The following is a 137,500-nucleotide window of genomic DNA, read 5'->3' as shown; positions in this document are numbered from 1 at the left end:
AATGTGTTGTTACCCTGGAGTCGACCTCTCCCTGTCTACTGCCCCCAGACATAATGTGTTGTTTCCCTGGAGTCGACCTCTCCCTGTCTACTGCCCCCCCAGACATAATGTGTTGTTTCCCTGGAGTCATCCTCTCCCTGTCTACTGCCCCCCCCCCCCAGACATAATGTGTTGTTCCCCTGGAGTCATCCTCTCCCTGTCTACTGCCCCCCCCCCCCAGACATAATGTGTTGTTCCCCTGGAGTCATCCTCTCCCTGTCTACTGCCCCCCCCAGACATAATGTGTTGTTTCCCTGGAGTCATCCTATCCCTGTCTACTGCCCCCCCCAGACATAATGTGTTGTTACCCTGGAGTCATCCTCTCCATGTCTACTGCCCCCCCCAGACATAATGTGTTGTTACCCTGGAGTCATCCTCTCCATGTCTACTGCCCCCCCCCCCAGACATAATGTGTTGTTTCCCTGGAGTCATCCTCTCCCTGTCTACTGCCCCCCCCCAGACATAATGTGTTGTTTCCCTGGAGTCATCCTCTCCCTGTCTACTGCCCCCCCCAGACATAATGTGTTGTTACCCTGGAGTCATCCTCTCCCTGTCTACTGCCCCCCCCCCCCCCCCCCCCCACCCAGACATAATGTGTTGTTACCCTGGAGTCATCCTCTCCCTGTCTACTGCCCCCCCCCAGACATAATGTGTTGTTTCCCTGGAGTCATCCTCTCCCTGTCTACTGCCCCCCCCCAGACATAATGTGTTGTTACCCTGGAGTCATCCTCTCCCTGTCTACTGCCCCCCCCCCCAGACATAATGTGTTGTTACCCTGGAGTCGTGCTCTCCCTGTCTACTGCCCCCCCCCCCCCCCCCAGACATAATGTGTTGTTACCCTGGAGTCATCCTCTCCCTGTCTACTGCCCCTCCCCCCCAGACATAATGTGTTGTTACCCTGGAGTCATCCTCTCCCTGTCTACTGCCCCCCCCCAGACATAATGTGTTGTTTCCCTGGAGTCATCCTCTCCCTGTCTACTGCCCCTCCCCCCCAGACATAATGTGTTGTTCCCCTGGAGTCGACCTCTCCCTGTCTACTGCCCCCCCCCCCCCCCCCCAGACATAATGTGTTGTTCCCCTGGAGTCATCCTCTCCCTGTCTACTGCCCCCCCCTCCCAGACATAATGTGTTGTTCCCCTGGAGTCATCCTCTCCCTGTCTACTGCCCCCCCCCCCCCCCAGACATAATGTGTTGTTTCCCTGGAGTCATCCTCTCCCTGTCTACTGCCCCCCCCCCCCCCCCAGACATAATGTGTTGTTTCCCTGGAGTCATCCTCTCCCTGTCTACTGTCCCCCCCCCCCCAGACATAATGTGTTGTTCCCCTGGAGTCATCCTCTCCCTGTCTACTGCCCCCCCCCCCCCCCCCCAGACATAATGTGTTGTTCCCCTGGAGTCATCCTCTCCCTGTCTACTGCCCCCCCCCCCCCCCCCCCCCAGACATAATGTGTTGTTCCCCTGGAGTCATCCTCTCCCTGTCTACTGCCCCCCCCCCCCCCCCAGACATAATGTGTTGTTCCCCCTGGAGTCATCCTCTCCCTGTCTGTCACCCTATTCCCGAGTGGCGCAGCGGTCTAAGGCTCTGCATCATAGTGCACGAGGTGTCACTACAGTCCCTGGTTCAAATCCAGCCTGTATCACATCCGGCTGTGATTGGGAGTCCCATAGGGCGGTGCACAATACGTCCGTCCGGTTTGGCCGGAGTAATAAAAATCTATATATTATATAGGGCAGCACGACCCTCAGGGCTCTGGTCAAAAGTAGTGCACTACCCTCAGGGCTCTGGTCAAAAGTAGTGCACTACCCTCAGGGCTCTGGTCAAAAGTAGTGCACTACCCTCAGGGCTCTGGTCAAAAGTAGTGCACGACCCTCAGGGCTCTGGTCAAAAGTAGTGCACGACCCTCAGGGCTCTGGTCAAAAGTAGTGCACTACCCTCAGGGCTCTGGTCAAAAGTAGTGCAATACAAATACCTGTTAGCATCCATCTCTCTCTCTGTCTCTCTTTATCAGCAGCCAGCACAGAGAGTCAGTCCCACCAAGAATACCTGTTAGCATCCATCTCTCTCTCTGTCTCTCCATCAGCACCAGAGTGAGAGGGGGGAGAGAGTAGGAGAGAGGAGAGAGAGGGAGCGAGATAGAGAGGGGACATGTGAAGGAGAGAGAATGAGAGAGAGGACATGTGAGGGAGAGAGAAGGAGAGAGGGGACATGAGAGATAGAGAGGGGACATGAGAAGGAGAGAGAGGGGACATGTGAAGGAGAAAGAGAGAGTGAGACGAAGACTGAATGTCACACAACGTTAGGTGTAGACTGATGATGTCATCACAATCATTTTGGTTATTAAACGGTTTCTTGTCAATCTCTGCCTCTGTGTCTTTCCTCTGTGTGTGTGTGTGTGTGTGTGTGTGTGTGTGTGTGTGTGTGTGTGTGTGTGTGTGTGTGTGTGTGTGTGTGTGTGTGTGTGTGTGTGTGTGTGTGTGTGTGTGTGTGTGTGTGTGTGTGCTCACACTATATAAAATCCAGTGCTATTTGCATGTGATGCCAGTGTTGGTAAACCACTTTTTTATATTATGTAGCAATAGTAATAATTTGGAATACAGAGTGTGACTTTGGGAGAATAACACATTACCTGTTTTTATGACAGTATTGAATAAGCATGTACATATTCATATTACGCTTTTACATCTGTATATTGAAAAGTATTATTTGTAAGAGAAAACATCAGGTTATTTATAAATGAATATGACATTATTTTGCAGTGTAGTGAATATTTTATTTTGTTGAACAGCCTTGTTCAACTCCCGCTACAGTCAGCAGATGGCGACGTGAGTCTTTCAGATGACGCTTCTTGCGTGACGTATAATCTAGCGGACGAGGTGGGACTCTTTTTTTCCAACAACAACTACAACAACAACGATGACTACTTCTTCCACCACCTGGGTAGCTTGCTAGCAAACATTAAACCGAAACGTTGAAGCTCTTTACACCAACGTTGTGCTTATTAAGTGTTTTCAATTCACTGTTGTCATCGTTACTAATTACTCCATTTACCTATTTACGTTGTCTACTACCTGGCTTGTTATGTTAGTTTAACTCTAGGCTAGTCGTTAATGCTAACTAGCTAGGTAACATCCCCGACCATGAGCTCGCTAAGCTGCTCGCTAAGCTCCTCCCCTCCTGCTAAAGAAGATGAGGTCTGCTGGACGGAGATAGAAACTCTGGGGCTGAATGTTGTCGTAAAAGAAGAAGAGGAGGATGATGAAGAGGATGCAGTTTTTGGAGTGAAAGAGGGGAAGGAGGAAGAGGCTTTCAGAATAATAAAGGAGGAAGAGGAGGCTATCACATTGAAAGAAGAAGAGAAGGATGTAATAGTGAAAGGATAGGAGGCCATCTCAATAAATGAGAAGGAAGCCGTTTTGGGAGTGAAAGGGGAGGAGGAGGGAGAGGAGCAGGAGACTGATGATCTGATTAACACCAGTGAGTATCTTAAAAACAAGGGCACAAACTCCCTGCAGTTGTTGAACCACAGTGTGGTTTTTAAGGGGCATTCTGAAGTTCTACACTTGTTCTGTGGGAATTGGGTCGGTCCATATGATTTCAATCACTTGCACCCATTTTGGTGACTTCAATGCCACAACATTCAGTAGAGGGTTAGTTCCGATTGTGGCGATGCCTTCCATTGTGCAGGTATGTATATCGCCTCGTTATTCTTATTGTGGTACTTTTTATTATTACTTTTTATTTGAGTCTACTTCGTAAATATTTTCTACTTCTTGAAGTGCACTGTTGGTTAAGGGCTTGTAAGTAAAGCATTCCACGGTAAGTTCTACACCTGTTGTATTCGGGCGCATGTGACAAATAGAGTTTGAGTTGATTTGTATAACACATTGTTTAAAATGTTGACCCACTGAAGAACCAACCACACAAACAACCGGTAGAGTAAGTTCCAACATAATCTTATTCAATTTTGTAATATGTTGTTGTCCCCCCCCCCGCAGACTGTATACCAAGAATTGGTCAGGCTGATTCATTAGACAAGAGATAGGAGGTCAAAGTTCACCCACTTTGCATACCCCACTCTGGGACATCCATGTCTTCATCACTGGAAAAGACCAACGGTTGAGTTTGATCTCTTGTGAAAGCAAACAGGGTTGTCCAACTATTTCACTATTTTTAAGACAAACAAATGTTTTTTTTTACCTTTAACATAAATGATCTAAAACACGTAAACTATTGATATTAAACTCAACTGTTTATCTATTTCAGTGAAGAAGACATGGATGTCTCGTGGTAGGGAGGGGTATGCAGAATGGGTGAGAACTGCTATCTCCTGAATGTTTTGGCATTCAAGTCGAAAAAGTCACTTACTGGACTCTTCTACCATGGACATGTTGGGAAGGTTTCTGGAATCTTCTACCATGGACATGTTGGGAAGGTTTCTGGAATCTTCTACCATGGACATGTTGGGAAGGTTTCTGGACTCTTCTACCATGGGCATGTTGGGAAGGTTTCTGGAATCTTCTACCATGGGCATGTTGGGAAGGTTTCTGGACTCTTCTACCATGGACATGTTGGGAAGGTTTCTGGACTCTTCTACCATGGACATGTTGGGAAGGTTTCTGGACTCTTCTACCATGGGGATGTTGGGAAGGTTTCTGGACTCTTCTACCATGGACATGTTGGGAAGGTTTCTGGACTCTTCTACCATGGGCATGTTGGGAAGGTTTCTGGACTCTTCTACCATGGACATGTTGGGAAGGTTTCTGGACTCTTTTACCATGGGCATATTGGGAAGGTTTCTTGACTCTTCTACCATGGGGATGTTGGGAAGGTTTCTGGACTCTTCTACCATGGACATGTTGGGAAGGTTTCTGGACTCTTCTACCATGGGCATGTTGGGAAGGTTTCTGGACTCTTCTACCATGGACATGTTTGGAAGGTTTCTGGACTCTTCTACCATGGACATGTTGGGAAGGTTTCTGGACTCTTCTACCATGGGCATGTTGGGAAGGTTTCTGGACTCTTCTACCATGGACATGTTGGGAAGGTTTCATTTAAATATAAAGTTGTGCAGTTAGAAAGTGATTGAATTCATATGGAACAACAATTGTTTACTCTCGTAGGCAAATCCTCCATCCTACCAAATAACACACATGTATACTTGAAATGTATCTATTTATCCATTAGATCTAATATATGTATCCTATACTGACTAGTCTATTTATCCATTAGGTCTAATACATGTATCCTATACTGACTAGTCTATTTACCCATTAGGTCTAATACATGTATCCTATACTGACTAGTCTATTTATCCATTAGGTCTAATACATGTATCCTATACTGACTAGTCTATTTATCCATTAGGTCTAATACATGTATCCTATACTGACTAGTGTATTTATCCATTAGGTCTAATACATGTATCCTATACTGACTAGTCTATTTACCCATTAGGTCTAATATACACTGCTCAAAAAAATAAAGGGAACACTTAAACAAGACTCCTTGTGAGACCATATGCTGACACATGCACATTTGTGGCCTGCTGGAGGTCATTTTGCAGGGCGCTGGCAGTGCACCTCCTTGCACAAAGGCGGAGGTAGCGGTCCTGCTGCTGGGTTGTTTCACTCCTACGGCCTCCTCCACGTCTCCTGATGTACTGGCCTGTCTCCTGGTAGCGCCTCCATGCTCTGGACACTACCCTGACAGACACAGCAAACCTTTTTGCCACAGCTCGCATTGATGTGCCATCCTGGATGAACTGCACTACCTGAGACACTTGTGTGGGTTGTAGACTCCGTCTCATGCTACCACTAGAGTGAAAGCACCGCCAGCATTCAAAAGTGACCAAAACATCAGCCAGGAAGCATAGGAACTGATAAGTGGTCTGTGATCACCACCTGCAGAATCACTCCTTTTTTGGGGTGTCTTGCTAATTGCCTATAATTTCCACCTTTTGTCTATTCCATTTGCACAACAGCATGTGAAATTTATTGTCAATCGGTGTTGCTTCCTAAGTGGACAGTTTGATTTCACAGAAGTGTGATTGACTTGGAGTTACATTGTGTTGTTTAAGTGTTCCCTTTATTTTTTTGAGCAGTGTATTTATCCTATACTGACTAGTTTATTTATCCATTAGGTCTAATACATGTATCCTATACTGACTAGTATATTTATCCATTAGGTCTAATACATGTATCCTATACTGACTAGTATATTTATCCATTAGGTCTAATACATGTATCCTATGGTGACTAGTCTATTTATCCATTAGGTCTAATACATGTATCCTATACTGACCAGTCTATTTATCCATTAGGTCTAATACATGTATCCTATACTGACTAGTCTATTTATCCATTAGGTCTAATACATGTATCCTATACTGACTAGTCTATTTACCCATTAGGGCAATGCATAACACCACTAAGTTAACCGTGTTAATATTAGCCTACAAAGCACCACAGCCACTCTGTGATGATGCGCTCTGCTCTTTTATTGGGGGATCTAGTCTAGATTAAACCTCATTGGAAGACAGTTTTGTCATTTGGAGGTTTCATTCAGGTCTCTCTGTTTAACCAAATACTATCTTTAGCAGGAGAGAGACCAGATTCTAACTCTGACAGCGGGAGGAGTCCCTCAGTGGAACCAGACTCAGAGATGCCCAAACCAGCAAGACGACACCCCTGCTCCCACTGTGGAAAGAGTTTTACTACATTAGAATACCTGAAAGTACACAGAAGAATAATACGCTTTGGAGAAAAGCCATACCACTGTTCAGACTGTGGTAAGGAATTTAGCCGGTTAGATGGCCTGAAACAACATGAGAGAATACACTCTGGAGAGAGGCCTCACCACTGCTCTCAGTGTGGAAATAGTTTTTGCTGGTTAGGGAGCCTGAAAATACATGAGAAAACACATACAGGGGAGAAGCCTTACCACTGCGCTCAGTGTGGAAAGAGATTTTCCCAGTTAGGGCATCTAAAAGGGCATAAGAGAACGCACACTGGAGAGAGGCCTTACCACTGCTCCCAGTGTGGGAAGAGATTTACCCAGTTAGGCAACCTAAAAAATCATGAGCTAATACACTCTGTATATAAGCCTTATCACTGCTCCCAGTGTGAAAATAAATTTTTCTCATCAGATTCTCTGAGAAAACACGAGATAACACACTCTGATGAGAAACCTTTCCATTGTTCCCAGTGTGGCAATAATTATTTTACATTAGGGTCCCTGAAGGAACATGAGCGAACACACACAGCAGAGAAACCCTACCATTGCTCTAAGTGTGTAAAGACTTTTTCCTCATCAAAATACCTTAAAGAACATAAAAGAATACACTCTGGAGTGAAACCTTACCACTGCCCCCAGTGTGAAAAAAGTTTTGCCCGACCGAGGGACCTGAAATATCATGAGAGGACACACACAGGAGAGAAGCCTTACCACTGCTCTCAGTGTGGAAAGACATTTTTTTTATCGGGACACCTGAAAAGACATGAGCTAACACACTCTGTTGAGAAGCCTTTCCACTGCTTCCAGTGTGGGAAGGATTTCACCCAGTCAAGATACCTGAAAAAACATGAGCTAATACACTCTGTGCAGAAGCCTTTCCACTGCTCTCAATGTGAAAAGAGTTTTAAGAATTTATGGAACATGAAAGTGCACGAGCAAAGACACACAAAGGAGAAGCCTTCTACTGTTCCCACTGTGGAATGAAATGTTCATGGTTTCATCAACTGAAAGAGCATGAATGAATCCTCACTCCGGAGATAAACGTCCGAAGCCATTATTTATACTGTGTAATTTAATCCTTTTTACATTTGTGTACCTTTTACCATCCATATCAATTCTTACCTGTCTATGCATACAGGAAACCATTATTTCCCCACTCATCAAAAAGGAACTGTGTGACAGAACCTGGATGTTCTTTAAAAGAAGTGGTCATTTTTATAATGTTGGGACATTGTTTGAAGCCATATCACATGGACTTAACGTTTATCAAGTGCTCCCTGTTGGCTGATATCTTTGACTGAGAACACACACAATGCTCCCATTGGCTGATATCTTTGACTGAGAACACACACAATGCTCCCATTGGCTGATATCTTTGACTGAGAACACACCCAATGCTCCCATTGGCTGATATCTTTGACTGAGAACACACCCAATGCTCCCATTGGCTGATATCTTTGACTGAGAACACACCCAATGCTCCCATTGGCTGATATCTTTGACTGAGAACACACCCAATGCTCCCATTGGCTGATATCTTTGACTGAGAACGGGTTTATGTTTATGCCACATTAATAAAATAAAGATCTTTATAAAAGCTTCTGAATTTGCAAGAATATCACTTTTCTTTTCATTTTGATTTCGGCACAAGTTAAAATGTGTCTCTGACTCCCCCCATGGATTGATGTTTCAGCATTGTCTCCATGAAGAGTTCTGTGTTCAACTAGCCACGTGCCACATAAACGCGCAGTTACAAGCCTAGCTCAAGCATGCTTGAGTAAGCAGTGGGTGCCAGATCAATATCCATCTTCATAATACGGATCGCATGTAGCCTGAGTTAGAATGTGAAGCTAACTCTAGTTGGCTAGCTTTATACAGTATAAGCCTGAGTAGATCTAGCTAGCTTTATACAGTATAAGAGAGTAGATCTAGCTAGCTTTATACAGTATGAGAGAGTAGATCTAGCTAGCTTTATACAGAATAAGAGAGTAGATCTAGCTAGCTTTATACAGTATGAGAGTAGATCTAGCTATCTTTATACAGTATAAGAGAGTATATCTAGCTAGCTTTATACAGTATAAGATAGTAGAACTAACTAGCTTTATACAGTATACGCCTGAGTAGATCTAGCTAGCTTTATACAGTATAAGATAGTAGATCTAGCTAGCTATATACAGTATGTGAGAGTAGATCTAGCTAGCTTTATACAGTATAAGCCTGAGTAGATCTAGCTAGCTATATACAGTATGAGAGAGTAGATCTAGCTAGCTTTATACAGTATAAGCCTGAGTAGATCTAGCTAGCTTTATACAGTATACGCCTGAGTAGATCTAGCTAGCTTTCTACAGTATAAGAGAATAGATCTAGCTAGCTTTATACAGTATACGCCTGAGTAGATCTAGCTAGCTTTATACAGTATAAGAGAGTAGATCTAGCTAGCTTTATACAGTACAAGAGAGTAGATCTAGCTAGCTTTATACAGTATAAGAGAGTAGATCTAGCTAGCTTTATACAGTATAAGAGAGTAGAACTAACTAGATTTATACAGTATAAGTGAGTAGATCTAGCTAGCTTAATACAGTATGAGAGTAGATCTAGCTAGCTTTATACAGTATGAGAGAGTAGATCTAGCTAGCTTTATACAGTATAAGAGTAGATCTAGCTAGCTTTATACAGTACAAGAGAGTAGATATAGCTAGCTTTATACAGTATAAGAGAGTAGAACTAACTAGCTTTATACAGTATAAGTGAGTAGATCTAGCTAGCTTTATACAGTACAAGAGAGTAGATATAGCTAGCGTTATACAGTATAAGAGAGTAGATCTAGCTAGCTTTATACAGTATAAGAGAGTAGATCTAGCTAGCTTTATACAGTATAAGAGAGTAGAACTAGCTAGCTTTATACAGTATGAGAGTAGATCTAGCTAGCTTTATACAGTATAAGAGTAGATCTAGCTAGCTTTATACAGTATAAGAGTAGATCTAGCTAGCGTTATACAGTATGAGAGTAGATCTAGCTAGCGTTATACAGTATGAGAGTAGATCTAGCTAGCGTTATACAGTATAAGCCTGAGTAGATCTAGCTAGCGTTATACAGTATGAGAGTAGATCTGGCTAGCTTTATACAGTACAAGTGAGTAGATCTAGCTAGCTTTATACAGTACAAGAGAGTAGATATAGCTAGCGTTATACAGTATAAGAGAGTAGATCTAGCTAGCTTTATACAGTATAAGAGAGTAGATCTAGCTAGCTTTATACAGTACAAGAGAGTAGATCTAGCTAGCTTTATACAGTACAAGAGAGTAGATATAGCTAGCTTTATACAGTACAAGAGAGTAGACCTAGCTAGCTTTATACAGTACAAGAGGGTAGATATAGCTAGCTTTATACAGTATAAGAGAGTAGATCTAGCTAGATTTATACAGTATAAGAGAGTAGATCTAGCTAGCTTTATATAGTACAAGAGAGTAGATCTAGCTATCTTTATGCAGTACAAGAGAGTAGATCTAGCTAGCTTTATACAGTACAAGAGAGTAGATATAGCGAGCTTTATACAGTATAAGACAGTAGATCTAGCTAGATTTATAGGGTATAAGAGAGTAGATCTAGCTAGCTTTATATAGTACAAGAGAGTAGATCTAGCTAGCTTAATACAGAATAAGAGAGTAGATCTAGCTAGCTTTATACAGTATAAGAGAGTAGATCTAGCTAGCTTTATACAGTATGAGAGTAGATCTAGCTAGCTTTATACAGTATAAGAGAGTAGATCTAGCTAGCTTTATACAGTACAAGAGAGTAGATCTAGCTAGCTTTATACAGTACAAGAGAGTAGATCTAGCTAGCTTTATATAGTACAAGAGAGTAGATCTAGCTAGCTTTATACAGTACAAGAGAGTAGATCTAGCTAGCTTTATATAGTGCAAGAGAGTAGATCTAGCTAGCTTAATACAGAATAAGAGAGTAGATCTAGCTAGCTTAATACAGTATAAGAGAGTAGATCTAGCTAGCTTTATACAGTATAAGAGAGTAGAACTAGCTAGCTTTGTACAGTATAAGAGAGTAGATCTAGCTAGCTTTATACAGTATAAGAGAGTAGATCTAGCTAGCTTTATACAGTACAAGAGAGTAGATATAGCTAGCTTTATACAGTACAAGAGAGTAGACCTAGCTAGCTTTATACAGTACAAGAGAGTAGATATAGCTAGCTTTATACAGTATAAGAGAGTAGATCTAGCTAGCTTAATACAGAATAAGAGAGTAGATCTAGCTAGCTTAATACAGTATAAGAGAGTAGATCTAGCTAGCTTTATACAGTATAAGAGAGTAGAACTAGCTAGCTTTGTACAGTATAAGAGAGTAGATCTAGCTAGCTTTATACAGTATAAGAGAGTAGATCTAGCTAGCTTTATACAGTACAAGAGAGTAGATATAGCTAGCTTTATACAGTACAAGAGAGTAGACCTAGCTAGCTTTATACAGTACAAGAGAGTAGATATAGCTAGCTTTATACAGTATAAGAGAGTAGATCTAGCTAGATTTATACAGTATAAGAGAGTAGATCTAGCTAGCTTTATATAGTACAAGAGAGTAGATCTAGCTATCTTTATACAGTACAAGAGAGTAGATATAGCTAGCTTTATACAGTATAAGAGAGTAGATCTAGCTAGATTTATAGGGTATAAGAGAGTAGATCTAGCTAGCTTTATATAGTACAAGAGAGTAGATCTAGCTATCTTTATACAGTACAAGAGAGTAGATATAGCTAGCTTTATACAGTACAAGAGAGTAGATATAGCTAGCTTTATACAGTATAAGAGAGTAGATCTAGCTAGATTTATAGGGTATAAGAGAGTAGATCTAGCTAGCTTTATATAGTACAAGAGAGTAGATCTAGCTAGCTTAATACAGAATAAGAGAGTAGATCTAGCTAGCTTTATACAGTATAAGAGAGTAGATCTAGCTAGCTTTATACAGTATAAGAGAGTAGATCTAGCTAGCTTTATACAGTATAAGTCTGAGTAGATCTAGCTCTCTAGGAGAGGCCCTGATATATAGGACACAACCCCTCTGATGGTTCTGGTCATGGTTGGGGTCAAACAGGGTTCAAACTGACCTTCAGACCCTCAAAAACCACCCCTAGAATATTGCTGTGATGTTTAAACTTTATTTGTCGATGTAGAACTTGAAATAGAATTGACTTTTGATTTTTTAAAGAATGATCTCAGACTAAAATGTAGTTTAAAAACGAAGCCTTTTGTGATTCACAGGGCTCTTGGTCTCTAACCCCTCACCTGCTGCTTTTAGTTGCTCCTCCCCAAGTCTTTGTTCCCCTGCCCCGACCACTTCCCACCCTTCCCCCGTTTTCTGCAACATGGCCTGGCCAAAGATACGTATAACTAACTCCCCAATTAGTAGAGGGAGAGAGAGAGAGTCTGAGTCTGACTTTGATGTCTGTTTAAATGTTGTGACATTCAAGTTTGTTATGTTTAATACAGCTGGACTAAAATTTAAACCCTGTCTCTCTCTCCAATTCATTTGTATATATTGAATAAAGTTGGACTCAGAGTGCAACCTTGTCTCACTCGCCAATTCATTTCTAAACTTTGAATAAAGTTGAACTCAGCCTGCAACCGTGCCTAACTCCCCAATTCATTTTCAAAATGTTGAATAAAGTTGGTCTCAGACTGCAACCTTGTCTCACTCCCCAATTCAAAATAAGGAACGCTTCATTCTACTGTAGACCGAGCTTCTCTCAGCCAGCAATTCCCCTCCTCCTTAGACTGAGAAGAATGGGATGGGCAATTTATTCCTCCGGTCAATCTTCTCTGTTTGGTTCCAGTTTCTCGACGTGTGAGGAAAATGAGGAGCGCTTCACGGATTTGCGTGTCATCCTTCGCAGGGGCCATGCTAATCTTCTCTGTATCGATCCAATTTTAGTATATGTGCTGCCAAAGCGAGCACAATACAAACCTAGGAGAGGCCCTCATATATAGGACACAACCCCTCTGATGGTTCTGGTCATGGTTGGGGTCAAACAGGGTTCAAACTGACCTTCAGACCCTCAAAAACCACCCCTAGAATATTGCTGTGATGTTTAAACTTTATTTGTCGATGTAGAACTTGAAATAGAATTGACTTTTGATTTTTTAAAGAATGATCTCAGACTAAAATGTAGTTTAACCTGTCTAGGATGAGGGTCCCGCTAGCGGCACACCCCCCCCACATTCCACTGAAAAGGCAGAGCGCGAAATTCAAAAAGATTTTTTTTTTTAAATATTTAACTTTCACACATTAAAGTCCAATACAGCTAATGAAAGACACAGATCTTGTGAATCCAGCCAACATGTCCTATTTTTAAAATGTTTTACAGGGAAGACACAATATGTAAAGATGTAAATCTATTACCTAAAAACACATTAGCATAATCCACCATCTTTTATTTGTCCACCAACACCAGTAGCTATCACCAATTCGGCTAAACTAAGATATTTATAGCCCCTAACCAAGAAAAAAACTCATCAGATGACAGTCTGATAACATATTTATGGTATGGGATAGGTTTTGTTAGAAAAATGTGCATATTTCAGGTAGCTGGCATAGTTTACAATTGCACCCACCGTCACAAATTGACTAGAATAATTACAATGAGCAACGTGTTTACCTAACTACTAATCATCAAACATTTCGTAAAAATACACAGCATACACTAATCGAAAGACACAGATCCTGTGAATACAGACAATATTTCAGATTTTCTAAGTGTCTTACAGCGAAAACACAATAAATCGTTATATTAGCATAGCACATGTGCAAACATTACCCCAGCATTGATTCTAGCCAAAGAGAGCGATAACGTAAACATCGCCAAAATATATTATTTTTTTCACTAACCTTCTCAGAATTCTTCAGATGACACCCCTGTAACATCACATTACAACATACATATACAGTTTGTTCGAAAATGTGCATATTTAGCCACCAAAATCATGGTTAGACAATGAGAAATGTAGCCCAGCTGGTGAGAAAATGTCCGTGCGCCAGATTAGACAGTGATCTACTCGTATACATAAATACTCATAAACGTGACTAAAAAATATAGGGTGGACAGCGATTGATAGACAATTTAATTCTTAATACAATCGCGGAATTACATTTTTTAAATTATCCTTACTTTTCAATACAGTTTGCGCCAAGCGAAGCTACGTCAAAAAACATGGCGTCCTAAGCCACTAACATTTTTCGACAGAAACACGATTTATCATAATAAAAATGTCCTACTTTGAGCTGTTCTTCCATCAGTATCTTGGGCAAAAGATCCTTTCTTGGGTCTAATCGTCTTTTGGTGGAAAGCTGTCCTCTTGCCATGTGGAAATGCCAACTGCGTTCGGGATGAACTGGAAGCGTGCCCAGAGATTCACAGCGTCTCAGAAATAAATGTCCCAAAATCGCACTAAACGGATATAAATTGCTATAAAACGCTTTAAATTAACTACCTTATGATGTTTTTAACTCCTATAATGAGTCTTAACATGACCGGAGAAAGATTACTCCCAACACTAATGCTTGGAACAGGTGCGGGTCGGTGTCCTCCACGCGCATGACGCAGCTGCAAAAGAGTTACTAGCTACAGGGTTTTTTAATTTATAGTGCCTGTGATTGCGCAATCGACCCCATTCAAATCGTCATCACGTAAAGGCATCCAGGGGAAGACGTAAGCAGTGTCCGTATACTCATAGGAATAACATTGGCTTTAAAACTGACTCCAGAACAGTGGCCAAAATTTCTGAAATCTGACTCCATGTCAGGGAAATTGCTGTAGAATGGGTTCTGTTCCACTTAGAGACAAAATTTCAACTCCTATAGAAACTATAGACTGTTTCCTATCCAATAATAATAATAATATGCATATTGTACGATCAAGAATTTTGTAGGAAGCCGTTTCAAAAATTACACGATTACCATAAATAGTGACAACAGCGCCCCCAGCTTTAACAGGTTAAAAACTACGCCTTTTATGATTCACAGGGCTCTTGGTCTCTAACCCCTCACCTGCTGCTTTTAGTTGCTCCTCCCCAAGTCTTTGTTCCCCTGCCCCGACCACTTCCCACCCTTCCCCCGTTTTCTGCAACATGGCCTGGCCAAAGATACGTATAACTAACTCCCCAATTAGTAGAGGGAGAGAGAGAGAGTCTGAGTCTGACTTTGATGTCTGTTTAAATGTTGTGACATTCAATTTTGTTATGTTTAATACAGCTGGACTCAAATTTAAACCCTGTCTCTCTCTCCAATTCATTTGTATATTTTGAATAAAGTTTGCCTCCGACTGCAACCTTGTCTCGTTCCCCAATTAATTTGTTATATATTGAATAAAGTTTGCCTCAGACTGCAACCTTGTCTCTTGTCTTGAGAAGACATACCACTGCTCTTCTTGTGGAAAGACATGGACCTGAAATCACATGAGAGAAAAGAGAGGCTGTGTTCTGACTTATGGTTTTAACTGAAAATGTGTGTTTTTATCATGAAATATAATTGTATATATAAAATCATACTCACAATTAGGCTTGCATTTGTTTTTCTTTTTTCATCTTGAGGCTTGGTCATGTGATAGAGGCAGTATATAGTAGTACTGTATTAATCCTCAAGGGTACAGTCATGTGATAGAGGCAGTGTATAGTAGTACTGTATTAATCCTCAAGGGTACAGTCATGTGATAGAGGCAGTGTATAGTAGTACTGTATTAATCCTCAAGGGTACAGTCATGTGATAGCGGCAGTATATAGTAGTACTGTATTAATCCTCAAGGGTACAGTCATGTGATAGAGGCAGTGTATAGTAGTACTGTATTAATCCTCAAGGGTACAGTCATGTGATAGAGGCAGTGTATAGTAGTACTGTATTAATCCTCAAGGGTACAGTCATGTGATAGAGGCAGTGTATAGTAGTACTGTATTTACCAGACTGAGCCTGGTCCCTTAGCTCAGTGGTTCTCTCCCTTTTTTGTTTAATGTACCCGTTGCCCCACTGAGCTAAGGGACCAGGCTCGGTCTGTCATGCGATCAGTTCTGTTGTTGGTCCGGGCTCTTTGTTGTCCAAAGGGTGTTGGTGGAGCTGGGTGATGAAGGGTGTTGGTGGAGCTAGGTGACGAAGAGTGTTGGTGGAGTTGGGTGATGAAGGGTGTTGGTGGAGCTGGGTGATGAAGGGTGTTGGTGGAGCTGGGTGATGAAGGGTGTTGGTGGAGCTGGGTGATGAAGGGTGTTGGTGGAGCTGGGTGATGAAGAGTGTTGGTGGAGCTGGGTGATGAAGGGTGTTGGTGGAGCTAGGTGATGAAGAGTGTTGGTGGAGTTGGGTGATGAAGGGTGTTGGTGGAGCTGGGTGATCATTGGTGTTGGTGGAGCTGGGTGATGAAGAGTGTTGGTGGAGTTGGGTGATGAAGGGTGTTGGTGGAGCTGGGTGATGAAGGGTGTTGGTGGAGCTGGGTGATGAAGGGTGTTGATGGAGCTGGGTGATGAAGAGTGTTGGTGGAGTTGGGTGATGAAGGGTGTTGGTGGAGCTGGGTGATGAAGAGTGTTGGTGGATCTGGAATATGAAGGGTGTTGGTGGAGCTGGGTGATCAAGGGTGTTGGTGGAGCTGGGTGATGAAGAGTGTTGGTGGATCTGAAATATGAAGAGTGTTGGTGGATCTGGAATATGAAGGGTGTTGGTGGAGCTGGGTGATGAAAAGTTGGTGGAGTTGGGTGATGAATGGTGTTGGTGGAGCTGGCTGATCAAGAGTATTGGTGGAGCTGGGTGATCAAGGGTGTTGGTGGAGCTGGGTGATGAAGGGTGTTGGTGGAGCTGGGTGATCAAGGGTGTTGGTGGAGCTGGGTGATCAAGGGTGTTGGTGGAGCTGGGTGATGAAGGGTGTTGGTGGAGCTGGGTGATGAAGAGTGTTGGTGGAGCTGGGTGATCAAGGGTGTTGGTGGAGCTGGGTGATGAAGAGTGTTGGTGGATCTGAAATATGAAGAGTGTTGGTGGATCTGGAATATGAAGGGTGTTGGTGGAGCTGGGTGATGAAAAGTTGGTGGAGTTGGGTGATGAATGGTGTTGGTGGAGCTGGCTGATCAAGAGTATTGGTGGAGCTGGGTGATCAAGGGTGTTGGTGGAGCTGGGTGATGAAGAGTGTTGGTGGAGCTGGGTGATCAACGGTGTTGGTGGAGCTGGGTGATCAATGGTTTTGGTGGAGTTGGGTGATCATGGGTGTTGGTAGAGCTGGGTGATCAATGGTTTTGGTGGAGCTGGGTGATCAATGGTTTTGGTGGAGTTGGGTGATGAAGGGTATTGGTAGAGCTGGGTGATCAATGGTTTTGGTGCAGCTGGGTGATGAAGGGTGTTGGTGGAGCTGGGTGATCAAGGGTGTTGGTAGAGCTGGGTGATCAATGGTTTTGGTGGAGTTGGGTGATGAAGGGTGTTGGTAGAGCTGGGTGATCAATGGTTTTGGTGCAGCTGGGTGATGAAGGGTGTTGGTAGAGCTGGGTGATCAATGGTTTTGGTGGAGCTGGGTGATCAATGGTTTTGGTGGAGTTGGGTGATGAAGGGTGTTGGTAGAGCTGGGTGATCAATGGTTTCTGTGGAGCTGGGTGATGAAGGGTGTTGGTGGAGCTGGGTGATGAAGGGTGTTGGTGGAGCTGGGTGGTGAAGGGTGTTGGTGAAGCTGGGTGGTGAAGGGTGTTGGTGGAGCTGGGTGATGAAGGGTGTTGGTGGAGCTGGGTGGTGAAGGGTGTTGGTGAAGCTGGGTGGTGAAGGGTGTTGGTGGAGCTGGGTGATGAAGGGTGTTGGTGGAGCTGGGTGATGAAGGGTGTTGGTGGAGCTGGGTGATGAAGGGTGTTGGGGATGCTGGGTGATGAAGGGTGTTGGGGATGCTGGGTGATTAAGGGTGTTGGGGATGCTGGGTGTCTGAGAAAGAAGAAAGAGAATATCTGATATTAAACATTGTTTTTTTTGTCTTTGTCATTTCTGACTTAATCAGATGATAATGTAAACACCCTTGGGTGTTCCCCTGCGGCTCTGCAACATGTGTTAGATATGAAACACCAATTGCAGATTGTTACAATAGGTTCATGATATTGTAATATTCTTTAGGGAAATAGTCCTTTGTCTGCCGTTCCAACCTTTGCACCCCCCCCCCCCCCCCCCACTCAGAGTTCCTGGGAGAAATTACAGGACATCCTGAGAGCATTTACAATGACCATCAAGATGGTGTTACTCACCAGATCAGACTGTCTGGACCCGGGTGATCAGTAGGATGGTGTTACTCACCAGATCAGACTGTCTGGACCCGGGTGATCAATAGGATGGTGTTACTCACCAGGTCAGACTGTCTGGACCCGGGTGATCAATAGGATGGTGTTACTCACCAGGTCAGACTGTCTGGACCCGGGTGATCAATAGGATGGTGTTACTCACCAGATCAGACTGGCTGGACCCGGGTGATCAATAGGATGGTGTTACTCACCAGATCAGACCGTCTGGACCCGGGTGATCAATAGGATGGTGTTACTCACCAGATCAGACCGTCTGGACCCGGGTGATCAATAGGATGGTGTTACTCACCAGATCAGACCGTCTGGACCCAGGTGATCAATAGGATGGTGTTACTCACCAGATCAGATCGTCTGGACCCGGGTGATCATTAGGATGTGAGTTGGCTACTCCAGTCAATGGGAGATTCATCATGTCACCAGAGACTCGGTAGAGATAACATAATGGATTTGGTTCATTACTTCTGGTCGGAAGTGTTTCTCATTACAATGTTCAGATAAATGACTCTCGCAGTATTGAATGAGGACAGCTAAATGACTCGTGCAGTATTGAATGAGGAAAGCTAAATGACTCTCACAGTATTGAATAAAGACAGCTAAATGACTCTCTCAGTATTGAATGAGGAAAGCTAAATGACTCTTGCAGTATTGAATGAGGAAAGCTAAATGACTCTTGCAGTATTGAATGAGGAAAGCTAAATGACTCTCACAGTATTGAATGAGGAAAGCTAAATGATTCTTGCAGTATTGAATGAGGAAAGCTAAATGACTCTCACAGTATTGAATGAGGAAAGCTAAATGACTCTCACAGTATTGAATAAAGACAGCTAAATGACTCGTGCAGTATTGAATAAGGAAAGCTAAATGATTCTTGCAGTATTGAAGGAGGACAGCTAAATGATTCAAAAAAGTATTGAATGAGGGCAGATAAATGACTCTTGCAGTATTGAATGAGGACAGCTAAATATTACACTTGCAATAAGGTAAAGTCTGCAATATGACTGGCGGTATGGTCGTGTGTGATTTAACGTCAGGCCTAGGTATGAATGTATCAGTGAAGGCTTTTCAGAGGAGAAAGGGGAGGACGATCCTCAGTGAAATTCATTTAAAAAAAAAGTTTAACATTAAAGTTATCCTTTTTAGATAAAAATACACTAAATATATATTCACGTCACCAAATAATTGATTAAAGTACACTATTTTGCAATGAAGGTCTACAGTAGCCTCAACAGCACTCTGTAGGGTAGCACCAGGGTGTAGCCGCAGGACAGCTAGTTTACGTCCTCCTCTGGCTTCAATACAAAACCTAGGAGGCTCGTGGTTCTCAAGCCCTTCCATAGACTTGCACAGTAATTATGACAACTTCCGGAGGACATCCTCCAACCTATCAGAGCTCTTGCAGCATGAACTGACATGTTGTCCACCCAATCAAAGGATCAGAGAATGAATCTAGTACTGAAAGCATTAGCTACAGCTAGCTAGCACTGCAGTGCATCAAATGTGGTGAGTCGTTGACTCAAAGAGAGAGAGGACAATAGTTTAGCAGTTTTGAACAAATACATTTCTTTAAAAATGAAAGAGAAGCGAGAGAGAGAGCTAGCTATATTTTGTTGTATTTTTTTTTCATTTTCACTTAGCCTCTACAACTACGCCTAAAAAATGTATACAACTTATACCACCACCCAAAAGGGCACGTTGGAGACTGGTAGGACCAAGAGGCATGTGCTCTACACAGAACCCCATCTGTCACTGCTTCATGTGGCTGCTCACTTCAATAGTCCATATGCCACCGGGTGAGAGAAGTTTTCATTGTTTTAGGGCAGAATTATATGAGGTGTTATTATGTGTTGTTAGCCATGCGTCTTGGCTGATTTAGCTCGGGAATATGCCACCATCGTCAATCTGTCTCCTAATCTTGCTTAATGTGCAGGTCAGCCCCGGAGGGAAGAATTGTCTGTAAGTAAGAAAGAACATAGCATCTGATTGTTTGCCAGAATAAACTATGTAATGGAGATTTTTCCAATCTGCGTTAACCACTCCAGTCACCAGATGGCGACGTACGTCTTTCAGGTCAGCCCTGGAGTAAATTATTGGCTGTAAGAAGTAAGAGAAAACATAACATCTGTTTTTTTATTTCTTATTACCTCTCATGACATTGCTTGCAAGAATAAACATTGTAATTCATATTTTTCCAATCTGCGTTACCCACTCCAGTCAGCAGATGGCGATATGAGTCTTTCAGGTGATGCTTCCTGCGTGACGTATAATCTAGTGGACGGGACAGGCAGCTTCTTCAACAGCGACAAAAGGCTTCTGGTTTAACCGATGCGGTGGTTTGCTAGCGAACTTAAAACCTGAACTCTTTAGAACATTCTTGTGTATATTAATGTCAGTATTTGCTTGTTAAATTAAATGCGCCAATTTGTTAAATTGATCAAGTTAACTAGGCTAATCGCTAATGCTGCACTAGGCTAATCGCTAAGGCTAAATAGCTATAGGCTAATCGCTAATGCTAAATAGCTAGCTAGCTAACATCCCGACCATGAGCTCACTAAGATATATGGAGAAAGAAGCTCTAGGGCTGAACATAATCTTAAAAGAAGAAGAGGAAGACGCTTTAAGAGTAAAAAAGGAAGAAGAGGAGACTGTCACATTAGAAAAAGAGGTGGATTTTACAGTGAAAGAAGAGAAAGGACCTTTTGGAGAGGAAGAGGAGACTGGAGATCTGATTAACACTAGTTTCAGAATCAAAAAGGAGGAAGATGCCATAGCATTGAAAGAGGAAGAACCTTTTGGAGTAAAAGAGGAAGAGGAGGCTATCACAATAAAAGAGGAGGAAGACGTTTTGGGAGTGAAAAAGGAGGAGGCTGAAGATCTGATTGCCACCAGTGAGTACTGTCTTAAAAACAGTCACAAACTATGCAGTTGTTGAACTAATGTGTTTTTTAAAGGGGCATTGTACTGTAGTTCTACACTTGAATATGTTGTTCTGTACTGTAGGAATTGTTTAAGGGGCAATCTGCCATTGGTACACAGATTTTTGGGACTTTTAAATGTATACATTTATTGAATTCTCCATGTGGTCTACATTAAGCTGCACTTCATCCATTAACACACTTTTTAAATGCAATATTGATGCATAATTTCTACTTAAAATTTCAAAGGGATGCAAAAGGCATTCATTTTGTGGAACGACCCTTTTACAATTACATCATAAACAATATTTTATAAAATGATGATGAAAGTGGACATATTAATGCCTCTTGTAAGACTCTGTGATTGTAATAGAAGATCAGAAGTTTACAATCTGTTTGATGTTCTCATTCACACAGGAGAGAGACATGACTATCGTGGATCCTCTGGGGAGCCTCAACAACATCCTGCTGACGAGGAAGAGAAGAGTCTCTCCAGATCAGAACACCAGATGGTACAGCTTGGTTTGTTCTAGCATTCAGCTTGCTCTATCTGGGTCTGGGCTGAGTTTCTGTAAATAACTTCATGTCAACAGTGACATCAGCATCCATAATGATATGTGTCTGTGTCCCCTCTTTATGGTTACCAGGACAACGCTAGTCCTTTCACCCTCACGGAGTCCCCGTGTCGTGCCTCTCCCGGTAGCACCTTACTGCTGGTTATGAAGAGGTTGTCTGTGCTGCTGGTGGACTGCAGGAAAACAACGGGGTTGAGTGGAACTGTGAGAGGAAGAGAAGAGAAGAAAGGATCAGATTTGACACATCAAAGTAAGTGCTGTAGTTTAGTTTGAACAAATAAATAGATCTGCCCACTGGTATCTGTTACCAGGACAACCAGCAGAGTTCTGTTAGTTGACAGGAAGATAGACTGGTATCTGTTACCAGGACAACCAGCAGAGTTCTGTTAGTTGACAGGAAGATAGACTGGTATCTGTTACCAGGACAACCAGCAGAGTTCTGTTAGTTCTGGGATCGAACCCGGGTCTGGAGTGACACCTCAAGTGCCTTAGACCGCTGTGCCACTCGGGTAGCAGCTCCTTTGTTTGGCTGACGTTGAGGGACCGGTTGTGTACCTTGCGCCACGCTCGTTGTCCTCAGGGATTCTCGTCTTTATGCTCGAAGTGGGAGAACATGTATTTTAGCGGCAGGGTGGCGTTGGTGTCTGCGACATGACTAGTTTTTTTTTGTGTTTTTTTTAAATTCTGTGACCGTTAGAAACACATTATGCCTCGTGACTAAATAAGTCTTTATCATTTCTATGACTACTACCACATGGACAGACTGACTACTACCACATGGACAGACTGACTACTACCACATGGACAGACTGACTAGTACCACGTGGACAGACTGACTAGTACCACATGGACAGACTGACTAGTACCACATGGACAGACTGACTAGTACCACATGGACAGACTGACTAGTACCACATGGACAGACTGACTAGTATCACGTGGACAGACTGACTAGTACCACGTGGACAGACTGACTAGTACCACGTGGACAGACTGACTAGTACCACATGGACAGACTGACTAGTAGCACATGGACAGACTGACTACTACCACGTGGACAGACTGACTAGTACCACGTGGACAGACTGACTACTACCACATGGACAGACTGACTACTACCACATGGACAAACTGACTAGTACCACATGGACAGACTGACTAGTACCACATGGACAGACTGACTACTACCACATGGACAGACTGACTAGTACCACATGGACAGACTGACTACTACCACATGGACAGACTGACTAGTACCACATGGACAGACTGACTACTACCACATGGACAGACTGACTACTACCACATGGACAGACTGACTAGTACCACATGGACAGACTGACTAGTACCACATGGACAGACTGACTAGTACCACATGGACAGACTGACTACTACCACGTGGACAGACTGACTACTACCACGTGGACAGACTGACTACTACCACGTGGACAGACTGACTACTACCACGTGGACAGACTGACTAGTACCACGTGGACAGACTGACTAGTACCACATGGACAGACTGACTAGTACCACATGGACAGACTGACTAGTACCACGTGGACAGACTGACTAGTACCACGTGGACAGACTGACTACTACCACGTGGACAGACTGACTACTACCACGTGGACAGACTGACTAGTACCACGTGGACAGACTGACTAGTACCACGTGGACAGACTGACTACTACCACGTGGACAGACTGGCTACTACCACGTGGACAGACTGGCTACTACCACGTGGACAGACTGACTACTACCACGTGGACAGACTGACTAGTACCACGTGGACAGACTGACTACTACCACGTGGACAGACTGACTAGTACCACGTGGACAGACTGACTAGTACCACGTGGACAGACTGACTAGTACCACGTGGACAGACTGACTAGTACCACGTGGACAGACTGACTAGTACCACGTGGACAGACTGACTAGTACCACGTGGACAGACTGACTAGTACCACGTGGACAGACTGACTAGTACCACGTGGACAGACTGACTAGTACCACGTGGACAGACTGAGTAGTACCACGTGGACAGACTGAGTAGTACCACGTGGACAGACTGAGTAGTACCACGTGGACAGACTGAGTAGTACCACGTGGACAGACTGACTAGTACCACGTGGACAGACTGACTAGTACCACGTGGACAGACTGACTAGTACCACGTGGACAGACTGACTAGTACCACGTGGACAGACTGACTAGTACCACGTGGACAGACTGACTAGTACCACGTGGACAGACTGACTAGTACCACGTGGACAGACTGACTAGTACCACGTGGACAGACTGACTAGTACCACGTGGACAGACTGACTAGTACCACGTGGACAGACTGACTAGTACCACGTGGACAGACTGACTAGTACCACGTGGACAGACTGACTAGTACCACGTGGACAGACTGACTACTACCACGTGGACAGACTGACTACTACCACGTGGACAGACTGACTAATACCACGTGGACAGACTGACTAATACCACGTGGACAGACTGACTAGTACCACGTGGACAGACTGACTAGTACCACGTGGACAGACTGAGTACTACCACGTGGACAGACTGACTAGTACCACATGGACAGACTGACTAGTACCACATGGACAGACTGACTAGTACCACATGGACAGACTGACTAGTACCACATGGACAGACTGACTAGTACCACATGGACAGACTGACTAGTACCACATGGACAGACTGACTAGTACCACATGGACAGACTGACTAGTACCACATGGACAGACTGACTAGTACCACATGGACAGACTGACTAGTACCACATGGACAGACTGAGTACTACCACATGGACAGACTGAGTAGTACCACATGGACAGACTGACTAGTACCACATGGACAGACTGACTAGTACCACATGGACAGACTGACTAGTACCACGTGGACAGACTGACTAGTACCACGTGGACAGACTGACTAGTACCACGTGGACAGACTGACTAGTACCACGTGGACAGACTGACTAGTACCACGTGGACAGACTGATTAGTACCACGTGGACAGACTGACTAGTACCACATGGACAGACTTCATTAGTGTGTTTGTGGGGAGCATGCTGTTTATTTAGTCAGGCGATGCCCACATTATTCTGACATATTTTAGAATGTTAATTATGTGAATGTCAATGCATAATGCCATTGGGTAGGCTTATAAAAAAATATAATTTTTTAGGTTACTGGGGGGAGTTTTTATCTTCTATGCTGTTACAACAATTACACTTAAAATGTTTGAAATGAAGTGCTTGAAAAAGTCCCTTAAAGTCCTTGAATTTGACTTGCCGATGTCTGTCAGAACCCTGTATAGGCCACTTGCTCAGCCAGCAAATGAAAGATGAAAATCACCTGCTATTGAAATTATGCATCATTCACTTTCCTGTCAGATCGCCACCCCGGACAGTTTTTTTTTGCTTTTTTTTTTTCAGGCCAGTACATTTTTGTTGCCACTTGCAAATATATCTGAATGTTGAACACTGTGTGTGTGGTGTAGGGTCTATATGTCTACCACTCCGTGTAGCCGTTAGCGATGCTAATGTCTTCAGGTAGACTGAAAGACAATTTAAAGATAACAATAAAGTAGCCGTTCGACCTGCCAGAATCGTGATTATTTGCATCAATCCGGTGGCCATTTTGTTTGAAAAACTCCCATTGCAACTGCATTACAGACAGACTTGTGTCTGGTGGCACTTCAATTAAAGGGTAACTACACAAAAAAAAATCAAATTTCTCAGATTTTTCCTAGATCTCAAAAATGGCACTGTTGTGGTTGTCTCACCTAGCTACCTTAACTTCTCTGCTACAGATCCCTTTTATGGGATCACTTTCCTAAACAACCGCTAGAATTGCAGGGTGCCAAATGCATAAATATTACAAAAAATATTTATAATCATGCAATCACAAGTGAAATATACCAAAACACAGCTTAGCTTGTTGTTAATCCACCTATCATGTCAGATTTTGAAAATATATTTTACAGCGAAAGAAATCCAAGCTTTTGTGAGTGTAGCTTTCAATGCTACAACAGCTAGCCCCAAATTAGCATGGTCATGAAAGTCAGAAAAGCAATCAAATTAATCGCTTACCTTAGATAATCTTCGGATGTTTGCACTCACGAGACTCCCAGTTACACAATAAATGTCATTTTTGTTCGATAAATATGACTTTTATCACAAAAAAACACCATTTGGGTTGCGTGTTATGCTGAGAACTACAGCCTCGTTCTGGTCCTGAAAGGAAGATGAAAATTTCCAAACGTATCAGATTAAAAAATATTACTAAAAATATTTATAATCATGCAATCACAAGTGAAATATACCAAAACACAGCTTAGCTTGTTGTTAATCCACCTATCATGTCAGATTTTGAAAATATATTTTACAGCGAAAGAAATCCAAGCTTTTGTGAGTGTAGCTTTCAATGCTACAACAGCTAGCCCCAAATTAGCATGGTCATGAAAGTCAGAAAAGCAATCAAATTAATCGCTTACCTTAGATAATCTTCGGATGTTTGCACTCACGAGACTCCCAGTTACACAATAAATGTCATTTTTGTTCGATAAATATGACTTTTATCACAAAAAAACACCATTTGGGTTGCGTGTTATGCTGAGAACTACAGCCTCGTTCTGGTCCTGAAAGGAAGATGAAAATTTCCAAACGTATCAGATTAAAAAATATTACTAAAAATATTTATAATCATGCAATCACAAGTGAAATATACCAAAACACAGCTTAGCTTGTTGTTAATCCACCTATTGTGTCAGATTTTGAAAATATATTTTACAGCGAAAGAAATCCACGCTTTTGTGAGTGTAGCTTTCAATGCTACACCAGCTAGCCTTATAGTAGCTTGGTTAGCTTGGTCACGAAAGTCAGAAAAGCAATCAAATGAATCGCTTACCTTTGATAATATTCGGATTTTTCCACTCACGAGACTCCCAGTTACACAACCAAAGTGTATTTTGTTCGATAAACATTACTTTTATCACAAAAAAACGTGATTTGGGTTGCGCTTTATGTTGAGAAAACCAAAGCCGTGTTCCGTTCGACAAATTCCCAAAAATATCCGTTATGGTCGTAGAAACATATCCAATGTTTTTCATAATCAATCAATCAATCAATCAATTTTATTTTATATAGCCCTTCGTACATCAGATAATATCTCGAAGTGCTGTACAGAAACCCAGCCTAAAACCCCAAACAGCTAGAATGCAGGTGTAGAAGCACGGTGGCTAGGAAAAACTCCCTAGAAAGGCCAAAACCTAGGAAGAAACCTAGAGAGGAACCAGGCTATGAGGGGTGGCCAGTCCTCTTCTGGCTGTGCCGGGTGGAGATTATAACAGAACTATGCCAAGATGTTCAAAAATGTTCATAAGTGACAAGCATGGTCAAATAATAATCATGAATAATTTTCAGTTGGCTTTTCATAGCTGATCATTAAGAGTTGAAAAACAACAGGTCTGGGACAGGTGGGTGTTCCATAACCGCAGGCAGAACAGCTGAAACTGGAATAGCAGCAAGGCCAGGCGGACTGGGGACAGCAAGGAGTCACCACGGGCGGCAGTCCCGACGCATGGTCCTAGGGCCCAGGTCCTCCGAGAGAAAGAAAGAGAGAAGGAGAAAATTAGAGAGAGCCAAGATTTTCAAAATGTTCATAAATGACAAGCATGGTCAAATAATAATCAGGAATAAATCTCAGTTGGCTTTTCATAGCCGATCATTAAGAGTTGAAAACAGCAGGTCTGGGACAGGTAGGGATTCCATAACCGCAGGCAGAAGAGCTGAAACTGGAATAGCAGCAAGGCCAGGCGGACTGGGGGCAGCAAGGAGTCACCACGGCCGGTAGTCCCGACGTATGGTCCTAGGGCTCAGGTCCTCCGAGAGAAAGAAAGAGAGAAGGAGAAAATTAGAGAGAGCCAAGATTTTCAAAATGTTCATAAATGACAAGCATGGTCAAATAATAATCAGGAATAAATCTCAGTTGGCTTTTCATAGCCGATCATTAAGAGTTGAAAACAGCAGGTCTGGGACAGGTAGGGGTTCCATAACCGCAGGCAGAAGAGTTGAAACTGGAATAGCAGCAAGGCCAGGCGGACTGGGGGCAGCAAGGAGTCACCACGGCCGGTAGTCCCGACGTATGGTCCTAGGGCTCAGGTCCTCCGAGAGAAAGAGAGAAGGAGAAAATTAGAGAGAGCCAAGATTTTCAAAATGTTCTTAAATGACAAGCATGTTCAAATAATAATCAGGAATAAATCTCAGTTGGCTTTTCATAGCCGATCATTAAGAGTTGAAAACAGCAGGTCTGGGACAGGTAGGGGTTTCGTAACCGCAGGCAGAAACAGTTGAAACTGGAATAGCAGCAAGGCCGGGCGGACTGGGGACAGCAAGGTGTCAGCATGCCCGGTAGTCCTGACGTATGGTCCTAGGGCTCAGGTTCTCAGAGAGAAAGAGAGAACGAGAGAATTAGAGAGAGCATACTTAAATTCACACAGGACACTGGATAAGACAGGAGAAGTATTCCAGGTATAACCAACTGACCCTAGCCCCCCGACACATAAACTACTGCAGCATAAATACTGGAGGCTGAGACAGGAGCGGTCAGGAGACACTGTGGCCCCATCCGAAGAAACCCCCGGACAGGGCCAAACAGGAAGGATATAACCCCACCCACTCTGCCAAAGCACAGCCCCCACACCACTAGAGGGATATCCTCAACCACCAACTTACAATCCTGAGACAAGGCCGAGTATAGCCCACAAAGGTCTCCACCACAGCACAACCAAGGGGGGGCGCCAACCCAGACAGGAAGTTCACGTCAGTAACTCAACCCACTCAAGTGACGCACCCCTCCTAGGGACGGCATGAAAGAGCACCAGCAAGCCAGTGACTCAGCCTCTCACATGGGTAGGCAGACTGTTCCATAAAAATGGAGATCTATAGGAGAAAGCCCTGCCTCCAGCTGTTTGCTTAGAAATTTTAGGGACAATTAGGAGGCCTGCGTCTTGTGACCGTAGCGTACGTGTAGGTATGTACGGCAGGACCAACTCGGAAAGATAGGTAGGAGCAAGCCCATGTAACGCTTTAAAGGTTAACAGTAAAACCTTGAAATCAGCCCTTGCCTTAACGGGAAGCCAGTGTAGGGAAGCTAGCACTGGAGTAATATGATCAAATTTCTTGGTTCTAGTCAGGATTCTAGCAGCCGTATTTAGCACTAACTGAAGTTTATTTAGTGCTTTATCCGGGTAGCCGGAAAGTAGAGCATTGCAGTAGTCTAACCTAGAAGTAACAAATGCATGGATTAATTTTTCTGCATCATTTTTGGACAGAAAATTTCTGATTTTTGCAATGTTACGTAGATGGAAAAAAGCTGTCCTTGAAACAGTCTTGATATGTTCGTCAAAAGAGAGATCAGTGTCAAGAGTAACACCGAGGTCCTTCACAGTTTTATTTGAGACGACTTTACAACCATCAAGATGAATTGTCAGATTTAACAGAAGATCTCTTTGTTTCTTGGGACCTAGAACAAGCATCTCTGTTTTGTCCGAGTTTAAAAGTAGAAAGTTTTCAGCCATCCACTTCCTTATGTCTGAAACACAGGCTTCTAGCGAGGGCAATTTTGGGGCTTCACCATGTTTCATTGAAATGTACAGCTGTGTGTCATCCGCATAGCAGTGAAAGTTAACATTATGTTTTCGAATAACATCCCCAAGAGGTAAAATATATAGTGAAAACAATAGTGGTCCTAAAACGGAACCTTGAGGAACACCGAAATGTACAGTTGATTTGTCAGAGGACAGACCATTCACAGAGACAAACTGATATCTTTCCGACAGGTAAGATCTAAACCAGGCCAGAACTTGTCCGTGTAGACCAATTTGGGTTTCCAGTCTCTCCAAAAGAATGTGGTGATCGATGGTGTCAAAGGCAGCACTAAGGTCTAGTAGCACGAGGACAGATGCAGAGCCTCAGTCTGACGCCATTAAAAGGTCATTTACCACCTTCACAAGTGCAGTCTCAGTGCTATGATGGGGTCTAAAACCAGACTGAAGCATTTCGTATACATTGTTTGTCTTCAGAAAGGCAGTGAGTTGCTGCGCAACAGCTTTTTCTAAAATTTTTGAGAGGAATGGAAGATTTGATATAGGCCGATAGTTTTTTATATTTTCCGGGTCAAGGTTTGGCTTTTTCAAGAGAGGCTTTATCACTGCCACTTTTAGTGAGTTTGGTACACATCCGGTGGATAGAGAGCTGTTTATTATGTTCAACATAGGAGGGCCAAGCACAGGAAGCAGCTCCTTCAGCAGTTTAGTAGGAATAGGATCCAGTATGCAGCTTGAAGGTTTAGAGGCCATGATTATTTTCATCATTGTGTCAAGAGATATAGTACTAAAACACTTAAGTGTCTCTCCCGATCCCAGGCCCTCGCAGAGCTGTGCAGATCCAGGACAGCTAAGCCCTGGAGGAATACGCAGATTCAAAGAGGAGTCCGTAATTTGCTTTCTAATGGTCATGATCTTTTCCTCAAAGAAGTTCATGAATTTATTACTGCTGAAGTGAAAGCCATCCTCTCTTGGGGAATGCTGCTTTTTAGTTAGCTTTGCAACAGTATCAAAAAGAAATTTTGGATTGTTCTTATTTTCCTCGATTAAGTTGGAAAAGTAGGATGATCGAGCAGCAGTGAGGGCTCTTCGGTACTGCACGGTACTGTCTTTCCAAGCTAGTCGGAAGACTTCCAGTTTTGTGTGGCGCCATTTCCGTTCCAATTTCCTGGAAGCTTGCTTCAAAGCTCGGGTATTTTCTGTATACCAGGGAGCTAGTTTCTTATGACAAATGTTTTTCGTTTTTAGGGGTGCAACTGCATCTAGGGTATTGCGCAAGGTTAAATTGAGTTCCTCAGTTAAGTGGTTAACTGATTTTTGTCCTCTGACGTCCTTGGGTAGGCAGAAGGAGTCTGGAAGGGCATCAAGGAATTTTTGTGTTGTCTGAGAATTTATAGCACGACTTTTGATGCTCCTTGGTTGGGGTCTGAGCAGATTATTTGTTGCGATTGCAAACGTAATAAAATGGTGGTCCGATAGTCCAGGATTATGTGGAAAAACATTAAGATCTACAACATTTATTCCATGGGACAAAACTAGGTCCAGAGTATGACTGTGGCAGTGAGTAGGTCCAGAGACATGTTGGACAAAACCCACTGAGTCGATGATGGCTCCGAAAGACTTTTGGAGTGGGTCTGTGGACTTCTCCATGTGAATATTAAAATCACCAAAAATTAGAATATGATCTGCTATGACTACAAGGTCTGATAGGAATTCAGGAAACTCAGAGAGGAACGCTGTATATGGCCCAGGAGGCCTGTAAACAGTAGCTATAAAAAGTGATTGAGTAGGCTGCATAGATTTCATGACTAGAAGCTCAAAAGACGAAAACGCCATTTTTTTTTTTGTAAATTTAAATTTGCTATTGTAGATGTTAGCAACACCTCCGCCTTTGCGGGATGCACGGGGGATATGGTCACTAGTGTAACCAGGAGGTGAGGCCTCATTTAACACAGTAAATTCATCAGGCTTAAGCCATGTTTCAGTCAGGCCAATCACATCAAGATTATGATCAGTGATTAGTTCATTGACTATGACTGCCTTTGAAGTGAGGGATCTAACATTAAGTAACCCTATTTTGAGATGTGAGGTATCACGATCTCTTTCAATAATGGCAGGAATGGAGGAGGTCTTTATCCTAATAAGATTGCTAAGGCGAACACCGCCATGTTTAGTTTTGCCCAACCTAGGTCGAGGCACAGACACAGTCTCAATGGGTATGGCTGAGCTGACTACACTGACTGTGCTATTGGCAGACTCCACTAAGCTGGCAGGTTGGCTAACAGCCTGCTGCCTGGCCTGCACCCTATTTCATTGTGGGGCTAAAGGAGTTAGAGCCCTATCTATGTTGGTAGATAAGATGAGAGCACCCCTCCAGGTAGGATGGAGTCCGTCACTCCTTAGCAGGTCAGGCTTGGTCCTGTTTGTGGGTGAGTCCCAGAAAGAGGGCCAATTATCTACAAATTCTATCTTTTGGGAGGGGCAGAAAACAGTTTTCAACCAGCGATTGAGTGCTGAGACTCTGCTGTAGAGCTCGTCACTCCCCCTAACTGGGAGGGGGCCAGAGACAATTACTCGATGCCGACACATCTTTCTAGCTGATTTACACGCTGAAGCTATGTTGCACTTGGTGACCTCTGACTGTTTCATCCTAACATCGTTGGTGCCGACGTGGATAACAATATCTCTATACTCTCTACACTCGCCAGATTTAGCTTTAGCCAGCACCATCTTAAGATTAGCCTTAACGTCGGTAGCCCTGCCCCCTGGTAAACAGTGTATGATCGCTGGGTGATTCGTTTTAAGTCTAATACTGCGGGTAATGGAGTCGCCAATGACTAGGGTTTTCAATTTGTCAGAGCTAACGGTGGGAGCCTTCGGCGTCTCAGACCCCGTAACGGGAGGAGTAGAGACAAGAGAAGACTCAGACTCAGACTCCGACTCGCTACATAATGGGGAAAACCGGTTGAAAGTTTCTGTCGGCTGAATGAGCGACACCGGTTGAGCATTCCAATAGCATTTCCCTCCAGAAGCCATGAGAAAGTTGTCCGGCTGCGGGGACTGTGCGGGGGGATTTATACTAACGTTACTATCTGTACTTACTGGTGGCACAGACGCTGTTTCTTCCTTTCCTACACTGAAAATACCCTTGCCTAACGATTGCGTCTGAAGCTGGGCTTGCAGCACAGCTATTTTCGCCGTAAGGCGATCGTTCTCCTGTATATTATGAGTACAGCGACTGCAATTAGAAGACATCATGTTAATGCTACTACTTAGCTTCGGCTGTTGAAGGTGTTGACGAACCATGTCCAGATAAAGCGTCCGGAGTGAAAAGGTTGAATGAGGGAAAAAAGTTGCGATGGAAAAACTAAAAATATAAACGGTAATTAAAAACAGAAACAAAACAAAAAACGTAAAGTTGTCAGCTAGCAAAGTAAAATAAAGTTCGCAGCAAATCGCACAGCAACAAAACGCACAGCAACACGTCTGCAGAATCAATCCTCGGGTTGTTTTTAACAAACATAATCAAACATAATATTTCACCCGGACCATAACCTATTCATTAAGAGACAAAAGGAAAATGGGGTGCCCCTCTCTCGCACGCAGGAAATATTCAGAGGACACCTGACTACTTTTGAAAAAATTCGCTCATTTTTCAAAATAAAAGCCTGAAACTTTGTCTAAAGCCTGGTCACAGCCTGAGGAAGCCATTTGAAAAATTATATGGGTAATACCCCTTTAAATGGAGGTTAGACTGGCCAGGGAACACAGATTAAAAATTATATATATATATCACTTCCGGGTTACATTTTCTCAGGTTTTCGCATGCAGAATAAGTATTGTTATACTCACAGACAATATTTTGACAGTTTTGGAAACTTTGGAGTGTTTATCCTAATCTTTAAATTATATGCATATTCTACGATCTGGGCCAGAGAAAATTTCCGTTTACGTTGGGCACGTTATTTAAAAAAAAAAATAATAATAATCTGACCCCTAGCGCTAAGAGGTTAGATGGATGCACTAACTGAGGGAAACTGTGTTTACTATCACTGTTGTGGTTGTCTCACCTAGCTACCTTAAGATGGATGCACTAACAAGTTGCTCTGAATAGTGACCATACTATTCCCTTAAAACCACAGTGTAAAACACATGGGTCATGTAAACAATGGAGCACATGCATCACATGCTAAGAGCACTTCACTGTAAGTCTCTCTGGATAAGAGCGTCTGCTAAATGACTAAAATGTATGTGGAGATTTCATTCAGGTCTCCCTGTTTAACCACTCTGTTTGTCTTTGGCAGAAGACCGACCAGAATCAGAGGAACCGGAGACGTCTGAACCAGCGAGACGACACCACTGTTCCCAGTGTGGAAAGAGTTATACCCGTTTATGGAGCCTGAAAAACCACAAGAGAACACATGTAGAGAAGAAGTCTTACCACTGTTCCCAGTGTGGAAAGAGTTTTAACCATTTAGGGAATCTTAAAAACCATAAGAGAACACATGCAGAGAAAAAGTCTTACAACTGCTCTCAGTGTGCAAAGAGTTTTAACCATTTATGTAACCTAAAATCGCATGAGAGACGACACACAGGAGATAAGCCTTACCAATGCTCTCAGTGTGGTAAGAGATTTATTGAGTCAACAGAACTGAAAGTTCATAAGAGAATACACACAGGGGAAAAACCATTCCAATGCTCTCAGTGTGTAAAGACATTTTCCCGACCAGGGGACCTGAAATCACATGAGAGAATACACACAGGGGAAAAGCCTTACCACTGTTCCCATTGTGAAAAGAGTTTCAGCTGGTCAGGGACACTGAAAGAGCATGAGAGAATACACACAGGAGAAAAGCCATTCCAATGCTCGCAGTGTGGAAAGGGTTTTGGCCAGTTACGGTACCTGAAAACGCATGAGATGATTCACACAGGAGAGAAGCCTTTCCAGTGCTCTCAGTGTGGAAAGAGTTTTATCCTGTTAGTAAACCTGAAATCACATGAGAGAATACACACAGGGGAAAAGCCATACCATTGTTCCCATTGTGAAAAGAGTTTCAGCTGGTCAGGGACACTGAAAGAGCATGAGAGAATACACACAGGAGAAAAGCCATTCCAATGCTCTCAATGTGGAAAGGGTTTTACCCAGTCAGGGAGCCTGAAAATGCATGAGAGAATGCATACAGGAGAAAGGCCTTTCCATTGTTCCCAATGTGGAAAGAGTTTTACCCAATTAAGGAGCCTGAAAAGTCATATGGTGACACACAAAGGAGGGTAGCCTCACCTCTGCTCCCAGTGTGGAAAGAGTTTTACCCAATTAAGGGTCCTGAAAGAGCATAAAATAATACATACACTCTTCATGTCACTCATTTTCAGAGGATCTGAAATCACATGAGAGAAAAGAGAGGCTGTGTTCTGACTTATGGTTTTGACTGAGAATGTGTTTTTGTCATGAAATCTAATTGTATATATTAAATCATACTCACAAATAGGCCTAAATTAGTTTTTCTATTTTTCATCTTGGTCAGATGTGAACAAATGCATTTTCTATCTTATTTTGATTATAAACTTTGATTGGATACAAACTATTAGAAATGTTATAATTTGGATATTTCATAATGTAACTTAACATATAGATTAATATAATTTGTAATTTTTGATTCTAACCTTGATTCTTTGAACTTTAATCTTTAATTTTGTTTTTCATCGAGTAAATTTGTGTACCGGTACTATTCATCAAGATAAAGGAGTATGAAACTGTGATGACTTGTTCTGATAAAATGTTTACATTTTAGTCATTTAGCGGACACTCTTATCCAGGGCGACTTACAGGAGCAATTAGGGTTAAGTTCCAGCTCAAGGACACATCGACAGATTTATCAGCTAATCGGCTGGGCGATTCTAACCATCGACCTTTCAGTTACTGGCCCAACACTAAACTACCTGCCTCCCTAAAGTCTTTCCTTGATTCCTTGCGTCCTCCCCCCCTCCAAAACTCATTGGAGGAGATCTGAGATGATCTTCTCCTCCAATACGACCAGGGAGGATGCTGGGAAATCAAGGAAAGACCTGAGATCTTCACCCTAGTAGATTGCTGTTCTACTGATGGAGAATGGAACCACTAAAACAGGCACCATCTCAAGTCAATCCAGGCGACTTGATCTGTGAGGTTGCAAGATTGGATCCCCCGGGCTGACAAGGTGAAAATCTGTCGTTCTGCCCCTGAACAAGGCAGTTAACCCACTGTTTCCCGGTAGGCCGTCATTGTAAATAAGAATTTGTTCTTAACTGACTAGTTAAATAAAGGTTCAATAAAAATATGTATAAATAAATATTTCAGGCCACGCCCACTGACACCCACAGTTAAAAACATACAATGACATGAAGACATCCAGAGTTAAACAACACTGTTCTTTTGCTACAAAGGCCCCTCTTTCTCTACAATTGGTAGTTACAGTCTTGTCCCAACGCTGCCACTCCCATACGGACTCAGAAGAGGCGAAGGTCGAGAGCCAATGTGTCCTCTGACACACGACCCCGCCAAGCCGCACTGCTTCTTGACAAACTGCTCGCCAGCTGTACCAATGTGTCGGAGGAAACACGTACAGCGGGCGACAGAAGTCAGCGTGCGTTGGCCCGACCCGCCACAAGGAGTAGCTAGAGCGCGATGGGACAAGGACATCCCGGCCGGCCAAAACCCTTCCCTTACCACAAACGACACTGGGCCAATTGTGTGCCACCTCATGACGCGACTCCCTGTCGCGGCCGGGTGCAACACAGCCCGGGATCGAACACGGGTCTGTAGTGACGTCTCTAGCACTGCGATGCTGTGCCTTAGACTGCTGCACCACTCGGGAGGCCCAGGAAAACACTTTTAAACAGACTTTAAAGTCAACAATAATACACTACATGACCAAAAGTATGTGGACACCTGCTCATCGAACATCTCATTCCAAAATCATTGGCATTAATATGGAATTGGTCCACCCTTTGGTGCTCTTACAGCCTCCCTCCACTCCTCTGGGAAGGCCACTAGATGCTGTAACATTGCTGCTCTTACAGCCTCCCTCCACTCCTCTGGGAAGGCTTTCCACTAGATGCTGGAACATTGCTGCTCTTACAGCCTCCCTCCACTCCTCTGGGAAGGCTTTCCACTAGATGCTGGAACATTGCTGCGGGGACTTGATTCCATTCAGATTCAGCCATTAGCATTACTGAGGTCCGGCATTGATGTTGGGCGATTAGGCCTGGCTCGCAGTGGGTTCAGAAAAACTATACACATTATACTACCAACCAAAAGGGCACTTTAGAGACTAGAAGGGCAAAGAGGCATGTGCTCTACACAGGTAGAGTCATATCTGTCCATGTTTCCTTTTGCAAAGTGGGCACTGCTTCATGTGGCAACACCAACACTCATATGCCACTGGGTGAGAGAAGTTTCCATTGTTTTTGGGCAGGATTATGCGAGGTATTATTTTACCTTTATTTAACTTGGCAAGTCAGTTAAGAACAAATTCTTATTTTCAATGACGGCCTAGGAACAGTGGGTTAAACTGCCTTGTTCAGGGACAGAACGACAGATTTTTACCTTGTCAGCTCGGGGATTCAATCGTGCAACCTTTCGGTTACTAGTCCAATGCTCTAACCACTAGGCTACCTGCCGCCCCAATTATGTGTTGTTTGCCATGTGTTTTGGCTATTGGGCAGGTCAGCCCTGGAGGAAAGTATTAGCTATATGAAGTAAAAGAGAACATAGCATCTGATTGTTTTTAAATGACTTCTTATGACATTGTTTGCCAGAATAAACGATGTAATGGAGATTTTAACCAATCAGCGTTACCCACTCCAGTTAGCAGATGGCGATGGGAGGCTTTCCGGTTATGTTTCTTGCGTGACGTATAATCTAGTGGACGGAAAGCTTCAACGGCGGTAAAAGACTACTGATGGAACCATTTCGGTAGCTTGTAGCGTACATTAAACCAGTCTTGTTTATATTAATGTCAGTGTTTTTAAACATAATTCTGTTTACGTATTGACTAGTTTAAAAAAAGTTATTTGCTTGTTAAATGAAATTGGCTAATTTGTTCCATTTTTAACGTTACTGTACTAGGTGAATCGCTAATGCTAACTATCTAGCTAGCTAACATCCCCACCATGAGCTCACTAAGATATTCGGAGAAAGAAGCTCTGGATCTGAACATGATCGTAAAAGAAGAGGAAGAAGCTTTCAGAATAAAAAATGAATTAGAGACTATCACATTGAAAGAAAAAGAGGTGGATATTACAGTGAAAGAAGAGAAAGAACCTTTTGGAGTGGCAGAGGAGGCTATCTCAATAAAAGAGGAGGAGGAGGAAGGAATGGAGGAGGAGACAGAATATCAGATTAACACCAGTGAGTACTGTCTTAAAAACAGAGTCACACACTATGCCGTTGTTGAACTAATGTGGGGTTTTAAAGGGACATTCTACTGAAGTTCTACACTTGAATATGTTGTTCAGTACTGTAGGAATTGTTTAAGGGGTAATCTGCCATTGGTACATATATCGGGGTGGCGGGTAGCCTAGTGGTTAGAGCGTTGGGCCAGTAACTGAAAGGTTGCTGGATCAAATCCTTGAGCTGACAAGGTAAAATCCTGTCGTTCTGCCCCTGAACAAGGCAGTTAACCCACTGTTCCTAGGTCGTCTGAACAAGGCAGTAAACCCACTGTTCCTAGACCGTCTGAACAAGGCAGTTAACCCACTGTTCCTAGACCGTCTGAACAAGGCAGTAAACCCACTGTTCCTAGACCGTCTGAACAAGGCAGTTAACCCACTGTTCCTAGACCGTCTGAACAAGGCAGTTAACCCACTGTTCCTAGACCGTCTGAACAAGGCAGTTAACCCACTGTTCCTAGACCGTCTGAACAAGGCAGTTAACCCACTGTTCCTAGACCGTCTGAACAAGGCAGTAAACCCACTGTTCCTAGACCGTCTGAACAAGGCAGTTAACCCACTGTTCCTAGACCGTCTGAACAAGGCAGTTAACCCACTGTTCCTAGACCGTCTGAACAAGGCAGTTAACCCACTGTTCCTAGACCGTCTGAACAAGGCAGTTAACCCACTGTTCCTAGACCGTCTGAACAAGGCAGTTAACCCACTGTTCCTAGACCGTCTGAACAAGGCAGTTAACCCACTGTTCCTAGACCGTCTGAACAAGGCAGTTAACCCACTGTTCCTAGACCGTCTGAACAAGGCAGTTAACCCACTGTTCCTAGACCGTCTGAACAAGGCAGTTAACCCACTGTTCCTAGACCGTCTGAACAAGGCAGTTAACCCACTGTTCCTAGACCGTCTGAACAAGGCAGTTAACCCACTGTTCCTAGACCGTCTGAACAAGGCAGTTAACCCACTGTTCCTAGACCGTCTGAACAAGGCAGTTAACCCACTGTTCCTAGACCGTCTGAACAAGGCAGTTAACCCACTGTTCCTAGACCGTCTGAACAAGGCAGTTAACCCACTGTTCCTAGACCGTCTGAACAAGGCAGTTAACCCACTGTTCCTAGACCGTCTGAACAAGGCAGTTAACCCACTGTTCCTAGACCGTCTGAACAAGGCACCCAGGCTGTCGTTGTAATTGAGAAGTTGTTCTTAGTTAAATAAAAAAAATATATATTTTTGGGACTTCATCCCCAATTTCAGGGTTTTAAAGGGTGATTCTACTAAAGTTCTACACTTGAATATGTTGTTCAATACTGTATAAATTGTTAGTTTCAATCTGCCATTGGTACATGTATTTTTTGGACTTTTAAATTTGATTTATTTAATTCTCCATGTGGTCTATATTAACGTGCACTTCATATAATATAACAGGCTTTTAAAATTCAAAACTGGTGTGTAATTTCTACTTAAAATATCAAAGGGACGAAAAATGCACCCATTTTGTGGAACGACCCTCATACAGTTGCATCATAAACAATGTTTTATAAAATCATGATGAAAGTGGCCATTTTAGGCCATTTTTAGACATATTCAAGTCTCTTGTAAGACTATGTAATTGCAATAGTAGATCATCGGTTTGATGTTCTCATTCACACAGGAGAGAGACATGACTATTGGGGATCCTCTGGGGAGCATCAACAACATCCTGATGCTGACGAGTCAGAGAAGAGTCTCTCCAGATCAGAACACCAGATGGTACAGCTTGGTTTGTTCTAGCATACAGCTTGCTCTATCTGGGTCTGGGCTGGGTTTCTGTAAAGCACTTAATGACAACAGTGACATCAGCATCCATAATGATATGTGTCTGTGTCCCCTCTTTACGGTTACCAGGACAACGCTAGCCCTTCCTCCCTCCCGGAGTCCCCATGTCGTGCCTCTCCCGGTAGCGCCTTACTGCTGGGCATGAAGAGGTTTTCTGTGCAGCTGGTGGACTGCAGGAAAACAACGGGGCTGAGTGGAACTGTGAGAGGAGGAGAAGAGAAGAAAGGATCAGATTTGACTCATCAAAGTAAGTGCTGTAGTTTAGTTTGAACAAATACAATAGATCTGCCCACTGGTATCTGTTACCAGGACAACCAGCAGAGTTCTGTTAGTTGACAGGAAGATAGACTGGTATCTGTTACCAGGACAACCAGCAGAGTTCTGTTTGTTGACATGAATATAGACTGGTATCTGTTACCAGGACAACCAGCAGAGTTCTGTTAGTTGACAGGAAGATGGACTGGTATCTGTTACCAGGACAACCAGCAGAGTTCTGTTAGCTAACAGGAAGATAGACTGGTATCTGTTACCAGGACAACCAGCAGAGTTCTGTTAGTTGACAGGAAGATAGACTGGTATCTGTTACCAGGACAACCAGCAGAGTTCTGTTAGTTGACAGGAAGATAGACTGGTATCTGTTACCAGGACAACCAGCAGAGTTATGTTAGTTGACAGGAAGATGGACTGGTGGATATGGATGTTATGAATATCATATCACTGAAAAAGGATTCTGCCAATAAAAAGAGAGAAACCAATAGGGTAGGCCAGTCATTGTAAATAAGAATTGGTTCTTAACTGACGTGCCTCGTTAAATAAAGGTTACATCGTTTAATAAAGGACGTGGCCACAAGATGTTTAAGGCCCATGCCACTGTAGTCAACCTCACTGGACGTGGCCACAAGATGTTTAAGGTCTATGCCACTGTAGTCAACCTCACTGGACGTGGCCACAGGATGTTTAAGGCCCATGCCACTGTAGTCAACCTCACTGGACGATGTTTAAGGCCCATGCCACTGTAGTCAACCTCACTGGACGTGGCCACAAGATGTTTAAGGCCCATGCCACTGTAGTCAACCTCACTGGACGTGGCCACAAGATGTTTAAGGCCCATGCCACTGTCGTCAACCTCACTGGACGTGGCCACAGGATGTTTAAGGCCCATGCCACTGTAGTCAACCTCACTGGACGTGGACACAAGATGTTTAAGGCCCATACCACTGTAGTCAACCTCACTGGACGTGGCCACAAGATGTTTAAGGCCCATGCCACTGTAGTCAACCTCACTGGACGTGGCCACAGGATGTTTAAGGCCCGTGCCACTGTAGTCAACCTCACTGGACGTGGCCACAACAGAACACTTGATGGGAGATTGCAGTGAAGGATTGTTCCTATAGTGGAGAAAAGCACCTTGATCAACTGCCAAACAGATTCAAGCTGACCTTCAGACACGAGATACGACAGTTTCAACTCGTTCCATCCGTCGCCAACTCAGTGAAAGGGGGTTATATGGTAGGAGACCCAGGAAGGACCCCACTGCTGAGAGGGCAGGCCCGTGGTGAAGGGGTGTTACATGTCAAAACCCCTCCATTACAAATCTAGATGATTCTATTGTCAACAAGACATGGTATCAGGCCCGTAGTGAAGGGGTGTTACGGAGGGGTGGCAGGGTGTTACGGAGGGGGGGGGGGGGGGGGGGGTGAAGGGGTGTTACATGTCAACATGTACGTTTATATTCATAATATATATATATATTATACTGTATATAATGTACCTTACTGCTAGGACTAACTGGTGGTGTTAAATAGCTGTATGTAATGTACCCTTACTGCTAGGACTAACTGGTGGTGTTAAATAGCTGTATATAATGTACCCTTACTGCTAGGACTAACTGGTGGTGTTAAATAGCTGTATATAATGTACCCTTACTGCTAGGACTAACTGGTGGTGTTACATAGCTGTATATAATGTACCCTTACTGCTGGACTAACTGGTGATGTTAAATAGCTGTATATAATGTACCTGTATTTTTTTTGTCAAGTTTATGAATAGTTTTCGATAAGAAAAGGTGCCTTTACAAGATGGCGCCGGACAGATTGCTTGACGTTATGGACACTATTCTCATTGTATAAGCACGATTTGTGCCGCTAAATATGCACATTTTCGAACAAACTCTATATGCATTGTGTAATATGATGTTACAGGACTGTCATCTGAAGAATTCTGAGAAGGTTAGTGAAACAATTAATATATTTTGGTGGTTTATACGTTATAGCTATTTTTGCCTTGAATCAATGCTGTTGTTATGTTTGCTATTGTGCTAAGCTAATATAACGCTATATTGTGTTTTCGCTGTAAAACACTTGATAAATCGGAAATATTGTCTGGAATCACAAGATGCCTGTCTTTCAATTGCTGTACACTATGTATTTTTCAGAAATGTTTTATGATGAGTATTTAGTTATTTGGCGTTGGTGTCTGTAGTTTTTCTGTCTGCTTTCGGTGCAATTTCTGACTGTAGCTGCAATGTAAACTATGATTTATACCTGAAATATGCACATTTTTCTAACAAAACATATGCTATACAATAAATATGTTATCAGACTGTCATCTGATGAAGTTGTTTCTTGGTTAGTGGCTATTTATATCTTTATTTGGTCGAATTTGTGATAGCTACTGATGTAGTAAAAAACTGATGCAGTAAAAATAGTGGTGTCTTTTGCTAACGTGGTTAGCTAATAGATTTACATATTGTGTCTTCCCTGTAAAACATTTTAAAAATCGGACATGTTGGCTTGATTCACAAGATGTGTACCTTTCATCTGGTGTCTTGGACTTGTTAATGTGTGAAAGTTAAGTTAAATATTAAAAAATATATATCTTTTGAATTTCGCGCCCTGCACTTTGAGCTGGCTGTTGTCATAAGTGTACCGACGTCGGGCTTGCACGCCAAACAGGTTAATGCAACCGCTGTTTCAAAAAAAAATTACTGAAAAAGCATATTCTGAGTACGGCGCTCAGGGCCCAATCCAGCCAAAGAAATATTCGCCATGTTGGAGTCAACAGAAGTTAGAAATAACATTATAAATATTCACTTACCTTTGATGATCTTCATCTGAATGCACTCCCAGGAATCCCAGTTCAACAATAAATTACTGATTTGTTCCATAAAGTTCCATAAAGTCCATCATTTATGTCCAAATAGCCACTGTTGTTAACGTGTTCAGCCCAGTAATCCATCTAAACTAGGTCCAGACAAAAACTCAAAGTACCGTTACATGTCGTAGAAACAAACCTCAGATTTCCCACTTCCTGGTTGGATTTTTTCTCAGGTTTTCGCCTGCCATATGAGTTCTGTTATACTCACCGACATCATTCAAACAGTTTTAGAAACTTCATGGTGTTTTCTATCCAAATCTACTAATTATATGCATATTCTAGCTTTTATGGCTGAGTAGAAGGCAGGTTAATTTGGGCATGCTTTTCATCCAAAATTCCGGATGCTGCCCCCGTACCCTAGTGGAGTTGAATGATATTTGCCCTATATCTTGATGTACTTTTTTTTTGTTAAAGGCTCCATTGTTAGGGCAAATAGGAGACTGGACGCTGGACAGCCTTGACAAGTACCACTCTTCATATGTTATGGGTATGCTTGTCACCTGCAAGGACTAGGAAGTTTAAAATAAAATAAAAACTAACCAAATAGCCCCAAGCACAGGCAAAACCCTAGAGTATAACTGGGTGACAAATTCACCTTTCAGCAGGACAATAACCCAATACACAAGGCCAGATATACAGTGCATTCGTAAAGTTTTCAGACCCCTTGACTTTTTTATAAATTTTGTTACGTTACTGCCTTATTCTAAAATTGGTTAAATCGTTTTTTAATTGCTCTTAACTGCTAGGCTACCTACAGCCCATTAAACCACATGATAAGATAGTTTTATCACATGGAGGTTTCATTCAAGTCTCTGTTTAATATTTAACTTGAAACTGTTTGTCTTTAGCAGGAGAGCGACCAGACTCTCACTCTGACAGCGGGGAGAGTCATTCAGGGGAACCAGACCCAGCGACGTCCAAACCAGCAAGACGACACCACTGCTCCCAGTGTGGAAAAACTTTTAACCGATCACAACACCTGAAATTACATGAGAGAACACACACAGGAGAAAGGCCTTACCACTGTTCCCAGTGTGGAAAGAGTTTTATCCAATCACAACACCTGAAATTACACATTAGAACACACACAGGAGAAAAGCCTTACCACTGTTCCCAGTGTGGAAAGAGTTTTAGTCAGTTATGGAGCCTAAAAATTCATAAGCGAATACACTCTGGAGAGAAGCCTTACCACTGTTCCCAGTGTGGAAAAAGTTTTGCCCGAGTACAACAGCTGAAACTACACAAGAGAACACACACAGGAGAAAAGCCTTACCACTGTACCCAGTGTGGAAAGAGTTATAGCCAATCACAAGAACTGAAATTACACAAGAGAACACACATAGGAGAAAAGCCTTACCACTGTTCCCAGTGTGGAAAGAGTTTTAGTCAGTTATCGAGCCTAAAAATTCATAAGCGAATACACTCTGGAGAGAAGCCTTACCACTGTTCCCAGTGTGGAAAAAGTTTTGTCCAAGCAGAACATCTGAAATTACACAAGAGAACACACACAGGAGAAAAGCCTTACCACTGTACCCAGTGTGGAAAGAGTTATAGCCGATCACAAGATCTGACAGTACACAAGAGAACACACACAGGAGAAAAGCCTTACCACTGCTCCCAGTGTGGAAAAAGGTTTATCCATTCACAACAACTGAAAGTACACAAGAGAATACACACAGGAGAAAAGCCTTACCACTGTTCCCAGTGTGGAATGAGTTTTCGGGTGTTATCGAGCCTGAAAAGTCATAAGCAAATACACTCTGGAGAGAAGTCTTACACATGTTCCCATTGTGGTAAGAGTTTTAAGTTGGTAGGGAATCTGACATCGCATGTGAGCACACACAACAAGGAAAAGCTCTACCAATGTTCCTTGTGTGGAAAGCGGTTTACCCAGTTGGAAGCCCTGATTATGCATGACAGGACACACGCAGGAGGGGATAAGACCTACCACTGCTCCCAGTGTGGAAAGAGATTTAATTGGTTAAGGCACCTGAATAAGCATGAAAGAATACATACACAGGAGGAGAAGACATACCACTGCTCTCATTGTGGAAAGACATTTTCCCAGTTAGAGGACCTGAAATCACATGAGAGAATAGAGAGGCTGTGTTCTGACTTGAGTTTTTGACTGATCATTTGTGTTTTTGTTTCATCCTCATGAAATCAAATTGTATGAAACCAGAATACGGTTTTACTTTTGTTATTTCATTTCGAGACATGATCATGTCTAATATCAGATTAAATATTTAAAAATGTCTATTGGGTTTTGATTATGAGCTTTGATAGATTGATTTGATACAAGTATAAACCCTCTGATGTTGTTCATCATATGATTTTCTATTGCAAAATGTAAATTATTATATAAGTAAGTAAGTAGCCTTGCACAAGCCTTTGTGTTTGTATTTATTATGATTTGACCTTGTTTTTTTCAGAGTTCCCAGTTGTCTCGAGAGTCCCGTTATTCCACCATGTCTTGAGAGTCCCGTTATTCCACCATGTCTTGAGAGTCCCGTTATTCCACCATGTCTTGAGAGTCCCGTTATTCCACCATGTCTTGAGAGTCCCGTTATTCCACCATGTCTACAGAGTCCCGTTATTCCACCGTGTCTACAGAGTCCCGTTATTCCACCGTGTCTTGAGAGTCCCGTTATTCCACCGTGTCTTGAGAGTCCCGTTATTCCACCGTGTCTTGAGAGTCCCGTTATTCCACCGTGTCTTGAGAGTCCCGTTATTCCACCGTGTCTTGAGAGTCCCGTTATTCCACCGTGTCTTGAGAGTCCCGTTATTCCGCCGTGTCTTGAGAGTCCCGTTATTCCGCCGTGTCTTGCGAGTCTCGTTATTCCACCGTGTCTTGAGAGTCCCGTTATTCCACCGTGTCTTGAGAGTCCCGTTATTCCACCGTGTCTTGAGAGTCCCGTTATTCCACCATGTCTTGAGAGTCCCGTTATTCCACCATGTCTACAGAGTCCCGTTATTCCACCGTGTCTTGAGAGTCCCGTTATTCCACCGTGTCTTGAGAGTCCCGTTATTCCACCGTGTCTTGAGAGTCCCGTTATTCCACCGTGTCTTGAGAGTCCCGTTATTCCACCGTGTCTTGAGAGTCCCGTTATTCCACCGTGTCTTGAGAGTCCCGTTATTCCGCCGTGTCTTGAGAGTCCCGTTATTCCGCCGTGTCTTGAGAGTCCCGTTATTCCGCCGTGTCTTGCGAGTCTCGTTATTCCACCGTGTCTTGAGAGTCCCGTTATTCCACCGTGTCTTGAGAGTCCCGTTATTCCACCGTGTCTTGAGAGTCCCGTTATTCCACCGTGTCTTGAGAGTCCCATTATTCCACCGTGTCTTGAGAGTCCCGTTATTCCACCGTGTCTTGAGAGTCCCGTTATTCCACCGTGTCTTGAGAGTCCCGTTATTCCACCGTGTCTTGAGAGTCCCGTTATTCCACCGTGTCTTGAGAGTCCCGTTACTCCACCGTGTCTTGAGAGTCCCGTTATTCCACCGTGTCTTGAGAGTCCCGTTATTCCACCGTGTCTTGAGAGTCCCGTTACTCCACCGTGTCTTGAGAGTCCCGTTATTCCACCGTGTCTTGAGAGTCCCGTTATTCCACCGTGTCTTGAGAGTCCCGTTATTCCACCGTGTCTTGAGAGTCCCGTTATTCCACCGTGTCTTGAGAGTCCCGTTATTCCACCGTGTCTTGAGAGTCCCGTTATTCCACCGTGTCTTGAGAGTCCCGTTATTCCACCGTGTCTTGAGAGTCCCGTTACTCCACCCTGTCTTGAGAGTCCCGTTATTCCACCGTGTCTTGAGAGTCCCGTTATTCCACCGTGTCTTGAGAGTCCCGTTACTCCACCGTGTCTTGAGAGTCCCGTTATTCCACCGTGTCTTGAGAGTCCCGTTATTCCACCGTGTCTTGAGAGTCCCGTTATTCCACCGTGTCTTGAGAGTCCTGTTATTCCACCATGTCAGAGAAAACACTGTTGATGATTGCAAAAAAGGATTTGATGAATGCAACATATTTTTCTAGATTAAAATAATATTCATATTTTTTAACTGTTAGCTACTAGTGGACGTTCATTATATACATCTATGTATTGTTACACCACGCGGGAGGAGTAAAGACCTAGTCTGTTCATTATATACATCTATGTATTGTTACACCATGCAGGAGGAGTAAAGACCTAGTCTGTTCATTTTAATATTATCTGTTAGTCTACTTGAATTAATATGAAATTGCCTTACGCACTGTTCAGATGCCGAATTTAAGGTGAGTTGAATTGAATAGAAAAATGGCACCAGTAAACATGTTGACCCTCATGAATGATGCACCGCCCCCTTTGGGCCAATCAGTGTAATTTAGCAAATGCCGGATCTAATGCAAAAACACATAATTCACCCAAGTTTCGTCAAAATTAGCCCAGTGGGGTCTGAGATATAATTTGGGTTAGCTAGACTCATATCCCTGAGCATGTGTGCCAAATTTCACCACTCTGAGTCAAACAGATCACCACCGTGTGGTAGATACGAATGTTCTTGCATATATTGAGTCTTGACAGTCTTTGCAACATGTGTACCAAGTTTTGTTACAATACGAACATACTTGACTGATTTATGTGCCAGACCACGCCCACCTGCAGGGTTATTGGTCAAATAGCAGCCATTTTATTTTAGGTACAAGTCTGGAAAATATTGTGTTTAGAGTCTTTTGGCCATAGATGCCACATATCAAGTTTGGTGCAGATCAATCATTCGGTGCCAGAAGAGTAGAGTTTTCAGTGTTTTCCACAAAATTCCAAAGTTGGCACAAAGTCTGAAGGTCCGCCTACTTGACCAATCAGATGAGGAGTGTATTCCGATTTGCATGAAACACATTTTTTTTTAATTACATTCGGAAAGCATTCAGACCCCTTGCCTTTTCCACATTTTGTGACGTTACAGCCTTATTCTAAAATGGATTAAATATATAAAAATGCTCATCAATCTACACACAATACCCCATAATGACAAAGCGAAAACAGGTTTTTAGAAATGTTTGCAAATGTATTAAAATATGAGAAAAAAAATGAAATACCTTGTTTAAGAATTCAGACCCTCTGCTATGAGTCTCGAAAATGACCTCCGGTGCATCCTGTTTCCGTTGATCATCCTTGAGATGTTTCTCCAACTTCATTAGGAGTCCACCTGTGGTAAATTCAATTGATTGGACATGATTTTATATATAAGTTCCCACAGTTGACTTTGCATGTCAGAGCAAAAACCAAGCCATGAGGTTGAACGTAGAGCTCCGAGACAGGATTGTGTTGAGGCACAGATCTAGGGAAGGGTACCAAAACATGTCTGCAGCATTGAAGGTCCCCAGGAACACAGTGGCCTCCATCATTCTTAAACGGAAGAAGTTTGGAACCACCAAGACTCTTCCTAGAGTTGGCCGCCAGGCCAAACTGACCTATCAGGGGAGAAGGGCCTTGGTCAGGGAGGTGATCGAGGGAAAGATGAACGGAGAAAAGTACAGAGAGATTCTTGATGAAAACCTGCTCCAGAGCACCCAGGATCTCAGACTGGGGCGAAGGTTCACCTTCCAATAGAACAACGACCCTAAGCACACAGCCAAGACAACGCAGGAGTGGCTTCGGGCCAAGTCTCTGAATGTCATTGAGTGGCCCGGACTTGAATCAAGTTTATTTTTTATATAGCCCTTCGTACATCAGCTAATATCTTGAAGTGCTGTACAGAAACCCAGCCTAAAACTCCAAACAGCAAGCAATGCAGGTGTAGAAGCACGGTAGCTAGGAAAAACTCCCTAGAAAGGCCAAAACCTAAGAAGAAACCTAGAGAGGAACCGGGCTATGAGGGGTGGCCAGTCCTCTTCTGGCTGTGCCGGGTGGAGATTATAACAGAACATGGCCAAGATGTTCAAATGTTCATAAATGACCAGCATGGTCAGATAATAATCAGGAGTAAATGTCAGTTGGCTTTTCATAGCCGATCATTAAGAGTATCTCTACCGCTCCTGCGGTCTCTAGAGAGTTGAAAACAGCAGGTCTGGGACAGGTAGCACGTCTGGTGGACAGGTCAGGGTTCATAGCCGCAGGCAGAACAGTTGAAACTGGAACAGCAGCAAGGCCAGGTGGACTGGGGATAGCAAGGAGTCATCATGCCCGGTAGTCCTGACGCATGGTCCTAGGGCTCAGGTCCTCCGAGAGAGAGAAAGAAAGAGAGAAGGAGAGAATTAGAGAGAGCATACTTAAATTCACACAGGACACCGGATAAGTACTCCAGATATAACCAACTGACCCTAGCCCCCCGACACATAAACTACTGCAACATAAATACTGGAGGCTGAGACAGGAGGGGTCAGGAGACACTGTAGCCCCATCCGATGATACCCCCGGACAGGGCCAAACAGGAAGGATATAACCCCTCCCACTTTGCCAAAACACAGCCCCCGCACCACTAGAGGGATATCCTCAACCACCAACTTACAATCCTGAGACAAGGCCGAGTATAGCCCACAAAGATCTCCACCACAGCACAAACCAAGGGGGGGCGCCAACCCAGACAGGAAGATCACGTCAGTAACTCAACCCACTCAAGTGACGCACCCCTCCTAGGGACAGCATGAAAGAGCACCAGTAAGCCAGTGACTCAGCCCCTGTAATAGGGTTAGAGGCAGAGAATCCCAGTGGAGAGAGGGGAACCGGCCCGGCAGAGACAGCAAGGGCGGTTCGTTGCTCCAGAGCCTTTCTGTTCACCTTCACACTCCTGGGCCAGACTACACTCAATCATATGACCTACTGAAGAGATAAGTCTTCAGTAAAGACTTAAAGGTTGAGACCGAGTCTGCGTCTCTCACATGGGTAGGCAGACTGTTCCATAAAAATGGAGATCTATAGGAGAAAGCCCTGCCTCCAGCTGTTTGCTTAGAAATTCTAGGGACAATTAGGATGCCTGCGTCTTGTGACCGTAGAGTACGTGTAGGTATGTACGGCAGGACCAACTCGGAAAGATAGGTAGGAGCAAGCCCATGTAACGCTTTATAGGTTAACAGTAAAACCTTGAAATCAGCCCTTGCCTTAACAGGAAGCCAGTGTAAAACGGAACCTTGAGGAACACCGAAATGTACAGTTGATTTGTCAGAGGACAAACCATTCACAGAGACAAACGGATATCTTTCCGACAGATAAGATCTACACCAGGCCAGAACTTGTCCGTGTAGACCAATTTGGGTTTCCAGTCTCTCCAAAAGAATGTGGTGATCGATGGTATCAAAGGCAGCACTAAGGTCTAGTAGCACGAGGACAGATGCAGAGCCTCGGTCTGATGCCATTAAAAGGTAATTTACCACCTTCACAAGTGCAGTCTCAGTGCTATGATGGGGTCTAAAACCAGACTGAAGCATTTCGTATACATTGTTTGTCTTCAGAAAGGCAGTGACTTGCTGCGCAACAGCTTTTTCTAAACTTTTTGAGAGGAATGGAAGATTCGATATAGGCCGATAGTTTTTTATATTTTCTGGGTCAAGGTTTGGCTTTTTCAAGAGAGGCTTTATTACTGCCACTTTTAGTGAGTTTGGTACACATCCGGTGGATAGAGAGCTGTTTATTATGTTCAACATAGGAAGGCCAAGCACATTAAGCAGCTCTTTCAGTAGTTTAGTTGGAATAGGATCCAGTATGCAGCTTGAAGGTTTAGAGGCCATGATTATTTTCATCATTGTGTCAAGAGATTTAGTACTAAAACACTTGAGTGTCTCTCTTGATCCTAGGTCCTGGCAGAGTTGTGCAGACTCAGGACAACTGAGCTTTGGAGGAATACGCAGATTTAAAGAGGAGTCCGTAATTTGCTTTCTAATGATCATGATCTTTTCCTCAAAGAAGTTCATGAATTTATTGCTGCTGAAGTGAAAGCCATCCTCACTTGGGGAATGCTGCTTTTTAGTTAGCTTTAAAACAGTATCAAAAATAAATTTTGGATTTTTCTTATTTTCCTCAATTAAGTTGGAAAAGTAGGATGATCGAGCAGCAGTGAGGGCTCTTCGATACTACTGTCTTTCCAAGCTAGTCGGAAGACTTCCAGTTTTGTGTGGTGCCATTTCCATTCCAATTTTCTGGAAGCTTGCTCGAGTATTTTCTGTATACCAGTGAGCTAGTTTCTTATGACAAATGTTTTTAGGGGTGCAACTGCATCTAGGGTATTGCGCAAGGTTAAATTGAGTTCCTCAGTTAGGTGGTTAACTGATTTTTGTCCTCTGACGTCCTTGGGTAGGCAGAAGGAGTCTGGAAGGGCATCAAGGAATCTTTGTGTTGTCTGAGAATTTATAGCACGACTTTTGATGCTCCTTGGTTGGGGTCTGAGCAGATTATTTGTTGCGATTGCAAACGTAATAAAATGGTGGTCCGATAGTCCAGGATTATGAGGAAAAACATTAAGATCTACAACATTTATTCCATGGGACAAAAGTAGGTCCAGAGTATGACTGTTGCAGTGAGTAGGTCCAGAGACATGTTGGACAAAACCCACTGAGTCGATGATGGCTCCGAAAGCCTTTTGGAGTGGGTCTGTGGGCTTTACCATATGAATATTAAAATCACCAAAAATTATAATATTATCTGCTATATTATCTGCTAGGAATTCAGGGAACTCCGTGAGGAACGCTGTATATGGCCCAGGAGGCCTGTAAACAGTAGCTATAAAAAAGTGATTGAATAGGCTGCATAGATTTCATGACTAGAAGCTCAAAAGACAAAAACGTCATTTTTTTTTTTGTAAATTGAAATTTTCTATCGTAAATATTAGCAACACCTCCGCCTTTGCGGGATGCACGGGGCATATGGTCACTAGTGTAACCAGGAGGTGAGGCCTCATTTAACACAGTAAATTCATCAGGCTTAAGCCATGTTTCAATCAGGCCAATCACATCAAGATTATGATCAGTGATTAGTTTATTGACTATAACTGCCTTTGAAGTGAGGGATCTAACATTAAGTAGCCCTATTTTGAGATGTGAGGTATCACGATCTCTTTCAATAATGGCAGGAATGGAGGAGGTCTTTATCCTAGTGAGATTGCTAAGGCGAACACCGCCATGTTTAGTTTTGCCCAACCTAGGTCGAGGCACAGACACAGTCTCAATGGGGATAGCTGGGCTGACTACACTAACTATGCTAGTGGCAGACTCCACTAAGCTGACAGGTTGGCTAACAGCCTGCTGCCTGGCCTGCACCCTATTTCATTGTGGAGCTAGAGGAGTTAGAGACCTGTCTATGTTGGTAGATAAGATGAGAGCACCCCTCCAGCTAGAATGGAGTCCGTCACTCCTCAGCAGGTCTGGCTTGGTCCTGTTTGTGGGTGAGTCCCAGAAAGAGGGCCAATTATCTACAAATTCTATCTTATGGGAGGGGCAGAAAACAGTTTTCAACCAGCGATTGAGTTGTGAGACTCTGCTGTAGAGCTCATCACTCCCCCTAACTGGGAGGGGGCCAGAGACAATTACTCGATGCCGACACATCTTTCTAGCTGATTTACACGCTGAAGCTATGTTGCGCTTGGTGACCTCTGACTGTTTCATCCTAACATCGTTGATGCCGACGTGGATAACAATATCTCTATACTCTCTACACTCGCCAGTTTTAGCTTTAGCCAGCACCATCTTCAGATTAGCCTTAACGTCGGTAGCCCTGCCCCCTGGTAAACAGTGTATGATCGCTGGGTGATTCGTTTTAAGTCTTGATGAACTTGATTGAACATCTCTGGAGAGACCTGAAAATATCTGGTCCCCATCCAACCTGACAGAGCTTGAGAGGATCTGCAGAGAAGAATGGGAGAAACTCCCCAAATATAGGTTAGCCAAGCTTGTAGCGTCATACCCAAGAAGACTCAAGGCTGTAATCGCTGCCCAAGGTGCTTCAACAAAGTACTGAGTCTGGATATTTATGTAAATGTCATATGTTTTTATTTTATACATTTGATCATTTGATCATTTCAAACAACCTGTTTTTGCTTTGTCATCGGGTATTGTGTGTATATTGATGACGAGAGAAAAAAACAGCTCAATCAATTTTAGAACAAGCAGTCTGAATACTTTCTGAATGGTCCGTAACGTAACAAAATGTGGAAAAAGTTAAGCAGTCTGAGTACTTTCTGAATGCTCCGTAACGTAACAAAATGTGGAAAAAGTTAAGCAGTCTGAGTACTTTCTGAATGCTCTGTAACGTAACAAAATGTGGAAAAAGTTAAGCAGTCTGAATACTTTCTGAATGCTCTGTATCTTGAGAGTTCAAGTTTGGGAACCAAATATCTGAATACATTCGGGAACAAGAATTGGCAACGTCACTCAAACTCACAACGTTGAGAAAGGACCAATGTCCCTAACATTCATAACATTGAGGAAGGACCGATATCCCAAACATTCATAACATTGAGGAAGGACCGATATCCCAAACATTCATAACATTGAGGAAGGACCAATGTCCCTAACATTCATAACATTGAGGAAGGACCAACGTCCCTAACATTCATAACATTGAGGAAGGACCAATGTCCCTAACATTCATAACATTGAGGAAGGACCAATGTCCCAAACATTCATAACATTGAGGAAGGACCAATGTCCCTAACATTCATAACATTGAGGAAGGACCAATGTCCCTAACATTCATAACATTGAGGAAGGACCAACGTCCCTAACATTCATAACATTGAGGAAGGACCGATATCCCTAACATTCATAACATTGAGGAAGGACCGATATCCCTAACATTCACAACATTGAGGAAGGACCAATGTACCTAACATTCATAACATTGAGGAAGGACCGACATCCCAAACATTCATAACATTGAGGAAGGACCGACATCCCTAACATTCACAACATTGAGGAAGGACCGACATCCCTAACATTCACAACATTGAGGAAGGACCGATATCCCAAACATTCATAACATTGAGGAAGGACCAACGTCCCTAACATTCACAACATTGCGAAAGGACAATTTTTGGGGTCAAAAGGGTAAGTAGGATAGTCTTGTTTTAGATGCCTTGTAGCTAACTGTTAATACCCTCATCTAAAATGAGCTCGCTAGCTGGTTTGAGGGATTCCATTCCAAACACAGAGGAGTTATTCTATTGGACAGAGAAACGTTGTTAGTTTCCATACAAGCCTTTCATTCTAATAGTAATATATTATGTTGTTGACCTTCACCAGATGCCTTTAACAGGAAAACAACAGGTGGGAGAGGAACAGGCTCCTATTTAAATGGGGTTCCATTTCAAGTTGTTGGCACAAAGACGTATGAATGTCACCAAGAGGAAAGACAGACAAACAAAAGCCAAAGAGAAATATGAGGCTGAAATTAACAAGAAGACTGTAATTGCAAAGACAGATCACTGTAATTTATACCATACATATTTACAACATTAATTTCATTTGAATTGTGTTGAATTACTGACTAACAATGGAATATTCCTCAACAAAATGGAAGAAATGGGACTTTAAACAGGTGTCTCAACTCTGTGGTCACTAAAGATCCCATGACACTTATGAAGCTGGTCATCTGATTGGTTGAGGAGGCGGGCCTTCTGACTTAGTTGCTGTGGTAACTGGTGACGACCATGGGTCCCTGAGACAAATTGGTTCCTTGTGAGGAGAGGGACCTATGTACCGAATTTCATGACTTTGAGTAAAACGGGGTGAAGGGAGCATGACCTTTCAACGTGTACATTTTCAATCTCTTGTTACAGCACCATCATCTGGCCAATCAGTGTAATTTTGTAAATGCCAGATCTCTATGGCCAGACGCATCATTCACCCAAGTTTTGTCAAAATCAGGCCAGTGCTGTCTGAGATATCGCACGTGACTAAGGTACGAACTTACTAACATACTAAAGTATTAACGGAATAAGACCGTTCCACAGTCACGTCCCCAAATGTCATCAAAGGGAACAATTAAGAGCAGCTTGGAACGGTTAAGAGCTCTGCTTGATGTACTGATTGGTTTCATGTAACGCTCTCAACACTGCAGCAGACTCCTATGGGGTCAAATTCACGCCATATGTATTGAATTCAAATCGTAAAAATGAAAAATAAAGTTGTGAATGTAAACATATTTCAAAATGAAGAAAAAATAAATAATGTAAAAGGACATTAAAAGCAAAACCCCAAAACTTGTAAGCAAATAATTAAGGCGAGAGCAAAACTCAATGACAAATGAATAAAATCAATATTTAAAATCGAATGCAAAAATCGTTTTCAGTTAAACTTTCTCAGCAACCAATCCTATTGAATACATTTTGCCTACGCTCTTGCCTGCATGTACTAACGCTGCTCGTATCTTTTCTTTCACCGCCAGTCTTTCGGAATGAGAGTTTTGTCATTATTTTTCCATGAAGGGCGGGGTTTTTAGAGGGAGGCGTTAACAATGAGTCTCCAGTTGTCCGTTGGTTTGTGAGTGACGGTTCGTCTGGCGTTGCTACTCTGATTGGTTGAGGATGAGCCAATCGCTGATTACTCTGTTTTGTACAACACCCCTCATTTCGACGTCACCACAATCGACTTCAATGACGTCAGTCTCAGACTGAAGTATGTAGCGAACGACAGAACAGTGGAATAATTCAGTTTGAGTCGTCAGGCCACTCTGTCGCCAATCTTCCAAAGAGAAAGGGACGTCTTTTTTTGTTTGATGCGGCGATAGAGCGATGCATGAACTAGGGTTTAAATGCACATGCAGATGCGCTGTAAAATCAAATCCAATTGTATTGGTCACATTCACATATTTAGCAGATGTTATTGCGGGTGTAGCGATATGCTTGTGTTCCTAGATCCAACAGTGCAGTAGTATCTAACGATTCACAACAATACACACACATCTAAAAGTAAAATAATGGAATTAAGAAATATATACATATTAGGATGAGCAATGTAGCATTGACTAAAATACAGTAGAATACAGTATATGCATATGAAGTGGGTACAAAAGTATGTAAACATTATTAAAGTGACTAGTGATTCCATGTCTATGTACATACGCCGGCAGCCTCTAATGTGCAGGGTTGAGTAACCGGGTGGAAACCAGCTCGGTGATAGTTAAAAAACAGTCTGATGGCCTTGAGATAGAAGCTGTTTTTCAGTCTCTAGGTCCCAGCTTTGTAGATGTCTCGTCATTGTTGGTAATCAGGCCTACTACTGTTGTGTCTTAATAGTATTTATATTCTCTCTTTACGAAATCCGCACTAATCCAGCAATACACGCGTCTCTTTGTACGTTTACATAAAATATTACACTTCTATGAAACAAATGTTTGCACCCCAAAAATGTAATGAATACAACTGCGTTACCCACTCCAGTCAGCAGACGGCGATGGGCATATTTCAGGCAATACCGCTAGTGTGACGTCTAATGTAGTGGACGGGACACTTCATCAACAGTAACAACAGTTAGTCAGCCACCTCCGTAGCCAACATTGCTGAAAACAGTCACTGTGTTTTAAACATACTTCTGTCGTGTCTACTTGTTGGCCCATTTACTGTAACGTTAATATTTACGTTGTTTGTCAGGTAGCTGGCTTGCCAAATTAGTTTTGCACTAGGCTAATCGCTAATGCTAAGTAGCTAGCTAGTTAACATCCCCTACCATGAGTTCACTAAGGCACTCTGATAAAGAAGAGATCTGCTGGACGGAGGAAGAAGAGGCTGTTACAGTTAAACAAGAAGTAGAGAATGAGGCTGTTACTGTGAAAGAAGAGAAAGAAGCTTTCAGAGTGAAAGAGGAGGAGGAGGATGTTACTGTGAAAGAAGAAGAGAAAGAAGCTTTCAGAGTGAAAGAGGAGGATGTTACTGTGAAAGAAGAAGAGAAAGAAGTTACTGTGACAGAAGAGAAAGAAGCTTTCAGAGTGAAAGAGGAGGAGGATGTTACTGTGAAAGAAGAGGAGGAAGAAGTTTTCGGGGTGAAGATAGAGGGGGAGATTACTGTCACGTTGAAAGAGGAAGAAGAGGAGGGGCAGATTACTGTCACGTTGAAAGAGGAGGAGGAAGAGGAGACGGGAGATCTGAGTAACACCGGTAAGTAGTGTCTTAAAAACGGGGGCAAAAACTCTTCAGTCCTTGAATATTGCTAGGTCACATGTTTGAAGGCGAGGTATTGAAATTTGTGCTAAGTGCTTTATGGGTAAGGAAGTGCTTTATGGGTAAACCATAGGTTGAACAATCCTATGGGAAAACCTACCCTGTGAACGATCCTAAGTTGGTTTTAGGGTTCTCGGTCACATTGTGAATGAGCTATTGAAATTACGTGATTTGTTAAAAATCTACATTTTAATCTAAAGAGTGTTCAACATGCCTTTCCATGGCAGGAATAATGGACCGTTGGATTTAGGTTTCTAAATCATGTGGTGAAAGAGGTGATTCTCATGACAGGAATAATGGACCGTTGGATTTAGGTTTCTACATCATGTGGTGAAAGAGGTGATTCTCATGAAAAGTGTCTGTGGACATATTTCTCATTACCGTAACACTTGTTCAAGTTGCTGTAAAAACTCCAATATTTGTTTTTACAAACGTTATTCACCCAGGATGCATCATCTAGTGGAGTAGCCCTTATTTACCCAGGATGCATCATCTAGTGGAGTAGCCCTTATTTACCCAGGATGCATCATCTAGTGGAGTAGCCCTTATTTACCCAGGATGCATCATCTAGTGGTGTAGCCCTTATTTACCCAGGATGCATCATCTAGTGGTGTAGCCCTTATTTACCCAGGATGCATCATCTAGTGGAGTAGCCCTTATTCACCCAGGATGCATCATCTAGTGGAGTAGCCCTTATTTACCCAGGATGCATCATCTAGTGGAGTAGTCCTTATTTACCCAGGATGCATCATCTAGTGGAGTAGCCCTTGTTTACCCAGGATGCATCATCTAGTGGAGTAGCCCTTAATTACCCAGGATGCATCATCTAGTGGAGTAGCCCTTAATTACCCAGGATGCATCATCTAGTGGAGTAGCCCTTATTTACCCAGGATGCATCATCTAGTGGTGTAGCCCTTATTTACCCAGGATGCATCATCTAGTGGAGTAGCCCTTAATTACCCAGGATGCATCATCTAGTGGAGTAGCCCTTAATTACCCAGGATGCATCATCTAGTGGAGTAGCCCTTATTTACCCAGGATGCATCATCTAGTGGAGTAGCCCTTATTTACCCAGGATGCATCATCTAGTGGAGTAGCCCTTATTTACCCAGGATGCATCATCTAGTGGAGTAGTCCTTATTCACCCAGGATGCATCATCTAGTGGATTAGCCCTTATTCACCCAGGATGCATCATCTAGTGGAGTAGTCCTTATTCACCCAGGATGCATCATCTAGTGGAGTAGCCCTTATTCACCCAAAATGCATCATCTAGTAGAGTAGTCCTTATTTACCCAGGATGCATCATCTAGTGGAGTAGCCCTTATTCACCCATGATGCATCATCTAGTGGAGTAGCCCTTATTCACCCAGGATGCATCATCTAGTAGAGTAGTCCTTATTTACCCAGGATGCATCATCTAGTGGAGTAGTCCTTATTTACCCAGGATGCATCATCTAGTGGTGTAGCCCTTATTTACCCAGGATGCATCATCTAGTGGAGTAGCCCTTATTTACCCAGGATGCATCATCTAGTGGAGTAGCCCTTATTTACCCAGGATGCATCATCTAGTGGAGTAGCCCTTATTTACCCAGGATGCATCATCTAGTGGAGTAGCCCTTATTTACCCAGGATGCATCATCTAGTGGTGTAGCCCTTATTTACCCAGGATGCATCATCTAGTGGTGTAGCCCTTATTTACCCAGGATGCATCATCTAGTGGAGTAGCCCTTATTCACCCAGGATGCATCATCTAGTGGAGTAGCCCTTATTTACCCAGGATGCATCATCTAGTGGAGTAGTCCTTATTTACCCAGGATGCATCATCTAGTGGAGTAGCCCTTGTTTACCCAGGATGCATCATCTAGTGGAGTAGCCCTTAATTACCCAGGATGCATCATCTAGTGGAGTAGCCCTTAATTACCCAGGATGCATCATCTAGTGGAGTAGCCCTTATTTACCCAGGATGCATCATCTAGTGGTGTAGCCCTTATTTACCCAGGATGCATCATCTAGTGGAGTAGCCCTTAATTACCCAGGATGCATCATCTAGTGGAGTAGCCCTTAATTACCCAGGATGCATCATCTAGTGGAGTAGCCCTTATTTACCCAGGATGCATCATCTAGTGGAGTAGCCCTTATTTACCCAGGATGCATCATCTAGTGGTGTAGCCCTTATTCACCCAGGATGCATCATCTAGTGGAGTAGCCCTTATTTACCCAGGATGCATCATCTAGTGGAGTAGTCCTTATTCACCCAGGATGCATCATCTAGTGGATTAGCCCTTATTCACCCAGGATGCATCATCTAGTGGAGTAGTCCTTATTCACCCAGGATGCATCATCTAGTGGAGTAGCCCTTATTCACCCAAAATGCATCATCTAGTAGAGTAGTCCTTATTTACCCAGGATGCATCATCTAGTGGAGTAGCCCTTATTCACCCATGATGCATCATCTAGTGGAGTAGCCCTTATTCACCCAGGATGCATCATCTAGTAGAGTAGTCCTTATTTACCCAGGATGCATCATCTAGTGGAGTAGTCCTTATTTACCCAGGATGCATCATCTAGTGGTGTAGCCCTTATTTACCCAGGATGCATCATCTAGTGGAGTAGCCCTTATTTACCCAGGATGCATCATCTAGTGGAGTAGCCCTTATTTACCCAGGATGCATCATCTAGTGGAGTAGTCCTTATTTACCCAGGATGCATCATCTAGTGGAGTAACCCTTATTTACCCAGGATGCATCATCTAGTGGAGTAGCCCTTATTTACCCAGGATGCATCATCTAGTGGAGTAACCCTTATTCACCCAGGATGCATCATCTAGTGGAGTAACCCTTATTTACCCAGGATGCATCATCTAGTGGAGTAGTCCTTATTCACCCAGGATGCATCATCTAGTGGAGTAGCCCTTATTTACCCAGGATGCATCATCTAGTGGAGTAGCCCGTATTTACCCAGGATGCATCATCTAGTGGAGTAGTCCTTATTCACCCAGGATGCATCATCTAGTGGAGTAGCCCTTATTTACCCAGGATGCATCATCTAGTGGAGTAGCCCGTATTTACCCAGGATGCATCATCTAGTGGAGTAGCCCTTATTTACCCAGGATGCATCATCTAGTGGAGTAGCCCTTATTTACCCAGGATGCATCATCTAGTGGTGTAGCCCTTATTCACCCAGGATGCATCATCTAGTGGAGTAGCCCTTATTTACCCAGGATGCATCATCTAGTGGAGTAGTCCTTATTCACCCAGGATGCATCATCTAGTGGATTAGCCCTTATTCACCCAGGATGCATCATCTAGTGGAGTAGCCCTTATTCACCCAGAATGCATCATCTAGTAGAGTAGTCCTTATTTACCCAGGATGCATCATCTAGTGGAGTAGCCCTTATTCACCCATGATGCATCATCTAGTGGAGTAGCCCTTATTCACCCAGGATGCATCATCTAGTAGAGTAGTCCTTATTTACCCAGGATGCATCATCTAGTGGAGTAGCCCTTATTCACCCCGGATGCATCATCTAGTGGAGTAACCCTTATTTACCCAGGATGCATCATCTAGTGGAGTAGTCCTTATTTACCCAGGATGCATCATCTAGTGGTGTAGCCCTTATTTACCCAGGATGCATCATCTAGTGGAGTAGCCCTTATTTACCCAGGATGCATCATCTAGTGGAGTAGCCCTTATTTACCCAGGATGCATCATCTAGTGGAGTAGTCCTTATTTACCCAGGATGCATCATCTAGTGGAGTAGCCCTTATTTACCCAGGATGCATCATCTAGTGGAGTAACCCTTATTCACCCAGGATGCATCATCTAGTGGAGTAACCCTTATTTACCCAGGATGCATCATCTAGTGGAGTAGTCCTTATTCACCCAGGATGCATCATCTAGTGGAGTAGCCCTTATTTACCCAGGATGCATCATCTAGTGGAGTAGCCCGTATTTACCCAGGATGCATCATCTAGTGGAGTAGTCCTTATTCACCCAGGATGCATCATCTAGTGGAGTAGCCCTTATTTACCCAGGATGCATCATCTAGTGGAGTAGCCCGTATTTACCCAGGATGCATCATCTAGTGGAGTAGTCCTTATTTACCCATGATGCATCATCTAGTGGTGTAGCCCTTATTTACCCAGGATGCATCATCTAGTGGAGTAGCCCTTATTTACCCAGGATGCATCATCTAGTGGAGTAGTCCTTATTCACCCCGGATGCATCATCTAGTGGAGTAGCCCTTATTCACCCCGGATGCATCATCTAGTGGAGTAGTCCTTATTCACCCCGGATGCATCATCTAGTGGAGTAGCCCTTATTTACCCAGGATGCATCATCTAGTGGTGTAGCCCTTATTTACCCAGGATGCATCATCTAGTGGAGTAGTCCTTATTTACCCAGGATGCATCATCTAGTGGAGTAGTCCTTATTTACCCAGGATGCATCATCTAGTGGAGTAGCCCTTATTTACCCAGGATGCATCATCTAGTGGAGTAGCCCTTATTTACCCAGGATGCATCATCTAGTGGAGTAGCCCTTATTCACCCAGGATGCATCATCTAGTGGAGTAGCCCTTATTTACCCAGGATGCATCATCTAGTGGAATAGCCCGTATTTACCCAGGATGCATCATCTAGTGGAGTAGTCCTTATTTACCCATGATGCATCATCTAGTGGTGTAGCCCTTATTTACCCAGGATGCATCATCTAGTGGAGTAGTCCTTATTTACCCAGGATGCATCATCTAGTGGTGTAGCCCTTATTTACCCAGGATGCATCATCTAGTGGAGTAGCCCTTATTTACCCAGGATGCATCATCTAGTGGAGTAGTCCTTATTTACCCAGGATGCATCATCTAGTGGAGTAGCCCTTATTTACCCAGGATGCATCATCTAGTGGAGTAGCCCTTATTCACCCAGGATGCATCATCTAGTGGAGTAGCCCTTATTTACCCAGGATGCATCATCTAGTGGAGTAGTCCTTATTTACCCAGGATGCATCATCTAGTGGAGTAGCCCTTAATTACCCAGGATGCATCATCTAGTGGAGTAGCCCTTATTTACCCAGGATGCATCATCTAGTGGAGTAGCCCTTATTCACCCAGGATGCATCATCTAGTGGAGTAGCCCTTATTTACCCAGGATGCATCATTTAGTGGTGTAGTCCTTATTTACCCAGAATGCATCATCTAGTGGAGTAGCCCTTATTCACCCAGGATGCATCATCTAGTGGAGTAGCCCTTATTCACCCAGGATGCATCATCTAGTGGTGTAGCCCTTATTTACCCAGGATGCATCATCTAGTGGAGTAGCCCTTATTTACCCAGGATGCATCATCTAGTGGTGTAGCCCTTATTCACCCAGGATGCATCATCTAGTGGAGTAGCCCTTATTCACCCAGAATGCATCATCTAGTGGAGTAGCCCTTATTTACCCAGGATGCATCATCTAGTGGAGTAGCCCTTATTCACCCAGGATGCATCATCTAGTGGAGTAGCCCGTATTTACCCAGGATGCATCATCTAGTGGAGTAGTCCTTATTCACCCAGGATGCATCATCTAGTGGAGTAGCCCTTATTTACCCAGGATGCATCATCTAGTGGAGTAGCCCGTATTTACCCAGGATGCATCATCTATGTAGTAGCCCTTATTTACCCAGGATGCATCATCTAGTGGAGTAGCCCTTATTTACCCAGGATGCATCATCTAGTGGAGTAGCCCTTATTCACCCATGATGCATCATCTAGTGGAGTAGCCCTTATTCACCCAGGATGCATCATCTAGTAGAGTAGTCCTTATTTACCCAGGATGCATCATCTAGTGGAGTAGCCCTTATTCACCCCGGATGCATCATCTAGTGGAGTAACCCTTATTTACCCAGGATGCATCATCTAGTGGAGTAGTCCTTATTTACCCAGGATGCATCATCTAGTGGTGTAGCCCTTATTTACCCAGGATGCATCATCTAGTGGAGTAGCCCTTATTTACCCAGGATGCATCATCTAGTGGAGTAGCCCTTATTTACCCAGGATGCATCATCTAGTGGAGTAGTCCTTATTCACCCAGGATGCATCATCTAGTGGAGTAGCCCTTATTTACCCAGGATGCATCATCTAGTGGAGTAGCCCGTATTTACCCAGGATGCATCATCTAGTGGAGTAGCCCTTATTCACCCAGAATGCATCATCTAGTAGAGTAGTCCTTATTTACCCAGGATGCATCATCTAGTGGAGTAGCCCTTATTCACCCATGATGCATCATCTAGTGGAGTAGCCCTTATTCACCCAGGATGCATCATCTAGTAGAGTAGTCCTTATTTACCCAGGATGCATCATCTAGTGGAGTAGCCCTTATTCACCCCGGATGCATCATCTAGTGGAGTAACCCTTATTTACCCAGGATGCATCATCTAGTGGAGTAGTCCTTATTTACCCAGGATGCATCATCTAGTGGTGTAGCCCTTATTTACCCAGGATGCATCATCTAGTGGAGTAGCCCTTATTTACCCAGGATGCATCATCTAGTGGAGTAGCCCTTATTTACCCAGGATGCATCATCTAGTGGAGTAGTCCTTATTTACCCAGGATGCATCATCTAGTGGAGTAGCCCTTATTTACCCAGGATGCATCATCTAGTGGAGTAACCCTTATTCACCCAGGATGCATCATCTAGTGGAGTAACCCTTATTTACCCAGGATGCATCATCTAGTGGAGTAGTCCTTATTCACCCAGGATGCATCATCTAGTGGAGTAGCCCTTATTTACCCAGGATGCATCATCTAGTGGAGTAGCCCGTATTTACCCAGGATGCATCATCTAGTGGAGTAGTCCTTATTCACCCAGGATGCATCATCTAGTGGAGTAGCCCTTATTTACCCAGGATGCATCATCTAGTGGAGTAGCCCGTATTTACCCAGGATGCATCATCTAGTGGAGTAGTCCTTATTTACCCATGATGCATCATCTAGTGGTGTAGCCCTTATTTACCCAGGATGCATCATCTAGTGGAGTAGCCCTTATTTACCCAGGATGCATCATCTAGTGGAGTAGTCCTTATTCACCCCGGATGCATCATCTAGTGGAGTAGCCCTTATTCACCCCGGATGCATCATCTAGTGGAGTAGTCCTTATTCACCCCGGATGCATCATCTAGTGGAGTAGCCCTTATTTACCCAGGATGCATCATCTAGTGGTGTAGCCCTTATTTACCCAGGATGCATCATCTAGTGGAGTAGTCCTTATTTACCCAGGATGCATCATCTAGTGGAGTAGTCCTTATTTACCCAGGATGCATCATCTAGTGGAGTAGCCCTTATTTACCCAGGATGCATCATCTAGTGGAGTAGCCCTTATTTACCCAGGATGCATCATCTAGTGGAGTAGCCCTTATTCACCCAGGATGCATCATCTAGTGGAGTAGCCCTTATTTACCCAGGATGCATCATCTAGTGGAATAGCCCGTATTTACCCAGGATGCATCATCTAGTGGAGTAGTCCTTATTTACCCAGGATGCATCATCTAGTGGAGTAGCCCTTATTTACCCAGGATGCATCATCTAGTGGAGTAGTCCTTATTTACCCAGGATGCATCATCTAGTGGAGTAGCCCTTATTTACCCAGGATGCATCATCTAGTGGAGTAGCCCTTATTCACCCAGGATGCATCATCTAGTGGAGTAGCCCTTATTTACCCAGGATGCATCATCTAGTGGAGTAGTCCTTATTTACCCAGGATGCATCATCTAGTGGAGTAGCCCTTAATTACCCAGGATGCATCATCTAGTGGAGTAGCCCTTATTTACCCAGGATGCATCATCTAGTGGAGTAGCCCTTATTCACCCAGGATGCATCATCTAGTGGAGTAGCCCTTATTTACCCAGGATGCATCATTTAGTGGTGTAGTCCTTATTTACCCAGAATGCATCATCTAGTGGAGTAGCCCTTATTCACCCAGGATGCATCATCTAGTGGAGTAGCCCTTATTCACCCAGGATGCATCATCTAGTGGTGTAGCCCTTATTTACCCAGGATGCATCATCTAGTGGAGTAGCCCTTATTTACCCAGGATGCATCATCTAGTGGTGTAGCCCTTATTCACCCAGGATGCATCATCTAGTGGAGTAGCCCTTATTCACCCAGAATGCATCATCTAGTGGAGTAGCCCTTATTTACCCAGGATGCATCATCTAGTGGAGTAGCCCTTATTCACCCAGAATGCATCATCTAGTGGAGTAGCCCTTATTTACCCAGGATGCATCATCTAGTGGAGTAGCCCTTATTCACCCAGAATGCATCATCTAGTGGAGTAGCCCTTATTTACCCAGGATGCATCATCTAGTGGAGTAGCCCTTATTTACCCAGGATGCATCATCTAGTGGAGTAGCCCGTATTTACCCAGGATGCATCATCTAGTGGAGTAGCCCTTATTCTCCCAGGATGCATCATCTAGTGGAGTAGCCCTTATTTACCCAGGATGCATCATCTAGTGGAGTAGCCCTTATTTACCCAGGATGCATCATCTAGTGGTGTAGCCCTTATTCACCAAGGATGCATCATCTAGTGGAGTAGTCCTTATTTACCCAGGATGCATCATCTAGTGGAGTAGCCCTTATTTACCCAGGATGCATCATCTAGTGGAGTAGTCCTTATTTACCCAGGATGCATCATCTAGTGGAGTAGCCCTTATTTACCCAGGATGCATCATCTAGTGGAGTAGTCCTTATTTACCAAGGATGCATCATCTAGTGGAGTAGTCCTTATTTACCCAGGATGCATCATCTAGTGGAGTAGCCCTTATTTACCCAGGATGCATCATCTAGTGGAGTAGTCCTTATTTACCCAGGATGCATCATCTAGTGGAGTAGCCCTTATTTACCCAGGATGCATCATCTAGTGGAGTAACCCTTATTCACCCAGGATGCATCATCTAGTGGAGTAACCCTTATTTACCCAGGATGCATCATCTAGTGGAGTAGTCCTTATTCACCCAGGATGCATCATCTAGTGGAGTAGCCCTTATTTACCCAGGATGCATCATCTAGTGGAGTAGCCCGTATTTACCCAGGATGCATCATCTAGTGGAGTAGTCCTTATTCACCCAGGATGCATCATCTAGTGGAGTAGCCCTTATTTACCCAGGATGCATCATCTAGTGGAGTAGCCCGTATTTACCCAGGATGCATCATCTAGTGGAGTAGTCCTTATTTACCCATGATGCATCATCTAGTGGTGTAGCCCTTATTTACCCAGGATGCATCATCTAGTGGAGTAGCCCTTATTTACCCAGGATGCATCATCTAGTGGAGTAGTCCTTATTCACCCCGGATGCATCATCTAGTGGAGTAGCCCTTATTCACCCCGGATGCATCATCTAGTGGAGTAGTCCTTATTCACCCCGGATGCATCATCTAGTGGAGTAGCCCTTATTTACCCAGGATGCATCATCTAGTGGTGTAGCCCTTATTTACCCAGGATGCATCATCTAGTGGAGTAGTCCTTATTTACCCAGGATGCATCATCTAGTGGAGTAGTCCTTATTTACCCAGGATGCATCATCTAGTGGAGTAGCCCTTATTTACCCAGGATGCATCATCTAGTGGAGTAGCCCTTATTTACCCAGGATGCATCATCTAGTGGAGTAGCCCTTATTCACCCAGGATGCATCATCTAGTGGAGTAGCCCTTATTTACCCAGGATGCATCATCTAGTGGAATAGCCCGTATTTACCCAGGATGCATCATCTAGTGGAGTAGTCCTTATTTACCCAGGATGCATCATCTAGTGGAGTAGCCCTTATTTACCCAGGATGCATCATCTAGTGGAGTAGTCCTTATTTACCCAGGATGCATCATCTAGTGGAGTAGCCCTTATTTACCCAGGATGCATCATCTAGTGGAGTAGCCCTTATTCACCCAGGATGCATCATCTAGTGGAGTAGCCCTTATTTACCCAGGATGCATCATCTAGTGGAGTAGTCCTTATTTACCCAGGATGCATCATCTAGTGGAGTAGCCCTTAATTACCCAGGATGCATCATCTAGTGGAGTAGCCCTTATTTACCCAGGATGCATCATCTAGTGGAGTAGCCCTTATTCACCCAGGATGCATCATCTAGTGGAGTAGCCCTTATTTACCCAGGATGCATCATTTAGTGGTGTAGTCCTTATTTACCCAGAATGCATCATCTAGTGGAGTAGCCCTTATTCACCCAGGATGCATCATCTAGTGGAGTAGCCCTTATTCACCCAGGATGCATCATCTAGTGGTGTAGCCCTTATTTACCCAGGATGCATCATCTAGTGGAGTAGCCCTTATTTACCCAGGATGCATCATCTAGTGGTGTAGCCCTTATTCACCCAGGATGCATCATCTAGTGGAGTAGCCCTTATTCACCCAGAATGCATCATCTAGTGGAGTAGCCCTTATTTACCCAGGATGCATCATCTAGTGGAGTAGCCCTTATTCACCCAGAATGCATCATCTAGTGGAGTAGCCCTTATTTACCCAGGATGCATCATCTAGTGGAGTAGCCCTTATTCACCCAGAATGCATCATCTAGTGGAGTAGCCCTTATTTACCCAGGATGCATCATCTAGTGGAGTAGCCCTTATTTACCCAGGATGCATCATCTAGTGGAGTAGCCCGTATTTACCCAGGATGCATCATCTAGTGGAGTAGCCCTTATTCTCCCAGGATGCATCATCTAGTGGAGTAGCCCTTATTTACCCAGGATGCATCATCTAGTGGAGTAGCCCTTATTTACCCAGGATGCATCATCTAGTGGTGTAGCCCTTATTCACCAAGGATGCATCATCTAGTGGAGTAGTCCTTATTTACCCAGGATGCATCATCTAGTGGAGTAGCCCTTATTTACCCAGGATGCATCATCTAGTGGAGTAGCCCTTAATTACCCAGGATGCATCATCTAGTGGTGTAGCCCTTATTTACCCAGGATGCATCATCTAGTGGAGTAGTCCTTATTTACCCAGGATGCATCATCTAGTGGAGTAGCCCTTATTTACCCAGGATGCATCATCTAGTGGTGTAGCCCTTATTTACCCAGGATGCATCATCTAGTGGAGTAACCCTTATTCACCCAGGATGCATCATCTAGTGGAGTAGTCCTTATTTACCCAGGATGCATCATCTAGTGGAGTAACCCTTATTCACCCAGGATGCATCATCTAGTGGAGTAGCCCTTATTTACCCAGGATGCATCATCTAGTGGAGTAACCCTTATTCACCCAGGATGCATCATCTAGTGGTGTAGTCCTTATTTACCCAGGATGCATCATCTAGTGGAGTAGCCCTTTTTTACCCAGGATGCATCATCAATTGGAGTAGCCCTTATTTACCCAGGATGCATCATCAATTGGAGTAGCCCTTATTTACCCAGGATGAATCATCTAGTGGAGTAGCCCTTATTCACCCAGAATGCATCATCTAGTAGAGTAGTCCTTATTTACCCAGGATGCATCATCTAGTGGAGTAGTCCTTATTTACCCAGGATGCATCATCTAGTGGTGTAGCCCTTATTTACCCAGGATGCATCATCTAGTGGAGTAGCCCTTATTTACCCAGGATGCATCATCTAGTGGAGTAGCCCTTATTTACACAGGATGCATCATCTAGTGGAGTAGTCCTTATTTACCCAGGATGCATCATCTAGTGGGGTAACCCTTATTTACCCAGGATGCATCATCTAGTGGAGTAGCCCTTATTTACCCAGGATGCATCATCTAGTGGAGTAACCCTTATTCACCCAGGATGCATCATCTAGTGGAGTAACCCTTATTTACCCAGGATGCATCATCTAGTGGAGTAGTCCTTATTTACCCAGGATGCATCATCTAGTGGTGTAGCCCTTATTTACCCAGGATGCATCATCTAGTGGTGTAGCCCTTATTTACCCAGGATGCATCATCTAGTGGAGTAGTCCTTATTTACCCAGGATGCATCATCTAGTGGAGTAGCCCTTATTTACCCAGGATGCATCATCTAGTGGAGTAGCCCTTATTTACCCAGGATGCATCATCTAGTGGAGTAGCCCTTATTCACCCAGGATGCATCATCTAGTGGAGTAGCCCTTATTTACCCAGGATGCATCATCTAGTGGAGTAGTCCTTATTCACCCAGGATGCATCATCTAGTGGAGTAGCCCTTATTTACCCAGGATGCATCATCTAGTGGAGTAGCCCGTATTTACCCAGGATGCATCATCTAGTGGAGTAGCCCGTATTTACCCAGGATGCATCATCTAGTGGAGTAGCCCTTATTTACCCAGGATGCATCATCTAGTGGAGTAGCCCTTATTCACCCAGGATGCATCATCTAGTGGAGTAGCCCTTATTTACCCAGGATGCATCATCTAGTGGAGTAGCCCTTATTCACCCAGGATGCATCATCTAGTGGAGTAGCCCTTATTCACCCAGGATGCATCATCTAGTGGAGTAGCCCTTATTTACCCAGGATGCATCATCTAGTGGAGTAGCCCTTATTTACCCAGGATGCATCATCTAGTGGAGTAGCCCTTATTTACCCAGGATGCATCATCTAGTGGAGTAGCCCTTAATTACCCAGGATGCATCATCTAGTGGAGTAGCCCTTATTCACCCAGGATGCATCATCTAGTGGAGTAGCCCTTAATTACCCAGGATGCATCATCTAGTGGAGTAGCCCTTTTTCACCCAGGATGCATCATCTAGTGGAGTAGCCCTTATTCACCCAGAATGCATCATCTAGTGGAGTAGCCCTTATTCACCCCGGATGCATCATCTAGTGGATTAGCCCTTATTTACCCAGGATGCATCATCTAGTGGAGTAGCCCTTATTCACCCAGGATGCATCATCTAGTGGAGTAGCCCTTATTTACCCAGGATGCATCATCTAGTGGAGTAGTCCTTATTCACCCAGGATGCATCATCTAGTGGAGTAGCCCTTATTCACCCAGAATGCATCATCTAGTGGAGTAGCCCTTATTTACCCAGGATGCATCATCTAGTGGAGTAGCCCTTATTCACCCAGGATGCATCATCTAGTGGAGTAGCCCTTAATTACCCAGGATGCATCATCTCGTGGTGTAGCCCTTATTTACCCAGGATGCATCATCTAGTGGATTAGCCCTTATTTACCCAGAATGCATCATCTAGTGGAGTTGCCCTTATTCACCCAGCATGCATCATCTAGTGGAGTAGTCCTTATTTACCCAGGATGCATCATCTAGTGGAGTAGCCCTTATTTACCCAGGATGCATCATCTAGTGGAGTAGTCCTTATTCACCCAGGATGCATCATCTAGTGGAGTAGCCCTTATTCACCCAGAATGCATCATCTAGTGGAGTAGCCCTTATTTACCCAGGATGCATCATCTAGTGGAGTAGCCCTTATTCACCCAGGATGCATCATCTAGTGGAGTAGCCCTTATTTACCCAGGATGCATCATCTAGTGGAGTAGCCCTTAATTACCCAGGATGCATCATCTCGTGGTGTAGCCCTTATTTACCCAGGATGCATCATCTAGTGGAGTAACCCTTATTCACCCAGGATGCATCATCTAGTGGAGTAACCCTTATTTACCCAGGATGCATCATCTAGTGGAGTAGTCCTTATTTACCCAGGATGCATCATCTAGTGGTGTAGCCCTTATTTACCCAGGATGCATCATCTAGTGGTGTAGCCCTTATTTACCCAGGATGCATCATCTAGTGGAGTAGTCCTTATTTACCCAGGATGCATCATCTAGTGGAGTAGCCCTTATTTACCCAGGATGCATCATCTAGTGGAGTAGCCCTTATTTACCCAGGATGCATCATCTAGTGGAGTAGCCCTTATTCACCCAGGATGCATCATCTAGTGGAGTAGCCCTTATTTACCCAGGATGCATCATCTAGTGGAGTAGTCCTTATTCACCCAGGATGCATCATCTAGTGGAGTAGCCCTTATTCACCCCGGATGCATCATCTAGTGGATTAGCCCTTATTTACCCAGGATGCATCATCTAGTGGAGTAGCCCTTATTCACCCAGGATGCATCATCTAGTGGAGTAGCCCTTATTTACCCAGAATGCATCATCTAGTGGAGTTGCCCTTATTCACCCAGCATGCATCATCTAGTGGAGTAGCCCTTATTTACCCAGGATGCATCATCTAGTGGAGTAGTCCTTATTCACCCAGGATGCATCATCTAGTGGAGTAGCCCTTATTCACCCAGAATGCATCATCTAGTGGAGTAGCCCTTATTTACCCAGGATGCATCATCTAGTGGAGTAGCCCTTATTCACCCAGGATGCATCATCTAGTGGAGTAGCCCTTATTTACCCAGGATGCATCATCTAGTGGAGTAGCCCTTAATTACCCAGGATGCATCATCTCGTGGTGTAGCCCTTATTTACCCAGGATGCATCATCTAGTGGAGTAGCCCTTATTTATCCAGGATGCATCATCTAGTGGAGTAGCCCTTATTTTTCCCAGGATGCATCATCTAGTGGTGTAGCCCTTATTTACCCAGGATGCATCATCTAGTGGAGTAGCCCTTATTTACCCAGGATGCATCATCTAGTGGAGTAGCCCTTATTTACCCAGGATGCATCATCTAGTGGAGTAGCCCTTATTCACCCAGGATGCATCATCTAGTGGAGTAGCCCTTATTTACCCAGGATGCATCATCTAGTGGAGTAGCCCTTAATTACCCAGGATGCATCATCTCGTGGTGTAGCCCTTATTTACCCAGGATGCATCATCTAGTGGAGTAACCCTTATTCACCCAGGATGCATCATCTAGTGGAGTAACCCTTATTTACCCAGGATGCATCATCTAGTGGAGTAGTCCTTATTTACCCAGGATGCATCATCTAGTGGTGTAGCCCTTATTTACCCAGGATGCATCATCTAGTGGTGTAGCCCTTATTTACCCAGGATGCATCATCTAGTGGAGTAGCCCTTATTTACCCAGGATGCATCATCTAGTGGAGTAGCCCTTATTCACCCAGGATGCATCATCTAGTGGAGTAGCCCTTATTTACCCAGGATGCATCATCTAGTGGAGTAGCCCTTATTCACCCAGGATGCATCATCTAGTGGAGTAGCCCTTATTCACCCCGGATGCATCATCTAGTGGATTAGCCCTTATTTACCCAGGATGCATCATCTAGTGGAGTAGCCCTTATTCACCCAGGATGCATCATCTAGTGGAGTAGCCCTTATTTACCCAGAATGCATCATCTAGTGGAGTTGCCCTTATTCACCCAGCATGCATCATCTAGTGGAGTAGCCCTTATTTACCCAGGATGCATCATCTAGTGGAGTAGTCCTTATTCACCCAGGATGCATCATCTAGTGGAGTAGCCCTTATTCACCCAGAATGCATCATCTAGTGGAGTAGCCCTTATTTACCCAGGATGCATCATCTAGTGGAGTAGCCCTTATTCACCCAGGATGCATCATCTAGTGGAGTAGCCCTTATTTACCCAGGATGCATCATCTAGTGGAGTAGCCCTTAATCACCCAGGATGCATCATCTCGTGGTGTAGCCCTTATTTACCCAGGATGCATCATCTAGTGGAGTAGCCCTTATTTATCCAGGATGCATCATCTAGTGGAGTAGCCCTTATTTTTCCCAGGATGCATCATCTAGTGGTGTAGCCCTTATTTACCCAGGATGCATCATCTAGTGGTGTAGCCCTTATTTACCCAGGATGCATCATCTAGTGGAGTAGCCCTTATTCACCCAGGATGCATCATCTAGTGGTGTAGCCCTTATTTACCCAGGATGCATCATCTAGTGGAGTAGCCCTTATTCACCCAGGATGCATCATCTAGTGGAGTAGCCCTTATTCACCCAGGATGCATCATCTAGTGGAGTAGTCCTTATTTACCCAGGATGCATCATCTAGTGGAGTAGCCCTTATCTACCCAGGATGCATCATCTAGTGGAGTAGCCCTTATTTACCCAGGATGCATCATCTAGTGGAGTAACCCTTATTCACCCAGGATGCATCATCTAGTGGAGTAGTCCTTATTTAACCAGGATGCATCATCTAGTGGAGTAACCCTTATTCACCCAGGATGCATCATCTAGTGGAGTAGCCCTTATTTACCCAGGATGCATCATCTAGTGGAGTAACCCTTATTTACCCAGGATGCATCATCTAGTGGAGTAACCCTTATTCACCCAGGATGCATCATCTAGTGGAATAGTCCTTATTTACCCAGGATGCATCATCTAGTGGAGTAGCCCTTATTTACCCAGGATGCATCATCTAGTGGAGTAGCCCTTATTTACCCAGGATGCATCATCTAGTGGAGTAGTCCTTATTCACCCAGGATGCATCATCTAGTGGAGTAGCCCTTATTCACCCAGAATGCATCATCTAGTAGAGTAGTCCTTATTTACCCAGGATGCATCATCTAGTGGAGTAGTCCTTATTCACCCAGGATGCATCATCTAGTGGTGTAGCCCTTATTTACCCAGGATGCATCATCTAGTGGAGTAGCCCTTATTTACCCAGGATGCATCATCTAGTGGAGTAGCCCTTATTCACCCAGGATGCATCATCTAGTGGAGTAGTCCTTATTTACCCAGGATGCATCATCTAGTGGTGTAGCCCTTATTTACCCAGGATGCATCATCTAGTGGAGTAGCCCTTATTTACCCAGGATGCATCATCTAGTGGAGTAGCCCTTATTTACCCAGGATGCATCATCTAGTGGAGTAGCCCTTATTTACCCAGGATGCATCATCTAGTGGAGTAGCCCTTATTTACCCAGGATGCATCATCTAGTGGAGTAGCCCTTATTTACCCAGGATGCATCATCTAGTGGAGTAGCCCTTATTCACCCAGGATGCATCATCTAGTGGTGTAGCCCTTATTCACCCAGGATGCATCATCTAGTGGTGTAGCCCTTATTCACCCAGGATGCATCATCTAGTGGAGTAGCCCTTATTTACCCAGGATGCATCATCTAGTGGAGTAGCCCTTATTCACCCAGGATGCATCATCTAGTGGAGTAGCCCTTATTCACCCAGGATGCATCATCTAGTGGAGTAGCCCTTATTCACCCAGGATGCATCATCTAGTGGATTAGCCCTTATTTACCCAGGATGCATCATCTAGTGGAGTAGCCCTTATTCACCCAGGATGCATCATCTAGTGGTGTAGCCCGTATTTACCCAGGATGCATCATCTAGTGGAGTAGTCCTTATTTACCCAGGATGCATCATCTAGTGGAGTAGTCCTTATTTACCCAGGATGCATCATCTAGTGGAGTAGCCCTTATTCACCCAGGATGCATCATCTAGTGGAGTAGCCCTTATTTACCCAGGATGCATCATCTAGTGGAGTAGACCTTATTTACCCAGGATGCATCATCTAGTGGAGTAGCCCTTAATTACCCAGGATGCATCATCTAGTGGAGTAGCCCTTATTTACCCAGGATGCATCATCTAGTGGAGTAGCCCTTATTCACCCAGGATGCATCATCTAGTGGAGTAGCCCTTATTCACCCAGGATGCATCATCTAGTGGAGTAGCCCTTATTTACCCAGGATGCATCATCTAGTGGAGTAGCCCGTATTTACCCAGGATGCATCATCTAGTGGAGTAGCCCGTATTTACCCAGGATGCATCATCTAGTGGAGTAGCCCTTATTTACCCAGGATGCATCATCTAGTGGAGTAGCCCTTATTCACCCAGAATGCATCATCTAGTGGAGTAGCCCTTATTTACCCAGGATGCATCATCTAGTGGTGTAGCCCTTATTCACCCAGGATGCATCATCTAGTGGAGTAGCCCTTATTCACCCAGGATGCATCATCTAGTGGAGTAGCCCTTAATTACCCAGGATGCATCATCTAGTGGAGTAGCCTTTATTCACCCAGGATGCATCATCTAGTGGAGTAGCCCTTATTCACCCAGAATGCATCATCTAGTGGAGTAGCCCTTATTCACCCCGGATGCATCATCTAGTGGATTAGCCCTTATTTACCCAGGATGCATCATCTAGTGGAGTAGCCCTTATTCACCCAGGATGCATCATCTAGTGGAGTAGCCCTTATTTACCCAGAATGCATCATCTAGTGGAGTTGCCCTTATTCACCCAGCATGCATCATCTAGTGCAGTAGTCCTTATTTACCCAGGATGCATCATCTAGTGGAGTAGCCCTTATTTACCCAGGATGCATCATCTAGTGGAGGAGTCCTTATTCACCCAGGATGCATCATCTAGTGGAGTAGCCCTTATTCACCCAGAATGCATCATCTAGTGGAGTAGCCCTTATTTACCCAGGATGCATCATCTAGTGGAGGAGCCCTTATTCACCCAGGATGCATCATCTAGTGGAGTAGCCCTTATTTACCCAGGATGCATCATCTAGTGGAGTAGCCCTTAATTACCCAGGATGCATCATCTCGTGGTGTAGCCCTTATTTACCCAGGATGCATCATCTAGTGGAGTAGCCCTTATTTATCCAGGATGCATCATCTAGTGGAGTAGCCCTTATTTTTCCCAGGATGCATCATCTAGTGGTGTAGCCCTTATTTACCCAGGATGGATCATCTAGTGGTGTAGCCCTTATTTACCCAGGATGCATCATCTAGTGGAGTAGCCCTTATTCACCCAGGATGCATCATCTAGTGGAGTAGCCCTTATTCACCCAGGATGCATCATCTAGTGGAGTAGCCCTTATTTACCCAGGATGCATCATCTAGTGGAGTAGCCCGTATTTACCCAGGATGCATCATCTAGTGGAGTAGCCCGTATTTACCCAGGATGCATCATCTAGTGGAGTAGCCCTTATTTACCCAGGATGCATCATCTAGTGGAGTAGCCCTTATTCACCCAGAATGCATCATCTAGTGGAGTAGCCCTTATTTACCCAGGATGCATCATCTAGTGGTGTAGCCCTTATTCACCCAGGATGCATCATCTAGTGGAGTAGCCCTTATTCACCCAGGATGCATCATCTAGTGGAGTAGCCCTTAATTACCCAGGATGCATCATCTAGTGGAGTAGCCTTTATTCACCCAGGATGCATCATCTAGTGGAGTAGCCCTTATTCACCCAGAATGCATCATCTAGTGGAGTAGCCCTTATTCACCCCGGATGCATCATCTAGTGGATTAGCCCTTATTTACCCAGGATGCATCATCTAGTGGAGTAGCCCTTATTCACCCAGGATGCATCATCTAGTGGAGTAGCCCTTATTTACCCAGAATGCATCATCTAGTGGAGTTGCCCTTATTCACCCAGCATGCATCATCTAGTGCAGTAGTCCTTATTTACCCAGGATGCATCATCTAGTGGAGTAGCCCTTATTTACCCAGGATGCATCATCTAGTGGAGGAGTCCTTATTCACCCAGGATGCATCATCTAGTGGAGTAGCCCTTATTCACCCAGAATGCATCATCTAGTGGAGTAGCCCTTATTTACCCAGGATGCATCATCTAGTGGAGGAGCCCTTATTCACCCAGGATGCATCATCTAGTGGAGTAGCCCTTATTTACCCAGGATGCATCATCTAGTGGAGTAGCCCTTAATTACCCAGGATGCATCATCTCGTGGTGTAGCCCTTATTTACCCAGGATGCATCATCTAGTGGAGTAGCCCTTATTTATCCAGGATGCATCATCTAGTGGAGTAGCCCTTATTTTTCCCAGGATGCATCATCTAGTGGTGTAGCCCTTATTTACCCAGGATGGATCATCTAGTGGTGTAGCCCTTATTTACCCAGGATGCATCATCTAGTGGAGTAGCCCTTATTCACCCAGGATGCATCATCTAGTGGTGTAGCCCTTATTTACCCAGGATGCATCATCTAGTGGAGTAGCCCTTATTTACCCAGGATGCATCATCTAGTGGAGTAGCCCTTATTTACCCAGGATGCATCATCTAGTGGAGTAGCCCGTATTTACCCAGGATGCATCATCTAGTGGAGTAGCCCTTATTCACCCAGGATGCATCATCTAGTGGAGTAGTCCTTATTTACCCAGGATGCATCATCTAGTGGAGTAGCCCTTATTTACCCAGGATGCATCATCTAGTGGAGTAGCCCTTATTTACCCAGGATGCATCATCTAGTGGAGTAACCCTTATTCACCCAGGATGCATCATCTAGTGGAGTAGCCCTTATTTACCCAGGATGCATCATCTAGTGGAGTAGTCCTTATTTACCCAGGATGCATCATCTAGTGGTGTAGCCCTTATTTACCCAGGATGCATCATCTAGTGGTGTAGCCCTTATTTACCCAGGATGCATCATCTAGTGGAGTAGTCCTTATTTACCCAGGATGCATCATCTAGTGGAGTAGCCCTTATTTACCCAGGATGCATCATCTAGTGGAGTAGCCCTTATTTACCCAGGATGCATCATCTAGTGGAGTAGCCCTTATTCACCCAGGATGCATCATCTAGTGGAGTAGCCCTTATTTACCCAGGATGCATCATCTAGTGGAGTAGTCCTTATTCACCCAGGATGCATCATCTAGTGGAGTAGCCCTTATTTACCCAGGATGCATCATCTAGTGGAGTAGCCCTTATTTACCCAGGATGCATCATCTAGTGGAGTAGCCCGTATTTACCCAGGATGCATCATCTAGTGGAGTAGCCCTTATTTACCCAGGATGCATCATCTAGTGGAGTAGCCCTTATTCACCCAGAATGCATCATCTAGTGGAGTAGCCCTTATTTACCCAGGATGCATCATCTAGTGGTGTAGCCATAATTCACCCAGGATGCATCATCGAGTGGATTAGCCCTTATTAACCCAGGATGCATCATCTAGTGGAGTAGCCCTTATTCACCCAGGATGCATCATCTAGTGGTGTAGCCCGTATTTACCCAGGATGCATCATCTAGTGGAGTAGTCCTTATTTACCCAGGATGCATCATCTAGTGGAGTAGCCCTTATTTACCCAGGATGCATCATCTAGTGGAGTAGCCCTTATTCACCCAGGATGCATCATCTAGTGGAGTAGCCCTTATTTACCCAGGATGCATCATCTAGTGGAGTAGCCCTTATTTACCCAGGATGCATCATCTAGTGGAGTAGCCCTTATTTACCCAGGATGCATCATCTAGTGGAGTAGCCCTTATTTACCCAGGATGCATCATCTAGTGGAGTAGCCCTTAATTACCCAGGATGCATCATCTAGTGGAGTAGCCCTTATTTACCCAGGATGCATCATCTAGTGGAGTAGCCCTTATTCACCCAGGATGCATCATCTAGTGGAGTAGCCCTTATTCACCCAGGATGCATCATATAGTGGAGTAGCCCTTATTTACCCAGGATGCATCATCTAGTGGAGTAGCCCGTATTTACCCAGGATGCATCATCTAGTGGAGTAGCCCGTATTTACCCAGGATGCATCATCTAGTGGAGTAGCCCTTATTTACCCAGGATGCATCATCTAGTGGAGTAGCCCTTATTCACCCAGAATGTATCATCTAGTGGAGTAGCCCTTATTTACCCAGGATGCATCATCTAGTGGTGTAGCCCTTATTCACCCAGGATGCATCATCTAGTGGAGTAGCCCTTATTCACCCAGGATGCATCATCTAGTGGAGTAGCCCTTATTTACCCAGGATGCATCATCTAGTGGAGTAGCCCTTATTTACCCAGGATGCATCATCTAGTGGAGTAGCCCTTATTCACCCAGGATGCATCAACTAGTGGAGTAGCCCGTATTTACCCAGGATGCATCATCTAGTGGTGTAGCCCTTATTCACCCAGGATGCATCATCTAGTGGAGTAGCCCTTATTTACCCAGAATGCATCATCTAGTGGAGTAGCCCTTATTCACCCAGGATGCATCATCTAGTGGAGTAGCCCTTATTCACCCAGGATGCATCATCTAGTGGAGTAGCCCTTATTTACCCAGGATGCATCATCTAGTGGAGTAGCCCTTATTTACCCAGGATGCATCATCTAGTGGAGTAGCCCTTATTTACCCAGGATCCATCATCTAGTGGAGTAGCCCTTAATTACCCAGGATGCATCATCTAGTGGAGTAGCCTTTATTCACCCAGGATGCATCATCTAGTGGAGTAGCCCTTAATTACCCAGGATGCATCATCTAGTGGAGTAGCCTTTATTCACCCAGGATGCATCATCTAGTGGAGTAGCCCTTATTCACCCAGAATGCATCATCTAGTGGAGTAGCCCTTATTCACCCCGGATGCATCATCTAGTGGATTAGCCCTTATTTACCCAGGATGCATCATCTAGTGGAGTAGCCCTTATTCACCCAGGATGCATCATCTAGTGGAGTAGCCCTTATTTACCCAGAATGCATCATCTAGTGGAGTTGCCCTTATTCACCCAGCATGCATCATCTAGTGGAGTAGTCCTTATTTACCCAGGATGCATCATCTAGTGGAGTAGCCCTTATTTACCCAGGATGCATCATCTAGTGGAGTAGTCCTTATTCACCCAGGATGCATCATCTAGTGGAGTAGCCCTTATTCACCCAGAATGCATCATCTAGTGGAGTAGCCCTTATTTACCCAGGATGCATCATCTAGTGGAGTAGCCCTTATTCACCCAGGATGCATCATCTAGTGGAGTAGCCCTTATTTACCCAGGATGCATCATCTAGTGGAGTAGCCCTTAATTACCCAGGATGCATCATCTCGTGGTGTAGCCCTTATTTACCCAGGATGCATCAGCTAGTGGAGTAGCCCTTATTTATCCAGGATGCATCATCTAGTGGAGTAGCCCTTATTTTTCCCAGGATGCATCATCTAGTGGTGTAGCCCTTATTTACCCAGGATGCATCATCTAGTGGTGTAGCCCTTATTTACCCAGGATGCATCATCTAGTGGAGTAGCCCTTATTCACCCAGGATGCATCATCTAGTGGTGTAGCCCTTATTTACCCAGGATGCATCATCTAGTGGAGTAGCCCTTATTCACCCAGGATGCATCATCTAGTGGAGTAGCCCTTATTCACCCAGGATGCATCATCTAGTGGAGTAGTCCTTATTTACCCAGGATGCATCATCTAGTGGAGTAGCCCTTATTTACCCAGGATGCATCATCTAGTGGAGTAGCCCTTATTTACCCAGGATGCATCATCTAGTGGAGTAACCCTTATTCACCCAGGATGCATCATCTAGTGGAGTAACCCTTATTTACCCAGGATGCATCATCTAGTGGAGTAGTCCTTATTTACCCAGGATGCATCATCTAGTGGTGTAGCCCTTATTTACCCAGGATGCATCATCTAGTGGAGTAGCCCTTATTTATCCAGGATGCATCATCTAGTGGAGTAGCCCTTATTTTTCCCAGGATGCATCATCTAGTGGTGTAGCCCTTATTTACCCAGGATGCATCATCTAGTGGTGTAGCCCTTATTTACCCAGGATGCATCATCTAGTGGAGTAGCCCTTATTCACCCAGGATGCATCATCTAGTGGAGTAGCCCTTATTTACCCAGGATGCATCATCTAGTGGAGTAGCCCTTATTCACCCAGAATGCATCAACTAGTGGAGTAGCCCGTATTTACCCAGGATGCATCATCTCGTGGAGTAGCCCGTATTTACCCAGGATGCATCATCTAGTGGTGTAGCCCTTATTCACCCAGGATGCATCATCTAGTGGAGTAGCCCTTATTTACCCAGAATGCATCATCTAGTGGAGTAGCCCTTAATCACCCAGGATGCATCATCTAGTGGAGTAGCCCTTATTCACCCAGGATGCATCATCTAGTGGAGTAGCCCTTATTTACCCAGGATGCATCATCTAGTGGAGTAGCCCTTATTTACCCAGGATGCATCATCTAGTGGAGTAGCCCTTATTTACCCAGGATGCATCATCTAGTGGAGTAGCCCTTAATTACCCAGGATGCATCATCTAGTGGAGTAGCCCTTATTCACCCAGGATGCATCATCTAGTGGAGTAGCCCTTAATTACCCAGGATGCATCATCTAGTGGAGTAGCCCTTATTCACCCAGGATGCATCATCTAGTGGAGTGGCCCTTATTCACCCAGGATGCATCATCTAGTGGAGTAGCCCTTATTCACCCCGGATGCATCATCTAGTGGATTAGCCCTTATTTACCCAGGATGCATCATCTAGTGGAGTAGCCCTTATTCACCCAGGATGCATCATCTAGTGGAGTAGCCCTTATTTACCCAGAATGCATCATCTAGTGGAGTTGCCCTTATTCACCCAGCATGCATCATCTAGTGGAGTAGTCCTTATTTACCCAGGATGCATCATCTAGTGGAGTAGTCCTTATTCACCCAGGATGCATCATCTAGTGGAGTAGCCCTTATTCACCCAGAATGCATCATCTAGTGGAGTAGCCCTTATTTACCCAGGATGCATCATCTAGTGGAGTAGCCCTTATTCACCCAGGATGCATCATCTAGTGGAGTAGCCCTTATTTACCCAGGATGCATCATCTCGTGGTGTAGCCCTTATTTACCCAGGATGCATCATCTAGTGGAGTAACCCTTATTTACCCAGGATGCATCATCTAGTGGAGTAACCCTTATTCACCCAGGATGCATCATCTAGTGGTGTAGCCCTTATTTACCCAGGATGCATCATCTAGTGGTGTAGCCCTTATTTACCCAGGATGCATCATCTAGTGGAGTAGTCCTTATTTACCCAGGATGCATCATCTAGTGGAGTAGCCCTTATTCACCCAGGATGCATCATCTAGTGGAGTAGCCCTTATTTACCCAGGATGCATCATCTAGTGGAGTAGCCCGTATTTACCCAGGATGCATCATCTAGTGGAGTAGTCCTTCTTTACCCAGGATGCATCATCTAGTGGAGTAGCCCTTATTTACCCAGGATGCATCATCTAGTGGAGTAGCCCTTATTTACCCAGGATGCATCATCTAGTGGAGTAGCCCTTATTCACCCAGGATGCATCATCTCGTGGTGTAGCCCTTATTTACCCAGGATGCATCATCTAGTGGAGTAACCCTTATTTACCCAGGATGCATCATCTAGTGGAGTAACCCTTATTCACCCAGGATGCATCATCTAGTGGAATAGTCCTTATTTACCCAGGATGCATCATCTAGTGGAGTAGCCCTTATTTACCCAGGATGCATCATCTAGTGGAGTAGCCCTTATTTACCCAGGATGCATCATCTAGTGGAGTAGTCCTTATTCACCCAGGATGCATCATCTAGTGGAGTAGCCCTTATTCACCCAGAATGCATCATCTAGTAGAGTAGTCCTTATTTACCCAGGATGCATCATCTAGTGGAGTAGTCCTTATTCACCCAGGATGCATCATCTAGTGGTGTAGCCCTTATTTACCCAGGATGCATCATCTAGTGGAGTAGCCCTTATTTACCCAGGATGCATCATCTAGTGGTGTAGCCCTTATTTACCCAGGATGCATCATCTAGTGGTGTAGCCCTTATTTACCCAGGATGCATCATCTAGTGGAGTAGTCCTTATTTACCCAGGATGCATCATCTAGTGGAGTAGCCCTTATTTACCCAGGATGCATCATCTAGTGGAGTAGCCCTTATTCACCCAGGATGCATCATCTAGTGGAGTAGCCCTTATTTACCCAGGATGCATCATCTAGTGGAGTAGCCCGTATTTACCCAGGATGCATCATCTAGTGGAGTAGTCCTTCTTTACCCAGGATGCATCATCTAGTGGAGTAGCCCTTATTTACCCAGGATGCATCATCTAGTGGAGTAGCCCTTATTCACCCATGATGCATCATCTAGTGGAGTAGCCCTTATTTACCCAGGATGCATCATCTAGTGGAGTAGCCCTTAATTACCCAGGATGCATCATCTAGTGGAGTAGCCCTTATTTACCCAGGATGCATCATCTAGTGGAGTAGCCCTTATTCACCCAGGATGCATCATCTAGTGGAGTAGCCCTTATTTACCCAGGATGCATCATCGAGTGGAGTAGCCCTTATTTACCCAGGATGCATCATCTAGTGGTGTAGTCCTTATTTACCCAGAATGCATCATCTAGTGGAGTAGCCCTTATTCACCCAGGATGCATCATCTAGTGGAGTAGCCCTTATTTACCCAGGATGCATCATCTAGTGGAGTAGTCCTTATTTACCCAGGATGCATCATCTAGTGGTGTAGCCCTTATTTACCCAGGATGCATCATCTAGTGGAGTAGCCCTTATTTACCCAGGATGCATCATCTAGTGGTGTAGCCCTTATTTACCCAGGATGCATCATCTAGTGGAGTAACCCTTATTCACCCAGGATGCATTATCTAGTGGAGTAGTCCTTATTCACCCAGGATGCATCATCTAGTGGAGTAGCCCTTATTTACCCAGGATGCATCATCTAGTGGAGTAGCCCTTATTTACCCAGGATGCATCATCTAGTGGAGTAGTCCTTATTCACCCAGGATGCATCATCTAGTGGAGTAGCCCTTATTCACCCAGAATGCATCATCTAGTAGAGTAGTCCTTATTTACCCAGGATGCATCATCTAGTGGAGTAGTCCTTATTTACCCAGGATGCATCATCTAGTGGTGTAGCCCTTATTTACCCAGGATGCATCATCTAGTGGTGTAGCCCTTATTTACCCAGGATGCATCATCTAGTGGAGTAGTCCTTATTTACCCAGGATGCATCATCTAGTGGAGTAGTCCTTATTTACCCAGGATGCATCATCTAGTGGAGTAGCCCTTATTTACCCAGGATGCATCATCTAGTGGAGTAGCCCTTATTCACCCAGGATGCATCATCTAGTGGAGTAGCCCTTATTCACCCAGGATGCATCATCTAGTGGAGAAGCCCGTATTTACCCAGGATGCATCATCTAGTGGAGTAGCCCTTATTTACCCAGGATGCATCATCTAGTGGAGTAGTCCTTATTTACCCAGGATGCATCATCTAGTGGAGTAGCCCTTATTTACCCAGGATGCATCATCTAGTGGAGTAGCCCTTATTTACCCAGGCTGCATCATCTAGTGGAGTAGCCCTTATTTACCCAGGATGCATCATCTAGTGGAGTAGCCCTTATTTACCCAGGATGCATCATCTAGTGGAGTAGCCCTTATTCACCCAGGATGCATCATCTAGTGGAGTAGTCCTTATTTACCCAGGATGCATCATCTAGTGGAGTAGCCCTTATTCACCCAGGATGCATCATCTAGTGGAGTAGCCCTTATTTACCCAGGATGCATCATCTAGTGGAGTAGCCCTTATTTACCCAGGATGCATCATCTAGTGGAGTAGCCCGTATTTACCCAGGATGCATCATCTAGTGGAGTAGTCCTTATTTACCCAGGATGCATCATCTAGTGGTGTAGCCCTTATTCACCCAGGATGCATCATCTAGTGGAGTTGCCCTTATTTACCCAGGATGCATCATCTAGTGGAGTAGCACTTATTTACCCAGGATGCATCATCTAGTGGAGTAGCCCTTATTTACCCAGGATGCATCATCTAGTGGAGTAGCCCTTATTTACCCAGGATGCATCATCTAGCGGAGTAGTCCTTATTTACCCAGGATGCATCATCTAGTGGTGTAGCCCTTATTCACCCAGGATGCATCATCTAGTGGAGTAGCCCTTATTTACCCAGGATGCATCATCTAGTGGAGTAGCCCTTATTTACCTAGGATGCATCATCTACTGGAGTAGCCCTTATTCACCCAGGATGCATCATCTAGTGGAGTAGCCCTTATTCACCCAGGATGCATCATCTAGTGGAGTAGCCCTTATTTACCCAGGATGCATCATCTAGTGGAGTAGCCCTTATTTACCCAGGATGCATCATCTATTGGTGTAGCCCTTATTCACCCAGGATGCATCATCTAGTGGAGTAGCCCTTATTCACCCTGGATGCATCTTCTAGTGGAGTAGCCCTTATTCACCCAGGATGCATCATCTAGTGGAGTAGCCCTTATTCACCCAGGATGCATCATCTAGTGGAGTAGCCCTTATTTACCCAGGATGCATCATCTAGTGGAGTAGCCCTTATTCACCCAGGATGCATCATCTAGTGGAGTAGCCCTTATTCACCCAGGATGCATCATCTAGTGGAGTAGCCCTTATTCACCCAGGATGCATCATCTAGTGGAGTAGCCCTTATTTACCCAGGATGCATCATCTAGTGGTGTAGCCCTTATTTACCCAGGATGCATCATCTAGTGGAGTAGCCCTTATTTACCCAGGATGCATCATCTAGTGGAGTAGTCCTTATTTACCCAGGATGCATCATCTAGTGGAGTAGCCCTTGTTTACCCAGGATGCATCATCTAGTGGTGTAGCCCTTATTTACCCAGGATGCATCATCTAGTGGAGTAGCCCTTATTTACCCAGGATGCATCATCTAGTGGAGTAGTCCTTATTTACCCAGGATGCATCATCTAGTGGAGTAGCCCTTGTTTACCCAGGATGCATCATCTAGTGGAGTAGCCCTTAATTACCCAGGATGCATCATCTAGTGGAGTAGCCCTTGTTTACCCAGGATGCATCATCTAGTGGAGTAGCCCTTAATTACCCAGTATGCATCATCTAGTGGAGTAGCCCTTATTCACCCAGGATGCATCATCTAGTGGAGTAGCCCTTATTCACCCTGGATGCATCTTCTAGTGGAGTAGCCCTTATTCACCCTGGATGCATCTTCTAGTGGAGTAGCCCTTATTCACCCAGGATGCATCATCTAGTGGAGTAGCCCTTATTCACCCAGGATGCATCATCTAGTGGAGTAGCCCTTATTTACCCAGGATGCATCATCTAGTGGAGTAGCCCTTATTCACCCAGGATGCATCATCTAGTGGAGTAGCCCTTATTCACCCAGGATGCATCATCTAGTGGAGTAGCCCTTATTAACCCAGGATGCATCATCTAGTGGAGTAGCCCTTATTTACCCAGGATGCATCATCTAGTGGTGTAGCCCTTATTTACCCAGGATGCATCATCTAGTGGAGTAGCCCTTATTTACCCAGGATGCATCATCTAGTGGAGTAGTCCTTATTTACCCAGGATGCATCATCTAGTGGAGTAGCCCTTGTTTACCCAGGATGCATCATCTAGTGGTGTAGCCCTTATTTACCCAGGATGCATCATCTAGTGGAGTAGCCCTTATTTACCCAGGATGCATCATCTAGTGGAGTAGTCCTTATTTACCCAGGATGCATCATCTAGTGGAGTAGCCCTTGTTTACCCAGGATGCATCATCTAGTGGAGTAGCCCTTAATTACCCAGGATGCATCATCTAGTGGAGTAGCCCTTGTTTACCCAGGATGCATCATCTAGTGGAGTAGCCCTTAATTACCCAGGATGCATCATCTAGTGGAGTAGCCCTTAATTACCCAGGATGCATCATCTAGTGGAGTAGCCCTTATTTACCCAGGATGCATCATCTAGTGGAGTAGCCCTTATTTACCCAGGATGCATCATCTAGTGGAGTAGCCCTTATTTACCCAGGATGCATCATCTAGTGGTGTAGCCCTTATTTACCCAGGATGCATCATCTAGTGGAGTAGCCCTTATTTACCCAGGATGCATCATCTAGTGGAGTAGTCCTTATTTACCCAGGATGCATCATCTAGTGGAGTAGCCCTTGTTTACCCAGGATGCATCATCTAGTGGAGTAGCCCTTAATTACCCAGGATGCATCATCTAGTGGAGTAGCCCTTGTTTACCCAGGATGCATCATCTAGTGGAGTAGCCCTTAATTACCCAGGATGCATCATCTAGTGGAGTAGCCCTTAATTACCCAGGATGCATCATCTAGTGGAGTAGCCCTTATTTACCCAGGATGCATCATCTAGTGGAGTAGCCCTTATTTACCCAGGATGCATCATCTAGTGGAGTAGCCCTTATTTACCCAGGATGCATCATCTAGTGGAGTAGCCCTTATTTACCCAGGATGCATCATCTAGTGGAGTAGCCCTTATTTACCCAGGATGCATCATCTAGTGGAGTAGCCCTTATTTACCCAGGATGCATCATCTAGTGGAGTAGCCCTTATTCACCCAGGATGCATCATCTAGTGGAGTAGCCCTTATTTACCCAGGATGCATCATCTAGTGGAGTAGCCCTTATTCACCCAGGATGCATCATCTAGTGGTGTAGCCCTTATTTACCCAGGATGCATCATCTAGTGGTGTAGCCCTTATTTACCCAGGATGCATCATCTAGTGGAGTAGCCCTTATTCAACCAGGATGCATCATCTAGTGGTGTAGCCCTTATTTACCCAGGATGCATCATCTAGTGGAGTAGCCCTTGTTTACCCAGGATGCATCATCTAGTGGAGTAGCCCTTAATTACCCAGGATGCATCATCTAGTGGAGTAGCCCTTATTCACCCAGGATGCATCATCTAGTGGAGTAGCCCTTATTCACCCTGGATGCATCTTCTAGTGGAGTAGCCCTTATTCACCCTGGATGCATCTTCTAGTGGAGTAGCCCTTATTCACCCAGGATGCATCATCTAGTGGAGTAGCCCTTATTCACCCAGGATGCATCATCTAGTGGAGTAGCCCTTATTTACCCAGGATGCATCATCTAGTGGAGTAGTCCTTATTTACCCAGGATGCATCATCTAGTGGAGTAGCCCTTGTTTACCCAGGATGCATCATCTAGTGGAGTAGCCCTTATTTACCCAGGATGCATCATCTAGTGGAGTAGCCCTTAATTACCCAGGATGCATCATCTAGTGGAGTAGCCCTTATTTACCCAGGATGCATCATCTAGTGGTGTAGCCCTTATTTACCCAGGATGCATCATCTAGTGGAGTAGCCCTTATTTACCCAGGATGCATCATCTAGTGGAGTAGCCCTTAATTACCCAGGATGCATCATCTAGTGGAGTAGCCCTTATTCACCCAGGATGCATCATCTAGTGGAGTAGCCCTTATTCACCCTGGATGCATCTTCTAGTGGAGTAGCCCTTATTCACCCTGGATGCATCAGCTAGTGGAGTAGCCCTTATTTACCCAGGATGCATCATCTAGTGGAGTAGTCCTTATTTACCCAGGATGCATCATCTAGTGGAGTAGCCCTTGTTTACCCAGGATGCATCATCTAGTGGAGTAGCCCTTATTTACCCAGGATGCATCATCTAGTGGTGTAGCCCTTATTTACCCAGGATGCATCATCTAGTGGTGTATCCCTTATTCACCCACAATGCATCATCTAGTGGAGTAGTCCTTATTTACCCAGGATGCATCATCTAGTGGAGTAGCCCTTATTTACCCAGGATGCATCATCTAGTGGAGTAGTCCTTATTTACCCAGGATGCATCATCTAGTGGAGTAGCCCTTGTTTACCCAGGATGCATCATCTAGTGGAGTAGTCCTTATTTACCCAGGATGCATCATCTAGTGGAGTAGCCCTTGTTTACCCAGGATGCATCATCTAGTGGAGTAGCCCTTATTTACCCAGGATGCATCATCTAGTGGTGTAGCCCTTGTTTACCCAGGATGCATCATCTAGTGGAGTAGCCCTTGTTTACCCAGGATGCATCATCTAGTGGAGTAGCCCTTAATTACCCAGGATGCATCATCTAGTGGAGTAGCCCTTAATTACCCAGGATGCATCATCTAGTGGAGTAGCCCTTATTTACCCAGGATGCATCATCTAGTGGAGTAGCCCTTATTCACCCAGGATGCATCATCTAGTGGAGTAGCCCTTATTAACCCAGGATGCATCATCTAGTGGAGTAGCCCTTATTCACCCTGGATGCATCTTCTAGTGGAGTAGCCCTTATTCACCCTGGATGCATCTTCTAGTGGAGTAGCCCTTATTCACCCAGAATGCATCATCTAGTGGAGTAGTCCTTATTTACCCAGGATGCATCATCTAGTGGAGTAGCCCTTGTTTACCCAGGATGCATCATCTAGTGGAGTAGTCCTTATTTACCCAGGATGCATCATCTAGTGGAGTAGCCCTTATTCACCCAGGATGCATCATCTAGTGGAGTAGCCCTTATTCACCCTGGATGCATCTTCTAGTGGAGTAGCCCTTATTCACCCTGGATGCATCTTCTAGTGGAGTAGCCCTTATTCACCCAGGATGCATCATCTAGTGGAGTAGCCCTTATTCACCCAGGATGCATCATCTAGTGGAGTAGCCCTTATTTACCCAGGATGCATCATCTAGTGGAGTAGCCCTTATTCACCCAGGATGCATCATCTAGTGGAGTAGCCCTTATTCACCCAGGATGCATCATCTAGTGGAGTAGCCCTTATTAACCCAGGATGCATCATCTAGTGGAGTAGCCCTTATTTACCCAGGATGCATCATCTAGTGGAGTAGCCCTTATTTACCCAGGATGCATCATCTAGTGGAGTAGTCCTTATTTACCCAGGATGCATCATCTAGTGGAGTAGCCCTTGTTTACCCAGGATGCATCATCTAGTGGAGTAGCCCTTATTTACCCAGGATGCATCATCTAGTGGTGTAGCCCTTATTTACCCAGGATGCATCATCTAGTGGTGTATCCCTTATTCACCCAGGATGCATCATCTAGTGGAGTAGTCCTTATTTACCCAGGATGCATCATCTAGTGGAGTAGTCCTTATTTACCCAGGATGCATCATCTAGTGGAGTAGCCCTTGTTTACCCAGGATGCATCATCTAGTGGAGTAGCCCTTATTTACCCAGGATGCATCATCTAGTGGAGTAGTCCTTATTTACCCAGGATGCATCATCTAGTGGAGTAGCCCTTATTTACCCAGGATGCATCATCTAGTGGAGTAGTCCTTATTTACCCAGGATGCATCATCTAGTGGAGTAGCCCTTGTTTACCCAGGATGCATCATCTAGTGGAGTAGCCCTTAATTACCCAGGATGCATCATCTAGTGGAGTAGCCCTTAATTACCCAGGATGCATCATCTAGTGGAGTAGCCCTTATTTACCCAGGATGCATCATCTAGTGGTGTAGCCCTTATTTACCCAGGATGCATCATCTAGTGGAGTAGCCCTTATTTACCCAGGATGCATCATCTAGTGGAGTAGCCCTTAATTACCCAGGATGCATCATCTAGTGGAGTAGCCCTTATTCACCCAGGATGCATCATCTAGTGGAGTAGCCCTTATTCACCCTGGATGCATCTTCTAGTGGAGTAGCCCTTATTCACCCTGGATGCATCATCTAGTGGAGTAGCCCTTATTTACCCAGGATGCATCATCTAGTGGAGTAGTCCTTATTTACCCAGGATGCATCATCTAGTGGAGTAGCCCTTGTTTACCCAGGATGCATCATCTAGTGGAGTAGCCCTTATTTACCCAGGATGAATCATCTAGTGGTGTAGCCCTTATTCACCCAGGATGCATCATCTAGTGGAGTAGCCCTTATTCACCCAGGATGCATCATCTAGTGGAGTAGCCCTTATTAACCCAGGATGCATCATCTATAGGAGTAGCCCTTATTTACCCAGGATGCATCATCTAGTGGAGTAGCCCTTATTTACCCAGGATGCATCATCTAGTGGAGTAGTCCTTATTTACCCAGGATGCATCATCTAGTGGAGTAGCCCTTATTCACCCTGGATGCATCTTCTAGTGGAGTAGCCCTTATTCACCCTGGATGCATCATCTAGTGGAGTAGCCCTTATTTACCCAGGATGCATCATCTAGTGGAGTAGTCCTTATTTACCCAGGATGCATCATCTAGTGGAGTAGCCCTTGTTTACCCAGGATGCATCATCTAGTGGAGTAGTCCTTATTTACCCAGGATGCATCATCTAGTGGAGTAGCCCTTGTTTACCCAGGATGCATCATCTAGTGGAGTAGTCCTTATTTACCCAGGATGCATCATCTAGTGGAGTAGCCCTTGTTTACCCAGGATGCATCATCTAGTGGAGTAGCCCTTATTTACCCAGGATGCATCATCTAGTGGTGTAGCCCTTATTTACCCAGGATGCATCATCTAGTGGAGTAGCCCTTGTTTACCCAGGATGCATCATCTAGTGGAGTAGCCCTTAATTACCCAGGATGCATCATCTAGTGGAGTAGCCCTTATTTACCCAGGATGCATCATCTAGTGGAGTAGTCCTTATTTACCCAGGATGCATCATCTAGTGGAGTAGCCCTTATTCACCCTGGATGCATCTTCTATTGGAGTAGCCCTTATTCACCCTGGATGCATCATCTAGTGGAGTAGCCCTTATTCACCCAGGATGCATCATCTAGTGGAGTAGCCCTTGTTTACCCAGGATGCATCATCTAGTGGAGTAGCCCTTATTTACCCAGGATGCATCATCTAGTGGTGTAGCCCTTATTTACCCAGGATGCATCATCTAGTGGAGTAGCCCTTATTCACCCTGGATGCATCTTCTAGTGGAGTAGCCCTTATTCACCCTGGATGCATCATCTAGTGGAGTAGCCCTTATTTACCCAGGATGCATCATCTAGTGGAGTAGTCCTTATTTACCCAGGATGCATCATCTAGTGGAGTAGCCCTTGTTTACCCAGGATGCATCATCTAGTGGAGTAGTCCTTATTTACCCAGGATGCATCATCTAGTGGAGTAGCCCTTGTTTACCCAGGATGCATCATCTAGTGGAGTAGTCCTTATTTACCCAGGATGCATCATCTAGTGGAGTAGCCCTTGTTTACCCAGGATGCATCATCTAGTGGAGTAGCCCTTATTTACCCAGGATGCATCATCTAGTGGTGTAGCCCTTATTTACCCAGGATGCATCATCTAGTGGAGTAGTCCTTATTTACCCAGGATGCATCATCTAGTGGAGTAGCCCTTATTCACCCTGGATGCATCTTCTAGTGGAGTAGCCCTTATTCACCCTGGATGCATCATCTAGTGGAGTAGCCCTTATTTACCCAGGATGCATCATCTAGTGGAGTAGTCCTTATTTACCCAGGATGCATCATCTAGTGGAGTAGCCCTTGTTTACCCAGGATGCATCATCTAGTGGAGTAGTCCTTATTTACCCAGGATGCATCATCTAGTGGAGTAGCCCTTGTTTACCCAGGATGCATCATCTAGTGGAGTAGTCCTTATTTACCCAGGATGCATCATCTAGTGGAGTAGCCCTTGTTTACCCAGGATGCATCATCTAGTGGAGTAGCCCTTATTTACCCAGGATGCATCATCTAGTGGTGTAGCCCTTATTTACCCAGGATGCATCATCTAGTGGAGTAGCCCTTGTTTACCCAGGATGCATCATCTAGTGGAGTAGTCCTTATTTACCCAGGATGCATCATCTAGTGGAGTAGCCCTTATTCACCCTGGATGCATCTTCTAGTGGAGTAGCCCTTATTCACCCTGGATGCATCATCTAGTGGAGTAGCCGTTATTTACCCAGGATGCATCATCTAGTGGAGTAGTCCTTATTTACCCAGGATGCATCATCTAGTGGAGTAGCCCTTATTCACCCAGGATGCATCATCTAGTGGAGTAGCCCTTGTTTACCCAGGATGCATCATCTAGTGGAGTAGTCCTTATTTACCCAGGATGCATCATCTAGTGGAGTAGCCCTTGTTTACCCAGGATGCATCATCTAGTGGTGTAGCCCTTATTTACCCAGGATGCATCATCTAGTGGAGTAGCCCTTATTTACCCAGGATGCATCATCTAGTGGAGTAGTCCTTATTTACCCAGGATGCATCATCTAGTGGAGTAGCCCTTATTCACCCTGGATGCATCTTCTAGTGGAGTAGCCCTTATTCACCCTGGATGCATCATCTAGTGGAGTAGCCCTTATTTACCCAGGATGCATCATCTAGTGGAGTAGCCCTTGTTTACCCAGGATGCATCATCTAGTGGAGTAGTCCTTATTTACCCAGGATGCATCATCTAGTGGAGTAGCCCTTGTTTACCCAGGATGCATCATCTAGTGGAGTAGTCCTTATTTACCCAGGATGCATCATCTAGTGGAGTAGCCCTTGTTTACCCAGGATGCATCATCTAGTGGAGTAGCCCTTATTTACCCAGGATGCATCATCTAGTGGTGTAGCCCTTATTTACCCAGGATGCATCATCTAGTGGAGTAGCCCTTGTTTACCCAGGATGCATCATCTAGTGGAGTAGTCCTTATTTACCCAGGATGCATCATCTAGTGGAGTAGCCCTTATTCACCCTGGATGCATCTTCTAGTGGAGTAGCCCTTATTCACCCTGGATGCATCATCTAGTGGAGTAGCCCTTATTTACCCAGGATGCATCATCTAGTGGAGTAGTCCTTATTTACCCAGGATGCATCATCTAGTGGAGTAGCCCTTATTCACCCAGGATGCATCATCTAGTGGAGTAGCCCTTGTTTACCCAGGATGCATCATCTAGTGGAGTAGTCCTTATTTACCCAGGATGCATCATCTAGTGGAGTAGCCCTTGTTTACCCAGGATGCATCATCTAGTGGTGTAGCCCTTATTTACCCAGGATGCATCATCTAGTGGAGTAGCCCTTATTTACCCAGGATGCATCATCTAGTGGAGTAGTCCTTATTTACCCAGGATGCATCATCTAGTGGAGTAGCCCTTATTCACCCTGGATGCATCTTCTAGTGGAGTAGCCCTTATTCACCCTGGATGCATCATCTAGTGGAGTAGCCCTTATTTACCCAGGATGCATCATCTAGTGGAGTAGCCCTTGTTTACCCAGGATGCATCATCTAGTGGAGTAGTCCTTATTTACCCAGGATGCATCATCTAGTGGAGTAGCCCTTATTTACCCAGGATGCATCATCTAGTGGAGTAGCCCTTGTTTACCCAGGATGCATCATCTAGTGGAGTAGTCCTTATTTACCCAGGATGCATCATCTAGTGGAGTAGCCCTTGTTTACCCAGGATGCATCATCTAGTGGAGTAGTCCTTATTTACCCAGGATGCATCATCTAGTGGAGTAGTCCTTATTTACCCAGGATGCATCATCTAGTGGAGTAGCCCTTATTCACCCTGGATGCATCTTCTAGTGGAGTAGCCCTTATTCACCCAGGATGCATCATCTAGTGGAGTAGCCCTTATTAACCCAGGATGCATCATCTAGTGGAGTAGCCCTTATTTACCCAGGATGCATCATCTAGTGGAGTAGCCCTTGTTTACCCAGGATGCATCATCTAGTGGAGTAGTCCTTATTTACCCAGGATGCATCATCTAGTGGAGTAGCCCTTATTCACCCTGGATGCATCTTCTAGTGGAGTAGCCCTTATTCACCCTGGATGCATCATCTAGTGGAGTAGCCCTTATTTACCCAGGATGCATCATCTAGTGGAGTAGTCCTTATTTACCCAGGATGCATCATCTAGTGGAGTAGCCCTTGTTTATCCAGGATGCATCATCTAGTGGAGTAGCCCTTATTTACCCAGGATGCATCATCTAGTGGTGTAGCCCTTATTTACCCAGGATGCATCATCTAGTGGTGTATCCCTTATTCACCCACAATGCATCATCTAGTGGAGTAGTCCTTATTTACCCAGGATGCATCATCTAGTGGAGTAGCCCTTATTTACCCAGGATGCATCATCTAGTGGAGTAGTCCTTATTTACCCAGGATGCATCATCTAGTGGAGTAGCCCTTATTCACCCTGGATGCATCTTCTAGTGGAGTAGCCCTTATTCACCCTGGATGCATCATCTAGTGGAGTAGCCCTTATTTACCCAGGATGCATCATCTAGTGGAGTAGCCCTTGTTTACCCAGGATGCATCATCTAGTGGAGTAGTCCTTATTTACCCAGGATGCATCATCTAGTGGAGTAGCCCTTATTTACCCAGGATGCATCATCTAGTGGAGTAGCCCTTGTTTACCCAGGATGCATCATCTAGTGGAGTAGTCCTTATTTACCCAGGATGCATCATCTAGTGGAGTAGCCCTTGTTTACCCAGGATGCATCATCTAGTGGAGTAGTCCTTATTTACCCAGGATGCATCATCTAGTGGAGTAGTCCTTATTTACCCAGGATGCATCATCTAGTGGAGTAGCCCTTATTCACCCTGGATGCATCTTCTAGTGGAGTAGCCCTTATTCACCCAGGATGCATCATCTAGTGGAGTAGCCCTTATTCACCCAGGATGCATCATCTAGTGGAGTAGCCCTTATTTACCCAGGATGCATCATCTAGTGGAGTAGCCCTTGTTTACCCAGGATGCATCATCTAGTGGAGTAGTCCTTATTTACCCAGGATGCATCATCTAGTGGAGTAGCCCTTATTCACCCTGGATGCATCTTCTAGTGGAGTAGCCCTTATTCACCCTGGATGCATCATCTAGTGGAGTAGCCCTTATTCACCCTGGATGCATCATCTAGTGGAGTAGTCCTTATTTACCCAGGATGCATCATCTAGTGGAGTAGCCCTTGTTTACCCAGGATGCATCATCTAGTGGAGTAGCCCTTATTTACCCAGGATGCATCATCTAGTGGTGTAGCCCTTATTTACCCAGGATGCATCATCTAGTGGTGTATCCCTTATTCACCCACAATGCATCATCTAGTGGAGTAGTCCTTATTTACCCAGGATGCATCATCTAGTGGAGTAGCCCTTATTTACCCAGGATGCATCATCTAGTGGAGTAGTCCTTATTTACCCAGGATGCATCATCTAGTGGAGTAGCCCTTGTTTACCCAGGATGCATCATCTAGTGGAGTAGCCCTTATTTACCCAGGATGCATCATCTAGTGGTGTAGCCCTTATTTACCCAGGATGCATCATCTAGTGGTGTATCCCTTATTCACCCACAATGCATCATCTAGTGGAGTAGTCCTTATTTACCCAGAATGCATCAACTAGTGGAGTAGCCCGTATTTACCCAGGATGCATCATCTAGTGGTGTAGCCCTTATTTACCCAGAATGCATCATCTAGTGGAGTAGCCCTTATTTACCCAGGATGCATCATCTAGTGGAGTAGCCCTTATTTACCCAGGATGCATCATCTAGTGGTGTAGCCCTTATTTACCCAGGATGCATCATCTAGTGGAGTAGCCCTTATTCACCCAGGATGCATCATCTAGTGGTGTAGCCCTTATTTACCCAGGATGCATCATCTAGTGGAGTAGTCCTTATTTACCCAGGATGCATCATCTAGTGGTGTAGCCCTTATTCACCCAGGATGCATCATCTAGTGGAGTTGCCCTTATTTACCCAGGATGCATCATCTAGTGGAGTAGCCCTTATTTACCCAGGATGCATCATCTAGTGGAGTAGTCCTTATTTACCCAGGATGCATCATCTAGTGGTGTAGCCCTTATTTACCCAGGATGCATCATCTAGTGGAGTAGCCCTTATTTACCCAGGATGCATCATCTAGTGGAGTAGTCCTTATTTACCCAGGATGCATCATCTAGTGGAGTAGCCCTTGTTTACCCAGGATGCATCATCTAGTGGAGTAGTCCTTATTTACCCAGGATGCATCATCTAGTGGAGTAGCCCTTGTTTACCCAGGATGCATCATCTAGTGGAGTAGCCCTTATTTACCCAGGATGCATCATCTAGTGGTGTAGCCCTTATTTACCCAGGATGCATCATCTAGTGGAGTAGCCCTTGTTTACCCAGGATGCATCATCTAGTGGAGTAGTCCTTATTTACCCAGGATGCATCATCTAGTGGAGTAGCCCTTGTTTACCCAGGATGCATCATCTAGTGGTGTAGCCCTTATTTACCCAGGATGCATCATCTAGTGGAGTAGCCCTTATTTACCCAGGATGCATCATCTAGTGGAGTAGCCCTTATTTACCCAGGATGCATCATCTAGTGGAGTAGCCCTTGTTCACCCTGGATGCATCTTCTAGTGGAGTAGCCCTTATTCACCCTGGATGCATCATCTAGTGGAGTAGCCCTTATTTACCCAGGATGCATCATCTAGTGGAGTAGCCCTTGTTTACCCAGGATGCATCATCTAGTGGAGTAGTCCTTATTTACCCAGGATGCATCATCTAGTGGAGTAGCCCTTGTTTACCCAGGATGCATCATCTAGTGGAGTAGTCCTTATTTACCCAGGATGCATCATCTAGTGGAGTAGCCCTTGTTTACCCAGGATGCATCATCTAGTGGAGTAGCCCTTATTTACCCAGGATGCATCATCTAGTGGTGTAGCCCTTATTTACCCAGGATGCATCATCTAGTGGAGTAGCCCTTGTTTACCCAGGATGCATCATCTAGTGGAGTAGTCCTTATTTACCCAGGATGCATCATCTAGTGGAGTAGCCCTTATTCACCCTGGATGCATCTTCTAGTGGAGTAGCCCTTATTCACCCTGGATGCATCATCTAGTGGAGTAGCCCTTATTTACCCAGGATGCATCATCTAGTGGAGTAGTCCTTATTTACCCAGGATGCATCATCTAGTGGAGTAGCCCTTATTCACCCAGGATGCATCATCTAGTGGAGTAGCCCTTGTTTACCCAGGATGCATCATCTAGTGGAGTAGTCCTTATTTACCCAGGATGCATCATCTAGTGGAGTAGCCCTTGTTTACCCAGGATGCATCATCTAGTGGTGTAGCCCTTATTTACCCAGGATGCATCATCTAGTGGAGTAGCCCTTATTTACCCAGGATGCATCATCTAGTGGAGTAGTCCTTATTTACCCAGGATGCATCATCTAGTGGAGTAGCCCTTATTCACCCTGGATGCATCTTCTAGTGGAGTAGCCCTTATTCACCCTGGATGCATCATCTAGTGGAGTAGCCCTTATTTACCCAGGATGCATCATCTAGTGGAGTAGCCCTTGTTTACCCAGGATGCATCATCTAGTGGAGTAGTCCTTATTTACCCAGTATGCATCATCTAGTGGAGTAGCCCTTATTTACCCAGGATGCATCATCTAGTGGAGTAGCCCTTGTTTACCCAGGATGCATCATCTAGTGGAGTAGTCCTTATTTACCCAGGATGCATCATCTAGTGGAGTAGCCCTTGTTTACCCAGGATGCATCATCTAGTGGAGTAGTCCTTATTTACCCAGGATGCATCATCTAGTGGAGTAGTCCTTATTTACCCAGGATGCATCATCTAGTGGAGTAGCCCTTATTCACCCTGGATGCATCTTCTAGTGGAGTAGCCCTTATTCACCCAGGATGCATCATCTAGTGGAGTAGCCCTTATTAACCCAGGATGCATCATCTAGTGGAGTAGCCCTTATTTACCCAGGATGCATCATCTAGTGGAGTAGCCCTTGTTTACCCAGGATGCATCATCTAGTGGAGTAGTCCTTATTTACCCAGGATGCATCATCTAGTGGAGTAGCCCTTATTCACCCTGGATGCATCTTCTAGTGGAGTAGCCCTTATTCACCCTGGATGCATCATCTAGTGGAGTAGCCCTTATTTACCCAGGATGCATCATCTAGTGGAGTAGCCCTTGTTTACCCAGGATGCATCATCTAGTGGAGTAGCCCTTATTTACCCAGGATGCATCATCTAGTGGTGTAGCCCTTATTTACCCAGGATGCATCATCTAGTGGTGTATCCCTTATTCACCCACAATGCATCATCTAGTGGAGTAGTCCTTATTTACCCAGGATGCATCATCTAGTGGAGTAGCCCTTATTTACCCAGGATGCATCATCTAGTGGAGTAGTCCTTATTTACCCAGGATGCATCATCTAGTGGAGTAGCCCTTGTTTACCCAGGATGCATCATCTAGTGGAGTAGCCCTTATTTACCCAGGATGCATCATCTAGTGGTGTAGCCCTTATTTACCCAGGATGCATCATCTAGTGGTGTATCCCTTATTCACCCACAATGCATCATCTAGTGGAGTAGTCCTTATTTACCCAGAATGCATCAACTAGTGGAGTAGCCCGTATTTACCCAGGATGCATCATCTAGTGGTGTAGCCCTTATTTACCCAGAATGCATCATCTAGTGGAGTAGCCCTTATTTACCCAGGATGCATCATCTAGTGGAGTAGCCCTTATTTACCCAGGATGCATCATCTAGTGGTGTAGCCCTTATTTACCCAGGATGCATCATCTAGTGGAGTAGCCCTTATTCACCCAGGATGCATCATCTAGTGGTGTAGCCCTTATTTACCCAGGATGCATCATCTAGTGGAGTAGTCCTTATTTACCCAGGATGCATCATCTAGTGGAGTAGTCCTTATTTACCCAGGATGCATCATCTAGTGGAGTAGCCCTTGTTTACCCAGGATGCATCATCTAGTGGTGTAGCCCTTATTTACCCAGGATGCATCATCTAGTGGAGTAGCCCTTATTTACCCAGGATGCATCATCTAGTGGAGTAGTCCTTATTTACCCAGGATGCATCATCTAGTGGAGTAGCCCTTATTCACCCTGGATGCATCTTCTAGTGGAGTAGCCCTTATTCACCCTGGATGCATCATCTAGTGGAGTAGCCCTTATTTACCCAGGATGCATCATTTAACATTTAACATTTAAGTCATTTAGCAGACGCTCTTATCCAGAGCGACTTACAAGTACATGCATTCATACTTTTTTGTACTGGCCCCCCGTGGGAAACGAACCCACAACCCTGGCGTTGCAAGCGCCATGCTCTACCAACTGAGCCACACGGGACCATCATCTAGTGGAGTAGCCCTTGTTTACCCAGGATGCATCATCTAGTGGAGTAGTCCTTATTTACCCAGGATGCATCATCTAGTGGAGTAGCCCTTATTTACCCAGGATGCATCATCTAGTGGAGTAGCCCTTGTTTACCCAGGATGCATCATCTAGTGGAGTAGTCCTTATTTACCCAGGATGCATCATCTAGTGGAGTAGCCCTTGTTTACCCAGGATGCATCATCTAGTGGAGTAGTCCTTATTTACCCAGGATGCATCATCTAGTGGAGTAGTCCTTATTTACCCAGGATGCATCATCTAGTGGAGTAGCCCTTATTCACCCTGGATGCATCTTCTAGTGGAGTAGCCCTTATTAACCCAGGATGCATCATCTAGTGGAGTAGCCCTTATTTACCCAGGATGCATCATCTAGTGGAGTAGCCCTTGTTTACCCAGGATGCATCATCTAGTGGAGTAGTCCTTATTTACCCAGGATGCATCATCTAGTGGAGTAGCCCTTATTCACCCTGGATGCATCTTCTAGTGGAGTAGCCCTTATTCACCCTGGATGCATCATCTAGTGGAGTAGCCCTTATTTACCCAGGATGCATCATCTAGTGGAGTAGTCCTTATTTACCCAGGATGCATCATCTAGTGGAGTAGCCCTTGTTTACCCAGGATGCATCATCTAGTGGAGTAGCCCTTATTTACCCAGGATGCATCATCTAGTGGTGTAGCCCTTATTTACCCAGGATGCATCATCTAGTGGTGTATCCCTTATTCACCCACAATGCATCATCTAGTGGAGTAGTCCTTATTTACCCAGGATGCATCATCTAGTGGAGTAGCCCTTATTTACCCAGGATGCATCATCTAGTGGAGTAGTCCTTATTTACCCAGGATGCATCATCTAGTGGAGTAGCCCTTGTTTACCCAGGATGCATCATCTAGTGGAGTAGCCCTTATTTACCCAGGATGCATCATCTAGTGGTGTAGCCCTTATTTACCCAGGATGCATCATCTAGTGGTGTATCCCTTATTCACCCACAATGCATCATCTAGTGGAGTAGTCCTTATTTACCCAGAATGCATCAACTAGTGGAGTAGCCCGTATTTACCCAGGATGCATCATCTAGTGGTGTAGCCCTTATTTACCCAGAATGCATCATCTAGTGGAGTAGCCCTTATTTACCCAGGATGCATCATCTAGTGGAGTAGCCCTTATTTACCCAGGATGCATCATCTAGTGGTGTAGCCCTTATTTACCCAGGATGCATCATCTAGTGGAGTAGCCCTTATTCACCCAGGATGCATCATCTAGTGGTGTAGCCCTTATTTACCCAGGATGCATCATCTAGTGGAGTAGTCCTTATTTACCCAGGATGCATCATCTAGTGGTGTAGCCCTTATTCACCCAGGATGCATCATCTAGTGGAGTTGCCCTTATTTACCCAGGATGCATCATCTAGTGGAGTAGCCCTTATTTACCCAGGATGCATCATCTAGTGGAGTAGTCCTTATTTACCCAGGATGCATCATCTAGTGGAGTAGCCCTTATTTACCCAGGATGCATCATCTAGTGGAGTAGCCCTTATTTACCCAGGATGCATCATCTAGTGGAGTAGCCCTTATTTACCCAGGATGCATCATCTAGTGGTGTAGCCCTTATTTACCCAGGATGCATCATCTAGTGGAGTAGCCCTTATTTACCCAGGATGCATCATCTAGTGGAGTAGCCCTTATTTACCCAGGATGCATCATCTAGTGGAGTAGCCCTTATTCACCCAGGATGCATCATCTAGTGGAGTAGCCCTTATTTACCCAGGATGCATCATCTAGTGGTGTAGTCCTTATTTACCCAGAATGCATCATCTAGTGGAGTATCCCTTATTCTCCCAGGATGCATCATCTAGTGGAGTAGCCCTTATTTACCCAGGATGCATCATCTAGTGGAGTAGCCCTTATTCACCCAGGATGCATCATCTAGTGGAGTAGCCCTTATTTACCCAGGATGCATCATCTAGTGGAGTAGCCCTTATTTACCCAGGATGCATCACCTAGTGGAGTAGCCCTTATTCACCCAGGATGCATCATCTAGTGGTGTAGCCCTTATTTACCCAGGATGCATCATCTAGTGGAGTAGCCCTTATTTACCCAGGATGCATCATCTAGTGGTGTAGCCCTTATTCACCCAGGATGCATCATCTAGTGGAGTAGCCCTTATTCACCCAGAATGCATCAACTAGTGGAGTAGCCCGTATTTACCCAGGATGCATCATCTAGTGGTGTAGCCCTTATTCACCCAGGATGCATCATCTAGTGGAGTAGCCCTTATTTACCCAGGATGCATCATCTAGTGGAGTTGCCCTTATTCACCCAGGTGGATCATCTAGTGGAGTAGTCCTTATTTACCCAGGATGCATCATCTAGTGGAGTAGCCCTTATTCACCCAGGATGCATCATCTAGTGGAGTAGTCCTTATTTACCCAGGATGCATCATCTAGTGGAGTAGTCCTTATTTACCCAGGATGCATCATCTAGTGGAGTAGCCCTTATTTACCCAGGATGCATCATCTAGTGGAGTAGTCCTTATTTACCCAGGATGCATCATCTAGTGGAGTAGCCCTTGTTTACCCAGGATGCATCATCTAGTGGAGTAGCCCTTAATTACCCAGGATGCATCATCTAGTGGAGTAGTCCTTATTTACCCAGAATGCATCATCTAGTGGAGTAGCCCTTATTCACCCAGGATGCATCATCTAGTGGAGTAGCCCTTATTTACCCAGGATGCATCATCTAGTGGAGTAGCCCTTAATTACCCAGGATGCATCATCTAGTGGAGTAGCCCTTATTTACCCAGGATGCATCATCTAGTGGAGTAGCCCTTATTTACCCAGGATGCATCATCTAGTGGAGTAGTCCTTATTTACCCAGGATGCATCATCTAGTGGAGTAGCCCTTATTTACCCAGGATGCATCATCTAGTGGAGTAGCCCTTATTCACCCAGGATGCATCATCTAGTGGAGTAGCCCTTATTTACCCAGGATGCATCATCTAGTGGAGTAGTCCTTATTTACCCAGGATGCATCATCTAGTGGAGTAGCCCTTAATTACCCAGGATGCATCATCTAGTGGAGTAGCCCTTATTTACCCAGGATGCATCATCTAGTGGAGTAGCCCTTATTCACCCAGGATGCATCATCTAGTGGAGTAGCCCTTATTTACCCAGGATGCATCATTTAGTGGTGTAGTCCTTATTTACCCAGAATGCATCATCTAGTGGAGTAGCCCTTATTCACCCAGGATGCATCATCTAGTGGAGTAGCCCTTATTCACCCAGGATGCATCATCTAGTGGTGTAGCCCTTATTTACCCAGGATGCATCATCTAGTGGAGTAGCCCTTATTTACCCAGGATGCATCATCTAGTGGTGTAGCCCTTATTCACCCAGGATGCATCATCTAGTGGAGTAGCCCTTATTCACCCAGAATGCATCATCTAGTGGAGTAGCCCTTATTTACCCAGGATGCATCATCTAGTGGAGTAGCCCTTATTCACCCAGAATGCATCATCTAGTGGAGTAGCCCTTAATTACCCAGGATGCATCATCTAGTGGAGTAGCCCTTAATTACCCAGGATGCATCATCTAGTGGAGTAGCCCTTATTTACCCAGGATGCATCATCTAGTGGAGTAGCCCTTATTTACCCAGGATGCATCATCTAGTGGAGTAGCCCTTAATTACCCAGGATGCATCATCTAGTGGTGTAGCCCTTATTTACCCAGGATGCATCATCTAGTGGAGTAGTCCTTATTTACCCAGGATGCATCATCTAGTGGAGTAGTCCTTATTTACCCAGGATGCATCATCTAGTGGAGTAGCCCTTGTTTACCCAGGATGCATCATCTAGTGGAGTAGTCCTTATTTACCCAGAGCGACTTACAAGTACATGCATTCATACTTTTTTGTACTGGCCCCCCGTGGGAAACGAACCCACAACCCTGGCGTTGCAAGCGCCATGCTCTACCAACTGAGCCACACGGGACCATCATCTAGTGGAGTAGCCCTTGTTTACCCAGGATGCATCATCTAGTGGAGTAGTCCTTATTTACCCAGGATGCATCATCTAGTGGAGTAGCCCTTATTTACCCAGGATGCATCATCTAGTGGAGTAGCCCTTGTTTACCCAGGATGCATCATCTAGTGGAGTAGTCCTTATTTACCCAGGATGCATCATCTAGTGGAGTAGCCCTTGTTTACCCAGGATGCATCATCTAGTGGAGTAGTCCTTATTTACCCAGGATGCATCATCTAGTGGAGTAGTCCTTATTTACCCAGGATGCATCATCTAGTGGAGTAGCCCTTATTCACCCTGGATGCATCTTCTAGTGGAGTAGCCCTTATTCACCCAGGATGCATCATCTAGTGGAGTAGCCCTTATTAACCCAGGATGCATCATCTAGTGGAGTAGCCCTTATTTACCCAGGATGCATCATCTAGTGGAGTAGCCCTTGTTTACCCAGGATGCATCATCTAGTGGAGTAGTCCTTATTTACCCAGGATGCATCATCTAGTGGAGTAGCCCTTATTCACCCTGGATGCATCTTCTAGTGGAGTAGCCCTTATTCACCCTGGATGCATCATCTAGTGGAGTAGCCCTTATTTACCCAGGATGCATCATCTAGTGGAGTAGTCCTTATTTACCCAGGATGCATCATCTAGTGGAGTAGCCCTTGTTTACCCAGGATGCATCATCTAGTGGAGTAGCCCTTATTTACCCAGGATGCATCATCTAGTGGTGTAGCCCTTATTTACCCAGGATGCATCATCTAGTGGTGTATCCCTTATTCACCCACAATGCATCATCTAGTGGAGTAGTCCTTATTTACCCAGGATGCATCATCTAGTGGAGTAGCCCTTATTTACCCAGGATGCATCATCTAGTGGAGTAGTCCTTATTTACCCAGGATGCATCATCTAGTGGAGTAGCCCTTGTTTACCCAGGATGCATCATCTAGTGGAGTAGCCCTTATTTACCCAGGATGCATCATCTAGTGGAGTAGCCCTTATTTACCCAGGATGCATCATCTAGTGGTGTAGCCCTTATTTACCCAGGATGCATCATCTAGTGGTGTAGCCCTTATTTACCCAGGATGCATCATCTAGTGGAGTAGCCCTTATTTACCCAGGATGCATCATCTAGTGGAGTAGCCCTTATTTACCCAGGATGCATCATCTAGTGGAGTAGCCCTTATTTACCCAGGATGCATCATCTAGTGGTGTAGCCCTTATTTACCCAGGATGCATCATCTAGTGGTGTAGCCCTTATTTACCCAGGATGCATCATCTAGTGGAGTAGCCCTTATTCACCCAGGATGCATCATCTAGTGGTGTAGCCCTTATTTACCCAGGATGCATCATCTAGTGGAGTAGTCCTTATTTACCCAGGATGCATCATCTAGTGGTGTAGCCCTTATTCACCCAGGATGCATCATCTAGTGGAGTTGCCCTTATTTACCCAGGATGCATCATCTAGTGGAGTAGCCCTTATTTACCCAGGATGCATCATCTAGTGGAGTAGTCCTTATTTACCCAGGATGCATCATCTAGTGGAGTAGCCCTTATTTACCCAGGATGCATCATCTAGTGGAGTAGCCCTTATTTACCCAGGATGCATCATCTAGTGGAGTAGCCCTTATTTACCCAGGATGCATCATCTAGTGGTGTAGCCCTTATTTACCCAGGATGCATCATCTAGTGGAGTAGCCCTTATTTACCCAGGATGCATCATCTAGTGGAGTAGCCCTTATTTACCCAGGATGCATCATCTAGTGGAGTAGCCCTTATTCACCCAGGATGCATCATCTAGTGGAGTAGCCCTTATTTACCCAGGATGCATCATCTAGTGGTGTAGTCCTTATTTACCCAGAATGCATCATCTAGTGGAGTATCCCTTATTCTCCCAGGATGCATCATCTAGTGGAGTAGCCCTTATTTACCCAGGATGCATCATCTAGTGGAGTAGCCCTTATTCACCCAGGATGCATCATCTAGTGGAGTAGCCCTTATTTACCCAGGATGCATCATCTAGTGGAGTAGCCCTTATTTACCCAGGATGCATCACCTAGTGGAGTAGCCCTTATTCACCCAGGATGCATCATCTAGTGGTGTAGCCCTTATTTACCCAGGATGCATCATCTAGTGGAGTAGCCCTTATTTACCCAGGATGCATCATCTAGTGGTGTAGCCCTTATTCACCCAGGATGCATCATCTAGTGGAGTAGCCCTTATTCACCCAGAATGCATCAACTAGTGGAGTAGCCCGTATTTACCCAGGATGCATCATCTAGTGGTGTAGCCCTTATTCACCCAGGATGCATCATCTAGTGGAGTAGCCCTTATTTACCCAGGATGCATCATCTAGTGGAGTTGCCCTTATTCACCCAGGTGGATCATCTAGTGGAGTAGTCCTTATTTACCCAGGATGCATCATCTAGTGGAGTAGCCCTTATTCACCCAGGATGCATCATCTAGTGGAGTAGTCCTTATTTACCCAGGATGCATCATCTAGTGGAGTAGTCCTTATTTACCCAGGATGCATCATCTAGTGGAGTAGCCCGTATTTACCCAGGATGCATCATCTAGTGGAGTAGTCCTTATTTACCCAGGATGCATCATCTAGTGGAGTAGCCCTTGTTTACCCAGGATGCATCATCTAGTGGAGTAGCCCTTAATTACCCAGGATGCATCATCTAGTGGAGTAGTCCTTATTTACCCAGAATGCATCATCTAGTGGAGTAGCCCTTATTCACCCAGGATGCATCATCTAGTGGAGTAGCCCTTATTTACCCAGGATGCATCATCTAGTGGAGTAGCCCTTAATTACCCAGGATGCATCATCTAGTGGAGTAGCCCTTATTTACCCAGGATGCATCATCTAGTGGAGTAGCCCTTATTTACCCAGGATGCATCATCTAGTGGAGTAGTCCTTATTTACCCAGGATGCATCATCTAGTGGAGTAGCCCTTATTTACCCAGGATGCATCATCTAGTGGAGTAGCCCTTATTCACCCAGGATGCATCATCTAGTGGAGTAGCCCTTATTTACCCAGGATGCATCATCTAGTGGAGTAGTCCTTATTTACCCAGGATGCATCATCTAGTGGAGTAGCCCTTAATTACCCAGGATGCATCATCTAGTGGAGTAGCCCTTATTTACCCAGGATGCATCATCTAGTGGAGTAGCCCTTATTCACCCAGGATGCATCATCTAGTGGAGTAGCCCTTATTTACCCAGGATGCATCATTTAGTGGTGTAGTCCTTATTTACCCAGAATGCATCATCTAGTGGAGTAGCCCTTATTCACCCAGGATGCATCATCTAGTGGAGTAGCCCTTATTCACCCAGGATGCATCATCTAGTGGTGTAGCCCTTATTTACCCAGGATGCATCATCTAGTGGAGTAGCCCTTATTTACCCAGGATGCATCATCTAGTGGTGTAGCCCTTATTCACCCAGGATGCATCATCTAGTGGAGTAGCCCTTATTCACCCAGAATGCATCATCTAGTGGAGTAGCCCTTATTTACCCAGGATGCATCATCTAGTGGAGTAGCCCTTATTCACCCAGAATGCATCATCTAGTGGAGTAGCCCTTAATTACCCAGGATGCATCATCTAGTGGAGTAGCCCTTAATTACCCAGGATGCATCATCTAGTGGAGTAGCCCTTATTTACCCAGGATGCATCATCTAGTGGAGTAGCCCTTATTTACCCAGGATGCATCATCTAGTGGAGTAGCCCTTAATTACCCAGGATGCATCATCTAGTGGTGTAGCCCTTATTTACCCAGGATGCATCATCTAGTGGAGTAGTCCTTATTTACCCAGGATGCATCATCTAGTGGAGTAGTCCTTATTTACCCAGGATGCATCATCTAGTGGAGTAGCCCTTGTTTACCCAGGATGCATCATCTAGTGGAGTAGTCCTTATTTACCCAGGATGCATCATCTAGTGGAGTAGCCCTTGTTTACCCAGGATGCATCATCTAGTGGAGTAGCCCTTATTTACCCAGGATGCATCATCTAGTGGAGTAGCCCTTGTTTACCCAGGATGCATCATCTAGTGGAGTAGCCCTTATTCACCCAGGATGCATCATCTAGTGGAGTAGCCCTTATTTACCCAGGATGCATCATCTAGTGGAGTAGCCCTTAATTACCCAGGATGCATCATCTAGTGGAGTAGCCCTTATTTACCCAGGATGCATCATCTAGTGGAGTAGCCCTTATTTACCCAGGATGCATCATCTAGTGGAGTAGCCCTTATTTACCCAGGATGCATCATCTAGTGGAGTAGCCCTTATTTACCCAGGATGCATCATCTAGTGGAGTAGCCCTTATTTACCCAGGATGCATCATCTAGTGGTGTAGCCCTTATTTACCCAGGATGCATCATCTAGTGGTGTAGCCCTTATTTACCCAGGATGCATCATCTAGTGGAGTAGCCCTTATTTACCCAGGATGCATCATCTAGTGGAGTAGCCCTTATTTACCCAGGATGCATCATCTAGTGGAGTAGCCCTTATTCACCCAGGATGCATCATCTAGTGGTGTAGCCCTTATTTACCCAGGATGCATCATCTAGTGGAGTAGCCCTTATTCACCCAGGATGCATCATCTAGTGGAGTAGCCCATATTCACCCAGGATGCATCATCTAGTGGAGTAGCCCTTATTCACCCAGGATGCATCATCTAGTGGAGTAGCCCATATTCACCCAGGATGCATCATCTAGTGGTGTAGCCCTTATTCACCCAGGATGCATCATCTAGTGGAGTAGTCCTTATTTACCCAGGATGCATCATCTAGTGGAGTAGCCCTTATTTACCCAGGATGCATCATCTAGTGGAGTAGTCCTTATTTACCCAGGATCCATCATCTAGTGGAGTAACCCTTATTCACCCAGGATGCATCATCTAGTGGAGTAGTCCTTATTTACCCAGGATGCATCATCTAGTGGAGTAACCCTTATTCACCCAGGATGCATCATCTAGTGGAGTAGCCCTTATTTACCCAGGATGCATCATCTAGTGGAGTAACCCTTATTTACCCAGGATGCATCATCTAGTGGAGTAACCCTTATTTACCCAGGATGCATCATCTAGTGGAGTAACCCTTATTTACCCAGGATGCATCATCTAGTGGAGTAACCCTTATTCACCCAGGATGCATCATCTAGTGGAGTAGTCCTTATTTACCCAGGATGCATCATCTAGTGGAGTAGCCCTTATTTACCCAGGATGCATCATCTAGTGGAGTAGCCCTTATTTACCCAGGATGCATCATCTAGTGGAGTAACCCTTATTCACCCAGGATGCATCATCTAGTGGAGTAGTCCTTATTTACCCAGGATGCATCATCTAGTGGAGTAACCCTTATTCACCCAGGATGCATCATCTAGTGGAGTAGCCCTTATTTACCCAGGATGCATCATCTAGTGGAGTAACCCTTATTTACCCAGGATGCATCATCTAGTGGAGTAGCCCTTATTCACCCAGGATGCATCATCTAGTGGAGTAGTCCTTATTTACCCAGGATGCATCATCTAGTGGTGTAGCCCTTATTTACCCAGGATGCATCATCTAGTGGAGTAGCCCTTATTTACCCAGGATGCATCATCTAGTGGAGTAGCCCTTATTTACCCAGGATGCATCATCTAGTGGAGTAGTCCTTATTTACCCAGGATGCATCATCTAGTGGAGTAACCCTTATTTACCCAGGATGCATCATCTAGTGGAGTAGCCCTTATTTACCCAGGATGCATCATCTAGTGGAGTAGCCCTTATTCACCCAGGATGCATCATCTAGTGGAGTAGCCCGTATTTACCCAGGATGCATCATCTAGTGGAGTAGTCCTTATTTACCCAGGATGCATCATCTAGTGGTGTAGCCCTTATTTACCCAGGATGCATCATCTAGTGGAGTAGCCCTTATTTACCCAGGATGCATCATCTAGTGGAGTAGCCCTTATTTACCCAGGATGCATCATCTAGTGGAGTAGTCCTTATTTACCCAGGATGCATCATCTAGTGGAGTAACCCTTATTTACCCAGGATGCATCATCTAGTGGAGTAGCCCTTATTTACCCAGGATGCATCATCTAGTGGAGTAACCCTTATTCACCCAGGATGCATCATCTAGTGGAGTAGCCCGTATTTACCCAGGATGCATCATCTAGTGGAGTAGTCCTTATTCACCCAGGATGCATCATCTAATGGTATAGCCCTTATTTACCCAGGATGCATCATCTAGTGGAGTAGTCCTTATTTACCCAGGATGCATCATCTAGTGGTGTAGCCCTTATTTACCCAGGATGCATCATCTAGTGGTGTAGCCCTTATTTACCCAGAATGCATCATCTAGTGGAGTAGTCCTTATTTACCCAGTATGCATCATCTAGTGGAGTAGCCCTTATTTACCCAGGATGCATCATCTAGTGGAGTAGTCCTTATTTACCCAGGATGCATCATCTAGTGGAGTAGCCCTTATTTACCCAGGATGCATCATCTAGTGGAGTAGCCCTTATTTACCCAGGATGCATCATCTAGTGGAGTAGTCCTTATTTACCCAGGATGCATCATCTAGTGGAGTAGCCCTTATTTACCCAGGATGCATCATCTAGTGGAGTACCCCTTATTCACCCAGGATGCATCATCTAGTGGAGTAGCCCTTATTTACCCAGGATGCATCATCTAGTGGAGTAGCCCTTAATTACCCAGGATGCATCATCTAGTGGAGTAGCCCTTATTTACCCAGGATGCATCATCTAGTGGAGTAGCCCTTATTTACCCAGGATGCATCATCTAGTGGAGTAGCCCTTATTCACCCAGGATGCATCATCTAGTGGTGTAGCCCTTATTTACCCAGGATGCATCATCTAGTGGAGTAGCCCTTATTCACCCAGGATGCATCATCTAGTGGTGTAGCCCTTATTTACCCAGGATGCATCATCTAGTGGAGTAGCCCTTATTTACCCAGGATGCATCATCTAGTGGAGTAGCCCTTATTTACCCAGGATGCATCATCTAGTGGAGTAGCCCTTTTTTACCCAGGATGCATCATCTAGTGGAGTAGCCCTTATTCACCCAGGATGCATCATCTAGTGGTGTAGCCCTTATTTACCCAGGATGCATCATCTAGTGGAGTAGCCCTTATTCACCCAGGATGCATCATCTAGTGGAGTAGCCCTTATTCACCCAGGATGCATCATCTAGTGGTGTAGCCCTTATTTACCCAGGATGCATCATCTAGTGGAGTAGTCCTTATTTACCCAGGATGCATCATCTAGTGGAGTAGCCCTTATTTACCCAGGATGCATCATCTAGTGGAGTAGTCCTTATTTACCCAGGATGCATCATCTGGTGGAGTAGCCCTTATTTACCCAGGATGCATCATCTAGTGGAGTAGCCCTTATTTACCCAGGATGCATCATCTAGTGGAGTAACCCTTATTCACCCAGGATGCATCATCTAGTGGAGTAGTCCTTATTTACCCAGGATGCATCATCTAGTGGAGTAACCCTTATTCACCCAGGATGCATCATCTAGTGGAGTAGCCCTTATTTACCCAGGATGCATCATCTAGTGGTGTAGCCCTTATTCACCCAGGATGCATCATCTAGTGGAGTAGCCCTTATTCACCCAGAATGCATCAACTAGTGGAGTAGCCCTTATTTACCCAGGATGCATCATCTAGTGGTGTAGCCCTTATTCACCCAGGATGCATCATCTAGTGGAGTAGCCCTTATTCACCCAGAATGCATCAACTAGTGGAGTAGCCCGTATTTACCCAGGATGCATCATCTAGTGGAGTAATCCTTATTCACCCAGGATGCATCATCTAGTGGAGTAGCCCTTATTCACCCAGGATGCATCATCTAGTGGAGTAGTCCTTATTCACCCAGGATGCATCATCTAGTGGAGTAGTCCTTATTTACCCAGGATGCATCATCTAGTGGAGTAGTCCTTATTTACCCAGGATGCATCATCTAGTGGAGTAGTCCTTATTTACCCAGGATGCATCATCTAGTGGAGTAGCCCTTATTTACCCAGGATGCATCATCTAGTGGAGTAGTCCTTATTTACCCAGGATGCATCATCTAGTGGAGTAGCCCTTGTTTACCCAGGATGCATCATCTAGTGGAGTAGCCCTTATTTACCCAGGATGCATCATCTAGTGGAGTAGCCCTTAATTACCCAGGATGCATCATCTAGTGGAGTAGCCCTTAATTACCCAGGATGCATCATCTAGTGGAGTAGCCCTTATTTACCCAGGATGCATCATCTAGTGGAGTAGCCCTTATTTACCCAGGATGCATCATCTAGTGGAGTAGCCCTTAATTACCCAGGATGCATCATCTAGTGGTGTAGCCCTTATTTACCCAGGATGCATCATCTAGTGGAGTAGTCCTTATTTACCCAGGATGCATCATCTAGTGGAGTAGCCCTTATTTACCCAGGATGCATCATCTAGTGGTGTAGCCCTTATTTACCCAGGATGCATCATCTAGTGGTGTAGCCCTTATTTACCCAGGATGCATCATCTAGTGGAGTAGCCCTTATTTACCCAGGATGCATCATCTAGTGGAGTAGCCCTTATTTACCCAGGATGCATCATCTAGTGGAGTAGCCCTTATTCACCCAGGATGCATCATCTAGTGGTGTAGCCCTTATTTACCCAGGATGCATCATCTAGTGGAGTAGCCCTTATTCACCCAGGATGCATCATCTAGTGGAGTAGCCCTTATTCACCCAGGATGCATCATCTAGTGGTGTAGCCCTTATTCACCCAGGATGCATCATCTAGTGGAGTAGTCCTTATTCACCCAGGATGCATCATCTAGTGGAGTAGCCCTTATTTACCCAGGATGCATCATCTAGTGGAGTAGTCCTTATTTACCCAGGATGCATCATCTAGTGGAGTAGCCCTTATTTACCCAGGATGCATCATCTAGTGGAGTAGCCCTTATTTACCCAGGATGCATCATCTAGTGGAGTAACCCTTATTTACCCAGGATGCATCATCTAGTGGAGTAGTCCTTATTTACCCAGGATGCATCATCTAGTGGAGTAGCCCTTATTTACCCAGGATGCATCATCTAGTGGAGTAGCCCTTATTTACCCAGGATGCATCATCTAGTGGAGTAGCCCTTATTTACCCAGGATGCATCATCTAGTGGAGTAACCCTTATTCACCCAGGATGCATCATCTAGTGGAGTAGTCCTTATTTACCCAGGATGCATCATCTAGTGGAGTAACCATTATTCACCCAGGATGCATCATCTAGTGGAGTAGCCCTTATTTACCCAGGATGCATCATCTAGTGGAGTATCCCTTATTTACCCAGGATGCATCATCTAGTGGAGTAACCCTTATTCACCCAGGATGCATCATCTAGTGGAGTAGTCCTTATTTACCCAGGATGCATCATCTAGTGGAGTAGCCCTTATTTACCCAGGATGCATCATCTAGTGGAGTAGCCCTTATTTACCCAGGATGCATCATCTAGTGGAGTAGTCCTTATTCACCCAGGATGCATCATCTAGTGGAGTAGCCCTTATTTACCCAGGATGCATCATCTAGTGGAGTAGCCCTTATTTACCCAGGATGCATCATCTAGTGGAGTAGCCCTTATTTACCCAGGATGCATCATCTAGTGGAGTAGTCCTTATTTACCCAGGATGCATCATCTAGTGGAGTAACCCCTATTTACCCAGGATGCATCATCTAGTGGAGTAGCCCTTATTTACCCAGGATGCATCATCTAGTGGAGTAACCCCTATTCACCCAGGATGCATCATCTAGTGGAGTAGCCCGTATTTACCCAGGATGCATCATCTAGTGGAGTAGTCCTTATTTACCCAGGATGCATCATCTAGTGGTGTAGCCCTTATTTACCCAGGATGCATCATCTAGTGGAGTAGTCCTTATTTACCCAGGATGCATCATCTAGTGGAGTAGCCCTTATTTACCCAGGATGCATCATCTAGTGGTGTAGCCCTTATTTACCCAGAATGCATCATCTAGTGGAGTAGTCCTTATTTACCCAGGATGCATCATCTAGTGGAGTAGCCCTTATTTACCCAGGATGCATCATCTAGTGGAGTAGCCCTTATTTACCCAGGATGCATCATCTAGTGGAGTAGTCCTTATTTACCCAGGATGCATCATCTAGTGGAGTAGCCCTTATTTACCCAGGATGCATCATCTAGTGGAGTAGCCCTTATTCACCCAGGATGCATCATCTAGTGGAGTAGCCCTTATTTACCCAGGATGCATCATCTAGTGGAGTAGCCCTTAATTACCCAGGATGCATCATCTAGTGGAGTAGCCCTTATTTACCCAGGATGCATCATCTAGTGGAGTAGCCCTTATTTACCCAGGATGCATCATCTAGTGGAGTAGCCCTTATTCACCCAGGATGCATCATCTAGTGGTGTAGCCCTTATTTACCCAGGATGCATCATCTAGTGGAGTAGCCCTTATTCACCCAGGATGCATCATCTAGTGGTGTAGCCCTTATTTACCCAGGATGCATCATATAGTGGAGTAGCCCTTATTTACCCATGATGCATCATCTAGTGGAGTAGCCCTTATTTACCCAGGATGCATCATCTAGTGGAGTAGCCCTTATTTACCCAGGATGCATCATCTAGTGGAGTAGCCCTTATTTACCCAGGATGCATCATCTAGTGGAGTAGCCCTTATTCACCCAGGATGCATCATCTAGTGGAGTAGCCCTTATTCACCCAGGATGCATCATCTAGTGGTGTAGCCCTTATTTACCCAGGATGCATCATCTAGTGGAGTAGCCCTTATTTACCCAGGATGCATCATCTAGTGGAGTAGCCCTTATTTACCCAGGATGCATCATCTAGTGGAGTAGTCCTTATTTACCCAGGATGCATCATCTAGTGGAGTAGCCCTTATTTACCCAGGATGCATCATCTAGTGGAGTAGCCCTTATTTACCCAGGATGCATCATCTAGTGGAGTAACCCTTATTCACCCAGGATGCATCATCTAGTGGAGTAGTCCTTATTTACCCAGGATGCATCATCTAGTGGAGTAACCCTTATTCACCCAGGATGCATCATCTAGTGGAGTAGCCCTTATTTACCCAGGATGCATCATCTAGTGGAGTAACCCTTATTTACCCAGGATGCATCATCTAGTGGAGTAACCCTTATTCACCCAGGATGCATCATCTAGTGGAGTAGTCCTTATTTACCCAGGATGCATCATCTAGTGGAGTAACCCTTATTCACCCAGGATGCATCATCTAGTGGAGTAGTCCTTATTTACCCAGGATGCATCATCTAGTGGAGTAGCCCTTATTCACCCAGGATGCATCATCTAGTGGAGTAGCCCTTATTTACCCAGGATGCATCATCTAGTGGAGTAGTCCTTATTCACCCAGGATGCATCATCTAGTGGAGTAGCCCTTATTCACCCAGGATGCATCATCTAGTAGAGTAGTCCTTATTCACCCAGGATGCATCATCTAGTGGAGTAGTCCTTATTTACCCAGGATGCATCATCTAGTGGTGTAGCCCTTATTTACCCAGGATGCATCATCTAGTGGAGTAGCCCTTATTTACCCAGGATGCATCATCTAGTGGAGTAACCCTTATTTACCCAGGATGCATCATCTAGTGGAGTAGCCCTTATTTACCCAGGATGCATCATCTAGTGGAGTAACCCTTATTCACCCAGGATGCATCATCTAGTGGAGTAGCCCGTATTTACCCAGGATGCATCATCTAGTGGAGTAGTCCTTATTCACCCAGGATGCATCATCTAGTGGTGTAGCCCTTATTTACCCAGGATGCATCATCTAGTGGAGTAGCCCTTATTCACCCAGGATGCATCATCTAGTGGTGTAGCCCTTATTTACCCAGGATGCATCATCTAGTGGAGTAGCCCTTATTTACCCATGATGCATCATCTAGTGGAGTAGCCCTTATTCACCCAGGATGCATCATCTAGTGGTGTAGCCCTTATTTACCCAGGATGCATCATCTAGTGGAGTAGCCCTTATTCACCCAGGATGCATCATCTAGTGGAGTAGCCCTTATTCACCCAGGATGCATCATCTAGTGGTGTAGCCCTTATTTACCCAGGATGCATCATCTAGTGGAGTAGCCCTTATTTACCCAGGATGCATCATCTAGTGGAGTAGCCCTTATTTACCCAGGATGCATCATCTAGTGGAGTAGTCCTTATTTACCCAGGATGCATCATCTAGTGGAGTAGCCCTTATTTACCCAGGATGCATCATCTAGTGGAGTAACCCTTATTCACCCAGGATGCATCATCTAGTGGAGTAGTCCTTATTTACCCAGGATGCATCATCTAGTGGAGTAACCCTTATTCACCCAGGATGCATCATCTAGTGGAGTAGCCCTTATTTACCCAGGATGCATCATCTAGTGGAGTAACCCTTATTTACCCAGGATGCATCATCTAGTGGAGTAACCCTTATTCACCCAGGATGCATCATCTAGTGGAGTAGTCCTTATTTACCCAGGATGCATCATCTAGTGGAGTAGCCCTTATTCACCCAGGATGCATCATCTAGTGGAGTAGCCCTTATTTACCCAGGATGCATCATCTAGTGGAGTAGTCCTTATTCACCCAGGATGCATCATCTAGTGGAGTAGCCCTTATTCACCCAGAATGCATCATCTAGTGGAGTAGCCCTTATTCACCCAGGATGCATCATCTAGTGGAGTAGCCCTTATTCACCCAGGATGCATCATCTAGTGGTGTAGCCCTTATTTACCCAGGATGCATCATCTAGTGGAGTAGCCCTTATTTACCCAGGATGCATCATCTAGTGGAGTAGCCCTTATTTACCCAGGATGCATCATCTAGTGGAGTAGTCCTTATTTACCCAGGATGCATCATCTAGTGGAGTAGCCCTTATTTACCCAGGATGCATCATCTAGTGGAGTAGCCCTTATTTACCCAGGATGCATCATCTAGTGGAGTAACCCTTATTCACCCAGGATGCATCATCTAGTGGAGTAGTCCTTATTTACCCAGGATGCATCATCTAGTGGAGTAACCCTTATTCACCCAGGATGCATCATCTAGTGGAGTAGCCCTTATTTACCCAGGATGCATCATCTAGTGGAGTAAACCTTATTTACCCAGGATGCATCATCTAGTGGAGTAACCCTTATTCACCCAGGATGCATCATCTAGTGGAGTAGTCCTTATTTACCCAGGATGCATCATCTAGTGGAGTAGTCCTTATTCACCCAGGATGCATCATCTAGTGGAGTAGCCCTTATTCACCCAGAATGCATCATCTAGTAGAGTAGTCCTTATTCACCCAGGATGCATCATCTAGTGGAGTAACCCTTATTCACCCAGGATGCATCATCTAGTGGAGTAGCCCTTATTTACCCAGGATGCATCATCTAGTGGAGTAACCCTTATTCACCCAGGATGCATCATCTAGTGGAGTAGCCCGTATTTACCCAGGATGCATCATCTAGTGGAGTAGTCCTTATTCACCCAGGATGCATCATCTAGTGGTGTAGCCCTTATTTACCCAGGATGCATCATCTAGTGGAGTAGTCCTTATTTACCCAGGATGCATCATCTAGTGGAGTAGTCCTTATTTACCCAGGATGCATCATCTAGTGGATTAGCCCTTATTTACCCAGGATGCATCATCTAGTGGAGTAGCCCTTATTCACCCAGGATGCATCATCTAGTGGAGTAGTCCTTATTTACCCAGGATGCATCATCTAGTGGAGTAGCCCTTATTCACCCAGGATGCATCATCTAGTGGAGTAGCCCTTATTCACCCAGGATGCATCATCTAGTGGAGTAGCCCTTATTTACCCAGGATGCATCATCTAGTGGAGTAGTCCTTATTCACCCAGGATGCATCATCTAGTGGTGTAGCCCTTATTTACCCAGGATGCATCATCTAGTGGAGTAGCCCTTATTTACCCAGGATGCATCATCTAGTGGTGTAGCCCTTATTCACCCAGGATGCATCATCTAGTGGAGTAGCCCTTATTCACCCAGAATGCATCAACTAGTGGAGTAGCCCGTATTTACCCAGGATGCATCATCTAGTGGTGTAGCCCTTATTCACCCAGGATGCATCATCTAGTGGAGTAGCCCTTATTTACCCAGGATGCATCATCTAGTGGAGTAGCCCTTATTCACCCAGGATGCATCATCTAGTGGAGTAGCCCTTATTCACCCAGGATGCATCATCTAGTGGAGTAGCCCTTATTTACCCAGGATGCATCATCTAGTGGAGTAGCCCTTATTCACCCAGGATGCATCATCTAGTGGAGTAGTCCTTATTTACCCAGGATGCATCATCTAGTGGAGTAGCCCTTATTCACCCAGGATGCATCATCTAGTGGAGTAGCCCTTATTCACCCAGGATGCATCATCTAGTGGAGTAGCCCTTATTTACCCAGGATGCATCATCTAGTGGAGTAGCCCTTATTCACCCAGGATGCATCATCTAGTGGAGTAGTCCTTATTCACCCAGGATGCATCATCTAGTGGAGTAGCCCTTATTCACCCAGGATGCATCATCTAGTGGAGTAGCCCTTATTTACCCAGGATGCATCATCTAGTGGAGTAGTCCTTATTCACCCAGGATGCATCATCTAGTGGTGTAGCCCTTATTTACCCAGGATGCATCATCTAGTGGTGTAGCCCTTTTTCACCCAGGATGCATCATCTAGTGGAGTAGCCCTTATTTACCCAGAATGCATCATCTAGTGGAGTTGCCCTTATTCACCCAGGATGCATCATCTAGTGGAGTAGTCCTTATTTTCCCAGGATGCATCATCTAGTGGAGTAGCCTTTATTTACCCAGGATGCATCATCTAGTGGAGTAGTCCTTATTTACCCAGGATGCATCATCTAGTGTAGTAGCCCTTATTTACCCAGGATGCATCATCTAGTGGAGTAGTCCTTATTTACCCAGGATGCATCATCTAGTGGAGTAGCCCTTATTTACCCAGAATGCATCATCTAGTGGTGTAGCCCTTATTCACCCAGGATGCATCATCTAGTGGAGTAGCCCTTATTCACCCAGGATGCATCATCTAGTGGAGTAGTCCTTATTTACCCAGAATGCATCATCTAGTGGAGTAGCCCTTATTCACCCAGGATGCATCATCTAGTGGAGTAGCCCTTATTTACCCAGGATGCATCATCTAGTGGAGTAGCCCTTATTTACCCAGGATGCATCATCTAGTGGAGTAGTCCTTATTTACCCAGGATGCTTCATCTAGTGGAGTAACCCTTTTTCACCCAGGATGCATCATCTAGTGGAGTAACCCTTATTCACCCAGGATGCATCATCTAGTGGAGTAACCCTTATTCACCCAGGATGCATCATCTAGTGGAGTAGCCCTTATTTACCCAGGATGCATCATCTAGTGGAGTAGCCCTTATTTACCCAGGATGCATCATCTAGTGGAGTAGCCCTTATTTACCCAGGATGCATCATCTAGTGGAGTAGCCCTTATTCACCCAGGATGCATCATCTAGTGGAGTAGCCCTCATTCACCCAGAATGCATCATCTAGTGGAGTAGCCCTTATTTACCCAGGATGCATCATCTAGTGGAGTAGCCCTTATTCACCCAGGATGCATCATCTAGTGGAGTAGTCCTTATTTACCCAGGATGCATCATCTAGTGGAGTAGCCCTTATTTACCCAGGATGCATCATCTAGTGGAGTAGTCCTTATTTACCCAGGATGCATCATCTAGTGGAGTAGCCCTTATTTACCCAGGATGCATCATCTAGTGGAGTAGCCCTTATTCACCCAGGATGCATCATCTAGTGGAGTAGCCCTTATTCACCCAGGATGCATCATCTAGTGGAGTAGCCCTTATTTACCCAGGATGCATCATCTAGTGGAGTAGTCCTTATTTACCCAGGATGCATCATCTAGTGGAGTAGCCCTTATTCACCCAGGATGCATCATCTAGTGGAGTAGCCCTTAGATGAGCCCAAGTTCGTTAACATTTTTCACATATGCATTCAGAATGAGGATCTTATTCTCAAACACCCCCTTTACGATACTTGACCTTGACATTACCGAAATGACAAAAAATTGGGGAAAACTTAGAGAACCATTACCTTACCAGCATGGAGACATGAATGGGCTTTAGTGATGTGGTAAACACATAGAGACCCAATACCTTACCAACATGGAGGCATGAATGGGCTTTAGTGATGTGGTAAACACTCAGAGAACCATTACCTTACCAACATTGAGACATGAATGGGCTTTAGTGATGTGGTAAACACTTAGAGAACCATTACCTTACCAACATGGAGACATGGATGGGCTTTAGTGATGTGGTAAACACTTAGAGAACCATTACCTTACCAACATGGAGACATGAATGGGCTTTAGTGATGTGGTAAACACTTAGAGAACCATTACCTTACCAGCGTGGAGACATGAATGGGCTTTAGTGATGTGGTAAACACTTAGAGACCCATTACCTTACCAACATGGAGACATGAATGGGCTTTAGTGATGTGGTAAACACTTAGAGAACCATTACCTTACCAGCGTGGAGACATGGATGGGCTTTAGTGATGTGGTAAACACTTAGAGAACCATTACCTTACCAACATGGAGACATGGATGGGCTTTAGTGATGTGGTAAACACTTAGAGAACCATTACCTTACCAACATGGAGACATGAATGGGCTTTAGTGATGTGGTAAACACTTAGAGAACCATTACCTTACCAGCGTGGAGACATGAATGGGCTTTAGTGATGTGGTAAACACTTAGAGACCCATTACCTTACCAACATGGAGACATGAATGGGCTTTAGTGATGTGGTAAACACTTAGAGAACCATTACCTTACCAGCGTGGAGACATGGATGGGCTTTAGTGATGTGGTAAACACTTAGAGAACCATTACCTTACCAACATGGAGACATGGATGGGCTTTAGTGATGTGGTAAACACTTAGAGACCCATTACCTTACCAACATGGAGACATGAATGGGCTTTAGTGATGTGGTAAACACTTAGAGAACCATTACCTTACCAGCGTGGAGACATGGATGGGCTTTAGTGATGTGGTAAACACTTAGAGAACCATTACCTTACCAACATGGAGACATGGATGGGCTTTAGTGATGTGGTCAATAGTTTGCTGACTCATAATGTCTGTCTCCTGTTACTTCCAGATGAAGCTAAGGGCCTCTCATTACCAAAACACACATTTCTCATTACCGCATAATTTTTAGGCCCGTTCGGGATGAGAACCTTAATTTCGGTAATGATAATAAGCTAATTCTAATGTATCGTCAGTGGGTGTGCTGTGCTGGTAACTTTCATTATTTACTCGGACCACTGCTTTCACCTATTGTATAGATTATTTTGTAAACCTTCAGTTATCTGATTAAGAGAGGTTGTAAATAAATAGGAGTATAAAAACCCTATTGAATTAACATAAAGCCACAATCTGGAGTTTGTTTTTCAGCAAAGAGCACTTAAAGAAGGATATCCCCTCATTTTGATGTGTGCACCTGTTATAACACCTACCTATAGTGTTGTTAGATATCCCACCTGTTATAACACCTACCTATAGTGTTGTTAGATATCCTACATGTTGTAACACCTTCCTATAGTGTTGTTAGATATCCTACATGTTGTAACACCTTCCTATAGTGTTGTTAGATATCCCACCTGTTATAACACCCACCTATAGTGTTGTTAGGTATCCCACCTGTTATAACACCTACCTATAGTGTTGTTAGGTATCCTACCTGTTATAACACCTACCTATAGTGTTAGATATCCCACCTGTTATAACACCTACCTATAGTGTTGTTAGATATCCTACCTGTTATAACACCTACCTATAGTGTTAGATATCCCACCTGTTATAACACCTACCTATAGTGTTGTTAGATATCCTACCTGTTATAACACCTACCTATAGTGTTAGATATCCCACCTGTTATAACACCTACCTATAGTGTTGTTAGATATCCTACATGTTATAACACCTACCTATAGTGTTGTTAGATATCCCACCTGTTATAACACCTACCTATAGTGTTGTTAGGTATCCCACCTGTTATAACACCTACCTATAGTGTTAGATATCCTACCTGTTATAACACCTACCTATAGTGTTGTTAGATATCCCACCTGTTATAACACCTACCTATAGTGTTAGATATCCCACCTGTTAAAACACCTATCTATAGTGTTGTTAGATATCCCACCTGTTATAACACCTACCTATAGTGTTGTTAGATATCCTACCTGTTATAACACCTACCTATAGTGTTGTTAGATATCCCACCTGTTATAACACCTACCTATAGTGTTGTTAGATATCCTACCTGTTATAACACCTACCTATAGTGTTGTTAGATATCCCACCTGTTATAACACATACCTATAGTGTTGTTAGGTATCCCACCTGTTATAACACCTACCTATAGTGTTAGATATCCTACCTGTTATAACACCTACCTATAGTGTTAGATATCCCACCTGTTATAACACCTACCTATAGTGTTGTTAGATATCCCACCTGTTATAACACCTACCTATAGTGTTGTTAGATATCCCACCTGTTATAACACCTACCTATAGTGTTAGATATCCTACCTGTTATAACACCTACCTATAGTGTTGTTAGATATCCCACCTGTTATAACACCTACCTATAGTGTTAGATATCCCACCTGTTATAACACCTACCTATAGTGTTAGATATCCCACCTGTTATAACACCTACCTATAGTGTTGTTAGATATCCCACCTGTTATAACACCTATCTATAGTGTTGATAGGTATCCTACCTGTTAAAACACCTATCTATAGTGTTGATAGGTATCCTACCTGTTATAACACCTACCTATAGTGTTGTTAGATATCCTACCTGTTAAAACACCTATCTATAGTGTTGTTAGATATCCTACCTGTTATAACACCTACCTATAGTGTTGTTAGATATCCTACCTGTTAAAACACCTATCTATAGTGTTGTTAGATATCCCACCTGTTATAACACCTACCTATAGTGTTAGATATCCCACCTGTTATAACACCTACCTATAGTGTTAGATATCCCACCTGTTATAACACCTACCTATAGTGTTGTTAGATATCCCACCTGTTATAACACCTATCTATAGTGTTGATAGGTATCCTACCTGTTAAAACACCTATCTATAGTGTTGATAGGTATCCTACCTGTTATAACACCTACCTATAGTGTTGTTAGATATCCTACCTGTTAAAACACCTACCTATAGTGTTGTTAGATATCCTACCTGTTAAAACACCTATCTATAGTGTTGTTAGATATCCTACCTGTTATAACACCTACCTATAGTGTTAGATATCCTACCTGTTATAACACCTACCTATAGTGTTAGATATCCTACCTGTTATAACACCTACCTATAGTGTTGTTAGATATCCCACCTGTTATAACACCTATCTATAGTGTTGATAGGTATCCTACCTGTTATAACACCTACCTATAGTGTTGTTAGATATCCTACATGTTGTAACACCTTCCTATAGTGTTGTTAGATATCCCACCTGTTATAACACCTACCTATAGTGTTGTTAGATATCCTACCTGTTATAACACCTACCTATAGTGTTAGATATCCCACCTGTTATAACACCTATCTATAGTGTTAGATATCCTACCTGTTATAACACCTACCTATAGTGTTGTTAGGTATCCCACCTGTTATAACACCTACCTATAGTGTTAGATATCCTACCTGTTATAACACCTACCTATAGTGTTGTTAGGTATCCCACCTGTTATAACACCTACCTATAGTGTTAGATATCCTACCTGTTATAACACCTACCTATAGTGTTGTTAGATATCCTACCTGTTATAACACCTACCTATAGTGTTAGATATCCTACCTGTTATAACACCTACCTATAGTGTTGTTAGATATCCTACCTGTTATAACACCTACCTATAGTGCTGTTAGATATCCCACCTGTTGGATCATATCCCACATATTTAGATACTTAAAAGGCATATCATGTTATGCCATTTTCCCTTATATTTCTAAGTTGAGTGAGATTCTATCTAAAATACCTTAAAAGCACGGCAAGCGGTTCCGCAATGCCAAGCCTAGGACCAAAAGGCTCCTTAACAGCTTCTACCCCCAAGCCATAAGACTGCTGAACAACTAATCACATTGCCACCGGACTATTCCATTGACACCCCCCACCCCCTCACACTGACGCTGTACCGGTACCTCCTGTATATAGCCTCGTTATTGTTACTTTATGTTACTTTTGATTATTTTTTACTTTAGTTTATTTGGTAAATATTCTCTTAACTCTTCTGGAACTGCACTGTTGGTTAAAGGCTTGTAAGTAAGCATTTCACGGTAAGGTCTACTACACCTGTTGTATTCGGCATTTCACGGTAAGGTCTACACCTGTTGTATTCGGCATTTCACGGTAAGGTCTACACCTGTTGTATTCAGCATTTCACGGTAAGGTCTACACCTGTTGTATTCAGCATTTCACGGTAAGGTCTACACCTGTTGTATTCGGGCTTTTCACGGTAAGGTCTACACCTGTTGTATTCAGCATTTCACGGTAAGGTCTACACCTGTTGTATTCAGCATTTCACGGTAAGGTCTACACCTGTTGTATTCAGCATTTCACGGTAAGGTCTACACTTGTTGTATTCAGCATTTCACGGTAAGGTCTACACCTGTTGTATTCGGCATTTCACGGTAAGGTCTACACCTGTTGTATTCAGCATTTCACGGTAAGGTTACCTGATGTATTGGGTTACCTGTTGTATTCAGCATTTCACGGTAAGGTCTACACTTGTTGTATTCGGCATTTCACGGTAAGGTCTACACTTGTTGTATTCGGCATTTCACGGTAAGGCCTACACCTGTTGTATTCGGCATTTCACGGTAAGGTCTACACTTGTTGTATTCAGCATTTCACGGTAAGGTCTACACTTGTTGTATTCAGCATTTCACGGTAAGGTCTACACTTGTTGTATTCAGCATTTCACGGTAAGGTCTACACTTGTTGTATTCGCCATTTCACGGTAAGGTCTACACTTGTTGTATTCGGCATTTCACGGTAAGGTCTACACCTGTTGTATTCGGCATTTCACGGTAAGGTCTACACTTGTTGTATTCGGCATTTCACGGTAAGGTCTACACCTGTTGTATTCAGCATTTCACGGTAAGGTCTACACTTGTTGTATTCAGCATTTCACGGTAAGGTCTACACCTGTTGTATTCGGCATTTCACGGTAAGGTCTACACCTGTTGTATTCAGCATTTCACGGTAAGGTTACCTGATGTTTTGGGTTACCTGTTGTATTCAGCATTTCACGGTAAGGTCTACACTTGTTGTATTCGGCATTTCACGGTAAGGTCTACACTTGTTGTATTCGGCATTTCACGGTAAGGCCTACACCTGTTGTATTCGGCATTTCACGGTAAGGTCTACACTTGTTGTATTCAGCATTTCACGGTAAGGTCTACACTTGTTGTATTCAGCATTTCACGGTAAGGTCTACACTTGTTGTATTCAGCATTTCACGGTAAGGTCTACACTTGTTGTATTCGCCATTTCACGGTAAGGTCTACACTTGTTGTATTCGGCATTTCACGGTAAGGTCTACACCTGTTGTATTCGGCATTTCACGGTAAGGTCTACACTTGTTGTATTCAGCATTTCACGGTAAGGTCTACACCTGTTGTATTCAGCATTTCACGGTAAGGTCTACACTTGTTGTATTCAGCATTTCACGGTAAGGTCTACACTTGTTGTATTCAGCATTTCACGGTAAGGTCTACACTTTTTGTATTCAGCATTTCACGGTAAGGTCTACACTTGTTGTATTCAGCATTTCACGGTAAAGTCTACACTTGTTGTATTCAGCGCATCTGATAAATACAGTTTAATTTGATTTGAACCACACTTATCCATGTCTTAAAACACTGATATTTCCTGTAAAGACCTGATAGACATCAGTACAGTCTGGTGATGTATTGGGTTACTGAATCTCTGATAGAGACCAGTGCAGTCTGATGATGTATTGGGTTACTGAATCTCTGATAGAGACCAGTACAGTCTGGTGATGTATTGGGTTACTGAATCTCTGATAGAGACCAGTACAGTTTGGTGATGTATTGGGTTACTGAATCTCTGATAGAGACCAGTACAGTCTGGTGATGTATTGGGTTACTGAATCACTGATAGAGACCAGTACAGTTTGGTGATTTATTGGGTTACTGAATCTCTGATAGAGACCAGTACAGTCTGGTGATGTATTGGGTTACTGAATCACTGATAGAGACCAGTACAGTTTGGTGATTTATTGGGTTACTGAATCTCTGATAGAGATCAGTACAGTCTGGTGATGTAATGCAACGCTCATTAGCGAAACATGCTCATTTCTGAAACCCTCTTTTCTTCACCATGAAGCACCATCTTTAGGAAATGTTAGTCTAAATAAAATGGATACTTAAGTGTGTCTTAATTTGATGGTGCATTTAGTTTTTTATCCAAATATGTGTACTTAAAGATAACGTAATTATTATAAAATAACATGTTTTTTATAAAATAATATATTTATTATGAAATAACATAGTTATTATGAAATAGATATGTACAGATCTGAATCTTGGTGATCCAAGAGCAATTATGGTGGAAAATATTTTTGTTGTTGTTGAATTCACGCAAACTCACATTCAAAGTCAACCGCAGCATCAGCAAAGAGACCTGCTTTGACTCTGTAATCAGTCTGACAGCCAAGATCATGGACCGTACCAAATGGAAAGGGTGACTGTCATCAGTTAGACAGCCAAGATCATGGACCGTACCAAATGGAAAGGATGACTCTGTCATCAGTTAGACAGCCAAGATCATGGACCGTACCAAATGGAAAGGATGACTCTGTCATCAGTTAGACAGCCAAGATCATGGACCGTACCAAATGGAAAGGGTGACTGTCGTCAGTTAGACAGCCAAGATCATGGACCGTACCAAATGGAAAGGGTGACTGTCGTCAGTTAGACAGCCAAGATCATGGACCGTACCAAATGGAAAGGGTGACTGTCGTCAGTTAGACAGCCAAGATCATGGACCGTACCAAATGTAAAGGGTGACTGTCGTCAGTTAGACAGCCAAGATCATGGACCGTACCAAATGGAAAGGGTGCCTGTCATCAGTTAGACAGCCAAGATCATGGACCGTACCAAATGGAAAGGGTGCCTGTCATCAGTTAGACAGCAGAGATCATGGACCGTACCAAATGGAAAGGGTGACTCTGTCATCAGTCAGACAGCCAAGATCATGGACCGTATCAAATGGAAAGGGTGACTGTCATCAGTCAGACAGCCAAGATCATGGACCGTATGAAATGGAAAGGGTGACTCTGTCGTCAGTTAGACAGCCAAGATCATGGACCATACCAAATGGAAAGGGTGACTCTGTCATCAGTTAGACAGCCAAGATCATGGACCGTACCAAATGGAAAGGGTGATTGTCATCAGTTAGACAGCCAAGATCATGGACCGTACCAAATGGAAAGGGTGACTGTCGTCAGTTAGACAGCCAAGATCATGGACCGTACCAAATGGAAAGGGTGCCTGTCATCAGTTAGACAGCCAAGATCATGGACCGTACCAAATGTAAAGGGTGCCTGTCATCAGTTAGACAGCCAAGATCATGGACCGTACCAAATGGAAAGGGTGACTCTGTCATCAGTCAGACAGCCAAGATCATGGACCGTATCAAATGGAAAGGGTGACTGTCATCAGTCAGACAGCCAAGATCATTGACCGTACCAAATGTAAAGGGTGACTGAACGTAGAAACCTTTTGGGTCGGCTAAAACCATGATTAGATCAAACAGTAAAGCGCATTATCCTCATGATTCCTGCAGTGAACGTGTGTGCGCTCTGCCCCTGTTTCACTGGGGCCTGCTGCTGTAATGAGCGAGCCACTCTCCTCTTGCCCCTGTTTCACTGGGGCCTGCTGCTGTAATGAGCCACTCTCCTCTTGCCCCTGTTTCACTGGGGCCTGCTGCTGTACTGATCGAGCCACTCTCCTCTTGCCCCTGTTTCACTGGGGCCTGCTGCTGTAATGAGCGAGCCACTCTCCTCTTGCCCCTGTTTCACTGGGGCCTGCTGCTGTAATGAGCGAGCCACTCTCCTCTTGCCCCTGTTTCACTGGGGCCTGCTGCTGTAATGATCGAGCCACTCTCCTCTTGCCCCTGTTTCACTGGGGCCTGCTGCTGTAATGAGCCACTCTCCTCTTGCCCCTGTTTCACTGGGGCCTGCTGCTGTAATGAGCTACTCTCCTCTTGCCCCTGTTTCACTGGGGCCTGCTGCTGTAATGAGCGAGCCACTCTCCTCTTGCCCCTGTTTCACTGGGGCCTGCTGCTGTAATGAGCGAGCCACTCTCCTCTTGCCCCTGTTTCACTGGGGCCTGCTGCTGTAATGAGCGAGCCACTCTCCTCTTGCCCCTGTTTCACTGGGGCCTGCTGCTGTAATGAGCGAGCCACGCTCCTCGTTTCATCAGCTCCAACTATTATAACTATAGGTCTCCAACTATTATAACTATAGGTCTCCAACTATTATAACTATAGGTCTCCAACTATTATAACTATAGGTCTCCAACTATTATAACTATAGGTCTCCATCTATTATAACAATAGGTCTCCAACTATTATAACTATAGGTCTCCAACTATTATAACTATAGGTCTCCTGAATCAGAGGTCTTCACAGCTCCAACTATTATAACTGTAGGTCTCCAACTATTATAACTATAGGTCTCCATCTATTATAACTATAGGTCTCCAACTATTATAACTATAGGTCTCCAACTATTATAACTATAGGTCTCCAACTATTATAACTATAGGTCTCCATCTATTATAACTATAGGTCTCCAACTATTATAACTATAGGTCTCCAACTATTATAACTATAGGTCTCCAACTATTATAACTATAGGTCTCCAACTATTATAACTATAGGTCTCCAACTATTATAACTATAGGTCTCCATCTATTATAACTATAGGTCTCCAACTATTATAACTATAGGTCTCCAACTATTATAACTATAGGTCTCCAACTATTATAACTATAGGTCTCCAACTATTATAACTATAGGTCTCCATCTATTATAACTATAGGTCTCCAACTATTATAACTATAGGTCTCCATCTATTATAACTATAGGTCTCCATATATTATAACTATAGGTCTCCAACTATTATAACTATAGGTCTCCAACTATTATAACTATAGGTCTCCAACTATTATAACTATAGGTCTCCAACTATTATAACTATAGGTCTCCATCTATTATAACTATAGGTCTCCAACTATTATAACTATAGGTCTCCATCTATTATAACTGTAGGTCTCCATCTATTATAACTATAGGTCTTCTGAATCAGAGGTCTTCACAGCTCCAACTATTATAACTATAGGTCTCCAACTATTATAACTATAGGTCTCCAACTATTATAACTATAGGTCTCCAACTATTATAACTATAGGTATCTAACTATTATAACTATAGGTCTCCAACTATTATAACTATAGGTCTCCATCTATTATAACTATAGGTCTCCTGAATCAGAGGTCTTCACAGCTCCAACTATTATAACTATAGGTCTCCATCTATTATAACTATAGGTCTCCATCTATTATAACTATAGGTCTCCAACTATTATAACTATAGGTCTCCAACTATTATAACTATAGGTCTCCAACTATTATAACTATAGGTATCTAACTATTATAACTATAGGTCTCCAACTATTATAACTATAGGTCTCCAACTATTATAACTATAGGTCTCCATCTATTATAACTATAGGTCTCCAACTATTATAACTATAGGTCTCCAACTATTATAACTATAGGTCTCCAACTATTATAACTATAGGTCTCCAACTATTATAACTATAGGTATCCAACTATTATAACTATAGGTCTCCAACTATTATAACTATAGGTCTCCATCTATTATAACTATAGGTCTCCATCTATTATAACTATAGGTCTCCATCTATTATAACTATAGGTCTCCAACTATTATAACTATAGGTCTCCAACTATTATAACTATAGGTCTCCATCTATTATAACTATAGGTCTCCAACTATTATAACTATAGGTCTCCATCTATTATAACTATAGGTCTCCATCTATTATAACTATAGGTCTTCTGAATCAGAGGTCTTCACAGCTCCAACTATTATAACTATAGGTCTCCAACTATTATAACTATAGGTCTCCATCTATTATAACTATAGGTCTCCATCTATTATAACTATAGGTCTCCATCTATTATAACTATAGGTCTCCATCTATTATAACTATAGGTCTCCAACTTTTATAACTATAGGTCTCCATCTATTATAACTATAGGTCTCCATCTATTATAACTATAGGTCTCCAACTATTATAACTATAGGTCTCCAACTATTATCACTATAGGTCTCCAACTATTATCACTATAGGTCTCCAACTATTATAACTATAGGTCTCCATCTATTATAACTATAGGTCTCCAACTATTATAACTATAGGTCTCCAACTATTATAACTATAGGTCTCCAACTATTATAACTATAGGTCTCCAACTATTATAACTATAGGTCTCCATCTATTATAACTATAGGTCTCCAACTATTATAACTATAGGTCTCCAACTATTATAACTATAGGTCTCCAACTATTATAACTATAGGTCTCCATCTATTATAACTATAGGTCTCCAACTATTATAACTATAGGTCTCCTGAATCAGAGGTCTTCACAGCTCCAACTATTATAACTATAGGTCTCCAACTATTATAACTATAGGTCTCCATCTATTATAACTATAGGTCTCCAACTATTATAACTATAGGTCTACAACTATTATAACTATAGGTCTCCAACTATTATAACTATAGGTCTCCAACTATTATAACTATAGGTCTCCAACTATTATAACTATAGGTCTCCAACTATTATAACTATAGGTCTCCATCTATTATAACTATAGGTATCCATCTATTATAACTATAGGTCTCCATCTATTATAACTATAGGTCTCCAACTATTATAACTATAGGTCTCCAACTATTATAACTATAGGTATCCAACTATTATAACTATAGGTCTCCAACTATTATAACTATAGGTCTCCAACTATTATAACTATAGGTCTCCTGAATCAGAGGTCTTCACAGCTCCAACTATTATAACTATAGGTCTCCAACTATTATAACTATAGGTCTCCAACTATTATAACTATAGGTCTCCAACTATTATAACTATAGGTCTCTAACTATTATAACTATAGGTCTCCATCTATTATAACTATAGGTCTCCAACTATTATAACTATAGGTCTCCAACTATTATAACTATAGGTCTCCAACTATTATAACTATAGGTCTCCAACTATTATAACTGTAGGTCTCCAACTATTATAACTATAGGTCTCCAACTATTATAACTATAGGTCTCCAACTATTATAACTATAGGTCTCCAACTATTATAACTATAGGTCTCCAACTATTATAACTATAGGTCTCCAACTATTATAACTATAGGTCTCCATCTATTATAACTTTAGGTCTCCAACTATTATAACTATAGGTCTCCAACTATTATAACTATAGGTCTCCAACTATTATAACTATAGGTCTCCAACTATTATAACTATAGGTCTCCATCTATTATAACTATAGGTCTCCAAATATTATAACTATGGGTCTCCAACTATTATAACTATAGGTCTCCAACTATTATAACTATAGGTCTCCAACTATTATAACTATAGGTCTCCAACTATTATAACTATAGGTCTCCAACTATTATAACTATAGGTCTCCATCTATTATAACTATAGGTCTCCAACTATTATAACTATAGGTCTCCAACTATTATAACTATAGGTCTCCAACTATTATAACTATAGGTCTCCAACTATTATAACTATAGGTCTCCAACTATTATAACTATAGGTCTCCAACTATTATAACTATAGGTATCTAACTATTATAACTATAGGTCTCCATCTATTATAACTATAGGTCTCCAACTATTATAACTATAGGTCTCCTGAATCAGAGGTCTTCACAGCTCCAACTATTATAACTATAGGTCTCCAACTATTATAACTATAGGTCTCCAACTATTATAACTATAGGTCTCCTGAATCAGAGGTCTTCACAGCTCCAACTATTATAACTATAGGTCTCCAACTATTATAACTATAGGTCTCCAACTATTATAACTATAGGTCTCCAACTATTATAACTATAGGTCTCCATCTATTATAACTATAGGTCTCCAACTATTATAACTATAGGTCTCCATCTATTATAACTATAGGTCTCCAACTATTATAACTATAGGTCTCCAACTATTATAACTATAGGTCTCCAACTATTATAACTATAGGTATCCATCTATTATAACTATAGGTCTCCCAACTATTATAACTATAGGTCTCCAACTATTATAACTATAGGTCTCCAACTATTATAACTATAGGTCTCCAACTATTATAACTATAGGTCTCCATCTATTATAACTATAGGTCTCCAACTATTATAACTATAGGTCTCCATCTATTATAACTATAGGTCTCCAACTATTATAACTATAGGTCTCCAACTATTATAACTATAGGTCTCCAACTATTATAACTATAGGTCTCCATCTATTACAACTATAGGTCTCCAACTATTATAACTATAGGTCTCCATCTATTATAACTATAGGTCTCCATCTATTATAACTATAGGTCTTCTGAATCAGAGGTCTTCACAGCTCCAACTATTCCCGAATAACCGAGACGCAATCCTGGTATTGTAAATAGTGTTTTGGGATCTAAAATGATTGTCACGGGTCTTGGGTGTAATTTTAACTGAGTTGTCCGGAAGGGCCCATACAGATCCAAACGTGACTTCTGCAGCAGAGAGAGAGACATTTTATTTTTTTAAATATAATTTATGCTGCTGCTCTTGATTTTCACGAAAAGTGGAGCGTTGAACATGTAGCTTGTTGTTGGCCAATCACAAGTCATCAAAGCAGCGCTAGGCTACAGATACTCTCTGTAAAAGTTTGGAGAATCTAATCAATGGAAGATGGAATTAAAATGACGGAATTAAAAGTTAAAGAAGGACAGGCTACACCGACCAAGAGCCAACAGGCTGCTATTTAATAGTCTGAATGGAGGTGTTGTTATTTGTAACTGTAGGATCAGAAAGCGTATGCACTCCATCCTCAATTAGCATAGCTAGCTAACCTTAGCTATGTAGCTCAACTAGTTTCTCCCGTTTTTTACTCCAAGACGGGTACTACGTAATCTTATTTGATAAATAACCTAGTAATGGCAGCTATTAGTCTACTATAGCCCGAGCTTTCACAGTACGGCCCCTCCTCCGCCTGCTAGAGCGGCACCTCTCCCGCTCTTCTCGTGCTTTGTCAGCTTCAGATAATAAAGTAGATTTACGGATATGGGTGGTAGAGCCCCAGGTCCCTTTCGGACCCTTTCGGGAACAGGTCCAACTTTTCGGACCTGTGAAGACCTCTACCTCCAACCAGGATATCTGAACAACTTGGGAATTTTGTGAATGCTACTGGGTTTTTGCAACCCTAAAATAAATAAAGTTTTATCATGTGTAGATTTCATTCAGGTCTCTGTTTAACAAAATAATATGTCTTTGGCAGGAAAGAGACCAGATTCTCACTCCAGCAGGAAGAGATTCTGCGATAGCAGGAAGAGTCCTTCAGGGAAACCGGAACCAGAGACTCCCAAACCAGCAAGACGACACCTCTGTTCCCATTGTGGAAAGAGTTTTACTAAGTTACGGAACCTAAAAGAGCATGAGAGGACACACACGGGAGAAAAGCCTTTCCAATGTTCCCACTGTGGAAAGAGTTTTACCGTGTTAGTTAACATGAAAAGGCATGAGAGAATACACACAGGAGAAAAGCCTTACCAATGTTCTCAGTGTGGAAAGAGTTTTACCTTGTTAGTTAACATGAAAAGGCACGAGAGAATACACACAGGAGAAAAGCCTTACCAATGTTCTCAGTGTGGCAAGAGTTTCACCCAGTTAGGGAGCCTGAAAATACATAACAAAATACACTCTGGAAAGAAGTCTTACCACTGCTCCCAATGTGGAAAGACTTTTAAACAGTTAAAGCACCTGAAATCACATGAAAGAACACATTCAGGAGAGAAGCCTTTTCACTGTTCTCATTGTGGAAAGGCATTTTCCCAGTCAGAGGACCTGAAATCACATGAGAGAATAGAGAGGCTGTGTTCCGACTTATGTTTTTGACTGAGAATTTGTGTCTTTGTTTATGCAACTTGAAGTCATATTGTTTTTATGAACAAATAAATCATTGTTTATATGAAACCTTACTCACATAAACCAAATTGTTTAAGTGAACCCTTACTCACATAAACCAAATTGTTTAAGTGAACCCTTACTCAAAAATATAAACCAAATTGTTTATAGGAAACATCACTAACATACAGTTGAAGTTTGAAGTTTACATATACCTTCGCCAAATACATTTAAACTCAGTATTTCACAATTCCTGACATTTAATCCTTGTAAAAATGCCCTGTATTAGGTCAGTTAGGATCACCACTTTATTTTAATAATCTGAAATGTCAGAATAATAGTAGAGAGAATGATTTATTTAAGCTATTATTTCTTTCATCACATTCCCAGTGGGTCAGAAGTTTACATACACTCAATTAGTATTTGGTAGCATTGCCTTTAAATTGTTTAACTTGGGTCAAACTTTTTGGGTAGCCTTCCACAAGCTTCCCACAAAAAGTTGGGTTAATTTTGGCCCATTCCTCCTGACAGAGCTGGTGTAACTGAGTCAGGTTTGTAGACCTCCTTGCTCACACACGCTTTTTCAGTTCTGTCCACAAATTTTCTATAGGATTGAGGTCAGGGCTTTGTGATTGCCACTCCAATACCTTGACTTTGTTGTCCTTAAGCAATTTTGCCACAACTTTGGAAGTATGCTTGGGGCCATTGTCCATTTGGAAGACACATTTGCGACCAAGCTTTAACTTCCTGACTGATGTCTTGAGATGTTGCTTCAATATATCCACATAATTTTCCTGCAGCCTGATGTCATCTATTTTGTGAAGTGCACCAGTCCCTCCTGCAGCAAAGCACCTCCACAACATGTTGCTGCCACCCCCGTGCTTCACGGTTGGGATGGTGTTCTTCGGCTTGCAAGCATCCCCCTTTTTCCTCCAAACATAATGATGGTCATTATGGCCAAACAGTTCTATTTTTGTTTCATCAGACCAGAGGACATTTCTCCTAAAAGTACGATCTTTGTCCCCATGTGCAGTTGCAAACTGTAGTCTGGCTTTTTTATGGCAGTTTTGGAACAGTAGCTTCTTCCTTGCTGAGCAGCCTTTCAGGTTATGTCGATATAGGACTTGTTTTACTGTGGATATAGGTCATTTTGTACCTGTTTCCTCCAGCATCTTCACAAGGTCCTTTGCTGTTGTTCTGGGATTGATTTGTACTTTTCACACCAAAGTACGTTCATCTCTAGGAGTCTCCTTCCTGAGGGGAATGATGGCTGCGTGATCCCATGGTGTTTATACTTGCATACTATTATTTGTACAGATAAATGTGGTACCTTCAGGCGTTTGGAAATTGCTCTCAAGGATGAACCAGACTTGTGGTCTACAATTGTTTTTCTGAGGTCTTGGCTGATTTCTTTTGATTTTCCCATGATGTCAAGCAAAGAGGCACTGAGTTTGAAGGTAGGCCTTGAAATACATCCACAGGTACACCTCCAATTGACTCGAATGATGTCAATTAGCCTATCGGAAGCTTCTAAAGCCATGACATAATTTTCTGTATTTTCCCAAGCTGTTTAAAGGCACAGTCAACTTAGCGTATGTAAACTTCTGACCCACTGGAATTGTGATACAGTGAATTATAAGTGAAATAATCTGTCTGTAAACAATTGTCGGAAAAATTACTTGTGTCATGCACAAAGTAGATGTACTAACCGACTTTCCAAAACTATAGTTTGTAAACAAGAAATTTGTGGAGTGGTTGAAAAACTAGTTTTAATGACTCCAACTTAAGTGTATGTAAACTTCCGACTTCAACTGTATCTATGGTTCCATGCTGGTCCATACTCTCAGTCAATAACACATCTCTAGGGTTCCATGCTGGTCCATACTCTCAGTCAATAACACATCTCTAGGGTTCCATGCTGGTCCATACTCACAGTCAATAACACATCTCTAGGGTTCCATGCTGGTCCATAGTCACAGTCAATAACACATCTCTAGGGTTCCATGCTGGTCCATAGTCACAGTCAATAACACATCTCTAGGGTTCCATGCTGGTCCATACTTAGTCAATAACACATCTCTAGGGTTCCATGCTGGTCCATAGTCAGTCAATAACACATCCCTAGGGTTCCATGCTGGTCCATAGTCACAGTCAATAACACATCTCTAGGGTTCCATGCTGGTCCATACTCAGTCAATAACACATCTCTAGGGTTCCATGCTGGTCCATACTCTCAGTCAATAACACATCTCTAGGGTTCCATGCTGGTCCATACTCTCAGTCAATAACACATCTCTAGGGTTCCATGCTGGTCCATACTCTCAGTCAATAACACATCTCTAGGGTTCCATGCTGGTACATACTTAGTCAATAACACATCTCTAGGGTTCCATGCTGGTCCATACTCTCAGTCAATAACACATCTCTAGGTTTCCATGCTGGTCCATTCTCAGTCAATAACATATCTCTAGGGTTCCATGCTGGTCCATAGTCACAGTCAATAACACATCTCTAGGGTTCCATGCTGGTCCATAGTCAGTCAATAACACATCTCTAGGGTTCCATGCTGGTCCATACTCAGTCAATAACACATCTCTAGGGTTCCATGCTGGTCCATACTCAGTCAATAACACATCTCTAGGGTTCCATGCTGGTCCATACTCAGTCAATAACACATCTCTAGGGTTCCATGCTGGTCCATACTCAGTCAATAACACATCTCTAGGGTTCCATGCTGGTCCATAGTCACAGTCAATAACACATCTCTAGGGTTCCATGCTGGTCCATAGTCAGTCAATAGCACATCTCTAGGGTTCCATGCTGGTCCATACTCAGTCAATAACACATCTCTAGGGTTCCATGCTGGTCCATACTCAGTCAATAACACATCTCTAGGGTTCCATGCTGGTCCATAGTCACAGTCAATAACACATCTCTAGGGTTCCATGCTGGTCCATACTCAGTCAATAACACATCTCTAGGGTTCCATGCTGGTCCATACTCAGTCAATAACACATCTCTAGGGTTCCATGCTGGTCCATACTCAGTCAATAACACATCTCTAGGGTTCCATGCTGGTCCATACTCAGTCAATAACACATCTCTAGGGTTCCATGCTGGTCTATACTCAGTCAATAACACATCTCTAGGGTTCCATGCTGGTCCATACTCAGTCAATAACACATCTCTAGGGTTCCATGCTGGTCTATACTCAGTCAATAACACATCTCTAGGGTTCCATGCTGGTCCATAGTCAGTCAATAACACATCTCTAGGGTTCCATGGTGGTCCATAGTCACAGTCAATAACACATCTCTAGGGTTCCATTAAAGGGCTTGACCCGCCCCTTCCAGGTTGATGAGATTGACTGAGGTGTGGCAACCAGTAAGGAGCAGGGGTGGGAGGAGTGGGAGGAGTTTGTACAATCTAGTCTAAAGTCAGATTTTAAAATGTGTATTTTATTGTGATTTATGGATTTTAATTGATTGAAGTATGAACCCTTAGATATTAATTATATGATTTGGGTCAAATTTCAAATGGTCGATTTATTAGATTTAATATAATTGTTTTAGTCTAACTTTGAAACCTCTTGTATTTGTTTCATTGAGTTCATTTGTGTAACTAGTCAACAAGCTAAAGGAAAAGATACTGTGAAAGTAGCCGAAAGTCGACATGTCGGAGGAGGCACCTAACAGCACTTAGATGTACAAGGAGGGAGAATGACAATGACATGTCAGAGGAGGCACCTAACAGCACTTAGACGTACAAGGAGGGAGAATGACAATGACCTGTCAATCTCTCCCGGCTCAATGTTGAGGCGAGATTGACTGCATCACTATTGGTCTTTTGTGTGAGGTGTTGATGTGTTGAACGTACCGACTGTCTGTTTCAACCAGTTAGCACACAGTTTGAACACTCACGGGTACAACACAAGACATGCAATGGGTGTGAACACTCAGTCTTTTCACAGTCCCCACGTCCAGAACAGAGGCTAGGAAAAG

The 137,500-nt window shown here is 43.9% G+C and overlaps 4 protein-coding genes and 1 non-coding gene across 8 annotated transcripts; 4 read left to right on the top strand and 1 right to left on the bottom strand.

The window, feature by feature from the left end:
- The first annotated feature begins 2,939 nt into the window (after positions 1-2,939).
- LOC129842971 (zinc finger protein 180-like) lies at positions 2,940-8,369 on the top strand. Of its 3 annotated transcripts, none has more exons than XM_055911693.1 (2): positions 2,940-3,511; positions 6,636-8,369. In XM_055911693.1, the coding sequence occupies exon 2, from the start codon at positions 6,698-6,700 to the stop codon at positions 7,751-7,753; it is 1,056 nt and encodes a 351-aa protein (XP_055767668.1). In that variant the 5' UTR covers positions 2,940-3,511; positions 6,636-6,697; the 3' UTR covers positions 7,754-8,369. The 3 variants fall into 3 exon arrangements, with proteins under 3 accessions (XP_055767668.1, XP_055767667.1, XP_055767669.1); XM_055911692.1 differs by having other exon boundaries at positions 6,633-8,369; XM_055911694.1 differs by having other exon boundaries at positions 5,589-8,369.
- Positions 8,370-12,624: 4,255 nt separating this feature from the next.
- On the bottom strand, positions 12,625-12,730 carry LOC129842975 (U6 spliceosomal RNA). Its single transcript, XR_008757727.1, has one exon. It is a non-coding gene; the product is annotated as a U6 spliceosomal RNA (small nuclear RNA).
- Positions 12,731-20,375: 7,645 nt separating this feature from the next.
- Positions 20,376-34,945, top strand: LOC129842973 (zinc finger protein OZF-like). Its single transcript, XM_055911695.1, has 4 exons — positions 20,376-20,954; positions 21,399-21,493; positions 21,629-21,806; positions 33,490-34,945. The coding sequence occupies exons 1-4, from the start codon at positions 20,609-20,611 to the stop codon at positions 34,458-34,460; spliced, it is 1,590 nt and encodes a 529-aa protein (XP_055767670.1). The 5' UTR covers positions 20,376-20,608; the 3' UTR covers positions 34,461-34,945.
- Positions 34,946-37,099: 2,154 nt separating this feature from the next.
- LOC129842974 (zinc finger protein ZFP2-like) lies at positions 37,100-44,834 on the top strand. 2 transcript variants are annotated; one of them, XM_055911697.1, is made up of 4 exons: positions 37,100-37,574; positions 39,258-39,355; positions 39,491-39,668; positions 43,429-44,834. In XM_055911697.1, the coding sequence occupies exons 1-4, from the start codon at positions 37,337-37,339 to the stop codon at positions 44,703-44,705; spliced, it is 1,791 nt and encodes a 596-aa protein (XP_055767672.1). In that variant the 5' UTR covers positions 37,100-37,336; the 3' UTR covers positions 44,706-44,834. The 2 variants fall into 2 exon arrangements, with proteins under 2 accessions (XP_055767672.1, XP_055767671.1); XM_055911696.1 differs by having other exon boundaries at positions 43,426-44,834.
- An 11,143-nt stretch (positions 44,835-55,977) lies between these two features.
- Positions 55,978-133,573, top strand: LOC129842970 (zinc finger and SCAN domain-containing protein 21-like). The gene is made up of 2 exons (XM_055911691.1): positions 55,978-56,623; positions 132,874-133,573. The coding sequence occupies exons 1-2, from the start codon at positions 56,197-56,199 to the stop codon at positions 133,488-133,490; spliced, it is 1,044 nt and encodes a 347-aa protein (XP_055767666.1). The 5' UTR covers positions 55,978-56,196; the 3' UTR covers positions 133,491-133,573.
- The last annotated feature ends 3,927 nt before the right edge of the window (positions 133,574-137,500 follow it).

Source organism: Salvelinus fontinalis, unplaced genomic scaffold, assembly GCF_029448725.1.
Source record: "Salvelinus fontinalis isolate EN_2023a unplaced genomic scaffold, ASM2944872v1 scaffold_0082, whole genome shotgun sequence".
NCBI lineage: Eukaryota > Metazoa > Chordata > Actinopteri > Salmoniformes > Salmonidae > Salvelinus > Salvelinus fontinalis.
Note: the sequence above shows the minus strand (reverse complement) of the source record. Positions and strands in the feature narration are given on the sequence as shown.

Coding starts and splice junctions, on each gene's coding strand:
- LOC129842971 (XM_055911693.1), top strand. CDS start 6,698: ATGCCCAAACCAGCAAGACGACACCCCTGCTCCCACTGTGGAAAGAGT.
- LOC129842973 (XM_055911695.1), top strand. CDS start 20,609: ATGAGCTCACTAAGATATATGGAGAAAGAAGCTCTAGGGCTGAACATA. Junction 20,955..21,398: donor TGAAGATCTGATTGCCACCA/GTGAGTACTGTC, acceptor TCATTCACACAG/GAGAGAGACATGACTATCGT. Junction 21,807..33,489: donor ATCAGATTTGACACATCAAA/GTAAGTGCTGTA, acceptor TGTCTTTGGCAG/AAGACCGACCAGAATCAGAG.
- LOC129842974 (XM_055911696.1), top strand. CDS start 37,337: ATGAGCTCACTAAGATATTCGGAGAAAGAAGCTCTGGATCTGAACATG. Junction 39,356..39,490: donor CCAGATCAGAACACCAGATG/GTACAGCTTGGT, acceptor TACGGTTACCAG/GACAACGCTAGCCCTTCCTC. Junction 39,669..43,425: donor ATCAGATTTGACTCATCAAA/GTAAGTGCTGTA, acceptor GTTTGTCTTTAG/CAGGAGAGCGACCAGACTCT.
- LOC129842970 (XM_055911691.1), top strand. CDS start 56,197: ATGAGTTCACTAAGGCACTCTGATAAAGAAGAGATCTGCTGGACGGAG. Junction 56,624..132,873: donor GGGAGATCTGAGTAACACCG/GTAAGTAGTGTC, acceptor TGTCTTTGGCAG/GAAAGAGACCAGATTCTCAC.